The sequence below is a fragment of the Aotus nancymaae genome, unplaced genomic scaffold, assembly GCF_030222135.1.
Source record: "Aotus nancymaae isolate 86718 unplaced genomic scaffold, 86718_ANA_hifiasm-v0.15.2.pri h1tg000053l, whole genome shotgun sequence".
NCBI lineage: Eukaryota > Metazoa > Chordata > Mammalia > Primates > Aotidae > Aotus > Aotus nancymaae.
In genome coordinates this window covers 31,310,001-31,441,955 of record NW_026988467.1, presented here as the reverse complement: position 1 = coordinate 31,441,955, position 131,955 = coordinate 31,310,001, and the positions used below count along the sequence as shown (strand labels likewise).

The window sequence follows — 131,955 nt, the reverse complement described above, 5'->3', positions numbered from 1 at the left end:
AGCCACCGTGCCCGGTCAAGAGTGGCTGGTTACAGAGTGAGGCTGTCCCTCTTGTTTGGTCTCTTCGCATGTGTTCATTTCCCATTCTGCTTTTCTGCCACGTTAGGAAAAAGCGGTATGAAAGCCCTTGCCGGAAGCTATATACTGTTTATAACATAGAATAAAACATCCCTTCTATGTTTTATTTTCAACCTTTCTTCCTTATTTTGTGTAAAGTGAATCTCATAAAAAGCAAATAGTTGGTTTTTGTTTTTTATCTAATGAGACGAACATTATCTCTTAATTTGATTGTTCAGTTCATTTACAGTTAGTGTAATTACTAATATGCTTTGGTTTAAATCTACCATCTTGGTATTTGTTTTCTCTTCTTCTCACCTTTTCTTTGTTCTTTTTTTTAATATATTTTTGACTTCTTTTGAATTAATCAGATATTCTTAATTTTTTTACTTCTATTAACTCTTTTGTTATGCATTCTTTTATAATTCCTTCAATGTTTACCCTAGAGATTACAATATGCATTCTTATTATGGTCTACCTTAGTTTTTATTGCATTACCAATCTATTAATGAAGACTATTATCAGCTCTGAAATTTTTTTTTATTTCGCCTTTATTTCTCACTTACCCTGTTACCCAGGCTGAAGTGCAGTGGTGTGATCACTGTCCAATCCCACCCAAAATCCTGGGCAGGAGCAATCCTCCTGCCTCCGCCTCCTGAGCAGCTGGGACTACAGGTATGTGTTATCCCCCTCTCTAATTTTTAAATTTTTATAGAGATGGGGTCTTGCTATGTTTCCCAGGCTGATCTTGAACTCCTGGCCTCAAGTGATCCTCCTGCCTCAGCCTCCCAGGATGTTGGGATTACAGGGATGAACCATGTCACCTGACCTCTTTACCTTTGTTTTTGAAGAATCTTTTCTAAGTTGCCAGTTTTTCCCCCCTCAACACTTTAAAGATGTCATTATATTGTCTTTCAGCTTGCCTATTTTCTTTGGAAAAATATTTGTCAATCTCACTGTTCCTTTGACTGAAATATGTCTTTTCTTCTGTGTAATTTTAAGATTTCCTACTGTCTTTGGATTTCAGTTGTGTGACTATTATGTGCCTGTGAGAGTTTAGTTTGGTTGCTTCATGCAACAAAGAAAGAAAAAGAAATAAATATTAAAAAGATTGGAAAGGAAGAAATAAAACTATCAATACTTGTAGATAATTATGTACAAATCCAAAGAATCGACTATTAGAATTTAAAAATGAATTTACCATGGTCACTGGATACAAGATCAATGTGCAAAAACAATGGTATATCTATATTGAAGCAAACAATTAGGAAATAAAATAAAATTGTATCAGTCACTATAGTGTATATACACAAACACACACACAAATCCTACGAACAAAGCCAATGAAAGTTGTTCTTGACTTACAAACTGCAAACTATAAAATATTTAGATACTCTTAAAGAATATTTATGTAAATAAAAGGATATACCATGCTCATTAATTGCAAGTCTCAATGTTTTTGAAATGTCAGTGTTCCTCAAATTGATCCATAGATTTAATACAATCTCAGTAACAATCCAAACATGGTTATTTTTGTGAAAATCGACAAGCCGATTCTAAAATTTATATAGAAATATAAAGGACCCAGAATAGCCAAGGCAGTCTTGAGAGAAAAACTAATTTGGGATATTTGCACTTCCAGATATAATTTGTGTTTATATTCATCAGGTATGTTGACCGATAGCTTTCTGAGATGTCTTTGTATGACCTTGGTAACACAGTAATGCTGATCTTATAAACAAGTTGGGAAGTGTTCTTATCTATTTTCTGAAAACATTTTCTGTAGAAGATGTTTGATGTTTCTAGGGTGCCCCAGTTCTCCCCATTTTTTCTCTTGTTCAGACGGAGAAACAGAGTGACTTGACGGCTCTGTGCCCTCGCCAGTTGCATGTTTTATCATGCAGGCTTCAACCCAAACCTGGGCCTTGAATATTCCCAGACACTGATAAACTTGGTTAGCTTGTTGCCTGAAATACACACTGCTAAACATGTAGGAAAAATGTAGCTCTCACTCTGAGCCAAATTCCTTAAACCCTCATGTCGACTCCATAACCTGATCCCCTCCTTGCAGATATTGTTTGGCAGAACCTCTCTTTCTCTCACCATTGAATGCAATGATTGCTGCATCAGGTTGTAAGTTACCCTAATACATGTTTTGGACTGATCACTCTGGTGTTTAGTGCTTCTTTCTTTAGAATTCAAACCAGCCCCATGTCCAGAAGGTCTGGAACAGGCCCTTGCAGGAATTCCCCTGCCATCGCTTTTGGGGAAACTCTAGCCATGGGTTCAGCTAGATGGAACAATGATAGAATTCACCAGAATTCATCTGGGTTGAGAGTTTTCTTTGTGGGAAGGTTTTTAATTAGAAAATCAATTTTTTTTTTGAAATGGGATCTCACTTTGTTGCTCAAGCTGGAGTGCAATGTTGCAATCATGGCTCACTGCAGCCTCGACCTTCCAGGCTCAAGCGATGCTCGCACCTCACCCTCCTGAGTAGCTGGGACCACAGGCGTGCGCCACCTGGCTAATTTTTTTTATTGTTTTATAGCAATGAGGTCTCCCTGTGTTGCCTGGGCTGGTCTTAAACTCAAGTGCTCCTCCCACCTCAGCCTCCCAAAGTGCTGGGATTACAGGTGTGAGCCATTGTGTCTGGCCCAATTTCTTCAAGAATATAGAGCTATGGAAGTTTTCTATTTTTTTCCAGTCAGTATTAACTATTTGTTTCTTCCATGGAATTTGTCAGTTATGTCCAAATTGTTGAATTTATTAGATAAAGTTGCCATAAGATTATCTTATCATTTGAATCCCTGTAGGATCATGACGTTTACCCTTTAATATTTGACATCAATAAATTGTGTCTTCTTTTTACTTGATTAATTAAAAGTTTATAAATATTATTGACCTTTTAAAGAACAGCTTTGACCAGGCGCAGTGGCTCACGCCTGTAATCCTGGCACTTTGGGAGGCTGAGGTGGGCAGATCAACTGAGGTCAGGAGTTTGAGACCAGCCTGGCCAAAATGATGAAATCTTGTCTCTACTAAAAATACAAAAATTAGCCTCTCATGGTGGCAGGCACCTATAATCCCAGCTACTCAGGAGGCTGAGGCAGGAAAATCACTTGAACTGTGAGGCAGGAGGTTGCAGTGAACCGAGATCGCACCATTGCACTCCAGCCTGGACAAGAGAGCAAAACTTTGTCTTAAAAAAAAAAAAGAAAGAAAAGAACAACTTTAAGTTTCATTAAGCCACTGCATTCCAGCCTGGGCAACAGAGCGAGACTCCAACTCGGGGGAAAAAAAAAAAGTATACATTCTTCGCTAAGCACTACTTTAGCCACACCCTTATACATTTTGATACGTTGTGCTTTCATTTTTATTCAGTTTTAAATATTTCTTTTTTTTTTTTTCCTTTTTGTGGAGAATGGGGTCTCACTATATTGCCCAGGCAAGTCTCAAACCCCTGGGCCCAAGCTATCCTCCTGCCTATGCCTCCCTAACAGTTGGGATTACAGGCATGAGCGCTAATTTCTCTTGTGATATTTTCTTTGACCATGAATTATTTAGAAATATGTTGTTTAATTTCCTAGACACGGGTTATTTCCACATACAGCTGTTTTTTACTTTTAATTTAATTTTATTATGGCAAGAGAACACATTCTGTATGATTGAAATCCTTTTGAATTTATTGAGATTTATTTTGTGGCTCAGTGTATGGTCTGTTTTGGTGTATGTTCTCTGTGCACTTGAGAAAAATGTTTATTCTTCTGTGTCGGTAGAGTGTTCTATTAATGTCAATTAGGTCAGTTTGGTTGATAATTTCCAAGTCTTCTACATAGTTACTGATTTTTGTCTCCTTCTTCTATCAATTACTGAGAGAGGAGTATGGAAATTTCTAACTGTGATTGCAGATGTGTCTGTTGTTTTTCTCTTCTCTCAGTTTTTGCTTTATGCTGCTTAAAGCTCTTTCATTAGACGAATGTACATTTAGAGTTATTATGCCCTCTTGTTTAACTGACTCCTTACTCTTATGAAATGTAGCTCTTTATCTCTGGTAATAGTCCTTGTTTTGAAGTTTACTTTGGCAGATACTAATATAGTCACTTCCCTTTATTTTGGTGTATGCTGTATCTTTTCAATCCTTTTACTTTTAGCCTGTCCTTTTTTTTTTTCTTTTTTTTTTTTGAGACAGGGTCTTGCTTTCTGCAGTGTAGTGGTGTGATCTCAGTTCACTGCAACATTCACCTCCAGAGTTCAAGTGATTCTTGTTCCTCAGCCTCCCAAGTAGCTGAGACTACAGGTGCCACACCATGTATGGCTAACTTTTGTATTTTTAGTAGAGATGGGATTTTGCCTTGTTGACCAGGCGGGTCTCAATCTCCTAGCTTTAAGTGATCTGCTCACCTTGGCCTCCCAAAGTGTTGGAATTACAGGCATGAGCCACTGCGCCGGGCATGGACAATTGGCTGGGCTCGGTGGCTCATGCCTGTAATCCCAGTAGGCTGAGGTGGGAGGATTACTTGAGGCCAGGGGTTCAAGACCAGCCTGAGCAACATGACAAAACTCATCTTTACAAAAAATACAAAAAATAGCTAGCTGTTGTAGCATGTGCGCATAGTCCCAGCTACTTGGGAGGCTGGGAGGTTGGGAGGCTGGGAGGCTGAAGTGGGTTGAGGCTGCAGTGAGCCATGATTATGCCGTGCACTCCATCTTGGATGATGAAACTCTAATAAATAAATAAATATGGCTCTCGCCTGTAATCCTAGCACTTTGGGAGGCCAAGATGGGCAGATTACCTGAGTTCAGGAGGTTGAGACTGTAAGGTATATTGCCGAGTTGAAATGAGGAAACTGAGGCCAGTGAGAAAAAAATAAAAATCCAATTTATTCAGCTCTCGGGCGAGGTTCTGTGGTCCAGGAAGGGGCCAGAGAAGTTGCAATGGGCTTCTCAGCGTGTGGGGTTTTATAAGGAGTGGAGGTAGTTGACTGGTCATTGGGGAAACAAAGAGCAGACAGTTTCATTGGTCAGGGGGAGTTAAGATGCCAGTGGGGTGAGCTGCCATTGGTAGTCAGGCTGGGCTAAGGGAAACAAAGAGCAGACAGGTTCATTGGTGAGGAGGTTTGATTGATTGTTAGGGAAACAAAGAGCAGACAGTTTCATTGGTAGGCTGACTGGCTGGGGAGGTCAATGTTAAACTGCCGTTGGACAAATCTTTGGCGGGCTTTTTTAAATTTTGAAGGGGTTGAGTGAGGAATGCAGGAGTGGGCGTGTGGAGCCTGCATGGAGAGGCCAGATAGGAGTGGGTGTGGGGAGCCAGCATAGAGAGGCCTGATAGGAGTGTGGGTGGGGAGTCAGCATAGAGAGGCCTGATAGGAGTGTGGGTGGGGAGCCAGCATGAAGAGAGATAAGTGTGTCCATTTGGCTCTCAGCGAGGCAGCCGGCCTTACAGAGACCACCCTGGGCAATGTGGCAAAACCCCATCTCTACTAAAAATACAATAAATAAATAAATAAATATAGCAGGGCATGGTGGTCCCTGCCTGTAGTTGCAGCTACTCAGGAGGCTGAGGCATGAGAATCGCTCGAACCCAGGAGACGGAGGTTACAGTGAACCAAAATCACACCACTGCATTCCAGCCTGGGTGACAGGGCAAGACTCTGTCTCCAAAAACAAATAAATAATAAAAATAAAATTAAAATGGACAATCTCTGCTGCTTTATTGGAGTGTTTTGACTATTTACAATTAATGTAATTATTGACATGGTTGGTTTTAAATCTACTGTCTTGCTTTTTTTAATTCCTATTTCTCCCATCTCGTCTTTGTTTCCTTTATCCTCTTTTCCCATTTTCTTTTGAAGTGAGTATTTTAAAATTCTTAGTCTCCACTACTGACTTACTAGCTACATTCTTTGTGTGGTTTATTTAGTGGTTGTTCTAGGATTTACAATATATATATTTTAACTTATTTCTACCACCTTCCAAACAATATTATGCGATTTCACATTTCACATATTATGTGAGAACCTCACAAGAGTATACTTCTGTGCCCTCCCTCCCGTCCTTTGTGCTAGTGTTGCTATGCAATTTATTTCTACATATATTATAAACTCCAATGAAAAATTATCATTTTTCTTTAAATATCAATTTTTTTATTGTGGCAGAAAAAAACCACATAGCATACAATTTACCTTCCCAACAATTTCCAAGTGTAAACTACAATATTGTCAACTACATGCACTTTGTTGTGCAACAAATCCCCAGAACCTCCCTATTCTGCATGACTGAAACTCTCCATCCACTGAACAATAACTCCCCATGTCCCCTCTGTCAATTATGGTTTACAGACCTTAAAAAATAATAAAAATGTTTTCATAGTCACTGTTTTCAGCACTTTTCATTCTTTTGTGTAGATCCGTGTTTTCATCTGGGATCATTTTTCTTCTACCTTAAGAATTTCCTTTAATATCTCTGCGAGTGCAAGCCTGGTGACTATGAATTATCTCAGTTTATTTTGGTCTGAAAAAAATTTTAGCTTTTCTTGATTTTCAAAACAGCATTATTGAAGTGTAATTTACATACCATAAGATTCGCTCATTTGTCTTCATTTTAGAAGAGTTCTTCTCTGCATACAGAATTCTAGGTTGATGGAGTTTTTTTGTTTTTCTTTTCCTTTCAGTACTTTCAAGATGTTATTCCTTGTCTTCTGGAACTTGCTTTGTTTTTGATAAGAAATTTGCTTCCATTCTTATTTGTGTTTTTCTTATTTGTGTTTGGTGTTTTGCCCTGATTGCTGTTAATATTTTCCCTTGATCACCACTTTTTAGGAATTTAAGTATAATGTGCTCTTATGTGCTTTTTTTTTTGGTGTTTATGCTGTTCTGGGTTCTTTGGGCTTTGTGGATCAACGACCTTAGAGGTTTCACCACATGTGGACAAATTTTGGATTGTTTCTTAAAACAATATTTTGTCTTCCTCCTCCTGTTTTTCTGTGACTCCAATTACAAATATGTTCAACCACTTGAAATTGTTTTATTGAGTCTCTGTTTATTTTTCCCACTCTTTTTTCCCCTCTATTCTTCATTTTGAATATTTTTTATTGTGTCACTGATTTTTTGTCTCCAGTTTCTAATTTGCTAATAATTCCATCCAGTGATTTTTTTCATGTTCTGTTTTTCATAGACGTTCCATTTAGTTATTTTATTTTTATTTATGCATTTATTTATTTATTTTGAAACGAGTCTCACTCGGTTGCCCAGGCTGGAGTGCAGTGTCATGATTCTGGCTCACTGTAACCTCTGCCTCCCAGGTTCAAGCAATTCTCCTGCCTCAGCCTCCCAGGTAGTTGAGATTACAGGTGCCCACTACCACACCCAGCTAATTTTTGTATTTTTAGTAGAGACGGGGTTTCACCATGTTGGCCAGACTGGTCTTAAACTCCTGACCTCAGGTGATCAGGTGATCCACCTGCCTTGGCCTCCCAAAGTGCTGGGATTACAGGTGTGAGCCACTGCACCTGGCCTAGTTATTTTTAAATCTTCCATTTATTTTTTCATTATATTCATGTTTTTCTTCAAATTCCTGAATATATTAAACATATCTATGATAGCTATTTTGTTTTCTAATTCCATAATCTTTCTCATTTCTGATGTTTATTTTTATTTACTTTTTTTTTGTTTACGGATAACATTTTGCTGTTTCTTGGTGTATCTGTTATTTTTGGATTGGATGTTGGGCAATGTGAAATGTGTGTTACAGAATTTTGTGTCTTTCTCCAAAGAGCTTTGGGCTTTGTCCTGTGAGGCAGCTAAGTTACTTTAAGATCATATTGATCCTCTTGATATTGAGGATTGAGCCTTGTTTTTAAGTTTTTTGAGAGCTGGTCCGAAATAGTCTCTGCTCTACAGATTTGTTGTTTGTTTGTTTGTTTGTTTGTTTGTTTGTTTTGAAGCAGTCTCCTTCTGTCGCCCAGACAGTCTGGAGTGCAGTAGTGCCATCTTGGCAGCCTCCGACTCTCGGGTTCAAGTGATTCTCTTGCCTCAGCCTTCTGAGTAGCTGGGACTACAGGCATGCACCACCACACCCAGCTAAGCTTTGTATTTTTAGTAGAGACAGGGTTTCGTCGTGTTGGCCAGGCTGGTCTCAAACTCCTGGCCTCAAGTGATCTGCCCACCTCGGCCTCCCAAAGTGCTGGGATTACAGGCTTGAGCCACCGTGCTCGGCCAGCTCTACAGATAATTTTGCTCTACTACTAATATAAGACCCTCTGGTCTTTACTAAATGCCAAGGATGTTCAATGAGGACTCTTCATTCTGGCTGGTCAGAGCTTGAATGTCTCCTAATCTTGTGTGAGCTCTGATAAATTTCCTCCTTACTACTCTCTACACGTTCTTTGTCTAGCTTCGTGGTGTTCACCCTTTCATGCATGGCTTAGACTTTGGCATAAACTCAAGGGGACCCCTAAACAGATTTCTGAAGCTCCTTTTCTGTAGAGTTCTTCCTGTTTACAACTTTTCCCTGCTACTTGCAACTACCATAGGCTCCATGAGTGCCAATTTCTGTTCTCAACTAAACAAGACTTCTATACTCTGCTGGGATCTGTTATCCTGCACCATGGTCCAGAATGTACCCTCGAGCAGAAAGTTTAGGATTCATAGGGCTTAATATGCTTATTTTCCTTTTCTCAAGTTCACAGTTCTGTACTATTTGTCTGATGTATGAACAAATTCTTTCTTATATTTTGTCATATTTCCTAGTTATTTCAGTGGAAGAATAAGTAAGCATGGGCCCTATTACTCCATCATTGCCCAAAGCAGAAGTCAAGACATGTATTGCTTTAAGAGTGTATACTTGATTGAAGAATAGACAAATAGCCCATGGAACAGAATAGAGAGGAAGAAACAGGCCCCCACATGTACTGTCCTCTGATTTATAACTAAAATGCTACTACAATTTAGTGGGAGAAGATCTCTTTTTTTTTTTTTTTTTTGAGATGAAGTCTCACTCCATTGCCCAGGCTGGAGTGCAGTGGCACGATCTTGGCTCACTGCAACCTCCACCTCCCTGCAACCTCCACCTCCCTGCAACCTCTGCCTCCCTGCAACCTCCGCCTCCCTGCAACCTCCGCCTCCCTGCAACCTCCACCTCCCAGATTCAGGCAATTCTTCTGCCTCAGCCTCCTGAGTAGCTGGGATTACAGGCGTGTGCCACCACGCCCAGCTAATTTTTGTATTTTTAGTAGAGACGAGGTTTCACCATGTTAGTCAGGCTGGTCTTGAACTCCTGACCTTGTGATCCACCCGCCTTGGCCTCCCAAAGTGCTGGGATTACAGGCGTGAGCCACCACGCCTGGCTGAAGAGCTCTTTTAAATAAATGATAGAGAAAAAAAAATGAACCATATCACTACCTTACATCATCCATAGAAATTAATTGGGGATGGAGCATAGACATATGTGTAAAATAATAAAGCTTTCAAAACAAACCATGGGAGAATATCTTCACAACCTTCAGGTTGGCAAAGACTTCTTAAACAGGACATAAGAATAACTAAAAGAAAGACTCGTAATTGACTTCATTTAAATTAAAAAAAAACTTCTCCTCAACAAATCACAAAATTAAGACAGTATAAAGGCAAACCACAACTTGTGAGAGAATTTTTACAATACGTATTTTGGAAAAAGAATTCATAACTGGACTATATCATGAGGCTTTTCAGAGCAATTTCTTAAAGAGACTGACACATCAAGTTTCAAAACGATAAAAGACTTGGACACGCATTTCACAAAAGAAGATATCCAAATGGCTAATAAACGTTTTTCTATAAGCGTTGGGTGTCATTATCTATCAAGTACAGGCAAATTAAAACTACCATGAGATACCACCTCATATCCATCTAATTTTAGAATGGCTTAAGTGAAGAATAGACTGACAATTGTAAGAGTTGACAAAGATATAGAGAAACTATGAGTCTCATATATTGCTATGGGAGTGTAATTTCCATAAACATTTTAGAAAACTACTTGGCAGCATCTACTAAAGCTAAGCAAACACATAATGTATGACTGGGCAACTCAGCTCCTGGGCTGACTACATACCCAAGAGAAATGAATGCATATGTCCACTAAAAGATATGTATATAGCATATTCATAGGAGCATTAATAATAATAGCCCTGAATTTGAAGTGAACCAAATGTTAATAGTAGAATGAATACATTATGGTATAGTTACATCTGGAATACTACACAGCAATGACAAAGAATTAACTGCATTCAATAACGTGGGTGAACCTCACAGACATAAAGTTTAGCAAAAAAAAGACATGGAAGGCTGGGCATGGTAACTCATGCCTGTAATCCCAGCACTTTGGGAGGCCGAAGCAGGCAGATCACCTGAGGTTGGGAGTTCGAGACCAGCTTGACAAACATGGAGAAACCCCATCTCTACTAAAAATACAAAAAAATTAGCTGGGCATGGTGGCGCATGCCTCTAATCCCAGCTACTCATGAGGCTGAGGTAGGAGAATCACTTGAACTGGAGAGGTGGAGGTTGCGGTGAACTGAGATCATGCCATTGCACACCAGCTTGGGAAACAAAAGCGAAATTCTGTCTCAAAAAAAAAAAAAGATAAAAGAAAAAAAGAAGAAGACATGAAAAATTCCCCTCTTTGGGCTTCTTTTTATGTTAAGTACAGATAAAACTATTCTATGATGATAGAGTTCAGAATAGTGATAATATTTCTTGAGGGATATTAGCTGGTACAGTGCATAAGGGAGACATTTTGGGGTATTGAAAATTTCTTTATTTTTATCTGATGGCAATTACATATGTAACAATGGATCTGTACACTCAAGATCTGTACACCTTGTTGCCTATCAATTACATCCCAATTTAAAAAAATCTTGTACTTCTTACAGCAAGCATAAAACTAGTGATGTGCTAATTATTTTTGACTTCCATATTTTCTTCTGGTAGTTCACTATATGTATTAAAGTTAGTTGTTCAACATGACTGATTTCTGCACAATCCAGTTGAATGGAGTAATAGTTACATTTTTAAATTTTGCGTATACAGTGGTTCCTTGGTATCCATGGGAGACCGGTTCCAGGACCCTCTTGGATGCCAAAATCTGCAAATGCTCAAGTCCCTGATGTTAAATGGCATAGTATTTGCATATAACCTATGCACATCCTCCCGTATACTTTAAAACATCTCCAGATTACTTACAATATCTAACACAATGTAAATGTTATATAAATAATTGTTATATTGTATTGTTTAGGTGATAATAACAAGAAAAAATCTGTGTATGTTCAGTGCAGACACAACCATTCATTTTTCTTCCTGAATATTTTTGATCCCTTCTTTCCACCCTTGGACGCAGAACCATGGACACAGAGGGCCGAGTGTTATTTCTTCTCTCACCATGTTGCCCGTTAAATTATTAATTTCGTTTTGAACTCACCATTTCAGACGGTGATTGTTTATCATTAATTTTTATCCATTTTACATGTCTGTCCATTCTGTCATCAAATTTCAAAATCTTTTCTAGCAAACCTAGAAAATATATATTTTTCTTTTCTGGAAATAATGTGCTTTTGTTGGCTAAATATCAAAACATAACATTATTCTTTGAAGGCTATCATGCCAACGTTTTATATCAAAGTTTATATTCATTTAATACTCTCAATTGTTGCTATTTTTAAGCCTTTTTTTCCAGATGTAATTACTAGATACAATTTCAACAGCTCTGGATTCAGAGAGACAGATATCCATGTGTTTTTTTTTAATAAATTGTGGTGTGTGTGTGTGTGAGAGAGAGAGAGAGAGAGAGACGTAAGTCCCTCCAAAGCACAGGGACCAGAGATAGATTCCTTTTGCCTCAATTCAAAGAAGCTACTGGCTGGGTTCATTGGTTTTTTTCCCTAACACCTGTTTGTAGTATGCAGTTGTAAATATCCCAATATTGAGAGCCCTTCTCATTTCAAATATTTAGTTCTGTTGTCCCTATAGGAAAGAGTGGCTAATGTTTACTGAGTGTTTCCTATGTGCCAGGCATTGTTCTAAGCATTTTACATTTATTTACTCATTAACTTAGTATTTACTCATAAGAATTCTGTAAGTCTGGATGCGGTGGCTCATGCCCATAATCCCAGCACTTTGGGAAGCTGAGGCGGGTGGATCACCTGAGGTCAGAAGTTTGAGACCATCCTGGCCAACATGGCAAAACCCTATCTCTAATAAAAATAAAAAAATTAGCTGGGCACTGGTGGCTCACGCCTGTTATCCCAGCACTTTGGGAGTTTGAGGCTGGTGGATCACTACCTCCTGGAGTTCGAGACCAGCCTGGCCAACAATGGCAAAACGCCATCTCCACTAAAAATACAAAAATTAGCTGGGTATGGTGGTGCATGCCTGTAGTCCCAGCTACTTGGGAGGCTGAGGCAGGAGAATCGCTTGAACCCAGGAGGCAGGGGTTGCAGTGAGCTGAGATCACATCATTGCACTCCAGCTTGGGCGACAAGAGTGAAACTGTCTTAAAAAAAAAAAAAAGGAATTCTATAAAGTAGGTACCATGATTATCCCAATTTTAAAGATGAGGAGACTGGGGATATAGAGGTTAAGCAAGTTACTTAAAGCATTGAAACATCCCATGAATGTCAATACTTTGGTATTAAAATTTTCTCTTCTAAGTTTGGGAAAAGCACAAAAATGTGCTTGTCATTAAATCTACCTACCCAGTCCCAACATTTCCTTGGAGTTCTAATCCCATAATTCCAACTGAGTACTAGAAATATTATTATTATTATTGAGACAGAATCTCACTTTGTCACCCAGGCTGAAGTGCAGTGGCACGATCTCCGCTCATTGCAACCTCCGCCTCCTGGGTTCAAGGGATTCTCCTGCCTCAGCCTCCCGAATAGCTGGGACTACAGGTGTGTGCCACCATGCCCGGCTAATTTTTTGTATTTTTAGTAAAGACAGGGTTTCACAGTATTTGCCAGGATGGTCTTGATCTCTTGACCTTGTGATCCACCCATCTTGGCTTCCCAAAGTACTGGGATTACAGGCATAAGCCACCACGCCCAGCCTAGAAATTTTATTTTGTGTATTCCATAGGTATCTTCAACTCACGTTCAAAATCAAACTCATAATTTTATTCTCTGTATCTCCTTTCCCTCCTGTGTTTCTTATTTTAGTGAATTTCACCACAATCCACTCACTCAGCCAAGCCAAACTCTGGGATGATCTTGGGCCCTTCTTTCTCGTGCCACCGAGTCCTTCTTATTTGAACATATACATTAATACTGATAATGCTCTGTTTCTTGATCAGGGTTGGTGACAGGCATATGTTTACTTTGTGACATAGTCATCAAATTGTACGTTTATAATATATGCACCGTATGTAGATACATATACATCTGTATACATATACAATGCAATTACAATTTAATAAAACTACTTATATTTAAAAATTTAATTCACTAAAAATGAAAAATGTACTTTAAAAATGTACCTCTAAAACCACTTTAAATTACATAAAAGTAACAGAATACCATGGTTAGATACCAATCAGGGCTCAGGTCTTTTGGAGAGAGGTTAGGTAAATCCTCTTCCCCTTGGTATCCATTTGCATTTATGATTTACACAAGGCCTGAGTCATCTCTGAAGAGAAGTCCTGACCTTTCTTTTAGACATATACAAATATGGCTATGGACTGGGGGTGACCCCAACAGAAGCCAGAGGGCAGGGAAGGAGATCAGAAGTCAGTGAGGGAGAACTCACTATAAATAGGAGTTGGGCACATCAACCAACTCTAGCAATAGATCCTAAGTAATGGAATGGAGTGCTGGTTCCAGGTACAAGACAGAGACTGATGATGCTGGAGATAGTTTCAATTTGGTCACTCCGGTGGTAGAAACGCACCCTGGGAGACATGGGTTATGAGTCTGAGTTGAAAGAATGAAACCGCTGATCTCTAAAATGTGACGAGGTTCAGTCAACCTTACTATGATCCCCTCCTCTCTTCTACTAAGTACTCCTCAAAGGGAGCATCTCTTTCTTCCTTCCAAGGAGCAAAACCACAAACTTTCTGCCTTGAATGCAATGCAGCCTCCAAGTTCCATGGCCTTCAGGCTACAGCTGAATTCCCGCTCCACCTGCATGCTGCATGGCTGAGTATCCTGCTTCATTGATTCCTGGTGGTGATGGTGGTGATAACATCAGCAGGAATGGAGTGGCAGCAGGAGTCTGACTCTTGTGAAATCATCAGGGCCTGAGGTTATGGAGTCCCTGCCTGGATGTCCATGGCAATGAGAAAACGAGCCATATAACTAACAGCTCAAGCAATTTTACTGCAGGACTTCTCCAACTGAGCATAACACAGAAAAATCATTCTCTCCATTTCACAAGAGATAACTTTAATCTCAGGCATCAAGCCAAAGCAGCAGCATTTCAATTCCACTAACAATGGCACACAACAATGATTAGAGTCAACTGCCAGTGTGGAGAGACCCTTCCCTGAATGGTTGGGTTCTGAGTATGCAGATTTATGGCTTCGTTAGCCATGGCCTAAAGCCTCCACATTTTGCTTGCTTGCAAAAATTCTAGGTTAGCCGGGCATGGTGGCTCATGCTGGTAGTCCCAGCACTTTGGGAGACTGAGGCAGACGGATCACCTGAGCTCAGGAGTTTGAGACCAGCCTGGGCAACATGATGAAACCCCATCTCTACAAAAAATACGAAAATTAGCTGGCGGTGGTGGTGTGTGCCTGTTGTCTCAGCTACTTGGAAGGCTGAGGCAGTATTGCTTGAGCCTGGGAGGAGGAGGTTGCAGTGAGTTGAGATTGTGCCATTGCACTTCAGCCTGGGTGACAGAGCAAGACCATATATATATATATAAAATCTCGGCCTGAGGAGAGGGAGGTCACGGCATGAAGCTGCAGCTGCCACCGCGGCTTCTGCAAGGTCTCAAAGCCATGTCCTACTGCTGGCAGGAAGGGAAGAATCGAATCACATTTGTAACCAAAGAAGACCATGAAACTCCAAGCAATGCAGAATTCGTGGCTGATGACCCCAATGATCCGTACGAGGAGCATGGATTGATATTGCCAAATGGAAACATTAACTGGAACTGCCCGTGCCTTGGCAGAATGGCCAGCAGCCCCTGTGGGGAACAGTTCAAGTCGGCCTTTTCCTGCTTCCACTATACCAAGGAGGAGATCAAGGGGTCAGACTGTGTAGACCAGTTCCGGGCCATGCAGGAATGCATGCAGAAATACCCAGACCTCTATCCCCAAGAGGATGAGGATGAGGAAGAGGAAGAGGAAGAAAAGAAGAAGCCAGCAGAACAAGTAGAAGAAACAGCTCCCTCTGAGGCAACTGCAACCAAAGAAGAGGAGGGGTCAAGTTAATGAAGGCCACAAGGCACTGGGCTCCAGTTCTTCCACTTCAGTGATATGGACCTTTTGCAGATGCCTTTTAGTCGCTTTTCAAGAAAATATCTTTCCCTCTGTTGTCATGTGCACTGTAACATACAAAATAACTTATTTTGATGATCAGGGGTCTTGGCCTCTTGACATATACACTGAAAAAAATGGGGGTTGTATGTGTGTCCTACCTAAACCTGTAGCCACCACTTTGAATTCTCTTCTCAGATTGCCCTGAATTTTGCCACTTTTAAATAACGTGCTGAATAAGCTCAACAACTAAAAACCATTACCCAGGAACGTTTCTTGTGAGTGAGCTGATTTATTCTGATTCATTATATTCCTCTTCGTAGATTTTATACCCCTTGGGGAAATAATATAAGTAATAGAAACAAAAACATCTTATCTTAAAAACGCTGGGGTGAGGCCATATCTACTAGCAGAGGCCAGATGGTCAGATACAATTTCTGCAAACCCATCTTGACCTTGAGTATGTGAAGGGGACTGTACTTCTTCGTGATACATTTTGGTTTCCATGTTGGTGTTGAGCTCCTGGTTTTCTGTGTTTGGATGACGATGATTTGGACCCTCCCGTTCATAGTCCCTTTCTGAGTGAAGGGAGAGGCTGCTTTGCTGTTCCTCATTATTCCAAAAGCCCTGGTTTGGGGCCCATGTTCACACCGTCTCTCAGTCTGGTCAGGTGCAATGTTCTTGAGAGGTGGGGGCCTAATTATTACCAGAGTAGCAGCAAGAGAGGAAACGTTGTGAATTAAGTATTCAATTAAAAGGAAACATGATTTCTAATAAATAAATAAATCTCAGAAAGTTTGAGATTTTTGCTTATTTTTATGAAATTTTTAATTTTTATTTTTTAGACAAGGACTCACTATGTTGTCCAGTCTGGAGTTCAGTGGCTATTGACAGGCATGATCAATATCGCACTAAAGCCTCAAACTCCTGGGCTCAAGCTGTCCTCCTGCTTCAACCTTCTGAGTAGCTGGGATTACTCGGAAGTAGGCCCTGCACCCAAACCTTTGTGAGATTTTATAATATATCTCAGAATGAAGGTCTAGGATGCAAGAAATAATAAAAAGAAAATAGTAAATATGGAATAAATAGGGTCAAGCATGGTGGGTCACACCTATAATCCCAGCATTTTAGGAGGTTAAGGCAGGAGGATTGCTTGAGTCCAGGAGTTAGGCACCAACCTGGGAAGCATAGTGAGACCTCATTGCTACAAAAGATAAACAAAAATTCTCTCGGCATGGTGGTATGTGCCTGTGGTTCCAGCCACCTGGGAGACTGAGATGGGGATCGCTTGAGCCTGGGTGGAAGAGGCTGCAGTGAGCTGAAATTGTGCCACTGCACTCCAGCCTGGGTGACAGAGCAAGACACCCTGTCTCAAAAAAAAAAAGGATAAATATAAGTAAATCTTGAATGTATAAAACTGTTATAATGAGGTCTAGTGGGGTTTTCAAAGATAGAATTAAAACATATGGCAATTGTGTGTGTGTGTGCGTGTAGGTATATATATAGAGACAGGAAAGAATGGAGTTACAATGTCTAAGTTTTTTGTATTTTGGAGTCTGATTAACTTCAGACTTTGATAAGTTAGGTATATAATGTCAAAATTTCTAGAGCAATCATTAAAAGAATAGGAAGAATGTATAAATTCCAAAATAGTTGTAGGAAATTTGAAATAAGAGACACTCAAGGGAAGTGGGAATCCAAGTACCATTTCAGAATGATTAAACTGTGTGGGGATAGTGGTAAGAGATGAAGTTAATGATACAGGCATGGACCTCATAAGTTGTGATAGCTTAGATCATATATATATATATATAATCTGAGCTGTGTGTGTGTGTGTGTGTGTGTGTGTGTGAAACCCACTAGACCTTATTATTTTGTGTGTGTGTGTGTGTGTGTGTATTTCCAGACACAGTCTCACTCTGTCACCCAGGCTGGAGTACAGTGGTGCGATCATGGCTCATTGCAGCCTTGACCTCAACCTCCCAGGCTCAAGCAATCCCCCTACTTCAGCCTCCATGTAGCTGGGATTACAGGTGCATGCTGCCACGCCTGGCTAATCTTTTTTTTATTTATAGTGGAGATGAGGCCTTGCTTTCTTGCCTGGGCTGGTCTCAAACTCCTGGGCTCAAGTGATCTGCCCACCTCAGCCTCCCAAAGTGCTGGGATGACAGGTGTGAGCCACTGTGCTTGGCCTGGATTTCCTTTCAATTATTCTACTTGAAATTTGTTGGGCATCTGTAGCTTGATATCTTCATTGGTTCTGGAAAATCATCAGCACTTGTCTCTCCGCATATTGCTCCTGCCCCATCCTTTCCCTCTTTTTTTCGGGCTTCCTATTAGATGTACCTTAGGCTGTCTCATATTCCCTTCTTAACCTGTCTCTCACAGCTTTCACTCTCTAGGATGCTTTTTGAGTATATTTTTCAGCTCTCTCTTCCTGTTCATTGATTCTATTAGCACCTGCTTCCAGTTGGCTGTTCAACCAATTTATTGAGTTTTATATTTCAGTTATATTTTTCACTTCTAGCTGCTCCATTTAGGTCCTTTTTTCTTATTTGCTTGGTCATTCTTTAAAATTTTCTGTTTTCTGCTCCTATTTTGTCTTTTATTTTTTAATGAATTTAAGATACACAGAATTGGATAAATTCTAATTATTGGTTTATGGTTCACTGTTATCACTGCATATGAACCTCTTATTTGTGAATGAGTGTATACCTATAGGTATTTGTAAAAGAATGTAATGAATGCCTATAATCCCATCACCCAACCCAAGAGCTACAAGAGCAGCCTACCTGATTCTCCCCTATTCTACAACACTGCCTCCTCCTTTCCAAATTTGTGATTTACATTCCGTTTGTTTTTATAGTTTTATCAAATATATATGTGGCCTAAATATTCAGTTTTAGTCACTTTGTGGTATATACAATCTTCTGGGACTTTTCAAAAAAACCTCAACATTATATTAACTTAGATTTATTCATATTTTTGCATGCTGTATGTAATATTTCATTGTGTGACTATTCTATGATTATTCTATCCATTCTTCTGTTAATGGGCATTTGGCTGTTTCTAGTTTTCTTTTCCCTACCACAAACGATCTTGCTATGAATATTCTTGTATCTGTTTCTTGATTAAATATAAACAGAAGTTCCATTGGGTACATATTAATAACTAGGGGGGAAATGCTAAGTTGTAAGTGTATGTAAGATTAGTAGCCGGCCAGTACACATCAGCAGAACTATTGGCTAGCATCGGTTTGGCTGAATCTGTTCTGCTTGGTCATCCCTGTGTGGTACTGGCTGTCCACACAAAATTAAAACTTTGAATGCTGTCCTTGAGGGACTATGAATGGCAAACTTTGCAAGCCAAATGATTTTAAAGTGATTATTCCAATCTATACATCACCAAAAATGTGTAAGAAATCCTGTTGATTCACATTCTGTCCAATACTTGAGCACTTGAGATTGTCAGATTTCTTAATTTTTGCCAATCTGATGAGTGCAAATTGGTCTCTCATTCTGGTCTTCATTTGCATTTCCCTGGTTACTAATACATTTGAGCATGTCCTCAAGTGTGTATCTGCTATATGTGTTTTCTCTGAGAAATCCCTCTTATGTATCTTGCTCATGTATCATGTATTTTTCTATTTGATTGCCTTTTTCTTATTGGTTTGAAGGAGATCATATTAAAAACTAAAACAAATCTTAGATGCTGATTCTTGGTCAGTTATGTATGTTACAAATATCCCCTCTCCTTTTATAGTTTGTCTTTTCACTTTCTTTAAGGTGATATATGAATAGAAGTTCTTAATTTTAATATATAGTCAAAAATATCCAGCTTTTCTTTCCTAGATAGTGCTTTTTTTTTTTCAACTTGTTTAAGAAAATCTTCTTAATCCAAGGTCAGAAAGACATTTACCTATACTTCTGTGGTGGTTATTTTATGTGTTAACTTGAGTGGGTCATGGAGTGCCCAGATACTTGGTTAAACATTATTTCTGTGTGTGTTTGTGAGAGTGTTTCTGAATTAGATTAACATTTAAATTGCAGACTGAGAAAGCAGATCACCCTCCCCAGTGTGGATGGACCTCATCCAGTTCATTGAAGTCCTGAGTAGAATGAAAAAGCTGAATAAGAAAGAATTATTTTTCTTTGCTTGACTGTCTTCAAGCTGGGACATCAGTTCTTCTCCTGTCTTTGGACTTGAACTGGAACTCTACTATTAGCTCTCCTGGGTCTCCAGCTTGCCTACTGCAGATCTTGAGACTTCTCAGCTTCTGTAATTGTGTGAGCCAGTTCCTTATACTCATCTATCTATCTGTCTGTCTATGTATGGATCTGTGCATCTATCTATCTATCTATCTATCTAGCCATTCATCCATCCATCCACACACACACACACACACACACACACACACACACACACCCTTGTTGGTTCTGTTTGTCAAAAGAACCCAGACAAATGCAACTTAAAAAAAAATTTTTTTGAGACAGTCTCCCTCTGATGCCCAGGGTTAAGTGCAGTGACATGATTTTGGTTCACTGCAACATCCACCTCCTGGGTTCAAGTGATTATTCTCATGCCTCAGCCTCCCAAGTAGCTGGGATGATAGACGCATGCCATCACATCCGGGTAATTTTTGTATTTTTAGTAGGGATGGGGTTTCACCATGTTGGCCAGGCTGGTCTCAAACTCCTGGCCTCAAGTATTTCACCTGCCTCAGCCTCCCAAAGTGCTGAGATTATAGGCATGAGCCACTGTGCCTGGCTGCAACTTCTGTTAAGAGTGTTGCATTTGACATTTAAATCATTAACCCAATCCAACTGGAGATAAATTGTGTATTGTGTGAAGTAGGAATTCAATTAATTACTTTTCCAAATGGGTAATCCTTTTCCCTCCTTTTCCCACTTATCTGCCATGCCGCCTCTGTTACACATCTAAGTTCTGTATATAAATATGTTTTTGAGCTCTCTAGTTTCTTGTACTGATCATGTTGTCTCTCTGAGCCAGCACCACATGGTCTTGATGCTACATCTTTTTAATAAGTCCTGATTCTGATAAGGCAAATAACACCTCTTTATTCTTCTTCAGAAGTGTTTAGGTTAATTAATGAGATCTCCTAGTACCCAGTTAGGAGCTTTTAATACCATTTTTGAATTAAAAGCACGCTGAATCTTTGAAAAAATGGTTACCTTGTACAAAAAATGCACAAAATGACTTGAAATACTTTCTTGTATTAAAAAGCAAGGAAATTACCAAATATGAGCTTGTGAAGGACCCAGCAGCCAACTTAAAGAGGCTACCTTTGGTCAAATTTGGGAAAAATAGAGCGTAATAAAAGAATACTTTCGATGGATTAAAATATACCAAACATGTTTAAATGCATGAGTTCATTATCTTACCAAAGGCCGGGCACAGTGGCTCATGCCTGTAATCCCAGCTCTTTGGGAGGCTGAGGCGGGTGGATTATTGAGGCCAGGAGTTCGAGACCAGCCCGGGCAACATGGGAAAACCCTGTCTCTACAAAAAATACAAAAATTAGCTGGGGGCATTGACATGTGCCTGTGGTCCTAGCTATTCTGGAGACTCAGGCGGGAGGAGCATCTGAGCATGGGAGGTTGAGACTGCAGTGAGTTGTAATAAGTGCCACTGTACTCCAGCCTGGGTGACAGAGTGAGAACCTGTTTCAAAAAAAAAAAGTATAATTTTACCAAAAAAACCCCACAATACCCTCATCATTCACCTTTGTAATATGCAAGGGAACCAAATTATTACTTTAATTTTATTTTTATTGAGTTAAAAAAAGACAAATACTAAAGTACATCTTAAAAGCATAGATCTTAATATATACAAACTAATGTATAATCTTAAATGTATTGATTGATGAAAATTTACATTTATGTATATGTCTATGTAACCATTATTTAAAAGATATATATCTACTAATGGAAATACACAACACTACTAATGAAATCTTGTCCCAAAATTGAACCTGTGTCTGATCAAACCTCTAAAACTAGTTACAAATTTACAAGAAATATAGGGGATAGAGAAATATGATGGAACTCCAGAGGCAAAATCCAAACTGGGAAATTCTCAGGATAAACAATCTGGTTTCTTCAACAAATATAATTTCTGGAATTGAAAAAAAGAAGGAGGGAATCTATAGATTTAAAAAGACTTCAGTGGGCTGGGAGCCGTGGCTCATGCCTGTAATCCCAGCACTTTGGGAGGCCGAGGTGGGTGGATCATTCAGGGTCAGGAGTTTGAGACCAGCCTGGCCAACATGGTGAACCCCATCTCTACGAACAGTACAAAATAAGCTGGGTGTGGTGATGCATGCCTGTAATCCCAGCTACTTGGGAGGCTGAGGTGGGAGAATCGCTTGAACCCAGGCGGTGGAGGTTGCAGTGAGCTGCACTCCAGCCTGGGCAACAGAGTAAGACTCTGTCACAGAAAAAAAACAAAGACTTAGATGACATCAATTGATTATAATGTATGAGAAGAATCAGAGAAATTTGATTGGATATTTGACTAGATGTTTAATGATATTATGATATTGAGAAATTATGTCACATATGAGAAAATATGTGATTATGTTTAAAAAAATTTCTTTTATTATAGAGATACCTACTAAAATATTTATTAATAAAGTACTATGTTTAGCAATTGCTTCAAAATAGTACAAAGGAAGAATAGAAAATGGATTATGGCTAGGCATGGTGGCTCACGCCCGTAATCTTAGCACTTTGGGAGGCCGAGGTGGGTGGATTACCTGAAGTCAGGAGATTGAGAACAACCTGGCCAACATGGTGAAACCCTGTCTCTATTAAAAATATAAAAATTAGTTGGGCATGGTGGTGCCCACATGTGGTCAGCTACTCAGAAGGCTGAGGCAGGTGAATCACTTGAACCCAGGAGGCAGAGGTTGCAATGAGCCCAGATCATGCCACTGCACTCTAGCCTGGGCAACAGAGCAAGACTCCATCTCAAAAAAAAAAGAAAAAGAAAAAAAAAAAAAGAAAATATAAATTAAAATTGGCTAAGAGTTTATAATTATTCCATCTGGGTAACAAACACATGGGGAGGTATTTTTCTATTCTGCTTAAAAAATATGTTTGAAATTTGCCATAATAAAAAGTAAAAAATATGTAACAGTTCTTGGTTCTTCACTTTTTCATACTAATTTCAGAATCAGTTTATCAAATTGCATGTATTTTGATTGAAATCGGATCGAATCTAGGGATTAGTATTGGAAGAACTGACATCATTGCAAATTAAAAGTTTTTAATCCATGAACATGAATGTGAAATATTTCTCCATTTATTAAGTCTTTTAAAATGACTTCCAGTAAAAATTTGTAATTCGATTTCTCTTTTATTAGATTTATTATTAAATATATAACTTTTGTAATGATTGTAAGTGATATACCTTAAAAAATTATGTTTTATTATTGCGCAAATATAAACATGCAAATGACTTTTGTACATTGATACTTTATCCAGACTCCTTGCGAAATACAAGTACTCCTAACAATTTGTTTAGATTCTTTTTTATTTTCTAGGTAAGTTATCATGTCATCTGAAAATGATTATAATTTTGTTTCTTTTTTAATTCTCATATGCATGCACCTAATAAAAAAGCATTAAAATATATAAAGAAAATTTGATAGGGCTACTATAGACAAGAGGCAGACAAATCTTCCACCATTGGGGGAGATTTCAACACATTTTAAAAAGTTGTTGATAGGTCAAACAGATAGAAATTTAGTAAATATGTTCAAGATACGAACATAAAATTGAAAAACAGAGGCTTAACCTATACATAATTCTGCTTCTTACAGTCAGAGACTACAAAATTTTCTCCAGAATTGTCTTAGTTGTCCAATTGCTGCAGAAACTTGGTAGTGTAAAACAACCACAGCATTTATTATTTCTCAGTTTCTGTGGGTCAGGAATTTGGGAGTGGCTTAGTTGGGTGGTTTTGGCTTAAGATTTCTCATGAAATTCAGAGAAAGCTTGTCAGGAGCTGCAGTCATCTGATGGCTTGACTGGAGCTGAAGGATCTGCTGATAAACTCACTCACATAATCATGAGGTTGGTGCTAATGGCTGGAAGTGATGCAGGACAAGGTGGCGCTTAGCCCAGGAGGGTCCTTGGCTTCCCCCAGGAAGGAGTTCAAGGGCGAGCTGTGGTGTTAGATAGCAACTTCTATTGAAGTGGCCATGCACAGTAGCAGCAGAAGTGCTACTCCTTGCAGAGCAGGGCTACCCCATAGGCGGAGTGCCCAGTCGCCACTCAGAGGCAGTTCTGCACTCATATTTATGCCTACTTTTAATTACATGCAAATTAAGGGGCACTGTACACAGAAATTTCTAGGAAAAGGATGTTAACTTCTGGATTCATTGCCAGATCAGGTTATTGCCATGGAAAGGGGCAGTAACATCTGGGTATTGCCATAGCAATGGTAAACTGACATGGCAGACTGGGTGGGCATGTCTTATAGAAAGCTGCTTCTGTCCCAGCCCTGTTTTAGCTAGTTGTCTATTTGGTCCTGTGTCCCACCTCTGGGGTTGAGTCCCACCACTTACCTCAGAAGGAGGGCTCAGTTCCTCCCCATGTAGGTCTGCTTGAGTGTCTTCATGACATGGCAGCTGGCTTCCCAGAGTTAGATATTGAGCTACCTCAGACAGCAAGGTGAAAGCTGCAATGTGTTTTATGATCTAGTCTCAGGAGTCATACACTGTCATTTCTGCAAATTCTATTGCTTGTACATGTTAGCTCTATTATCCAATGTGGGAGGAGGCTACCCAAGGCCATACACACAATGAGGTGAGAGTAATTGAAGCCACCTTGGAGACTGAGAGTTGTGAGCACACACGGAACATTTAGAAACCTTAATCAGATACTAGTCATAGAGCAAGTTTTAACAAACTTCAAAGAATAAGTACCACACAAGCAAGATTCTTTGATCACAATTCAATTAAGTTAAAAGTTAATAACAAAAATGTAAACTAAATATTACTATCTGGAAATGAAAAATACACTTCCAAATAACTCATAGGTCAAAAAATAAATCATAATATGAATTTAAAAACACTTAGGCACCCCCCACCATGCCCAGCTAATTTTTGTATTTTTAGTAGAGGTAGAGGTTTCACCATGTTGGCCAGGCTGGTCTCAAACTTCTGACCTCAAATGATCCACCCACCTCAGCCTCCCAAAGTGCTAAGATTACAGGGCTGAGCCACCACACCTGACCTAATTCTTTAAATGATTAAAATATGGACAAACCTCTGGCAATGTGAATCAAGAAAAAGAGAGCAGGTACAAATAAATATTATAAAGGAGGACGTAATTACAGGTAAAGCAGAGATTTAAATGATAAAATAATTTTATCAATAACTTTATGGCAACACACTTGAAAATTTAGACATAATAGACATATCCTTTAAAAATATAACTTGTTAGAAGTGGTTAAAAAAATAGAAAGCCTGAACTAGTACTTTAGACAGTCCTGTGATATGGTTTGACTTTGTGACCCACCCAAATCTCATGTTGGATTGTAATCCGCAGTGTTCGGGGAGGAACCTGGTGGGAGGTGACTGGATTATGGGGGTGGATTTTCTCTTTGACATTCTCATGACAGTGAGTTCTCACGAGATCTGGTTGTTTAAAAGTGTGTAGCACTTCCCCCTTTGCTCTCTCTTTCTCCTACTCTTACACATGAAGATGTGCTCATGTCCCCTTTGCCTTCTGCCATGATTGTAAGTTTCCTGAGGGCTTCCAGTCATGCTTTCTGTATAGTCTGCAGAACTGTGAGTCAGTTAAGCCTCTTTTCTTCATAAATTACCCAGTCTCGGGTGAGAGCTGGGTAATTTACAGCAGTGTGAGAATGGACTAAGACATCCTGTTAAGGAAATAGAGGCAATAGTAATAAAGACAGTTCTACAGATGAAACACATATCTTACACAAATCTCACAAAAACTTACAAGTATCACATCATTCCAGTCTTACACAAATTTTTTCAGAGAAAAAGAAAAGAGGTAATACTCCCCCAACTCATTCTACAAGGCTAGACTAACCTAGATGCCAAATCATAGGTAACAAAGACAGGAAAATGTCAGGCTCATTTTTGTTTATTAATATAGATGCAAAAATCCAAAACAAAATATTAGCAGATCGAATCTTATTATATTATCTATGAAATAAATCCTAACACTCTATGAGTAAGTTGGGTTTCTCCCAGGAAAGTAAAATTTAATATTAGGAAAATCTGTAAATATAATTGAACACATTATATGGTCAAGTGAAAAGATCCAGCCTTTGATTAATTTCAACGTACATTTGATAAAAACTCTCAGTAAATTAGAAATAAAGTGGAACTTCATTCACCTGATCAAGAGGGGTCTCCAAAAACCCTATAATAAATGTCATCCTAAAGAAGAAATGTCAGAAACATTATAGTTATGAACATGACAAATATACCCACCATCACCACTTCTATCCAACGTTGTACTCTAGGACCCAGCCAGTACAATAAGACAAGAAAAATAAGCCAGAGGAGCAAGATTATTTTATTTCTCTAAATATATTCAACATAGTTATTTTATATTCTGTGTCTTATAATACTATTAGTTGTTATTTGTAGGTATTTGTCTACTATGTGTTGTTTTTGCTGGATGTATTAGTTAGAGTTCTCCAGGGAACAGAGCCAATGGTCTATATATAGACACATCCAAGGGGATTTCTTAGGGGAATTGGTTCACAGAATTACGAAAGCCAAGAAGTCCCACGGTATACCATCTGAAAGCTGGAAAACCAGGAAAGCCAGTGGTGTAATTTAGCCTGAGTCGAAAGGCCTTAGAATTGAGGCAGCCAATGGTATCACTCTCAGTTTGACGCTGAAGGCTTGAGAACCAGGAGCTCTAAAGTCTGAGGGCCAGAGAAGACGGATGTCCCAGCTCAAGACGTACAGCAACTTTGCCTTCCTCTGCCTTTTTTGCTCTATCTGGGACCTCAGTGGATTGGATTATGCCTGCTTACACTGATGAGGTCAAATCTGTACTCAGTTTACTGATTCAAATGCTAATATCTTCTGGTAACACCCTCACAGATATACCAAGAAATAATGTTTTACCAGCTATCTGAGTATCCCTTAGCTAGTCAAGTTGACACATAAAAATGAACAATCACACTGTTTCTTGTTCACAGTTCCATGTTTCCTTGTGTGCTCAATGATAGACATTTAACTGTGAGTTATGCATTTTCTTTAGAATTTTATCTGTGGAAATTATTTGAGGCCTGAGACAAAGATTTACATTTGCTTCTGCTGAGCACCTGAGGCACTACCAATCTGGGATGTTTTACACCTAATTCTTGGCTTGAGTTTTTCCAGATCCTCTAGGTAGAGTGGATTTGACTACATATGATGTGAAATCTAACCTGTAGTAATGGATACTCAGGAGGTGATTTTTCCTTTCTATACTCATTACTACTGCCAAGATTTAAAACATGTAACTTTCTTATAATTTCCTAGGTTTGGGGATGAGGTGAGTTTTTTCTAGTTCTCCTGTACATTGAGAATATAGCCCTTTGGGGTTCTAAGCTTATGCAGGGGAGTATGTGACCATCTTGGGCAGACTCAGGTTTTATCTTTTATCTCTGGTGCCCTGAGAGATCATGAAAACTTAAGTTAAATTTCATCTGTCAGCAAATGACCCTGTATTAGTTATTAATTGCCACAATATTGTGGCATAATACCATGCCATACTAAAAGTAGTTGAAATTAATAAGCATTCGTTATTGCTCAAGAGTCTTTAGCTCGATGGTTCCTCTCATTCAGCTGGATCACTAATGCACTGCAGTCAGCTGTGGACATGTAGATATCTCTGCTGCACTTACCTGGGCTCTCTCACATATTTGGAGATCTGCTGGCTATAGGCTGGTCCATGATGATTTTGGCTGGGATGGTTGGGTTGGCCTAGCTCTCTTCCACCTTGTCACTCATCCTCCAGCTGTCTTAGGCTTGTTCTTATAGTGGAGGCAGAGAAAGAGTAGAAGTATTCATGTCTCTGAAGGCCTAAGCTTGGAACTGGTACACCATGACTTCTCCCAGATTCCATTGGCCAAAGCAAGTTACAAGTCCACTCAGATTTCAGTGTCCACATCTTTTTTTTTTTTTTTTTTTTTTTTTTAGTTCTCAGAGATCCTTGTTCCAAAGAGTCCACCTCTTGATAGAGTGAGTTGCAAAGTCACAAGGCAAAGGAGATGGATTCAGGTAGAGACAGAGAGTTGGTGCCCTTTTTGCAACAAATCTGTCACAGCCCCCAAGGCTAAAGTTGGCTTCAGTGCTCTGCTTACTTCTCTGGTTCTGCCTTTACTTAGATTTTGGCTGCAGCGATTCTGATTTTCTTGCCAGCACACTGATACATTTAAGAAGATTTAAAAATATATATATTTATGCATATATATTCTTTTTATTGTTTTAATAAAATTATTTTATTTTATTGATTGATTGCTATTTATCATGTTTTCAGTGGGAAGATCAACCAAAGCACCTGCCATACTGTCTGACTGACACTTTGGGTGAGTCTCTGTCTTTGCATGTGACTCTCTACCTGAAAGTCTCTCTCCCAATCTTTGAGACTCGACTCAAATATCTCTTTTGCGCTTCTTTGACTGTCCTCTTCACCTAGACAGAGCTAGGCCCAGGGTGGGCTCCTTGTTCAAAAATTATTAAAAGTTCTAAGACAGTGACAGCAGAATATTCAACCAAGAGTGAGGCCCTTCTATGTGTGGGGCTCTGTATGACTGCACAGGTCACACTTTCATGAAGCTGGCCCTGACAGTAATTATTGGTTTACATCTCCATCTCCCTGATTAATCACTGGATAGCTAGGAGAGAACACTGTCTAAGGTAAGCCTGTCTGATTAATCTGTATGTCCCCAAGAGGCTATCAAGGTGCCAGGTATAATCAGTATAGGGTTGTTGAATGAAAAAATGCAAATAACATGTTCTCAATTCTAAAATGCACCAACTCTGATAGCTTTAACAGAAAGGTAGAAGAGTCATTTTAAATGTCCCTGTTTATTGTAAGATGTTTTTCAGTTTCAGAATAGTTTACAAAATACAGAATTGTGAAAACACAGTGGTGCCTTTTAGCATCCTCTATGTTGGCTGTTCTGTCTTTTTTTTTTTTTGAGACGGAGTTCCAGGCTGGAATAAAATGGCGCGATCTTGGCTCACTGCAAACTCTGCCTCCCGGGTTCAGGCGATTATCCTGCCTCAGCCTGCCGAGTAGGTGGGATTACAAGCGCGCGCCACTGCACCCAGCTAATTTTTTGTATCTTTAGTAGAGACGGGGTTTCACCATGTTGTCCAGGCTGGTCTTGAACTCCTGACCTGAGGTGATCCACCCGCCTTGGCCTCCCAGAAGTGCTAGGATTACAGGTGTGAGCCACCGCGCCGGGCCTGACGGCTGTTCTTATGCTCCATGGAAAGTGAGATGTTTCCTTCAGTTCTAAAGTGGATTCCTGGGAAGAACTTTCTCTCTTATTTCCTCTGACATCTGCTCTTGACTGAACCCTGGGCTGGGGATGGTCTTCAACCTCAGTTCATGATTGAAGAGACAATGAACTGTTCTTATGAGCCGCAGGGTAGGTGACCAATCTACTAGTCTCTTACCAGACTTGTAGGTCTCCCTTGGGAGGAGGGCTCTCCAAGCCCTTTATGTTATTTAATGTACGGTGGCACCTTAAAACATCATCTCCACGGGGAAAAGAGGTCTTGGCTCCCAGTACTAGCTCTTCTGGGCCTTTGGCTTCTCCTTTCCGTGCCTCAGTTTCCCCCTTTATACAAGAAAGAGAGCGAGTGGCCCCACAGGGAAACAAAGAACAGGGAGTTGTTGGGGGCGGGGTACCTCGAATGAGAACAACTCCAAGGTCTGTTCCTAGAGAGGTGAACAGTCTCTGAAGCCTCCCAAGCCCACACCTCACCACCCTAAGCTTTCGAGAACGGAAAAGGCAGAGGAGGGAAGAGGGCTTTAAGGATGCCCACTGAATCTCCACCCCCAACTTTCAGCGCCAGAGGCAGTGTTCCCTCACACCCCGCCTGGAAAGCCGGAATCCGGAGCGACCCCTTCCCCCACCGTCTTCAGCCCCTCCTCCTGCGGCTTCCCCACCGCGGCCCCCTCCCCCCCATTACAGCATCGCTCTGGGCGCCAAGACGGATTCAAGCCAGAGACTGCTGCAGTCAGCTCTCCGCCTCTCGGCTCCCGCAGCCTGTGTCCAGGCTCCGCAGCCTCCAGCTGTGCTTCGGACAGTCCCTTTTCCCCCCACCCCGCCCCCGCCATGGCACAATCCCAGGCTCAGGGCCCAGAGGCGGGCGGGCACAGTGGGCGCGGGCGGGGGCCCAGCACAAGAGGCAGGTACAGCGGGGCTCTCCTTCCACACTGGGGAAGCCTCGGCTGTGCGGACTGTGGGTGGGGGACGCCTGCCAGCAGCTCGGAGGACAGGCACAGCGCCCCATCCTGGCAGGGGCTGGGGCAGAAGAGGGGGGCTCCCTGACCCAAGGCCAGGAGCTGAGGTCGGGCGGCCGACCGACCGGGAAAGCCCGAAGGAGAGTCTCCCAAGCAGACGGACCTGGGGGGCTGTGTGTGACATTCAGGGCGTGACTGCGCCTCCGCGGGGCGCGAGACCCCGTCCGTGAGGCTGAGCCGGTCCCCGGCCGCCCGCCCGCCCGCCGCCGCGCTTGGGTCCCCTGTGCCCAGGTCGGCTGTGCGTGGCGGTGACACTTTAGGTGCCAGTTCCTGGGTCCCCGGGGAGGGGGGAATCTCATTGGTGCCCCCAGGCTGGGCGCCCCCAGCGCCGTCGCTCTGCGAGGTGGGCGCTCCTTTGGGACCCCGGCAGCCGCTCGCGGGCGGCGACCTCGGCCCTCCTGGGTCCGCGCGGGGGCGGGGAGCTCGGTCCCCCTCCCTCTTCCTCTCCCTCTTGCCGCTCGGCCGCCCTGCGCGGGGGCGGGGGCGGGGGCGGAGCGCGCGGGCGGGATCCCCCCGCCTCCCCTTCCCGGTCCCCGGGAAATCCAGCCTCCGTGGCTTGGCCGCCTCCCGCTCCCGCGCCCGCTGCCGCTCGGCGCTCGCTCGGGGCTCCGCAGCCGGCGCGGCCCCTCCGCTGGGGGCTCCGCAGTGCCGGGCCCCGGTCCCTGCCCGCCCGCCCGCTCACTCAACGCCGCAGCGCCCCCGGCCCGGGCCGCCGGCACCATGTAACCCGGCTGGAGCCCGAGCCAGGCCAGGTAAGCCGCGGGGAGAAGAGGGGACGGGGCTGCGCTCGCGGCGCCCTCTGCAGCGCCCCCCAGGCTCTGCCGGGCTGCGGCCCCGGCGCCGCCCACGCCTCGGGCTCCGGCGGCCTCGGCTAGCGGCTCTGGGAGGGGGGAGGGGCTGGGCCTCCTCGGCCGCCCCCGCCCTCGCCCCGGCCTAGCTGCTCGTGGGCCTGACCCGAGGGGCGGGCGGGGGACCATGCGGACCGCGGACCCACTCTCCCCGTCAGGGCCGCGGGGGCCCGCCAGCCCCGGCCCAGCCCTCGCCCGGCTGGAGGCTCGGGTCTGGGAGGGAGTAGACCGCTGGTTGTGGGTGGAAGTCGTGGTGTTGGGGAGATCCGGAGAGAAGTTTCCTCTGCAGGTGTGTGAATGTGAGTGCGTGTCGCTGTGTGTGCCGAGTGTGTCACTGTGTGGGTCTGTGGGTATTTGTGTGTGCCGGTGAGTGTGTGCAGTGTGTGTCACTGTGGGCGAGACTGTGTGTGCATGTAAGTGGGTGTATGCAGCGTGAGTGTGAAGGGTGGTACTGTATATGTATCTGTGGGCATGTGAGTGAATGAGTGTGTTGTCCCCGAATGTGCCTGTGTGTGTCTCTGTGAGTGTGTGTGTGAATGGATGTGTGTGCTGGTGTGACTGTCTCTGTGAGTGGGTCCCGGTATCTTCCGTGTGTGACTGTGTGTGTGTGTGTGTGTGTGTGTGTGTATGCGCGCGCGCGCGCGCGCGTTGGCTGTGTGAGAGAGAGTGTATCTGAGCACGGTTCACTCTGAATCACCCACACCTGTGCTTTGTCTCCCGCCTCAATCCCCCCATTCCTGGTGGGACATGGGACAGGGAGATGAGACTTTTCCGAGGTTAGATCATCCCCCCTTGTCTGGGGACCCCTGACCCTTGATTCAGGCAAGAGCTTGGTGGCACTCCCCACCTTGGTCTCCACCTTCACCTACCTCAGGGAGTACCCTCTGGGATGCTGCTGGTCTTGTCCTTCTTGCACACTGAGGCCCCTGGTGGGTGGGAGGGGGGACCTGGGGTGAGCTGGAGTATGTGCTTGTGTGTGCTGCTTCTCCTTTTGGGGACCTGGGAACTTGTGTCATCTCAGTAATGCTTCACCCACCGAAGGCCTTTTAGAGCTAGGAGCTGAGGAGGCCAGGTGGAAGTGTCTGCCCTGTTAGTCATCAGAGCAGGTGGCACTCTCCCAGACTTCCAAGTCCCAAACCTTCAAGTTCTGGGCCATTGGTTCAGTCCACTGGCTCCGGGTGGGTCCCTACTAAGCTCTTTGAAGTAATAATAATAAAATAATGCCCTCATATTAGTTCAGAGCTTTTGGAAATGCTGTCCTCTGAAATTTTATTTCCCCAACAGCCTTAGGAAGCAGGCAGGACAGGTATCACGTTAAGCCATTTGAAATTGTTAATATTCAACTGTTTTTATTTAACCTACAAAAATAGCAATTTCCCATGGTTCAACCAAATATAATGCCGATTTACAGATGAGGATGTTGAGGTTTGAGAAAGAAATTGCATTTCCCACAACCACACACTGCTAGTCCGTGGTTCAGAGAGACTTCAGCCCAGGTCTTTCAGTGACCCAAAGAACTGGGCTGGGCCAAGGTTAGAGAGTGGTGCTTCCTGGGGTGTGCTCTCTCTGACCCTGGGGGCACTGTCCTTTCCCTCTTCGAAGTATTCCCTGAATGCTGGGGCTACTTCTGCACCCAGCTGCCAATGCCTAAAAGAGAGAGGAGGGGAGAAAAGAAGAGGAGAGGGGAGGGAGAGGCTTCGTGAGTTGGCAGTGAATCAGGGTCTAAAAAGGGAGCTGGGAGGGCTGGGGTGGCAGGTGTTTCTAAAAGGAACATGAACATGATGAACGGCCTCAGATGCAGCCCCTGCATCTCCCACCCGCCACTGCCCCACTGATCCAGCAGGCAGTGCCCACTGCATTTTGTGCCAGGGGGCTCACATCCAAGTAGTGAGCTTGTGTATAACTACAGAATGATGGCCAGGAAAGGAACCTTAGAATTGATTTGGTCCAACGTCTTCATTACAGACTGGGGACTCTGAAGCCCAGAGAAGGGAGGGGACTTGCCCAAGGTCACACGACAAATTTGTGGGTTCCTAGGCTAATCTTAGACCAGGAACTTTGCAGTCCTCCATGTTGCCTTCTATTCCTAAACTCTCCCCACCCCCATCAGAGCTGAGTACTGGGGATTTTGGAAAAGAAATGAAGACTCAAAAAGCCTAAGGCTGTACATCTTTCAACCTGGGACTCCTTGCCAAGGAGAGGGCGCTACAGATGTCGCTGGGGATGGGGATTCCTAGCCACACCCACCACCGAGGTAGGCCATGGGCTTGTCTTGATTCCTGCTGGTGAGGGGCTGGAGCTGCTGCAGGCCAGACTCCCAGACTTTCTTGTGTCAGTCCCTGCTTTCAGTGGCTGCCTGACACCTAACATCATCTCTTCCAGCTGATGTTGGGGCTCGAGCTGGCTAAGCTCATTTTCCTTCATCCTACCCAGTTTCCAGTGCATTTCATCTCTAGCTGGATGGACCCTTCCTTACCTTATTGGATTCCTAAGGGGTAGAGAAACTTCTGAGGCCTGTCTGATTTAGGAAGGGTCTGTAGTTACCCCCAAACCCTTTCTAATGAAATCTCCCAGAAGTGTACGACAAATGATAAAGGGATTGCCCCCATTTTACAGGTGGGGAGACTGAAATTCAGCAGGGGGCCCCGTATTTGGTTGATTTTAGTTGTTTTGGGGTGAGGTGATGAAGGGAGCATATGACAACAAAAGCTTTTGCCTAGAGGAGCTTCCAAAGACCCCTTCTGGTCTTACCATCCCCACGGTCAGGAAACCTTCCCAGATTCTGATTTCATTCCCACTTGGTAGAGTCAAAGCTTTGTCACTCAGTGGGGGTTGGAAGAACAGCTGCGTACCCTCCACTATGCAAGCATTATGTCTTGATTCCCTCTTTATCCACCCCCCGCCCCAGTCTGAAGGCTGCTGGCTCAGCGGGCCTCCTGCCGTCTGGGGAGTCTGGGTTTGAGCTGGGGTGAGGCGGTGGCACCATCGTTATGGTAACGAGCTGCCAGCTCATCGTTGCTAATAACTTGTCAGGCCTCTGAGCTCCAAGCAGCATCTCTTCCTACCAGCCCTTCTTCCCATGTCACAGACAGAAAAAGTGAGGCTTTGAGGGAGGGGTCTGGGAATAAGGGATTTTGGAGAAGTGGGTGGCCTTGTCCCTGGGATTGTAGCTGGAGAACTGGGAGGAGGTTGTTTGGAGCTGGGTTACACATATGGTTACATAGGCTTGCATATGATTGCATGGGCTGTTTACGTGTGAAAACACTCAGAACATGCTTGAATAAACTTATATATGCTAGCTGACATGTTCATGTGTTTTTATACAGCAGCCAGCCCACAGGCAAACATGCTTCCAAGCGTCAGAACATGCTTGTGCCTGAATACCATCTTTACCATCTGCACATAAAGCACCCAAGAAATCTGGGTTTGTGGGGGTGTCCAGGTATGTGGGTGGGGATCTGATCTTTTTCTGATGCAGCTTCAAAGTGTCTTGTTAACAAAGGGACAGAATGGTCCCAGGGTTCCTTCTTCTTCCTTTCAGTTAAGAGCTCAAGAGTGGAAGTGGGCTGGGGATGGTGTCGGGGGCCCAAGCTCCCAGCTCCCAAAGGCCCCTGCCTCTATGCCCTTTGAGCTCAGGTAGCCCCTGCCCCCCTCACTCTCTGTTCTTTCTCATCCTCTCTTCCTGTGTGTAAATATTAAAGAGCTGAGCCTGCAGGGCTGATGTAGACATGGGGAGAGAATGAAATTAAAAAGGATTCCCTCGCCCCCATCTCGACACCCCCGCCCCGCAGTCCCTCGCTCCTGCTTCTTCCCCTCTCCCCTCTCCCCTCCCCTCACTCAGTGCTTCCACATGTCTCTCCTCCCCCCAGTCCAGATGGGAGCTGGCTTCTTCAGAAAGGGGGCTCAGAACAGGGTGTGGGGAGCTACCTCTCTCTGCCTCCCCCCACCACATCTGCCTGCAGGGCTGGGAGCCCCCACGTGAGTATTTCTTTTATTTTTGGGGTGGTGGTTAAGAAGGAAAGTGGTTTTTAGAACCAGCTGTGAGTGGCGTTGAGAGGCTCTGGGCTGAAGGAAGGTGGGTGGGGTCCTCTCTCTAGGTTCCTTCAGGGAAGCCCCGTGTCTGGGTTTCTTTTCTCTCTTGGGACACAGAGGGAAGGTGGGGTGGGGTTTGTCAGGTGCCCCCGGTGGATGGGAGCGACAGTGGGAGGGGTGGGGGAGAGGGGCTTCTGTTCTAAAGAGGGTGTGTGGCGGGGTAAGCCTGTTTCTTCCTGGCATCCTGGGTTTCTGGTTACCGGGGCTGGGAGTGTAGCTGGGAACTGTCCTGGGTGCTGAATAGGACTCGGCGGGGATTTGTTCTTTCAGAGCTGTCCCTAGTGCTGAATGGGGCTTCGTTCGGTCCCGATGGTGGAAAGGCGATGGGCAGTGGGGAGGGCTCACGAGAAAAATTCTCCCAGATGACCCATTTTCTAAGGGCAGAGTCCCTGGATCGAAATTTGGATTTGTGGTTCTCCCTATGGTTTAGGTGTCACAGTTGTTAGTGGTGTTTAGGAACCTTTCCCCCAAGGGGTCCCTCTCCCTTTTTGTTTCAAAAAGGTCCCTCTCCCTTCCAAAACCATCCTACTGTTAGTGTAGGGGTAGAGGTGGAGAATAATATTGTGCCTGTGAGATCTCATCTCCTGGTAACGTTTTTTAGTGCAACAAGCTCAGAGGTATTGATACCAGCCTTTTACCTACTGGGTCCCAGAAGTTCAGGCTCAAGGTGGTTCTGGATTAAGAGAGCTTGGATCTTTCTGGTTAGGTGTAAGGTGGTTAGAGCTCAGGAGTTCAGGATAACTTGATTGACCACTTTATATTCCCTTGCCCATCATACTTTGGGATTTTGGACAGGGGACACTGAAATATTCTGCAAGCCTGTCTTGTGTTCTGCCCATTTCCAAACCTAGCTCAGAGCAGCATTTGGGAGAGACTTTTGTTGGGGAGGAAGATTTTTAAGCAAATGATTCAAGGAGTGGGTGGGGTTGTTCAGTGCCATGGAGAAGAGAAGGAGGAGGCTACTGGAGACAGGACAGTGGGAAAAGAGGAAGATCTGGGGGAGTAAAAAATATTCAAATGGAGGGATGAGGTCTGGGCTTCAGTCTTTAGTTCTCTTGAATATCTTTCTCCTTATGGCTTAGAATCAGGGTCATTTCAAGTACCTGTATGCTTATGGATTGTCTTTGTAATCATGAAGGGAATAGAGCAAAAGTTATTTCTCAAGGTCCCTTCCCTTGTCATCCCAGGGGGATGAGAGCCAAATGTCAGGACATGCAGATGAGTCTGTGGGGTAATAACAGCAGGAGGGGTTGAAGGTGGCTTCACCTCCCATCCCCAGGAGCACAATCAGATATTCAAATGGGATCCTTCTTGTGGGGAGAGGAATGAGACAGTTTCCAGATAATTCTGGGCAAAAATTGGGTGTGGCAGGGAGTTCAAGAAAAGGGAGAGGTATCTAGGGACCTCAAACGGAACCAGTTATCCCTTCCCAGATGTGACTTCTAGTTCATAAGGAGCCCCTCACCCATCATGTTTTTGATGTAACTCATCAAGATGATTCCTGCCTTCTCTAGCTGCTTGGGAGGAGCTGAGTTTTCCTATGCTGTGGGTGCTGGGAGGTGGTGGGTGTGGGTGTGGGTGCCTGTTTGGGGAGGGGAGGTGTTTGTGCTCCACTCAGCTCCCTTGGTTACATAACAGCTTTGATAAGACTTTACTTTGGAGCTGCTGCTACTGCCTGAAGCAGTCACCCCTCCACCCCCACATGAAATGCTAGATGTCCACCCCCTTTTCCCTGGCCCCTTGGAGAGTCCTGCTCTTCCTGATCCACTGTTCCAGCAGCTGCTTCCCTGCCAGGAGGTGTCTGCAGCTTGCCTCCCTGCTCCCTTCCAAGCTCCTGTTTTTAAAATACTTGCTTCTTTTGTTATTTGAGCCTAGTTTACCCCCTTTACATTTTTAAGCCTCCTGGTCTATCCTTTCCCTTGGCAAGGCCCAAAGGCTTGGAAGGGAGGGGTTCACTGAACATGAAGCTGCCCTCTAGGGAAGAAAAGAGGTATCCTAGGAGGTTTTAGTACCCACAATTTCCTTACTGTTTCTTCCTCTGCCTCAATAACTGTTTTGGAGTTTAAGAGTGTTAGACCTTGAGGTACTGGGAGGAAGGACTTTGGCCTTGATATTTTCTCTTTCTTTTCTTTCATTCTTTCTTTTTTAGAGTTAAGGGGTTGCACATATGAGAGGATTGTCTCCTGGGTTCGAAGAGGTACACCTACTTTATTGTTACTCCTACCTAGGTTTTCTGAGAAAATAATTCGTTTCTCTAGGCATGGGATGAGGGAATGACAGAGCCCTTTCTAAAAACTGACATTTTTTTCCCCTGAGAGTGGGTGGGAATGGGATGTGTCCAGGAGTGGGTATATCCCATTGATAACAGGACCAGCTTTCCAAATAGAGAAGTGGGAGACTAGCAAGAGGAAAGAGCAAATGCAAACTTGTAATGTACTTGAAGGGAATATGAATTTTGTGGACAGGATAGAAGCCAGGGGAGGGGCTGGATATCTCTGCAGGACCTGGGACTGCAGTACACATGCATGTGTATTTCTGCCTGTGAGTGGGTATATGACTGTGTATATGCACATAAGTATGTGTGAGTATGCTGTGTATATGTGTATAAGCGCATTTATTTATATAAGTGTGGATGTGTATGTATGTATGTATGACTATGTATGCATTAATGGATATGTGTCAACGTGAAGGAAATTACTGAATTAAACCTCTGTGTGTGTGTGTGTGTGTGTGTGTGTGGTGTGCTTACCCAGTAATGCATATATGTGAGTGTAAGCGTGCATTTGAGCATGTATGTGGGGCATGCATATACATACCATATTAACCACGTATGAATATGTGTACTCAAGTTGAGTGAAACGTGAATAAATTTAAGAAAGAGAGAGAGAGAGAGACAGATTCTCACTGAACGTTGGGCTACCCAAAAGTGTTTTCCCATTAGCATGAACTGGATCACCCTGCTACCTGGAGCTCTTCTCCAGAAAGTAGGCTCCCTGAGGTCTCTCAAATTCTCATGTCCTTGGGAGCCAACTGTTCTCCATCATATGAAAGGAGTTTTCAGAGGGAAAACCTAGAAGGCCTTGGGGATAGCTGAGTAAGAAATCCAGGCTCCAGGCTGTTCAGTTGCTGTGGTGCTCAGGGCTCTATGTGGGGAAAGAGGATGGGGGCTTCAACATTAACATTGCTATAGAGGTTTCAAAATTCAACAAGTTGGGCTTAGTGGATGAAAGGGGTAGTGAGTAAATGGGGGGCCCAAGTGCATGCATAAGCCTCATACATATGAGATGTGGCAATACACATGTACAGGTATATGTGTATATTACTTGTCTGTGCCATCATATGCATATATCAACATAGGTGCACTTTCTAACATGTACATACATTAACAAATCTGCAGGAATGTCTATACCAACATGGGGATTTGTCAGCATGCACATACATGCTAACATGTATACATGTGAACATAATGTACAGAAATATGTGGGCATGTGCTAACACTTGTCTGATTACAACCCATGGCCATATATATGTGCATCTCACTCATCCAGGTTAATAGTAGCCTGCAAACATACCCTTCCCCATCACACATGCCTCACCCAATGCAGCCATTCATTCAACCAGTGTTTATTTTATGCCTCTAATGTGCCACGTGTTTTTTTGGGCACTAGGGATGGTCCTTGACTCAGATAACTTGCAATCTTGAGAGAGTGAAGGACATGGAACCAAATAAGGAGAGGGTTAAGGAAGGTAGACACACGTGAGTGTTCATTGGAGGGAGTGGGGACCTGAAGAGAGGTAGATTGGCTCTGGAGTGGGGAAGGGAAAGATTTGGTAAAGGATCCATAGAAGGGGAGACTTTTGAGTTTAAGCTTAAAAGTTGAACAGGTGCTTACCAGGTGAGCAACTGTGGGAACAGGTATTTCACTGACAGGAAATGTTCCAGATGGTCTTCCTACTTCCACCCTTGCCAGCCCCACCTCCACAGACTCTTCCCCAAAAAGCAGCCAGAGTAAAATGAGGTCTTGACTTTCCAGTGGCTTTCCATCTCACTCAGAGTGAAATCCAAAGTGTCATGGGTCCTGAGCGACGTGAGTGCTGTGTGTGCAAAGCCCCCTATTACTTCCTAGATCTCAGGGCCACTCCTACTGTGGGCTTCCTTTCTGTTCCATAAAAAGCACAGTTCCACCTGGAGGCAGTTGTGCTTGCTTTCCCCCTCATCCAGAAATGCTCTTCCCCCAGATATCTAGGCAACTCACTTCCTCACTGTATCCGAGTCTTTGCTCAAAAGTCACATTTTTAGAAAGACCTCCCCAATAGTCTGTCTTAAATAGCCCCTTGACATTCTATCTCCTCACTCCATTATTATTAATATTTTTATCTCAGTACTTGCCACCACCATTATTTTCTATGTTTGGTTATCATCCCTCTTTTTCCACTGGAATATAAACTTCATGAGCATGGGAGCTTCATTTGTTTTGTTCATTGCTGTACCTACAGTGTCCAGAAGAGTATTCAGCTTGGAGTAGGAACTCGATACATATTTGCTGAATAAAGAAGTTTTAGATAGCTGGCAGCCAGTGGGGAGAAAGGATCAAGGTGGAATAAGATGCAAAGAGACCAGTTAGGAACCTGTTATCATAGCTTTGGTGAGCAATGAGGATGAGAGTGGCCTGACGTCGAACACCAGCAGTAGGGGTGGAGAAAAGGAGACACAATGTACAAACACACACGCACAAATATACATGCATGTGCTTGTACTTTAATCACATCTGCTGTTTTAGTAGGGGAAGGCCAAGGAGGAAAGTAAAAGTGTCTTTATGTATATATGTGGTACGTGTGTCATGAACACCTCATGACAAGCTGGACACCCTCCAGCTAATGCTGACTGCAGTTTTCCCTTCCTTTTGGGTCTTGTCACCACCATCCCGTGTATGTTCATCCCTGCCAGCCAGGCTGCAGAGGGCTGCCACGCGGGGGTCTCTGTGGTTCCACCCTGTCAGTGAGGCAGGGCTCCTGCTGCAGGGGACAGGAGTTGGGAGCTGGGTCTTGAACAAAGGGAATGGTCTTAGGAGCTCAGAGCCACAGACAGAGACTTAGAGACACTTGGAGAGACGCACGTGGACTGTGAGAGGAGTAGAGAGAGGGGGAATGGCTGCAGAGCTCAGAGATGGAGTGCTCAGGCATGGCCTAGACTTCCTGAAGCCAGATGTGGTGGGGACGAGACAGCATCCTCAGGCAGCTTCTAATGCCTGACCCCAACCTCTTTCCTTCTTCCCTTCTTCTCCTGCTCCACTGCAGGTCCTCTACCCTGGTGATGTGGATGCCTTAGCCAAGTATGGGCTTAGGAGCTATTGGTCCTGAGGGTTGTGATGTGAATTCAGGTATATGGAGAGACCTAGAGAAAGGGGTCCCTATTTCTATGAGATATTTGGTGGTCTGGCAGTAGGGGAGAAATTTCTCTGAGTGTCTCAACTTTGGTTGTTTTTTTTCTTTCTTTTCTTTTCTTTTCTTTTTTTTTTTTTGAGACAGAGTCTTGCTCTGTCACCCAGGCTGAAGTGCCGTGTATGATCTTGGCCCACTGCAACCTCCATCTCCGAGGTTCAAGTGATTCCCCTGCCTCAGCCTCCCAAGTAGCTGGGATTGCAGGCACGTGCCACCATGCCCGACTAATTTTTGCATTTTTAGTAGAGACGGGGTTTCTGCAGTGTTGGCCAGGCTGGTCTCTGACTCCTGACCTCAAGTGATCTGCCCACCTCGGCCTCCCCCCAAAGTCCTGGGATTACAGGTGTGAGCCACTGTGCCTGGCCTGGTTGGTTTCATTTCTCCCAAGAGAGCATGGAGTATTGAGCTTGTGTTGCAAAATGAGCAACAAAGGTTAAACCTCAGGGAGGAGCAATCAGCTGCTAGCATGAAGAGACTAAGGCATAGTATGGGGGAAAGCTGGGAAGATAGCTGGTAAGAAAAGGAGGAAGTGGAAGTTGGGGGTCTGCCCCACCCCATGCCACTCCGGGGACCTCTGGTGGAGGGGAGTGGTCAAGGCCTAAGATTCTCTTTGACTCTTCCTCCCCCAGACCTACAAGCCTGGGGCTGGGTTGCTTCATGACAGAGAGGCCAGTGATAGAGCCCTTTCCAGGTTTTAGGGGCCCTCTTGCCTTTCTCTTCTCTTATCTGGGCTAGGGGCCAGGGTGCTGCAGCCGCTCCCCTCCCACCTGGGCTGTGAGCATGGGGGTTGGGCCGAAACAGCCGCCAGAGCCGCCCACCTGCCCGCGGTGTCATGGCAACGACTCTGCCCACGTGGACGACGAGGAAAGGGAGGAGAAGAGAGGAGAGGAGGCATCACAGCAGACACGAGGATAGGAGGGGGCTCCTTAGAGTCCTGCGTGCTGAAGCCCCCACCCCTCTAGCTTGGCCCCAGCCCTAGCTCTTTTCACCCTAGATTCCCCAGGGCAGGGTGGGGCTGGTGTTCCAGCCCTGGCCTCAGAGTGTGCATGTCCTTGGATGTCCTGAGTAATGATGACCTTGGCTTCCTGCACTGTGGGGTGCTGGCCAGGGTCCTGGGGTACATGGGGCTTTGGCATGTTCAGGCAACACCTTCTCTCCTTACCCCGCAAGTCGGGGATGGTGCCTGGGGCTGAGGGGATAAGAGCCCGACCTACTTCTCCATTTTCTCGCTATTTTTCAAAAGGAAAATGACCCACTTTTCAGCCAATCGGACTGGGGCCTGTTCCCCGGTTGATTTCCTGAGCCCCCCTGCCCGGGCGTCTGCCCCATCCTCAGCCTATTAGCCACGTGCTGGATCCACTTCCTCGGGGTAGCAGGTGAACCCATGTGGAGAGGTCCTCCCTTGCCATCTGCACCAGGCTGAGCCTGTTCTCAGTAGGACAGGGGTGGGCCAAGGCCTGGCTGAGACCACGTCAGCTCCACATTGAGCAGACCCCTTGCCTGCCTCTGTCCTGGGCACTCTGAGGGTTCTGCCTGCCATCCCCATATACCCCCAGGACACACCTCAAGGCGAGGCAGGAAGGGCTCCAGAAGGATGGAAGGAGGATTCTGCCCCTCCTCTCTCCCTGTGTCAGTGGATGGTGGCAGGCCGTCTTCCCAAGCTGCTTCATTTCCATGTGGAAAGGGAGTCTGTGGCACTGCAGAACCTGTCTGTCTGTCTGTATGCCTGGCTGGCAGAGTTCCTCTCAGAGACCACCCCTGCCCCCACAGAGGGTTCTGACTGTGCCTCACTTCCCAAGCCCCTCCTTTTCTCTAGGATATTGGTCTGGGCCTCCGAGCCCCCTCCCTCCCTCAGCTATATTGGCCTGGGCTGACTTGGGGGGTGATTAGGGATTTAATTATTTAGTTTCTCCAGCTCAGTAGATTAATTCCATCCATCACAGGCAGGCTGAGCCTTCTTCCCCTCTCTGGACTGCCTGGCCAACCCCAGAGAGAAGGAGCATCATGGCTCACCTGGGCCTAGTACTGGATTTGGGAACAATGGATAAAGTTCTTGTTGGGGGAGGATTTGGTGAATGACCTTGAGCAGGTGTGGATGCCTAAGTGCTGTGAAACAAACGTGTATTTCTGTCATCTGGGGATAAACATGTGGACATGTATTTAAGGTTTTGTATCTGTGCAGCTTCTATGCACACAAGCATCGAAGGCTATTGAATGGCTAGGCGCGTGGCTTAAGCCTATAATCCCAGCACTTTGGGAGGATCACTCGAGCCCAGGAGTTCAAGACCAGCTAGGGCAACATAGTGAGACTGTCTCTACAAAAAAATAAAAAATTAGCCAGGCACGGCAGTACATGCCTGTAGTCCCAGCTACTCGGGAGGCCGAGGCAGGAGGATTGCTTGAGCCTGGGAGGTCGAGGCTGCACTGAGCCGTGATAGTGATACTGCACTCCAGCCTGGGTGACAGAGCAAGACCCTGTCACCCCCTCCAAAAAAAGGAAAAAAGATCTATTGGATGGAAATGCACTTGTGGTGTATGAATCCTCATAGGAACAAGTTTGCGTGTGTGGTCAGGTGCTGTGTAAGTTGTGTGTGGATGACTACATGGCTGTGTAATTTGCCTCTGGCTGAACACCTGCTAATTTGTGAATGAGCAATCTTGGGGCCATGTATGGCTGTGTATGAGGAAGAGATTGCAGAGATGGAAGGTTTCCTGAGGCTGAGTGATGAGAAAGGGCACACTGGTGTCTGCCTACTGGCCTCCTTAGGCCAGTTTGGTCAGGGAGACATGCTACTTTAAAGGTGCTCTGAGGCCAGGCGTGGTGGCTCACACCTGTAATCCCAGCACTTTGGGAGGCTGAAGTGGGCAGATCACGAGGTCAGGAGATCGAGATCATCCTGGCCAACATGGTGAAACCCCATCTCTATTAAAATACAGAAAAAAAAAAGGAAAAAATTTAGCCAGGCGTGGTGGTACCCCCCTGTAGTCCCAGATACTCAGAGGCTGAGACAGGGGAATAGCTTGAACCTGGGAGGCAGAGGTTGCAGTGAGCTGAGATCGCACCACTGCAGTCCAGCCTGGCGACAGAGTGAGACTCTGTCTCAAAGAAAAATAATAAATAAATAAATAAATACATAAATGTGCTCTGTTTAGCCTGGGGCTTTGTCAGGCCTGGACCCAGACTCAGATTTAAAACCTTCTTCCATTATCTGTGTGACCTTGGGAAATTTTCTTTACATTTCTAAACTTCAGTTTCCTTCTCTGTAAAATGGGAGTAATAATAGTGCCTACTGCAAAGGACAGTTGCGAGGATTATGCGTGGAAACACATCTAAAGCACTTAACACTGCGTCTGGACAGCTGTAGGTATTCAGGAGCCTAACCTTAGACTTCACAGTTGAAAGGCACCAGAGGTTGTCTGGTCTGAAATGCATTCAATGTATTCAGTGCCTGAATGCACTCTGTACCATCCTGCAAAGCGGCCCTCAACCTCTGCTTGCATGCCTCCCCAGATGGGACACTCCCAGCTCTTTAGGAAAGCCAAATCACGCTGGGACAGTTCTATCTGCTGAGGAGTTCTGGGCCAGCTGCAGGGAGTCATTGCCTTCCTTTTTCCCCCCGTTCCTCCCCATTTCTCTATGCCTCAGCTGTGGGGCACTCCTCGATGGCTCAGTTGCTGACCCTGAACTCATTAAGCACCTACTGTATGCCATGTCTGTCCATACAGAGATAGAGCCCATGAATTCTGGCCTTCAAGGAGCTCACAACTTACAAACAACTCTTTTCCCTACTCTGGGGAATAGCGATATAAGATCCAAGAGGAGCTGGCAATTGTGGTGTCCTGGGATTGATGGGAGGGCACTTTTAGGGGAGACCTCTTGGAAGAGAGTACACCTACACTGCAGCAGAGGGTAAAACTGGGAGGAGAGGTCTTCAGTACAAAGGAGTTTTGCAGTCTGTGCTGTCTTTTCTTTCTGTGTGCTCTCATGCTGTGTCCCCCAGCTCCTGGCTGTCTTCTCTGAAACCCAGAGAGAGCAGAGGTGTAGACATCCCTGAAGCTGGGGCAGGGTCAGGCAGGGTTTCAGGCAGAGCTGAAGGGTGGGAGGTGCCATGACGTGAACCTGGCAGTCAGCCAACCAGCAAGCCTTTGTGGTTGGCTTCCTGTGCTTGACTCCCCTGTGGGAGAGGCCCAGAAGGAGGGCTCAGGCTCTGGTGCTAGGAGCCCCTGTCCCAGCTCACACAGAGACTTCCAGGACAGTGTGCTGATCCAGGAGGCAGTCCCAAGCTCTGGACCCCAGGAGGGGACCAGACGCCTGGGCCAGAGAGTAGGAAAGACCATTGGCATGGTCAGGCTGAGTGGACCCCTTCATGGGCTTGGGCTCCTACCTGTTATTCTTTGACGGCCCTGGAAGGCTCAGGTGTGGAGCATCCTGGAGGCTAGGGCAGCATCAGCCCAAATCACATACAAATGAAAGAGGTGCTTTGGTGCTAAAGTCAAAAGAAGTCAACATATGGAGATATATGTGCAGTTGTTTGAATAGGTCAGCTTAGTTACTCATTGCTGCAAACTAAGGAGGTAAGTATTGTGATCCCATCTTACAGATGAGAAAACTGAGGCTCAGACAGATAACACAAATTGCTCATGGTCATAAAGGGAGGTTGTGACATAATGGATGGAGGTGAATGATTGGCTCTCCAGTACCCAGCTATGAAGTTACTGGGCTTTCCCTTCCAGTTCCCTGGAGTTGGAAGAGAGACCTCTAACCCTGGCTACAGGGGTTTGTGGGAGTCTGCAAATCAAGGTCCTCTATTCCTCTCAGGTGCCATTATCTTTGACTACCAGGATGGCTCTGCTGTCTTCTGTATGCTCAGAGTGTGGGAGGTCTTCACAAGGAGCCCAGGCAAACAGAAATTCCTACATGCATGAAACAAATGAGTTTTCAGACTACCCATTTCTGATCCAAACCAAGTCATCTATGGATAGTTACAGCCTTTGTCCAAAGCTGTCTAGAGACCCTCCCAGCTTCCCTGCCTCCAAGTCATCATGCATTTAAATAGCTTCTCCCTAGTTAGCAATAGCTAACCCTCAGCACCATGCTAGATATTTTATTTGCATTATCTTAGGGCTTGTGACATCACAGGGAGAAAGGGACTACTCTTGCTCCCATTTGAAAATGGGGAAACTTAACTTGAGAGAGACAAAGAGAAGGCTTCCTTGAGGCTACACGTCTAGTAAGTGATGGACCTGGGATATGAACCCAAAACAGTTTAGCCTAAGACCCAGAAGCCACAGTTTCTCACCAGCTGCCCCTCACCAGGGTCCTACAGGAGTTCTGGTCCTAGGAGTCCTCCGTCTCAGCAGTGTGCAGTCTTCCTCAAAGAAGGCTCCTGGAGACTTTCAGGAGAGGGGGAAAGTGGAAATGATAAGGCAGCACAGCCTGAGAATTGGTTCAGTTGACAGAAAAGGAAGAGAGAGCTGAGAAAGGGCTGGAAGCAGTTGGCCATGGCTGCAATTAGGGGGCATGAAGGAGTGAGGCTGGTCAGGCTGAATTGTGTCTCAGAGGGCTTTTGGCAGCCCTGGAGAAGGAGGAGGAACCCCAGGCTCTGCTTCTGATGCCTCTTGGGTACATGGCTCCAGTTGGGAAGGGAGCTGGGGCCCAGCAAGTCTGAGTGAAGACCCTTTGTGGGGCTGGTAGACCCTGAATCCTGCTCCTGGAGCCCATCCCTGAAAGTTGTGCCTCATTCTTTCTCTCTGCAGCATGGGGAGGGTCATCTTTTTCCTTCTTACTCTCCTTTCTCTCTCCACTATCTTCCCTGAGCTATGCAGAGTGGCATATCTGGGGGAGACCTAGAGGCAACTGGAAAAGAACCATCTTTACCTGCTAAGCGGAGTGGCTAGACAAACATCGTGAACAAGGCTGGGTATAAAGGCTGGATTTCTAATACCAGAATCTCCAGGGCTCTCCAAAGCTTTTGAAGGGAAAGGAGTGGAGGTCCTTTCTGTGGGCTGTTGTACATAGGAGCAGAGTGGATGAGGGCAGGAAGGGAAAATATACAGTCACAGAACAGGTATTTTTTGAACACCGTTTAGTGGCAGGCATTGTTCTAGCCACTCAAAATAATGCAGCACACAAACAGACACAGTCCCTGCCCTTCTGGAGCTTATGTTCTACCATGGGGAGGCATACTATAAACAAGCAATAGACAAAGAAAATAATTTCAAAGGGCAATCAGTGCTCTGAGGGCAATGAGGCAGGTGATATAGAGCATACCCAGGGTTGCAGCTCAACTTTAGTTGGAGTGAGTGGTCAGATAGGCCTCTCTGAGCTGAGACCCAAAAGATGAGACAGAGGAAGCCATGGGAATATCTGGGGCAGAGTGTTCCAGCAGAGAGAACATCAAGTGCAAAGCCCCCTGAGGTGGGATTTTCAAAGAGATTATAGGTAGTGTGGGTTATTCACAGGCCGAGCACTGTCCAGTGGGTCAGGAGATGGATTTAGACTTGTATCTGCCTAAATGACTCGAGTGTTTTGGAGCTGTAAACCCGTTTTCTGTAAAATTTCTGCCCTAAGCCTCTAGGAAGTGTTGATTAAATAAAGTAATAAAGGTGAATGAATAAAACGGCAAGCCTCCCTCCTTCCATTCTGTTTCCCCTTCTTCCTTCTCCATTTTCTGGGGCAGTGAGGGGAGGAGGAGGAGGTGATTTTCCTTGGGTCCTAAGGGGCGGGGCTGGATACAAGGCATGCTGAGTCTTCAGCAACAAGGCTGGGTAGTGGGGTTGAGGGAGGCCAGGGACTAGGACCAGCTACAGAGATCCTGCCACAGGCATCTAGGCAAAGCCAGTGTCAAATCAGTCAGAGGGCCTCAGGCAGAACTGGATGCAGGAAGAGATGAGGGGCCGGGGAGGCAGAGATATGCCTATCCATGGGCACAGTTGAATGATCAGGGTTATGAGCTGCAGGTCAGAGGCTCTGTGTTAGGGCTTCCAATGTGAAAGGCTGGACAGAGAAACTGAGGCACAATCTTGTCTATACTGGTTGGTTAACACAGGGAGAGGGGGTTGGTAGGCAAAGCCTAAAACTTTGGGATCCCAGGGACACACAAGACTTACCACAGGCATGGAGGAGCCAGGCCGACAGCAGCAAAATGAATTCTAGGCCTCATTTGCTGGAAGTTCTGCTGTGTTGGAACTGGTGTGGGGATGACCTCATAGACTCCAGGTGAGGGGATTGGATAGGGCTGACCTTCACAAGGGAGCAACTCTAACCTTTTGCTGCTGTTTGAACCATCATGTTCAACTTGTAGCTCTCCCAGACAGCTTCCTGGGGAAGGAGTTAATTGGCTAATATTTGATTTTTGAAATCTTCATCTTTGCCTAAGGCATCACTTTGTGCCAAACTCTGAGATACTGGCCTTTGTCAAACACACCTGGATCCCTGGGTACCCAGATGTGGACAATCTAGAGTAAGAACTTACCTTTTTCCCAGCTGAGTATCTTTGGTCTTAGATGGTCATCCAGAGAAATTAAGTGACCTACCCATTGTCACACTGTAAACCAGTGGAAGAAACAGTGATAAAGATAGCTACTGTTATCATGTGCCAGAGACAGTGCTAGCAGATTTCTGTGCTTTACCTTGTTAAACGTTACATCAGTCATACCTTTACAATGGATCTAATATCATCCCCATTTTTCCGACAAGGAAACAGGTTAAGAGAGGTGAATCACCTGCCCAAGTATAAACAACCTGTAAGTGAGTAGAAAGGGATTTGAGCCCACAGAGTCTGATGACAGAGTCCACATCCATAACTGCTTTAATCAAGGGAGGTTATGAGTTGCCTAGGTCTCAAGAAAGGAAAACCAACTGATTTGGTTGGGCAGGGCCCTGAGGGAAAGGGAGAGAAAACACTCTGACTCCTTCTCCCATTTTCCATTCTTTTTCTGGAAGGTAATTGCTTGGGGCAGTGACAACCTCCTGGTGAATTACACAGCTGGTTTCCCAGTGAGATTTGTAACAACAACCCCGCCAGCCTGGCAGCCCCCAGCAAGTTCCGGTTTAAGAAACTAATTGCTGGATTGTGTAGTTGGTGCTAAATTGGGTAATTTCTTGGTGACGGCATCTGTGCCATTTCTTCCATTCCCAGATAGATTCGAGCTGCATCAGAGATGAATTTGTCACACACGGCACCCTCCCAGACTCCTTCACTCTCCACTTTCCAGCCAGCCATAGGCTGCAAAAGTGACTGCTTCCCTCGGCCCCCAGGTTCACCGTCTGGGCAGCTCTCTGTGTCCTGGGATAGTGGTTGGATGACTTGGTGCAATAAAAATGGGAAAATAACACCAGCACCCAGAATTGTCATAGGACTTCAGGGAGCATCCTTTATTCTATACTAATCTGACCTTGGACTTGGTATAAACTCAGTGCTCACCACACATGGGAAAAGGCTAAATCACACTCTGGTTAGGTCTGGAAGATATGTATGGACGAGGCCTTTTTATCTGTTTGTGTGCTTTAAGAAAATAGATTCACTTTCATTACTCTGTTCACTTCAGAATGGTATTGAATAAGTTTGACTTCTCTGGGCTGGCAACACAGATAGGAGAAAAGCTAATGCTTTGGAATCGGCCAACACTGGATTTGACTTCTGGCTTTGACAGCAGCTCTCAGTGTGACTTTGGGGAGCTCAGTTAGTCTCTCCAAACCTCAGTTTCTTCTTCTGTACACTGGAAGGTGGAGGGGGCAGATAATGTCCATCCCTTGAAACAGTTTTGGGACTCACATAAAATATAAATGAAAGGCTCTCGTTTTGTAGACTCACATTCACTCAGCAAATGTCTGCCATATGCTAAGCATTGTTCTAGGGATGGGGAGAATTCAGTGGATGAGATGGATAAAATTCCTGCACTTATGGGGAGCTAACATTCTAGTGGGAGAGACAGACGATCTAGAGTCACAGAAATTTAAAATGGTAACAATATAAGGGACAGGTACATGGTGTCTTGAGAGCAAACAGCAGGGGGATCTGACCTAGTCAGGGAGGCCAGAGAAAGCTTCCCCGAGGAAGCAACAACTGGGCTGAGATCTGAAGGGTGTGTAGGAGTTAGCAAGGCAGAGGTGGGTAGGAAAAGCTTTCCCAATGGGGGGAATAGGCCCCGTGATGCGAGGGATCATGGGACTGACAAAAGACTGTCCTGGCTGCTGCAGAGAAAGCAAGGGGAGCATGTTGTGAGAGGATGTTGGAAAAGTAGGAAGGGCCAGACCCTGCGGGCCTTGTTGGACAAGTGAAGGCATTTTATCCTAAGGACATCAATCAGCCAGTGAAGAGTTTTAAGCAGAGGTGTGACATGATCAGATTTGCATTTCCAAATGGCCATTTGGATTGGAGCAGGGTAAGAATGGAAGCAGGGAGACCAGTTAGGAGAAGATGTGCAGACATGCAGGCAGGAGATGGTGTTCTCAGGGACAGTTGGATTCATTAACAGTGCTTTCTGCTGCAAATACTGCAGGAAATCTGGCCAACAGTGGTTTAAATAAAGAGTGCATTCCTTATCACATGTAGACCTGGAGTAAAGCAACTGTTCATGTTGGTTCCATGGCCTGATGATGCCAGGACTGACATCTCTGCAGTTCTCTAGGCCTTTTGTGGTGGCAAGATAGCAGTCCTAGCTCTGGCCATCAGGGTTGTAGTCAAGCCAAAATGGAGGGGAGGAAAGATGGCACTAGCAAGTCCTACCCCTTTGGTCACAAAGGCAAAATCTTTCCCAGAAACCTTCATCATATTTCCATGTATATATCACTAGCCAAAATGAAATCGCGTGGCCTCTAGTTACAAAGGAGGCTGGGATAGGGACAAGGAGGCTGGGAATGAGTTTTAGCGAGTCAGCTGACAATGATTTGATGGATATGGAAATAAATGGGCACATCTGTTTTTTAGGAAGCAAAATCCATAGGACATGGTGATGGATTGAATTATTAGTCCCTTCCTCACTTGTTTTTCCCTCCCATTGATTTTGTTTAGTAATGGAGTGAAGGCAGGTGGTGTGGGGGGATGAAGGCAGGCGGTGTGGGGAGACGAATGTGATCATAAAGCATAACATATAGGAGGAACCCAGTTGTTAATTAAATATTTTCTTTAGAAAATCCATAAATTGGATATCTCCTGCTCCCAGTAATTTGGATTTGATTATATTGTTTACTATTTGGACATTGGGGATTTTGGAAATCCAAAAGAAAGGCTTCTCATGAAGGATTACATTGTATACTCTTTTAGAGTTTGTAAGAGTTATTGTATTATTTGATATCCATTAAAGTCCTAGGAGATATGTGAGCAGATATCCTGAGGCTTAGGGAAAGTAGGCCACCTCTGGTATGTCAGGTGTCACATACATTCTGATCTCGGGACCTGTGCTTTTTCCACTAAACAGGGCTGCCCTGTAGGACCTGGGTAAAGGAGTTGAGGGTTGGTCTGTCTGGAGAAGGCAGCAATTACAGGGCCCATCTTCTCCAAGACAAGAGCAAGGAGAACGTGGATTGATGCCAAAGGGGCTGAAGTTTGATAAGACCTTGGTGAAAGCTGAGTGACTTGCCAGCAGCACCTGTGTGAAGCAGGAGACAGAGGGGCACCTGGGAATGTCCACCACTGGGAAGTTCTGTGAGGCTCCAGCTTGACGTCACCACACACAGAACAAATGGGACAGTCTGGGCTTCTGCCAAAGTGGCCTTTTGTGCTGTGAGTCTCAGATATAGGTCCTGCCTGGGGCAGGAAGAGGGAAGAGAATGCTTCCAGGTGCTTTTCCAACAACTGCTTGAAAGGCCATCTTGATCTGAAATTCCCCGTTTTCCCAAAGAAGGGCAATGGAGGACAATGGTCATCCAGAGCCAGGCAGTTGGTATCCATGAGGTCACCCCAGTCTTCCTTCAGGCAGGGTAACCAACAGCTTCTACAGTCCAGGTTCCAGGGTGGGCCAGGGCTGGCCATGTCTCACCCTGTCCTCTATGGAAGATTCTCAGGAAACCACAATCTTCTTCATTGTCTCACATCCTTCAGGGTCAGGAAGTTCTTCCTGATGTCTGACTGTGCCTCTTCCACTACTATTAATCATGCTTGCAAAACTAGCTATTCTTCCTGATGTCCCTGTGTCTAATAATGGCATCATTAGTCTTCCAGTCACGGCTGCTGCAAACTTCAGAGTCATCTTCCTTTTTGATTTTCTCTCTCCTGCTCCCACTATTTGCCATTCCCTGTCTGCCAGAACTCTCCGAGCCCACCCCTTAGAATTCCCTGTTTGCACACCTCTTCTGCCTGTGCTTGCTGTTTCCTCACCAGGTAGGTTCTCTTCCCCACACCTATTTGTGTGGGACACACAGACATCTTGTACTCCATCACAAACACCCTCTCCTCTGAGAAGTCTTCCTCGATTGCCCTCTATTGAATCTGATCCTGTCTTCATCTGAAGTAGACCAACATTTTGGTACCTCTTTCTAGCACAGTCATTTATTTGTCTACTTAGTGAATGCTTATTAAGGACTGGCTCTGGGCAAAGCCATGAGTTAGGTGCTGGAGATCCAGAGATGAATAGGATTTGGTTTCTATCCTGCAGAAGACCACATTCTAGGTGGGGAGATAGAAACCGAAACAGACATTTTCAATGCAGTGTGATAGCTGCTTTCATGGGGACACCCAGGGTGTTATAAAAGCCCAATAAAGAGCATAACCTAGAATAAGAGCACAGAAAGTCTTCAAGGGAAGGTGGGGCTTAACATGAGTAAGTGTTAGCCATGAGGAGGGCTTTGAGGTGGATGAAAGGACATTCTAGGAGGAGGGAACAGTTTGTGCAAAAATAAAGTGGCCTGTAATAACTCTTGTCACGTGAGACGTTGTTCCCCTGTTAAACTACAAACCGCTAGAGGACAGGGACAACTCTTAAATCACATCTATACACTTCTCACTCTCTTGCTTATGGTAGCTGCTCAACAAACGTTTGTGGAATGGAATCATATTTGAGGGCAATGGGAAAAAAAAAAAAAAAAAAAAATGCAGTGGCTCAGCACCACGGACAGATCCCACAGACACCTGCGGTTGGAGGTGGTCCAACCTGTACGCACATTTGCATGTATTTGCATAATGAAGCCAACCTCATTTCCCTGGGGGTCCAAAGGCTCTGCATCATGGGGGATCCAATCAATCCGGGTTTGGGGGGTTGGGAAGGAAAACTGTCAGGGCCAGAGACCAATCCTCTGAGGACTGAGGGAAAATGTCTGTTCCCTTTTGCTTACCATCCTTTCCTTTTCCATCAGGAGCCAGTGGTCCTGAGCCTTCTGAAGTTAGGATTCTGCCTGGTGGTGGGGATCCTGACATCAAGGATGGGACACCCCGGATGGTGAGTGATAGAAGAGTCTGGGAGACGGGGATTAGACTCAGGTTCTCATACCAGAATAACGGGTTTGAATCTTGATTCAAAGTGACTCATTCACTTACTGGCTTTGTGACCTCACCATTTTGAGCTCAATTTTCTCATGGGTAAGTGTGGATAATATCTACGTCACAAGATTTCAGTGAGATTAGAGAATATCAGGTATGCACAGTAACTGGTATAGAGCAAGTGCTTGGGAAATAGTAGGAGATGAGCGGTGAGTAGGATCTGGAAGAAAGGTGGATGTGGGGAGGTGGTGATAGGGAGAAAGAGAATGAGTCTCGGAGGTGCTGCTGTCTGGAGTCTTTGAGGCTGTCATCCCTCCTAGTCAGCAGATGGCCCAGGAGCCTGGTTGAGGATGAGGGAGGGCACCGTCTGCCAGCTCCTCTGTCCCTGTCCCTCCTGCTGTCACTCCCTCCTGCTGTAGCTCCTGTCCTGGCAGCTCCTGGAGTCCTGATTGGAGGCAGCTCTTGCTGAGAGCTGACCTCTCTGTCCTGTAGCCTTGGCAAGCCTGGGATAGGGGCCAGGAGCACTGGTTCTAGAGTTTTTTCTCCATCGCTTTCCTTCCTTGCCTTCCCTCTGTTCCTGGGAGGAGGAACTCCTGGGTTCCAATCCCTGTTTAGGATTCAGATGCTATTATGTGTAGCTGCTGTTCTTTTTCTTTATGGATTTTCCTCCTTTGTGATTCCCCTCCAGTGGAATGGGAGTAAAAGGCAAAAGGGGAAATTTCATGGGGGGAATATTTGGAACTCAGAAGAGGAACAAGAAAGAGTCATCTCAGGTTCTCCTTCTTATTTCAGTCCGCAGGGGAGGGAGAATGAGCCTACAGCCAGATGGAATGCACAGGATGTAGAAGGAAGGGGAGGGATTTTTCTGCGGGATGGTGCTGGATATGTAGATTTGGGTCCAGTGTTCTCTTTCTTCATAGCAGCTGGGAGCTGTGACCCTGAGGCCTGGCTCTTGCAACAGTGGGGTGTAGAGCAGGGTTGGGGTAGAGATGTGGCTGTGGATCTATTTGCTTAATGCCAGCTTGTGAAAAGCTAGTTCACCTAAAGACTGGTTTCTTTGAATATTTTATGTTTTCTTGGGTATCCTTTTGTTTCTGGTAATCTAAGGATACACACAGCCCAAAGTATATATATATTTTTATACATAAATGTTCATATATTTGTATATATGTATATATATAAATATTTCTGTGTATATAAAAATATATATGCATTTATAAATATTTATTAATATACATTTACAAATATAAACATAAATATATATAAATTTAGAGGCCAGGTCTCACTCTGTTGCCTTGGCTGGAGTGCAGTGGTATAAAACAATCATACTTCGCTACAGCTCTGAGCTCTTGTGCTCAAGTGATCCTCCCTCTTCAGTTTTCCAAGTAGCTAGAACTACAGGCATGTGCCACCACATCTGGCTAATTGAAAAAAATTTTTAGTAGAGACGGGGTCTTGCTCAGTTGCCCAGGTTGATCTTGAACACTTGGGCTCACGTGATCCTCCTGTCTTGGCCTTCCAAAGTGCTGGAAGTACAGGTGTGAATCACTGTGCCCAGTCTCTAAGGATATTAAAAAACCCATTTGACTGAGGGAATATCCTCTTGTGAATAAGTATTTATCAGATTTGCAGCATTCGTTGAATGATGGGATTAGTTTGCGCCCTTGAGTGTCTTTGCCTATTATGACCGTTTAAAGGAATTTTTAGCCCATTTGTGGGAGGATAGTACAATTAATCATAATAAATTGACAGGTATTACCTAAAGGGATATAAGAATGCCTAATAAAAGATGGTTTTAGGTGAAGGGGGCTGTTCAATTCACATACCTTTTCTCCCTGTTTTTCTAGGAGGTTCCTGGGGCCTGGCCCCCAAGACTATGAAGAGCCTTTGCTGAGGCCATGAGGGGTTACCATGGCGACCGAGGCAGCCATCCCCGCCCAGCCCGCTTTGCTGACCAGCAGCATATGGACGTGGGCCCAGCTGCCAGGGCCCCATACCTGTTGGGCTCCAGGGAGGCCTTCTCCACTGAGCCCCGCTTCTGTGCCCCGAGAGCTGGCCTGGGACACATTTCTCCTGAAGGGCCCCTGAGCCTGAGTGAAGGGCCATCGGTAGGCCCTGAGGGAGGGCCAGGGGGGGCCGGGGTTGGGGGGGGTAGCAGCACCTTCCCCAGGATGTACCCTGGCCAAGGCCCCTTCGACACCTGTGAAGACTGTGTGGGCCACCCACAGGGCAAGGGTGCCCCCCGCCTGCCTCCCACACTCCTGGATCAGTTTGAAAAGCAGTTGCCAGTTCAACAAGATGGCTTCCACACGCTACCATACCAGCGAGGGCCAGCAGGGGCGGGGCCCGGGCCAGCACCAGGGACTGGCACTGCCCCAGAGCCCCGCAGTGAGAGCCCTAGCCGCATCCGGCACCTGGTTCACTCTGTGCAGAAGCTCTTTGCCAAGTCTCACTCTCTGGAGGCGCCGGGGAAGCGGGACTATAACGGGCCCAAAGCTGAGGGAAGAGGTGGCTCTGGAGGAGACAGCTACCCCGGCCCCGGTTCCGGAGGCCCCCACACCTCCCACCACCACCATCACCACCACCATCACCACCACCACCAGTCCCGGCACGGCAAGAGAAGCAAGAGCAAGGACCGCAAGGGGGATGGGAGGCACCAGGCCAAGTCCACAGGCTGGTGGAGCTCCGATGACAACTTGGACAGTGACAGCGGCTTCCTGGCGGGTGGGAGGCCCCCTGGGGAGCCTGGTGGTCCCTTCTGCCTGGAGGCTCCAGATGGGTCCTACCGGGACTTGAGCTTCAAGGGGCGCTCGGGCGGGTCAGAAGGCCGCTGCCTTGCCTGCACTGGCATGTCCATGTCACTGGATGGACAGTCGGTCAAGCGAAGTGCCTGGCATACCATGATGGTCAGCCAGGGTCGGGATGGATACCCGGGGGCCGGGCCAGGCAAGGGGCTCCTGGGTCCGGAGACCAAGGCCAAAGCCAGGACTTATCACTATCTGCAGGTGAGGCTTTTTTGGGGTTGGGGAACAGGGTCCTCGACCTTCACCCGTCTTGTCAACCAGGGAGCAGTGGGAAGGGTTGGGTGGAAGCCAGCTGTCCCTGTGATGGAGGGCCTGGATGCAGGGAGGCTCTGGTCTGCCCCACTGGATCACCCTGAGCTCCTTTGGGACTTCACTTTTCCCATTTGTGCAATGAAGGGGCCCTTGTATTCTAATGATGTGTCAATGCCTGGAAGACTTCCCCTTGACCTACTGTTTTGGACAGACTGGGCTGATCTCTGTCTTGGGGGGTTTGAGGCATAATGAAGTTGAGGGCAGGCAGTGAACAGGATGGTGAGGTACAGCTTAGCTGTAGCTGCTCTCAAGACTGAAGGTTGGCAGTTGCCAAGCAGTTCTCCTACCCCAAAGCCTTTTCCAGCCCTCTTTTCTGCTGTAATCCGGGTAGCCCACATGTTTGAATATGAAGATCAGTTATTTCCAGAATGTGCCTCTGTTGAGGTTTGTCATTCTGGGGTACCTGTGGTGGGACAGCCGAGTCTGTAGAGGAGTCCTGGGAGCCTGTCTTATGTGTTTTCCTAGACTGGGGGACAAACTGGGTTTCAGCACTGATACAATTCAGGCGGGGCCTCCTGGGAGTGGATGGTGCAGGCGATAGCTGGCATGCTGTTCTCATTCTGTCTTACCACCTCTATGGTCTCTGCAGGTGAGACCAGAGCTCTGATTCTTACTTGTTATGGAGCCTTCATCCCAGCCTCATCCAGCCCCCATTGTTTTCTTGAGCCCTGCTATAATTTTAGGAGGAAAAGTCAGTACGCGCTCTGGAGGTCCAGTGTATTTCCGCATTTCACATAGTTGATACTGATCTGTTTATTCAATGAGCATTTCCTGGATGCTGTGGATACAAAGATGAAGATAGATGCTGCTTGTGAGGAGTTCACAGTTTAGAGGGGGAGTAGACAAGGAAGCAGATAGAATGTAGTGTGATGAGGCTGAGATATGACAGAGCCCTGGGAATCTTGGGAACACAGAGGAGACACCTCACCAACCTGGCGAGGAATGTCCCTTGAGCTGAATCTCAGTGGAGGAGTTGGAGATGTTGGGTGCCGGCTAAATGTGTTCTGGGAAGAGATTATACAGTGTGTTCAAAGGTGTGGAGAATAGAGGCTGCGTGTGTCTTTCGGGGACATTGGCATTGCTGGGTAAGTTGTGCACAAGTTAGGGCTCTCCTGGATAACTTGTGAAAGCCCAAGGGAGCACATAGGGCTACAGTGCAAGCAAGAAGTGACTTTTGGAATCAGGACCCTGGTTTGCCCCCTCCCTGGGTAGGGAGGTGCTCTAAGCTAGGAACTGAAGGGTCCAGACCGGGAACACCCATCCTTTCTCCCCCGTAGCCAATTCCTTGCCATCCCCGAATACTTGCTGCCATTTCACTGCTCCCTGCTGCTTCTCCAGGGCTGCCCTGACCTCCCTGGGGGCTTCCTTTTTAACATGCACCTCACAGTGTCCTGCAGAGGAGCGAGGAGCTCTGCAGTGGCTACAGTGTGGGAACCCTGCAGTGTGGCCTTCCCATCTGCTGGCCTGCCTTTCTCCACCTGCCTGCTGCTCCTCTCTGTAGAGAATGGGGAAGGGAAATGATCCCTCCGGTCTGGAGTTCCAGGGCATCTGAGGACTGGGAAGTCTGAGCCCATATGGAGAAAAACCAAGGGGCTACAGGGACCCTGCAGACAGCGTCATGCTCCCCTGGCACAAAAACAGGGGAGGCTAGCCCCATGCGGCCAGACGTCTTTGTTGGACTCCCAATCTGATTGTTGAAGCCCTGTTTCTCCCACTGGATACCAGCTTTCTCTTAACCCTCTTCCAGAATCCCTCTGTCCACTTTGAGCCCCTGTTTGTTTCTGGAGCCTCATCTCTTTGTGTTTCCATCTTCTGATTGAGCCGTAGTCCCTCCAAGAGCCCTGCTCATCCCCGTGGGTTCCTTCAAGAGACCCCATCTCATCCCCAGAGTCTCCACCTTTCCCCTGAACCCTATGCTGTCCCTGAGGTGTGACCCCTTTTGGAGCTCCCATCCCTACCCCATTTAACCTGTTCTTTACAACAAGTGTTTTAAATCCTCCCTACCTCCCCCAGTCCTCTCCCACATCTTCACTTACACCTCATTTTCCGAAGTGTAGGCTGACATCATGGACTCCCTCAGCTTCCTGTCAGCATCTCTGTAGATGCATCCAGATTTCCAGCCACCCTCGTCCCCTTCCTTGGCTCATAGGAAAAGCTGGGACCACCCATCCCAGGCTGATCCATCCTCCAGGGCTTGAGCCCATCTCCTCATGACCCCCTTCATCCCTGAACGGCTCCCCTCCCTCTGAGATTTAAAGACTATCTTTACTGGCTGTTTCCATCATCCTGAAAACATGTCTAGTGTCACTTGCATCCTAAAAAATATTTCTGCAGCCCCGTCCCACCTTCCATGTCCTTCGTAATCGAGTTCTTAGAGCATACACACCTGTCCTTCACTTCCCTTCAATTCTCCCCTCACTGTGGTCTGACTTCCACACTCCCTGTCATTGAAACGCCCTGGCATGGCCACAGATGATCTCTTGAGGGCTGTCCTCAAAAGGTACTTTTTGGTGCTTATATTAATTGTTACCATTTATTGAGCACTTTCTGTGTCCTGGAAACTCTCTATTGGCTCGTTTATCTTTGCCACCAACCCTCCGATGTTGGCATACATATCATGACCAATTCACCAACAAGGAAAATGACACTTCGAGGTTAATCCGTTTTGCTTAAGTTCACCTAGGCAGCAAGTGATGGGGCCAGCATTGCACATGGATCTTCTAACTCCCGAGCCTGAGTTACTAACCTCTGAACGCACTGTGGCATTTGACATAATCGACTCCTTTTATTCTTGAAATGTCTCCTGTTTCTATGACATGGCATTTTCCTGACTTCCCTCCTACCCCTCTGCCCACTCCTTCTCAGGTGACTTCACAGGCTCCTCTTCCTTTCTTCACAGTCCCTTTTAAAATGTCAGTGGATCTCTGCTCATCTTTCTTCTTCTCTCCCCTGGGCTGTCTCATTCACTGCTATGGATTCAGCTGCCGCCCATGACTCCCACATGTCCGCCTCCAGCCCTGACCTCCCCACTGAATCCCAGAGCCAGACATCCAACCACCTGCTCAACAGTGCTATGCCAAGCTCAAGGTGCTCAACCCTGACCCTATCACCTTTCCCTAGACTTGTTTCTCTTGGGTTCTATGGCTCAGTGAGCGGCAGCACCCTCCCCCAGGTCCTCAGCCAGCAGCCTGGCAGTCATCCTCGACTCCTCCCGCCCCCTCATCCCCCACGTCTAATCAGGCTCACTGATGCTCCTTAACACCTCTCATTTCCATCTCCTCCTCTTCCCCCTCATTGTCATTGTCTTAATTTAGGCCTCATCGTCTCTTGCCTGGATAACAGCATCAGCCTCCTAATTGGTCTTCCTCTCGCCACTTGAGCCTCTGCCCTGCTCCTGGCCCTCCACAATCCAGCCTCTGTTTGGACTGTGGGAGAGCTCTTTCTGCAACACAAATCTGATGTCACTCCCCTGCATGAAGCCCTCTGTGGCTCCCCACAGCGGGGAAGAGGAGAGGATTTGGAATGTAAGCAGGTTGAAAGGATGAAGGAGAAGGAGGGGTAGAAGGTTGACTGAGGTCAGGTGATGCCTTACTGCCAGGCGTGGGATTGACACAGGTCACTTTGGCCTTTGATCTTCAACCGCTTGACGCCTGGCATGTCACTCCCTCAGACTCTCTGGGTGGCCCTTAATTAAGTGCAGAAGGTCTGTGGAGGATGACGAGGTGTCTCTTGTAAGGGAGGGGGACAGCCTGAGACCCTACCTCCCCTTCTGCCTCTGCATGTACCTGAGTGTGCCCGCTCAAGCCAGGGCAGAGCACCTCCCACTGGCAGTGGAGAGAGTCCTGTCCTCTAGATTTACAAGGGTCATGTCTGAGAGACAGAGGCCCCTGTCCCTGCAGGTGCCGCAAGATGACTGGGGGGGTTACCCCACTGGTGGCAAGGATGGGGAGATCCCCTGCCGCAGGATGCGGAGCGGCAGCTACATCAAAGCCATGGGGGACGAGGAGAGCGGAGACTCCGACGGCAGCCCCAAGACATCTCCCAAAGCAGTCGCCCGACGCTTCACCACCCGTCGCTCCTCCAGCGTGGACCAGGCCAGGATCAAGTAAGGACAGGGAGGGCTGGGGGGGTGGTGTGGGGTCGGGAGGCTGACATGGGATTCCTGTGGGAGGTGTGTGTAGAGTGGGTGCCAGTCAGGTAGCCTGCTTAGGGTTCAACTGGGGTGTCTCACTCCGCTCCATGTAAAGGGAGGGCCTTGGTGAGAGTCCCTCTCTGGTGCCTAATTGGAGGAGTCTGTTTACCCAGGGTCTCCTAAGGGATCTCTCTTTGGGGGTTCTGAGGACTAGGACTTGCTTAGGGGCCCTGTGCTTTCATCTCGCCTCTCCCATCTCCTAGCAGTCCACTGTTGTGACTGGAATTTTGGCCTTTTCCAGCTGCTGTGTCCCACCCCGGATCCACCCCCGGAGCTCCATCCCTGGCTACAGCCGTTCCCTCACCACCGGACAGGTAGGGAAAGGCCCAGTATGCCTGGAGGAAAAAGTGAAAAGGGGGATTCAATCCCATGCTCAGCCAAGGCCTTAAAATCAGAGGCTCTGCTCATGGAAAGAGCTCAGGCCTGGCTCTGGGGAAACTGGGAAATCTGCCCTAGGACTCCTGGAGCTGACTCAGGCTGGGAATCTCAGAGAATCACAGCCTTAAAACCCACCAAGTGTCCTCAAAGTGATGAGCTTGTAAGGGCAACGCCTATGCACTGGGGCTCTCCAGGCCTCATTGCTCCCACCCTGCCCCCACGTAAAAGGTAGGATTGATTTGTACAGACAGGGCACAGGCCACGCTGCAGTCTCAGAGATGATCTGGGCCTGAATTCTGCCGCCCTGCCCCTCTATCCTGTGGAACCACCAGCAAGAGACTTTAACTTTTCAACACCTCTGTTTCTCATCTTTAAAATGGCAATGGTAGGGACAGTTATTTCACAGGGGTTTTGTGAGAGTTCAGTGAGAAAATGTATGCAAATGCAAGGTACTTGGCCCGAAAATGGCGTTTTATAAATGTGAGTTCCATATCTAAGTGTGGACTTCCCTCTCAATTAGACAGAGGCAGCACCGTTTAGTAACGAAACACATGAGATGGTGTTGAATTCCAGCTCGGCTCCTTACCAGCTGAGTGACCTGGGGCAAGTTACTTGACTTTTTTGAGCCCCACTTTCCCTTTTTAAAAATAGGCATCATAATAGTGTTCTTGGCACATAGCCAGCACTCAATAAAGGTTAGCTATTTTTACTGTATGCTGGGGAAAATGCAATGCAAAAGACTGTCCACATTGACTCCCATTGTTCACTGCTGCAGTCTCTCAGTATTTCTTTGTTACATTGCCTGAACCCGGGAATTTGATTGGCTCAGCTCTCTTTTCGCATCAGACCAGCCTCTGTTGCTACACCCACGAGTTAATGCTTAGCCCTTATTTTACTTGACCCATCAGCAACATCTAAGAAAGTTGAAGATTCCCTCCTTCCTGAAACACTTTACTACGTTGGCTTAGAGGACACCAAAAGCTCTGAATTCTCCTAGATTCTCTCCCTGGCTGCTTATCCTCAGTCTGTGTCTTGGGTGTCTCTATAACTCCCCAGGATCTAGATACTGGAGCTTTCTAGGGCTCAGTCCCTGGACCTCTCTATACCTACTCCTTGGGTGATCTTGTCTGGGCTCATGGCTGAGGGCCTGATGACTACCAAATATATCTCTCCAGCCCAGACTCTCCTGTAAAGGCCAGGCATGTATGTCTAACTGTGTATTGAAATCTCATTTGGATGTCTAGTAGACATCTCAAACTTAAGATGTCCAAGACGAAACTGCTGATACACACCCCTTCCCCAATGCCCTCCCACCCTTCACTGCCCCAATTGCTGCTCTATCCTTTGAATTCTCCATTTCAGATAATGACAACTTTATCCTTCTAGAAGCTCTGGTTTAAAAGCCAGTCTTGACCACCTTCTCTCTCTCACAACTCACCTCCAGTCCTTCAGCTGATCTTGCTGGCCCCACCTTTAAAATACATCCAGGATCCAACAACCACTCCTCACCACCTCCACGGCCACCGGTTCTTCCAAGCACCATGTCATTTTGTCTGGACAATGGCACTGCCTTCTAGTTGGTCTCCTGCATTTGCTCTTGCTCCCCTTCATCCTCTCATTACAGCCTGCATGATCTTTAAAAGATATAATCACACTCACTCACTCTTCTGCTCAAAACCCTCACCTTGCTCAGAGTAAACATCAAGAACCTAACCATGACTTTCAAGGCCTACGTGACCTGATGACCTAGCTGGAGTGGAGTGGCCTCTGAGTTCCTCTCCTAACGCTGCTCCCCTCCCTCCCACTACAGCCACACTAGACTCCCTAGGGCCTTTGCATTTGCCACTACCTGTGCCTGGATGTCACCTTCCCAGACACTCACATGGATCACTTCCTCACTTCTTTCAGGTCTTTTCCCAAATGCTCTAAAATTTTAATTTAATCTCCCTTCCAGCATTTCCTGTTCTCCTTCCCTGTGCTGTCATTATTGAGGTCTCCTCCTCCTTCCTCCTGCCTTTTCTCCTTCTTCTTAGCACTTTGCACTATCTAACATCACATATACTTGACATATTTAGCTTCGAGCTGTGGCTTATCATCCTTGCTTTATAGAAGATGAAAAAAGTTTAAAGTACTAGAGATGTCACCCTATTATGTCTTGTAATAATTTTTTCCCATATATATATTTTTTAGTATTTAGTCTATTTTTAATTTTGTTTAGTATTTGCCTAGAACACCTTTTTCCATCTTTTACTTTAAAGCTTTTTGTCTATGTCTCAGGTATATTTAAAAAAATAGTTTATAGCTAGATTTTACTTATATCCATTCTGATAATTGTTTGAGAGTTTAGTACATTTATATTTATTGTGATCACTGATAAGCTGTGATTACCCTTCGGCCTAAACCTAGGGTACTGTGATGATCTTAACTCTAACCCGTGGGTTTACTTCTGTCATCTTATTTTGTGCTTTCTATTTATCTTGCCTTTGGACTGATGCTTTTCTGCTCCTTTGCTGCCTCCTTTTGGTTTGAGTTTTCTTTATTCTTCTCCCCACCAAATCCCACACTGGTTTAGTAGTTATATATTCTATTTTATTCTTTGTGGTTACCTTTATAATTTTGATATGCATATTTGACTTAATGTCTGAAGCTGACAGTTTTTTCTGTACTCCTCCTGAACGATGCAGAGACCTTAGGACATTTTGATTTTGATGACCTCTTCCCTTCTTGTTCTTCTTTTTTTTTGGCAACAAAAATTTATTTTCTCACAATTTGGTGGCTAGAAATCTGATCAAGGTGTCAGCTGGAGTGGTTTCTACCATTCAGTGACTTGTATTTTTATATTTTTTATGTTGTGGTTTGGAGAACAAAACAGTTTAAATTTGATGATGCGTAATTTAATTTTTATCTTCTTGATTGTGCTTTGGTGTAAAATTTAAGAAATCTTTGTGTAATGCAAGGTCACAAGAATTTACTCTAATGTTTCTCCTGAGAATTTTATAGTTTAACATTTATATTTAGATGTATGACCCACTTTGAGTAGTGTGTGTGTGTGTGTGTGTGTGTGTGTGTGTGTGTGAGTGATTCGAGTTATGGGTCCAGCTTTATCTTTTTGCATGTGGATATCCAATTTTCCCAGCATTGTTTGTTGAAAAGGCTTTTCTTTACTCATTGAAATTTCTTGGCCCCTTTTTCAAAATCAATTTACCATAAATGCATGTGTTTATTAATGAATCTTAAAATTTATTCCAATGACCTGCATGAGCCTGTCTTTATGCTATTGCCACATGCTTTGATTGCTATAACTGTGTAGTAAGGATTGATTTTGGTAAGTTGAAATTATACAATTTTGTTACTCCTTTTAAAGATTGCTTTGTGTTTTGTGCTTCCTTTGCATATACACATGGATTTTGGGTAGGCTTATTGATTTCTATAAAAAATATAGCTGGGAATTTGAAGGGATTGCTCTGAATATGTAGATTAATTTATGGGGTATTGTATTCTTAACACTATTAAATATTATTGTTCTTGAATATTGGATGTATTTCCATTTATTCAGTTCCTATTTTATTTCTTTCAGCATTTACTTTACTTTTTTAATTTTTATTATAAATTGACAAGTTGTAGGTGTATATATTTATGGGGTACAAAGTGATGTTATGATTTATTAATACAATGTGGAATAATTAAATCAAGTGAATTGACATACCCATCACCTCAAATACTTAAGTGATCTTAGGACATCTTAATTTCAATGACTTCTTCCCTTCTTGCATGGACTTATTGCCCAGCATTTTAGATCTACCTTTTAACCTGTCAAATTAGTCTTTATTATTATTGTTACTTTCTATGTTATTAGCTCTTGATTATATATACTCACATCTCTACCTTTTTTACTCCTCACTCTACTTCCGTACATCTCATTATTTCCTCCTAAAGTATATTCTTTAGTAATTTTTTCAGTGAATATCTGTTAGCAGCAAACTTTGGCTTTAACAGAAAACATATTTTACCCATACTGTTTGATACAGTTTAGCTTATTATGGGAATTCTAGCTCAGCATTTATTTTCTCTCAGTGTTTTGAAGATATTCTTTTGTCATCTGTCTGTTGTTGCTGTTAAGGAGTCGGCTAGCAACTTGATTGTCTTTGTAGGTAGTTTTAATTTCTCGTAGGTTGCTGTTGAGATCTTGCTTTGATTTTATTGTTCTGCAGTTTTGCTATGCTATGTTCGTGTGTGTGCTCCATAGACCTGTGGATTCATGTTTTTCATCAATTCGGGAATATTCTCTCATGTTATAGTTTGCATAGTGTATCTTTTCTGTGTTCTTTTACTTTCAGCCTGTTAAGGTATGTCTCTTGTAGACAGCATCTAATGAGTCTTTTTTTTCTTTTTTTGTCTTACCACTCTGCCTTTTGAATGAGTATTTAATCCATTCATGTTTTATTTTGTTTAATTGATTTGATTTTTTTTGAGGCAGCATCTTGCTCTGTCACCGAAGCTATAATGTAGTGGCATGAACATAGTTCACTGCAGCCTTGACCTCCCAGGCTCAAGCAATCCTCCCACTTCAGTTCCACAAGTAGCAGGGACTAGAGACACATGCCACCATGCCCAGTTAATTTTTGTATTTCTTGTAGAGACAGGGCTTCACCATGTTGCCCAGGCTGGTCTCAAACTTCTGAGCTCAAGTGATCCAACCACTTTGGTCTCCCAAAATTCTGGGATTACAGGCATGAGCCACCATACCAGGCATCTTAATGTGGTTATTGATGTGGTTGAATTGTCACATATTATTTTTTGATCCTCTGTTTTTTCTGTCTTGTATTAAATCAATAAATATTTTAGTGTACCATTTACATTTCTTCATTAATTTTTTACTATACTTTTTGAGTTACTTTCTTAGTGGTTGCACTAGGAATTACAATGTATGTCTTAGCTTATCAAAATATAATTATGGTAAAATATAGAATATAGAAGCATTGCTCTAATTCATTTTTCCCCCTTTGTGCTATTACCGTCATCTATTACCTATATGTTTTAAATCTAACAGTTGTTATAAACCAACATTGGTATTATAATAAGTGCTTTGTATAATCTTACATTATTTAAAGAGGTTAAGAGAGGAAGCAAGGAAAATATATTTATAGAGGCTCTTAAGTTTACTTACATATTTACCATTTCTGGTGCTCTTTATTTCTTCTTGTCTATTTGAGTTACTATTGGGTGTTACTTTCTTTTCCTTTTAGCCTGAAGGACTTCCATTAGTGCTTCTCATAATATAAGTCTTCTGGCAATAAATTATTCAGTTTATAACAATGTTTTTATTTTTACTTCATCTTGGAAGAATAGTTTTGCTGGATATAGAATTCCTGGCTGACAGTTATTTTTCTTTCAGCAGTTTGAATATACCATTCCACTGCCCTCTGGTGCTCATTATTTTTGATGAAAAGTGAGTTGTTTCCCTCTATGTGATGAATTGTTTTTCTCACACTGCTATTAAGATTTTCTCTGTCTTCAGCTTTCAACATTTCAACTGTAATTTGTCTGAATATGGGATCTCATAGTGTTTAACCTACTTTAGATTCATTGAGCTGCTTTGATCTCTAATGATTTTTGTTTTTAAATTAAATTGGATAGCAAGGCACAGTAGTGGACATTTGTAGCCCTAGCCACTTGGGAATTGGAGGGAGGAGGATTGTTTAAGCCCAAGAGTTTGAGGCTGTAGTGCACTATGATCGTTATGATTGTGCCTGTAAATAGCCACTGCACTGCAGCCTGGGCAACATAGTGAGATCTTGTCTCTAAAAAAAACAAAAACAAAAACAAAAGCAAAGTTTTTGGCTGTTGTCTATTCAAATATTTTTTTCTGCCCTATCTATTCCTTTTCCTCTTTTGCCTCCTCCTCCTCTGGAACTCCCATTACATGTATGGTAGTATGCTTGATGTTGTTCCATAGGCCTCTCAGGTTGTGTTCATTTCTGTTTAATTTTTTTCTCTCCATTATTCATATTGGGTAATTTATACAGATCCATCTTCATGTTTACTGATCATTTATTATGTTGAGCCCCTCTACTGAATTTTTGATTTCAACTATGTACTCCTCAGCTCCAGAATTTCCATTTTTCCTTTTTTTAATGTCTCTTTGTTGTGATTTGTATTCATGAAGTCATTGTTGTCATGCTTTCCTTTAAATCTTTAAACATGGTTTCCTTTAATTCTTTGAATGCATTTATAATATCTGCTTTGTAGTCTTTGATACATCCAACATTTGGGGACATGTGTACCTTCTTGTTTATTTGCATGTCTTATAATTTTTTGTTAAATACTGGACATTTTAGCTGATATATTGTGGCAACTCTGGATTCTTATGTTTTCCTCTTGAAGATTGTTATTGCCTTATTTGTTTGTTAATCCCTGAATGAAATCTGTGAAATCTGTCTTCCCTGCAATACGTGGCCTCTGATGTTTCCATTCAGTTTTATTTCCTTCTTATTTTTATTTTTAAGCCCTGTTTCTTAGGGGTTCCCCCGTATCTGCAAAGCTTAGTGTTCAGCCAGGGATTTTTCAGAGGCTGTGCTCAAGAATCTCAAACTAGTTAGACTTCCTCTCTCTGCCTGTAGTTCTATGTGTGAGCTGGGGAGGGCAAAGTTCAGGTTGTTTTGAAACCTACCCTGGCTTTTAATCATCACCAGATTCTTTTATTTCCCAGGCACACGTATATAGGCCCCATTGGCTAGGGATGTGTGGGTGGCTCAGGCTTCTCTGGTCTCTGTTGTGCATTCACCCAGCTTCTAGTTAACCCAAGATATGTGGAGAGCTTATCAAACTTTTTATGTCTGTCTCACCCCCTGGATTTTCTGATAAATTCCTGGCTAGTTTGCCAGTCCATTGCTTGCCCCAAACATTGCTGAAACCCAGCCTAGCAGTGCTGCTAGCCTTCCCTGTTCTTGATACTATAACTGACAATGCCTCAAATTAAGTGAAGTCCTCTGGCAGAGACAGTGAAGCAGCTGATTTTTCACAGGCTGCATCACCTTTGTTGAAGTATTGCAACTGATAGTGTTGGGGGCTTGGTGAACCAAGGCAGCCTCCGGCAAGGATACTATAGAGTCATGCTATTCTTACCCAAAGTTCAGTAATTTTTATGAATATGTGTTTCTTTGTTGTATGCCTTTGATTGATTTTCAGAGGGATAAAACGATGGTTTTGACAATTTTGTCCTGCTTTAGAGTTTTATATTTTTCTTATGTTTTCAGTTTTATCTTTTAAGCTTAGAACTTTTAAACATCATTTAAAAGTTATTTTGTTTTAGCTAAAGTAACACTAGCTACTATAACAGAAATCTTGAATTTTCAATGGCTTAATAAAAGTTTAGTTTTTGTTTATGTCACAATTAGTATTTTCTATTGCTGTATAAATTATCCCCAAATGTAGTATCTTTAAACAACAAATATTTATTATCTCACAGTTTCTGTGGGTCAGGAATCTGAGAGCAGCTTGGCTGGGTGCCAGTGGGTCAAGTGTCTCACAAAGTTGCGATCAAGGTGTTAGCCAAAGCTGCAGCATCTCAAGGCTTATCTGGGAGAAGATCTGCTTCCACTTGCACTCACATGACTGTTGTCAGGCCACAAATCCTTGCTGGCTACTGACTGGGGGCATCAATTTCTTCTATGTGGGACTCACTACAGGGCAACTGACAACATAGCAGCCTGCCTCCCCCAGAGCAAAGGCTCTGAGAGAAAGAGAGTAAGAAAAGGTGTCTAAGATGGAAGCCATGGTCTGTTTGTAACCTAATCTCAGAAGTGATATCCCATTGTATCTGCCATATTCTATTCATTATAGGTGGGTCAGTAAGTCCAGTCCACACTCATGAGAAAGAAATTACACAAGGGTGTGAATTCCAGGAGACGGAGATCATTAGGAGCTATGTCAGAGGCTGTCTATCATGTACTACACTCATCTTCAATGGAACTTTATCTATGGGAAGCATGAACAGCTTGAATTAGGAGTGAGTGCCCCAGGAAATGTTTTGCAATTGCTTCTATTAGAATATCCCTGGTTTGGGACTATTTTCTGTTAATTTTTAATTTTGAGGGTGTGGCCCATGAAGGTTCATGCAGATACACAGTATCTGTCTGTGTGAGGACCAGTTTGTAGGTACAGATTCTTAGGGGATTTGCCTCTTTTCCCTTCCTGCCTCCCTGTACTTCAGACTAGCTTTCTTGTCATCAGCCTGTGGTGAAGACTAATTTTTTTTATTCTAGTCTACATTTTCATCAAAGGTTCTACTTTTCCTAACTTTATGCAGGTTCCCATTTCCAATTCCATGCTCCATGTGGGCCTAAAGCCTTCCTCCTGTGCCCAAGTGGGTATTAAAACCTAAGCCTTTACCAAAATACTGAGACCAACAGCTCCTGCCCCCACCTCCCGCCTCCACTCGGCTGTTTGCAGCATTGGCTCACACAGTTAATATTCTGATTTTCCAGTCTCCTCTTTGCTTTTGTCCCCTGGGGACTTATCTAGCTTTCTTGTGAGCTCAGCTATGCATATAAAGCAACATTTGTTATATTTTATCCAATGTTTTGAAATAGGAGAGTTTTCTAAAGGTTATCTAAACTAAATAACACATGTAAAGTACACAGGATGTTGCCTGGCCCCCTGTTGGACCCATCAACTCTAGTCTGGACAATTTTCAATTAGACACAAAGCATTTTTACTTTAAATATTCCGTAAGCTTGGAAATGGCTACTGATTCTCAGTCTAGTTTGGAAAAAGGCGAAGGATCTCATCCCAAGAGGATTCTTTGACTTTGACTTTCCTGTAAGTGGGTGTTAGGGGAAGTAGGGTGGAAGTCAGTGCAGGAAGGAGCATTCACAGCACACTGTTACAGTTTTATAATTGTAAGATAGTAAAGATCAACTTGAGTGCAATATTTCTCTGGGAGTCTCTCTGAGTCTGTTTCCTTTGTGTCCTGGTCTCCTGTTGGAACCCCAGATGCTGTTCTTGGCCAGCTCAGCTGGCAGGTGTATGACCTGAGGGAGTTGTTCACCCTCTTTTGTCTGCCTTGGATAGAACTGGTAGTGAGTATAGCCTGTGGGTGGGATTTCAAGAGCTATGGAACCCCAGGGAAAGAGGCACTTCTTATTCTGAGTGGTATTGTTGCTGTGATTTAAGAGCCTCTTGTTGCTAATAATAGTAGCTAAAGTTTATTGAGCATCTACTGTGTGCCAGATATTATGTCTAGTGCTTTACACACAGAAGAGGACTAGAGAGACAGAAATATACGACAGAGTGAGTGAGATTCCTTTCATCCCTGGTGTCCAGACTCGAGACCAGTGTGCTTTCTGCTAGGGTTAGATTAGCTCCCCTGTGCTCCAAGAGGGATACTCTGGGCTGTATTTGCTCTAGTGGGGGAGCGTCTTGAGCCTAGACCATAAATAGCAGGAGATAGTTCAGTTCCTACGTTTTAGGAAGTACACTGGCAACTGTTGTCCTTGGTGCCCCAGGAATGCAGACAGAAAGACTGAATGGTAGATGACAGAGCATCATGGTGAAAGCCACGACTGTCACACAAGTGTGACTTGTGACCCTCAAATATGAGAGAACTTAACTTCTACAGGATCTCAGATTGATTTTTCCATGGCCTGTGATTTCCATACACTTGTAATGAAGCTCCTTTAGAAAAAGCTTCAAAAAGTCCAGGCAAACCTTTTTAATTACTGGGCCCACATTGGAACCACTGAATCTAAGTCTCCAGTAAATTTGGCTCTGAGCTTCTAAGCAGTTAAAGCAAGAGAGGTGTTTTGTTAACCCTGGGTTCAGATCTTTAGGGTGGGGCCTGAGTTAATGTAGGTTTAACAAGCTCCCTAGGAGATTCTGTTGCTCAATCAGCCTTATGTGGGAGCCAGGAAGCATGACATTTAATTTCAGTTTTATCACCTATCAGCTGGGCATCCTTAGACAGTTCATCTGCCCTCTCTGGGTCTTGTTTGCCCATTAATAGATTGGAATAGAAATGGCTCTATTTGAAGTAGAATCCAGTGAAATCATGTTATGCTTTGGAGACTGAACTATGGAAACATTGAACTGCAGTTTACACATGGATCAGGCCACTCCTTTGAGCCTCTGTTGACTGCCCATAAATATAACGTCGTGAATCTTTCCTGGGAGATGTCACAAGATGTAGCCATGTGATACTTGCTGTCATGTTTGCCATGGGATGCTGTCGAGGACCTTGTCCATGACTTCATCCGATGGACTCTATATAATCATCCACAGGGGATGATGGTCTTTTAATCTCAGGGGCAGGAATTGTTGTGGTTCTTATGGGCATCTGGCCTGTGTTTACCAGGTAGGCCCTGAGACCTTTGCATGCCACTAACTGAGGGCTTGCTGTGTGCCAGTACCTGTACCAAAAGCCTCATATGTTTTTCTTTGAGTCCCCTCAATAGACCTATGAAGATGGTACTATCATCACTCCCATTTGACAGGCGAGCAAACTGAGGCCCCCAAACTTCTAACTTTCCCAGGCCATTCTGCTAGGAAGTGGTGTAGCTGGCTGGGTGCAGTGGCTCACTCCTGTAATCCTAGCACTTTGGAAGGCCGAGGTAGGTGGATCACGAGGTCAGGAGATCAAGACCATCCTGGCTGGCCAACATGCTGAAACCTTGTCTCTACTAAAAATACAAAAAATTAGCTGGTTATGACAGCATGGGCCTGTAATCCCAGCTACTCAAGAGGCTGAGGGAGGAGAATTGCTTGAACCTGGGAGGTGGAGGTTGCAGTGAATTGAGATTGCGCCACTGTACTCCAGCCTGGGTGATAGAGAGAGAGTCCATCTAAAAAAAAAAAAAAAAAAAAAAGGAAGTGGTATAGCCCGCACTTGAATCTAGGTGGGATCTCATAGCCCATGCAGGCAACTCTGAGGCTATACTCCCTGATGCTTTGCCTGCTTGGAAGCTCAGGGTTAAATATGCACCCATCTTGAGCAATGTTCAGGACTTTGTCACCTGTGTTCTGAGTGTAGCACTTACCTCTGGTGGCACCTTTTCCTGCTTTTACTTTTTCTTTGCACCAGTTTTTTCATGTAATGTGAACGAAGCTGCAACCTCTATGGTATATTTAGTCTTAGTGTGGTGGTGTGTAGCACAGTTCCTTGAACAAAATTTTTGTTTTGCTTCTTTTCATACTTTAACTAATTTTTTTTTCTTTTAACACCATGGATTCTGCACCACCAAAATACCAAACACAAAACCAAGAACTTCATCCAGCAATGGCTGAGCTTTCCTCAGAGGGGAAAGGTAGAGAAGGAACCCACCAGTTAAGCCAGGGCCAGAGTGAGTGGGCAGAAGGTGGGGAAAGGCTTGGGACACTGATAGGTTAATAACTTTGCTCCATCACTTACCCATTAGTTTCTGTCCTGCCACTTGGTATATATATGGGTTGCTTTCGATCAATTTTGTAATGTAATGGATTATAAATAATAAAAGATGTCCTCCATGCAGTCCCTACCCCCATACTGGGCAGGAGGGTGTATGCCAGGTCCCTGGTCCTCTCTGTTGGGGTCAGGTGAAAGAAACGTCAGGGGCTGGGACTAGGTGGTGAGGAAAGGAAAACATGGTGGTCTGCAGCCTGGGGTGCAGCCAGACACACCTGGAAGAGGCATAGGTGGGGTAGAGGTGGGGGTGGGATATTTAGAGGAAAGAATGGGCCCCAAGACAAGCCTGGGGAGCAGAATGGGGCAGAGGTGCCCCTATCTTTTTTTGCAAAAAGTTAGGGTTTCTTTTAGTTCAAATGTGGAAGAGTCGCCCACAGCCGCTGTAGATACAGAGGTCTTTCTAAGGCAGAGTACCCCAGGGACTTCCACTCCCTCCCGGCACCTCATAACTGTCCTTCCTCCCCCCTCCCCCCAGCTCAGCGATGAGTTGAACCAGCAGCTGGAGGCCGTGTGCGGGTCCGTGTTTGGGGAGCTGGAGTCCCAGGCCGTGGACGCCCTGGACCTGCCCGGCTGTTTCCGCATGCGGAGCCACAGCTACCTCCGGGCCATCCAGGCCGGCTGCTCTCAAGACGACGACTGCCTGCCCCTCCTTGCTGCCCCTGCTGCTGTCTCAGGGAGGCCCGGCTCCTGTGAGTACAACCTCCCTGCCCCTGGCCCCGCCCTAGGCTGGAGAGCGCGCTGGGTCTGGGTCCTGGCCATCCCCTCGACGGTACTGCGACCCTGCGCGGATCGCTCCCTCCCGGGCTCGGGTGCCGCGGAGAGCGTCCCCTGGCGTGTGTGCAGCCCTACGTGGAGTAGGCGCCCCTGCAGGGTCCCGTAGGGCCTCTTGGGGGTGGGAGTCGGGCGCGGGCCCGGGACCCCGGCTGGGTCGCGAGCCTCACGCGCGGCGTGTCTGTGCCCGCCCGCCACAGCCTTCAACTTCAGAAAGGCCCCGCCCCCCATCCCGCCGGGAAGCCAGGCCCCGCCCCGCATCTCCATCACCGCCCAGAGCAGCACCGACTCCGCGCAAGAGAGCTTCACGGCGGCCGAGGGCCCCGCCCGGCGCTGCAGCTCTGCCGACGGCCTGGACGGCCCCGCCATGGGCGCGCGCACCCTGGAGTTGGCGCCGGTGCCGCCCCGGGCCAGCCCCAAGCCCCCCACACTCATCATCAAGACCATCCCTGGCAGGGAGGAGCTGCGGAGCCTGGCGCGGCAGCGGAAGTGGCGGCCGTCCATTGGGGTGCAGGTATGGAACAGGGACGCGCCCACGAGGCCTCTGACCTGGCTGGTTGGGGCTGGAGTGAGGGACTGGAAGCGGCCTTCTGGATATATCGACCTTCTTCGTGGCTTGCCCTGAGCTGCAAGTGGACCTCGTGCCTGGACATCGACGGGGCTGTTCCAGCCAGCCCTCGCCCACTCCCTTGTTCCTGTCCTGGCACCATTGCCCCTCCTGGCTAATGGAGGGCTGGAGACCAGTGGTTGCCACTTTGAGGCCTGTGGCCGACAGCCTGGGTCTCTCATCTTGTTCAGGCAGATGGTCTTTGCAGGACCTGCCAGCTGGCTTGGGGCGCAGCCATTGCTAGCCATTCTCCCCGGGAAGGGCTTTCACCTTGGCGCGCCACAGCCACTGACTCCTCCACCCTGCCACCAGGTGGAGACGATCTCAGACTCGGACACCGAGAACAGGAGCCGGAGGGAGTTCCACTCCATCGGCGTGCAGGTGGAAGAGGACAAGAGGTAGGTCACGGTGGGACCCAGGCTTCGTTGGGGGACAGGAGGAGAGAGGGCTGCATAGTGTCCTCACTAGCCCAGTCTTCCTGCACATCCTCTTTTCCTGGAGGTGAGACTAAGCTTTTTTATAGAGGGTGGTCAGAGCATCCACAGAGGCTGTCCACAGAGATGTCACCAGAGGAGTCATCAAACCTAGAGTTCCTGTGCCCATGCCCACTCCAGGTGCCCAGAGGCAGACGGGAGATACACAGTGGTTGCAGAAAAGGAGAGATTGGGAAAGGTTACATGTAGGTGCCGAGCAGGAACAATTGTCCTTTCCAGGGGATGACAGGATCTGCCAATCCCTCATTACATCCTGTGGTGTACAAGTATTCGAGCTCAAAAAGAAACAAACAGGAAGATTGCCGCTCAGGGGCACCTGGCAGATACAACACTCCTCCTCACTTGGCTCACACAAGCATTTAACCAGTTGGGGGTACCTATTACATGCCTGAGTCTGTGGCGTACCCGAGATAGTAGAATTACCAGCAGCCACTATTCTGGCATTAGGTGGCCTCCGAAAATATTGACTCCTTAATTTTCACTGAAGAATTAGCATTGCCAGCTCTGGAGGGGATACCGGAAAGAGGCCTCTCTGTTGTTTGGTGCCTGTGGGGAGATGATTTCTCTAATGACCGTGTGGCAGTGCCATACGGTCATTAGAGATATGGTGTCTGGGAGCTCGCCTGGGGCTGGCCATAATGGTTTTGTGGTAATCTGAGCTGCCTAAGCCATATGACTGGAGAATAAAACTAGTGTCCCAGGCCAGGTGCAGTGGCTCATGCCTGTAATCTCAACACTTTGGGAGGCCAGGGTGGGTGGATCACTTGAGGCCAGGAGTTCGAGACCAGCCTGGCCAACATGGAGAAACCCCATCTCTACTAAAAGTACAAAAATGAGCAGAGTGTGGTGGTGCGCTCCTGTAGTCTCAGCTGCTCGGGAGGCTGAGGCACGAGAATTGATCAAACCCAGGAGCCGGAGGTTGCAGCGAGCTGATATCGCACCACTGCACTCCAGCCTGGATGACTGAGCGATACTGTCTCAAAAAAACCCAAAACACAAAAAACTAGTGTCCCACTAGCAGCAGTTGCTCGCAGCTCCGTTCCCAGTTGCTGTCCTTCCCCTAAATTTCCCCAGCTATTTCTGGAACGCCCTTGGGATGTCTTGTGTGTGCGCCTGATCAAATCTTTTTGGTGTTCCTGTGGGATTCACCAATTTTCCTGACTTCTGCTTTGCCTCCCTGAAGTTCCGTATGCCCCTGGGGCTGTAAATGCCTTCATCGAGGGTGTCATATGCTGCCCTGCTTGCTTGCATGACTTCTAAAGCTGCTGTCCTTCAAACTTTTACTGTGCCACAAAGATTACAGAAAAATAGCATTCTGTGGCAAACTTAATTTGCAAATCTATGACTTGAATTATTGAGAGATGGGATAAGAGTCATGGATGGATGCAACTCTATGTTCTGAATCCTACCCACCCCCAACCCTAGTGCTATCCCATGGACCACCAAGCCCACTCACTCCCTTTAGAGGCTTTTTGGTTCCTTGTTTAGAGAGGGCTGTGGAGTGGGGGTTCCCCCATTCTTCCTAATAACCCTTGAATCCTGGAAAGAGTGCTGCAGGTCTACTAGCTGAGACTTCTGCTAAATCAGCAAACTCTTGTCATTCATTGATTCATTCATTCATTCATCAGATACTTACTAAGCACATGTTGTGTAACAGCTCCTATGCACTGTGTTAAATGTTTCAGGAAACATCAAGGATGTGACTCCTGCCCTCACAGAAGTTATGGTCTAGAGGGAAATCAAGGCAATGAATAAGTAATCCTTGAATAAAAATAGACTGTACATTATGATATAACAGGTAGTGGGATTTTATTGCACATTATGTGGGAACATAAAAGAAAAAAGGAGATAAGAGAAAAGGGATGTTATTTAGACTAAGCAGGTGACATTTAAACTGAGACTTGACGATTGACTAAGAACTCTCAGGTGATGATTGGAGGGAAAAGCATTCCAGGGAGAGGGAATAGCATATGTGGAGGTGCTGGGGCAGGAAAGAGTTTGACATGTATTGGGAACTGAAAGAAGGTCCACATGGCTGGTGTAGAGTGGGGCAGGGGAGTGGGGAGGGAGTTAATTGGAGAACAGGCAGGGGGCAGGTTATGCAGAGCATGGACATGATAAAGAATTAGAATCTAATTATGAGTAATGAGTAGCCATGAAAAGGTTAAAGAAGGAGTGCAACATGATGGAACTTATGTTCATGAAAGATCAAAAGCTGCTAGTGGAGAATGAATTCGAGGAAAGTAATAGTGGAAATGAGAAGGCTAGTTAGGAGGATTTTTCATGATCCAGAAGAAAGGTGATTACGTTTTGCAGTATGGTGGCTATTGTGATTGGGATGTTTTTCTTCTGTTGTATTTTATAACTAGGCACTGCTAGTGTGTGGGAACACTGTTAGGTTTTGTATGTTGATTTTATATTCAGTAATGTTGCTTCTGAATTAGGTCTCTTACTAGGTCTCATAGGTTATCTGAAAATCATGATGGGCTTCCTATATAGTCAGTTATTTTTCTGCAAATGAAGTTATTTCTTTTAAATCTGTATTTTTTGTTTATTTTTCTTGTAATACTCCATTTAATAGGACTTCTGTTCTCTGTTGAGTGGTATTGACTTTAGTGGCCATGCTTCTCAAGATGATGTTTGCTACAAATTTTGATGGATCCATTTGTCAGATTAAGGAAATTCCTTTCTATTCCTAGTTGGCTAAGAATCTTATTTTTATTTTTTAAAATAGAAAATATGAGTGTAAGTTTATTGAATGCTTTCTCCTAATCTATTTAGATGATCATAGATTTTTCTCTTTCCCATGTAACACGGTGAATTATATGAATGGATTTTCCAATCTTTCATTCCTGGGATAAACCCTGCTTAATACCATTGTCAGTCTGGATTAAACTTGGCTCTGAGTCACAGGGCCTCAGTAGTGTCTTAAACAAGTGTACTTCTCTCTCCCTTAAAAAAAAAAAAAGGCCAGCTTAGATGTAGGGAGTGCAGTGTCAGGACTCCAGGCTCCTTGTATTTTGTATGTCACTTTTTGTCCAAGGAGCTGAAGTTCAAGCTCCTCCAGTCACGTCTGCTTCTGAGCAGTGGGAAACAGGAAAGAGGAAGAGGGATGCAGTCCTTCCTTTTTAAAAAGACTTTCTGAAAGTTACACGCAACCACTTTCATCACATTGGCTAAAATCTCATCACGTGGTGGCACCTAGCCGCAAAGGAAGCTGTGAAGTATAGTCGTAGCTGGGAAGCAATGTGGAGGGTGTGAACTACATAGCTGAGAATCAGGGTTTTCATGCCTAAAGACAAAGAATGGATATGTGGAGCTCTAGGGATTTTGTTACAGTTTTGCTATATTATTTTTATACACATTATTAGATTTCTGAACAGTTGTTACTTTAAAATTTTAAATCATTTAGATTTATGAATATATCGTAAGTGATATTGGCCCACAGTTTTTTTATTGTTGCACAATTCAGGTATTGGAGCTCAGACAGACTCCTAAAATGAATTTGGTAGGTTTCTGTGTGTTTTGTTCTTTGGAACAATTTGTGTAAGAAGAATTATCTATCCCTTAAGGTTTGGTAAAGGTTGCCTATAAAATTTATGTGGGCCTGATGCCTTTCGGGCATAGGAGAAACTTTTAAAACTACAGCTTCAGTTTCTTTAGTAATTATTGACCTATTCTGGTTTTATTTTTTTCTCGAATCATTTTGGCGATTTATATTTGTTTTAAAAAATGAAACATTTAATAAAAATTGACAACTTTCAAAGTTTTTGACACAAATATTCTCTCTCATAGTATTAAAATGTTATCAATATTTGTTGTATCTCTATATTAATATCTCCCTTTCACTTCTTCTTTTTTTTTTTTTTTAAACAGAGTCTCACTCTGTTGTCCAGGGTAGAGTGCCATGGTACAATCTCGGCTCACTGCAACCTCAGCCTCCTGAGTACCTGGGATTATAGGCATCTGCCACCATGCTTGGCTAACTTTTATATTTTTAATAGAGATGAAGTTTCACCATGTTGACCAGGCTGGTCTCGAACTCCTGACCTTAAGTGATCCTCCCACCTTGGCCTACCAAAGTCTTGGGATTACAGGAGTGAGCCACTGGGCTTGGCTCCCTTTTCATTTCTAATACCATCTGTTTATGTCTTACCTCTCTTTCTTGATCAGCCTTGCCTGAGGTTTGTGTATTTTATCATTTAAATATATTTTTTAGGCCGGGCACAGTAACTCACACCTATAATTCTAGTACGTTGGGAGGCTGAGGCAGGAGGATTGCTTGAGATCAGGAGTTCAAGATGAGCCTGGGTAACATAGTGAGACCTGATTTCTACAAAAAATGTGAAAATTAATTGGAGACGGTGGTATGCATCTATAGTTCCAGCTCCTGGGGAGGCTGAGGTGGGTAAATAACTTGAGCGCATGAGTTTGAGGCTACAGTGATCTCTGATCACACCACTGTACTTCAGCTTGTCTTTGAGACACTGAGACCCTGTGTCAAAGAAAAAAAAGTGGGGGGGGGAAGAAAAAATAAATATATTTTAAAACTTATATTTTATTCGTCTTTTTAAAAAACTAGTTTTTGGTTTTGGTGAGCAATCTTTAATATTTCCTTTCCTCTACTACTTTTGGTAATTTTCTTTCTTTTGCTGTTTGTCTTTTTTTTTCTGCCTCTTGAATTCAACCCTTTTTTTTTTTTTTTTTTTTTTGAGACAGAGTTTCGCTCTTGTTACCCAGGCTGGAGTGCAATGGTGCGATCTCGGCTCACTGCAACCTCCGCCTTCTGGGTTCAGGCAATTCTCCTGCCTCAGCCTCCTGAGTAGCTGGGATTACAGGCACGCACCACCATGCCCAGCTAATTTTTTGTATTTTTAGTAGAGACGGGTTTCACCATGTTGACCAGGATGGTCTCGATCTCTTGACCTCATGATCCACCCGCCTCGGCCTCCCAAAGTGCTGGTATTACAGGTGTGAGCCACCGCGCCCGGCCTTACCCTAACTTTCAATATTTTTTATTTTTTAATATGTGCTCTTAGGGCTATAACTTCCCTTATAACTATATACTTTTTTTTTTTTTTGAGACAGAGTCTCGCTCTGTTGCCAGGTGCCAGGCTGGAGTGCAGTGGTGCGATCTTGGCTCACTGCAACCTCTGCCTCCCTGTTTCAGGCAATTCTCCTGCCTTAGCCTCCCGAGTAGCTGGGACTACAGGCGCACACCACAACATCCAGCTAATTTTTGTATTTTTTTAGTAGAGACGGGGTTTCACAATGTTGGCCTGCATGGTGTCGATCTCTTGACCTCGTGATCCGCCCACCTCGGCCTTCCAAAGTGCTGGGATTACAGGCGTGAGCCACGGCACCAGGCCATAACTATATACTTTTATGGCTGCATCTCATAAGTTTTGAGATGCAGTATTTTTATTGCACATTTCTGAATAGTTTATAACTTTCATCTTTCATCATAATTTTCTTTTTAACCTATGAAATTTTAGAATAAATTTTAAAAATTATTTTAGTTTCCAAATGAGTTTTTTTGACAGGGGACTGCCTTTTCATAATTGATTTCTAAACTTGCTACCTTGTGGCCATTCATATCATGTATCTATTATACTTCTTCCTTAGAATTTGTTGAGGCTTCCTTCATTATGTGTACATATATCATATATCGGGGTCTCCAGACCCCAGGTCGGGGACTGGTACTTGTCCACAGCCTGTTAGGAACCAGGCTGCACAGCAGGAGGTGAGCAGCAGGTGAGTGAGCGTTACTACCCGAGCTCACCTCCTGTCAGATCTGCGGTAGCATTAGATTCTCATAGGAGCCTGAACCCTATTGGGAACTGCATATGTGAGGGATCTAGGTTGTGTGCTTCTTAAGAGAATCTAATGTTTGATGATCTGTCTCCCATCACCCCCAGATGGGACCATCTAGTTGCAGTAAAACAAGCTCAGGGCTCCCACTGCTTCTACATTATGATGAGTTGAGTAATTATTATATATTACAATGTAATACTAATAGAAATAAAGTGCACAATAAATGTAATGTGCCTGAATCATCCCAAAACCACTCCCACTACGACCCCTGCAGCTTGTGGAAAAATTATCTTCCACGAAACTAGTCCCTGGTGCCAAAAAAGTTGGGGACTGCTGTCATATGTGGTCAAACTTATAATTTATACTTTTCAAATGTTTATCTTTTTTTTTGTATATTTAATCTACCATTTCTGAGAGGTGTGTTAAAAATGTCTGACTGTGATTGTGGATATGTTATCTGCCCTGGTATCTTTTTACTTCAGTTTGAGAGTGTGCTGTTTATAAACATTCAAGCTTTTGATTGTTGTATCTTCTTGGTGGCTTGGCTCTTTATCATTAAATAGGCTGCTTTTCATTCTTCCTAATGTCTTTTGCCTTGAAGTCTTTTTTGCCTGATTTTATTGCTTTGGCTGCTTGCTTTTGGTTAATTTTCCAATATATCTTTTTCCATCCTTTTATTTTCAACCTTCCTGTATCCTTATGTTTTAGATGTATTTTTTAAATTTCTTTTTTTTTTTTTTTTGAGAAGAATCTCACTCTGTTGCCCATGCTGGAGTGCAGCGGCACGATCTTGGCTCACTGCAACCTCCGCCTCCCAGATTTTAGCGATTCTCCTGCCTCAGCCACCCAGGTAGCTGGGATTACAGGTACCTGCCACCACGCCTGGCTAATTTTTGTATTTTTAGTAGAAATGGGGTTTCACCATGTTAGCCAGGCTGGTCTTGAACTCCTGACCTCAAGTGATCCACCTGCCTCGGCCTCCCGAAGTGTTGGGATTACAGGCGTGAGCCACCACTGCACCTGGCCTATATGTGTTGCTTATAAGCGATATGTAGCTAGAGTTTAGACATATTCGATCTATGTATATACTCTTTCATTACTGATTTATTTGAGTTTATCTCTATTATCTCTTTAAATATTTTCTAGTTGACATGCTTTTTCTTTGCTTTCTCTCTCTCCTACTTTTTATTTATGTTGAACTAATCAACAGGAAATAAAGTTTACTTTATTTCTTTTCTCTCCACTGGTTTGGAAGTTTACATTTCAGTAGTGATTTCCCTTAAAAATTTAACAGATATACTTAATTTCATTATTTTCCTTATAAAGTCTGACTTCTATCCCTCTTCGGCAGAAAACAAGAATCTTGGAACACTTTAATTTCCTTCTTAATTTTCTCCTCCCATCTTCCATGTTATGTTTCTCTAGTAGTTTGATTATACTTCTTTAAAAGTCTCTGCTAAATCAGCTGCTATTGTATCCTTTATGCTTTAATAGTTTAGATTTACAAATGTGTTTCCATAGTTTATGTACTCCCTATTGTTTGTTACTGCCCTCTTTTTCCTCCTGGTTCACTTTACTTCATGCTGAAGCACTGCTTAAAGTTTTAAAGTTAGTGTCTCACCTTGAGGCTTGAGGTTTCTGGTGTTTCACGGGTAATACGTGTTTGAACCCCACACCCCCACACAAGGAAGCCTTAATGTTCCGATTTCCCAGCATCCTCCTTCCAGGCCAACATTCCTGCATCCCTGCCATGAGTGTTTCGAGTCCAAATTTGCAAATGAAACAGACCTTCTTGGCTGCCGGCTTTGTGCACAGGGTCTCTTTCCAGCTCCCCTTGCTGCACAGGTCTGGGGTTTCTCCTCTCATCCTCCCTCAGCATTTTCATCTAGCCTCTAACATATGTCTGGACTGATCTCCTTGTGGCTCACTTGGCTTAGACCCCCTCTCACTATACAGGTTTTGAATTTCCTTCCTGTTTCTGGTACCCGGAAATTTCTCATTCCTATTTTCAAGCCCAGCATTGTAGCAAAAACACTTTTTGATTTTTTTAAAATCCAGCATTTCTATGTGTTTAGTGTGTGAGTGGGAGCTCCCTAAGTTAGTTCAGTCTACTCTATTGATCCGCGGTCTGGGTAAGGCTGATAGCAGTGGATACAGAGAGAAATGGGCCAATTTGGGTGGCATTTTGGAGTGAAAGTCAGGGAAGGGCAGGGACAGGCAGAGAACGTGGCCGTCCTTGCTCTTGTGTAAGTGCTTGGAGAGGTCTTGATGTGGCAGGCCGAGGAGAGGACATGGTGTTGAATAAGCATCTAAAGAACCAAATTGCCTGGGACAGGTGATCACACTGGGAATTCAGAGCGAGTGACAGGTGCGGAGAGGGGAAATCTGGCCCATCTCTTTGGCCAGGCTCCCTGGCCTGTCTGCTGCAGGCATCCTTAGTGATACACCTGTACAGCCCTTTCTGTCCCTTATGTCCCTGGCACTTTAAGTCTGACTCTCCACACACCATGCCCCAACTGGTGCATAAAAGCGAGCCATGAATTCTAGCAGCCTCGCCTGGCCAGCTTTCAGGCCTAGCCCCCACCGCGCACACAGCCCCGCCCCATTTTCTTTGACTCTCTTGTCCTTACTGCTGTCTCACTCATCCCAGTATCTGTTTCTCTCTTTATACTTTGGTTTTTAAAATTGCTGGGCAGGAAAGTCTCTTCTCATCTGCCTTTCAGGGTGTTCCCTGCTCATCTCTTGGGTGAGGAGTTTGGACTTATTGTTCCATCTGGGAATTGTCTGTGAGTCCTTCCAGTTGCCCAGTATCAGCAATGACTTGGCTTAGAATATAAGGGGAGGGGTCTGGCACTCCTTCAGTTCTATCTCCACTGCACCCCATCCCCCCAAGATTGATCTGTCCGCAGATATTTACTGAATCGGTATTATTTGCCAAACAGTGTGCTGGGCACTGAGGATGCAAAGGTGAGCAGAACCAGCGACAGCTTCAGCCCGTGCAAAGCTTACCCTGCTTGATTATGTTTAGGCTCTTAGATTCCTTCCACAGGAGCTTCTACAGGAGCTAGTTTGAAGGCTCTGCCTAGTTGAAATGACACCATCCTTCCTCCTCCCTGCCCACTCCCCCTCCTACCCCTCCAGCCTGCTGCCAAATACTCCTGGCAAAACCTCTTGACAACTTCTGGATATTGAGCTTTCCTTGGATACTGTGTCTCTTGGGATAACCCAACTTCTTCCCAGAGGCTTTTATGTTATCCCCCAGAGAATCACAGTAGAAACTCTCCCCGAAGTAACCATGATGACAACGTGCAGAATCATCAGGAATGTAATAATTGTCACCTTGGAGAACTCAAAGGGAGGAGGCTTCTGCAGCCTCATTTAAAGGCTTGGGAGAAAAGATTGTGAACGCATTGTTACGCATTAATGACAATTCACAGCTGAAGCCAGTTTTTATCCTGCGCTGACAGCTGTTGGTGGAGACCACAGCAAATACTGCCAAATCTAAAACTAAATAGTGACATAAGCCCTGAACTTCACTATCCTGAAAATTCATCTGTTAGAGTCAGGAGTGGGTTTGACTGTGATTTACAGAAAACCCCCCAAACAACAGTGATTTAAATATGATAGAAGTTTATTTCCCTCTTGCTTAGAGGAAATCCAGGGAGCATTAGTTGAGGTCTGAGAAGTGCTCCACAGTGTGAGGACTCGGAGCCTTCTATCTTATTCCTCATCCCCCACCCCATTAGCACTTGCCTTTGGTCTCATGTTCCAAGATGGCTGCTTGAGGTCCAGCCATCATGTCTGCACTCTGGTGATTGGGGAGGAGAAAGAGGCAAGGAAGGGCATACCCCTTCCTTTTAAGGACACGTTTTTGGAAGTTGCACATGCCACCACTTCTTTTATCTCATGGACTGGAACTTAGTCACATGGCTACATCTACTTGGTAGGGAGATTGGGAAAGAATCATTTTTTTTGTTTTTTTCTTTGAGATGGAGTCTCACTCTTTCGCCCAGGCTGGAGTGCAGTGGTGCTATTTCGGCTCACTGCAACCTCCACCTCCCAGGTTCAAGCTGATTCTCCTGCCTCAGCCTCCCGAGTAGCTGGGATTACAGGCATGTGCCACCACACCCAGCTGATTTTTGTATTTTTAGTAGAGACAGGGTTTCACCATGTTGGCCAAGCTGATCTTGAACTCCTGACCTCAGGTGATCCACCCATCTCCGCGTCCCAAAGTGCTCGGATTACAGGCATGAGCCACTGTGCCCAGCCGAATCTTTATTCAAAGTAGCCATGCATCCAGCATAAAATGGTGGGGTTCTGTTACTAAGGGGGAAATGGAGAGTGGATGCTGGAAGATAGTTAATGCTTTCTACCATCCTTCCTTCCAACCAACCAACCAACCAACCAGTGTTCATGTGTGATGAACTGCCCTATTTAGTGAGGAGACAGTTATACAAATAACCAGCCATGATACAATGTGATATGGAGTAGAAAGGAGGTTTTGTTCAAAGTGCTGTGGGAGAACAGATGGAAATGATCAACAGCAATCATAATAATTAATAACTACAATGCCCTAGCTGGGTTCTCAGTGCTACATTCCGATGAATGTGTTTGTCCAGCTTCCTTTCTTTTCAGTGAGAGCTGCAAACCATTTTGCTTCTCTAGAATAGCTAACACAATGGGCAGGCAGGGTGCTGTTCGGAGTTCTTTATGGATATTATCTCACAACAGTCTTATGAACTGCTACTATTATCATTCTCATTTACAGATGGGGAAATGAGGCACAACCCACAGAGCTGGGTTTTGGACCTGGGCAAGGCTCCAGAGCACACGGGCCTAACCGCTCTGTTCTGCTGCTTCCCCTAAAGCTGCTCATTCTCATTCCTTTCCCTGCTCCCCAGACATCTCCAGCAGACAGCCACCGCCATCACCCTCTTCATTGTGATGATTGAGGTCAACTGGTGGGACTTCTGTCCACTTCCAGGCCAACCCCCAGCTTACTTAGATCTCTTCCCCTTGTCCCCTCCACCAGTCCTGCCTTCATCTTAGGAGTCAACCTCCCTAAGCCTCAGTTTTCTCATCTACGAGTAGGGCTGGTACTAACACCCATACAGTGGGACTGTTTGTGAAGATTGAGAGTGTTTATTTATGGAAAGTGCTTATCCTGGCACATACTAAGTGCTCAGGAGATGTTATTCTTTTTTATCTCCCTTATATCTGGTTCCTTGAATTATTGCCTCTCTCTTCTCTCTTTTCATTCAGTTTCTTTTTACAGGTTGCATTAATTTCCTATTCCTGCTGAAATAAATTATCACAAATTCAGTGATGGAAAACAATACATACTTATTATCTGGGGTCAGAGTCTCAATGGGGTTTCAAACTGGGCTCTGGAAGGCTCTGGGAAGAATCCATTTAGTCAGTTTCCAGTTTATAGAGGCTGTCTGCGTTCCTTTTCTTGCAGCCTGCTTAGCCAGCAGTGGTGGGTTGAGTCCCCATGTTGCATTATTCCAGCCTTGATTCTGTCATTCCATCTTCTTCTCTGACTCTCCCACCTCCCTCTTTCATTTATAAAATGTGTTACACCAGAATAATCCAAGAGTCTCTTCTTAGTATCCTTAACTTCATCACATCTGCAACGTCCTTTTTGCCATGGAAGGTAACAGATTCACGGGTTCTGGGATTAGGATGTGGACCTCTTTGGTGGCCATGATTCTGCCTACAGGTTCTTTCCTCTCGGGATACAGCATGCGAGAAGCACCCAAAACAAAATATCCCTTTCGAACAGTACGTTCTCTCTGTCTTCCTCCCTTCTCAGCCAGGCTCTTCGAGAGTTGCCTTGACTAGTTTCCTCCACCTCCTGACAACCTGCTGCAGTTGGCATCTGCCCCCACATTCCACCAAACCCACTCTTGCTTGGATCACTTGTGGCTTCCATATTGCCAAATCCGTGGGCACCTTTCATTCTTAACTGGCTGCGTTTTCCATGTTAGGTGCCCATTCCTTCATGACACCTGTCTGTCCCCTCTCTGCTTTGATGTCACTTTCTGCTGGTTTTCTCCCTCTTCCTTTCCAGCTTAGACTCCTCTCTGAGCTGCACCATCTCCACCCAGCCCTGAAATGTCCATGTTCCCTGGGGTTTGGATCTTGGATCCGTTGTTCTTTTCTTGGGTGAGCTTGTCCCACACTGCTGGTTTTAAATGCCACCTGCCCAGGGATGAGTGACTTCCGCGTGTGCTGTACACATCTCTGGCTGCTGGCTGGGGGCGTTGGTGAGGACTGTGCTTCTGGTCATCCCATCGGCTCCTCCACTTCCTCAGTCTCCTTTGAGGCAGACATGTGAGAGAGCTCACTGAGGCAGTGACTTGTGAAGCATGAAGCCTGGGGCACTTGGTGCTTCTGTTCCCAGCTGTGTGGCTGTTTCCATCTCGATGGACTGTGATCCTTTCAGGACATCTTGGAGGACAGGTGGAAGGCAGCAGACATGGCAGTGCCAAAGGACAGAACTGTGTTTAGCAGGGGTGACAGGAAAGCACGCAGGTGGCAGATCTTCAGGCACGTATTTATTGGAGCAAACCCCTCCTTTATCTTTGCGGTTTGCAATGGCTGAAGCTCTGAAGGAGCCACAGGCTAACTAGAGCACAAAGGCACAAAAAAACTCAAAGCAAGTCAGTGTGCATCCTAAGAGTACAGTTAGACACACAAGACTCTCACCAGAAAGAGAACAATCTGCTCGAATGGCAGGACTGCCTCTGAAGCCAGGAGGGCTGCTGAGGGAGGTGTGGTACTCAGGAGTGGTCTTGGGGGCAGGGGGAGCGAAACAGGTGAAGCCGGACTTTAAGCGGGGAATGGACAAGGAGCCAGGAGGAGGAAGGCCATTTCAGGCAGAGGAGTAGCGGGTGCAAAGGCTTAGAGTCAGGATCACTTAGAGTCCATTCGGGGAACAGAAGCATGTGGGGGAGATGAGGTTGAAGAGGAGGACTGTGTCCAGGGTATCAGGGCCTCAGATAATGCTGGCACAGGAAGTCTAAACTTTGTCTTGTTGGCAATAGGGGGCTGTGGAAGGGTTTTGAGCAGGGGAATGACTTGGCAGAGCTCAGCTTTCGGAAGACTATTCCAGTCTTGGGTGGACTGGGAAGGGCCCCAGATCTTAAAATATGCAAAATATAATTTTAGAGAGAGGAGCTACCTTGGCAATTACCAATCTATTTCTATAATTGTATATATGTGTGTATTTTTAGATGTATATGTGTGTATATATTTATATCTAATATATATATTTTAAGTACATACACTATACACATCGGATGTCCTAGATGGAGGGTGAGTGACAAAGGCAGACAGTGACGAAGCCATTAGAACTCGGAGCTAACTCCTGGTCCCGTGCTCTTCCTTGGCAGGGTACTGAGTGGAGGCAGATGTATCTGAAAGGGGGCCAGTCTAATTGTCAAGGCAGATGGTGATGCAAGCCCTGACCAGGGCAGGACAGGGCAGACACGGAGGGGAAGACTGTGTGGGAGGCAGTGAGGATATGTTCTCTCTCCTTTTCCCTCTCTGGGTGGGGGTTGGGACATAGGGCTCGTTGGAGACTGCACATGAGTGCATCTCTTCTTCCTGGGTCCTGCAGCATCCTTCTGGGCCTGGTTTCTATGGCAACAGGCTCCCAGCAGGCAGCCTGCCAGCTGGAGAGAAGTAGGCAGGCAAGGAGAGAAGGCCTGGGCAGCAAGAGAAAGGCTGAAGTTGCGGGGGTTGGGAGAGTCTCTTGGGGAGCTGTAGGGACCCCCTGAGCTGGCCCCACAATCCCTTCTGACCATGTAAGGGTGGAGGTAGCTCAGGACACACAGGCTTTTCTTTTGTGGTCCCTGAATTTCCAAACCTTGATCTTCTGTTTATCCCCCTACCTCCCACTTCTTAAAGTATTGCCTGGTTCCAACCTCATGCATCTTAAGGGGTCACTGACTTCTTCATAGAAAAGAACTCTGAACTCAGGAAAAAAACGAACAAGGCAAGTTGACCTTCTGGTTTGCATAAGATTTGCATATTATTAACTCAAAGACAAGAAATTTCCAGGCCCTATGTCATTCCTGCGAACAACTTAATTCAGCTCCACTGGCCCTGGCTGACTGTGTCTGGCCAGGCTCTGGGCTGAGCCATCAGGGTCCCTAGAGAAGTCCTCCCAACTGCAGGCCCACTCCACCCCCAGCTGCTCCAAGGCATTTCTTCCTGTGACGTTCTAGCAGCTGGTGCACTGCCAAGTGCTTGGACTATGGAGCCCAGCAGGCCTGAGTCCAAATCTTGGCTCTGCTACTTAGAAGCTGGGTTGACTTAGTTTACTCATCTCTAGGTAGGTTTGAGGACACTCTAGTGCAGCTGGTGTAAACTAGCATAGACATTGCATTTGTTAAAATGCTGAAATACTTCTGCCTTCGCTGGTAAAGAGCCACCACCCTGGCTCCTCCCTGGCCCCTCTAGCCCACTCCACAATCTAGCCCCTGCAGGGCACTGCTGCAGCATTTTGGTCTGTGTCTCCTCTGCCTGGTGTATGGCAGCATCTGCTCTGTCCATGGACCGAACTGGTTGCTAAATAGTTTGGTATCACCCCTGTCTAGAGGCAGTGCAATAGGTAGGTATATTATGTACCTAGCTGTTGCAAGGACCAATATATTTAAAGTGCATAAAGCTCATCACTTTGTAGGTTCCCTTTCTCATTCCCTTCCTTTTTTTTAACTTGGGGTGGGGATGAGAGAGAGCTGGCATGAGCCTGGGTAATGGGGGATGACAGGCACCCCTCTCCCCAGGCGAGCAAGGTTCAAGCGCTCCAACAGCGTGACGGCCGGCGTGCAGGCAGACCTGGAGCTGGAGGGCCTGGCTGGCCTGGCCACGGTGGCCACAGAAGACAAGGCCCTGCAGTTTGGACGCTCCTTCCAGAGGCATGCCTCTGAGCCCCAGCCTGGGCCCCGGGCCCCCACCTACTCAGTCTTCCGCACAGTCCACACGCAGGGCCAGTGGGCCTACCGTGAGGGCTACCCACTGCCGTATGAGCCGCCGGCCACTGATGGGTCACCCGGCCCTGCCCCCACCCCCACCCCCGGCCCTGGGGCCGGCCGCCGTGACTCCTGGATAGAGCGTGGTTCCCGTAGCCTCCCTGACTCAGGCCGTGCGTCCCCCTGCCCACGGGACGGCGAGTGGTTCATCAAGATGCTGCGGGCAGAGGTGGAGAAGCTGGAGCACTGGTGCCAGCAGATGGAGCGTGAGGCGGAGGACTATGAGCTACCCGAGGAGAGTGAGTCACAGCATTGGAATGATGGGACTCTGGGGACTGTGGCCTCGTGTGTGCTTAGGAGACCCTGATGGGGTGGCTGGGGCTGCAGTGTAACAGGAGGCCCCTTCGGTTAGTGCCTCACTGGTCTTCTGCACTGAAGCGTGGGGGTCAACACTGGCAGCAGGGCATGCTGGGAGCTCTTGGAAGGGAGCACGGTGCACATGGTGCACCTTTAGAGGCCAGGGCTGGGCTGTGGACCCTGCAGGCCAAAGGGCTGGGCCTTCTAGGGATGACTGCTAGTCCAGATCACCAAGGTTATGGGGACTAAGGGAACTCCGTTCAGATCTGGACTGGTGTGGGGGTCTGGGTGGTGGGACCAGGATTACAGAGAGGTAGGCAGTTCACAATGTCAGGTCCTGTTTGAGGCATAGATGAGGAGATTCAGCCAGGGAGACATGGTCCTGGCCTGAGGGAGAGCATGGCCCTTCCTGTAAGTTGTATCTACTGGGAGACACAGTCTTACCTCAGAATATCCAAGTGGAGGGGATAGTGACTAGGAAGATGTGTTACAGACATGAAATTACTTGGTCATTCTTAAAGGGCGCAGGACTCATGCATGCACTGGTGAGTGAGGAACAAAGCCCAGCCAATGGGTAGTCAATGGGCTTTAGCGCTGGCCAGGGCCATAGCGCTAGGCTGGGACTGGTCTCCCTCTGACACCAGAGAGAGAAAGGATAAAGGAGGATGAGCACTCAAGAAATGTAGGTTGTATAAAGGAGGGAACATCAGTGTCTGAGGATACAGTCTCCGTGCTCTATCCAGGTGTAGTAGAATAAGAACTGGTTAGGAACTTGAGGATGGGATGGGGCTGGGGCTGGAGGAGACTGATGGATAGACAGTGCCAAACAACTGAGGGGTCAGCATCATTCAGGGCAGACTCCTGGAGCCTGGGGAAGGAGAGGCATCATTTCCCTCCCTGAATTTCCCTTTGCTTTCTAGTCCTGGAGAAGATCCGCAGCGCTGTGGGCAGCACACAACTTCTCCTGTCCCAGAAGGTTCAGCAGTTCTTCCGGCTCTGTCAGCAAAGCATGGTGAGCACCTGTAGTAGTAGATCCTACCAGATATGTGTGACCCAGAGTGTGTGTGTGTGTGTGTTTGTGTGCCAGAGGTGTGTCTATGCCTGCAGGGCTAGCTGTGAGTCTTGTGCCTGGAGGTAGGACCAGGTGTTTGTGCACAAGACGGGGAGGCCTGGGCTCTTTCTTGTCCCCCTGTCTCCCAGCTCCCACCCACTCTCCCAGGCTGAGCTTCCTGGCAGTAAGGGTGGGTAGGGCTTTCTCTTGTCCTGGCTGGGCTCAGACCTCCCTGAGAGACCACTTTCCCTCCTTCTCCCTCTGCTGCAGGATCCCACTGCGTTCCCTGTGCCCACCTTCCAGGACCTGGCGGGTTTCTGGGACCTCCTACAGCTCTCCATCGAGGATGTGACCCTCAAGTTCCTGGAGCTACAGCAACTCAAGGCCAACAGCTGGAAGCTCCTGGAGCCTAAGGTGGGGCTGGGGTCCCTTTAGGCAAAGAGTCCAGACTCTGGGAAATTTCCCTACCCAGAGAAGTGGAGGATAGGGCGAACAAGGGGGCAGGGGAAGGGACCCATGGCAGCAAGGGCAGCTTGGACAGGAGATAGGTGACCATCCCCTTCCAGAGTGACCACGCTCGTGGCCACTGCCACCTGCTTGGCCCCAATGCTCATCACTGCTTGTGCTGAACCCCAAGGCTTCCTCAGCTGGGGCACGGCTGCAGCTGTAGAGAGCAAAAGTAGACTTTACAGAAGGACAGACCGTCCTCAGTTCGGGCCTAGGCAACAAGGGCAGAACCTTGAGGGTCCCCTCAGCCCTCAGGTCGTTGGACTTTGTCTGCGATATGTCCCAGAGGCCTGGAATGTGCACCCTCGTGGCGTAGCCTGGGTTGGGGAACGCCCTTCTCGGGACCTGGAGTGAAAACCCAGCTTTGATGCGAGCTGTTGAGAATGGCGCCACCAGGGGGCGCTCGAACGCGCCGCGCTTTGGTGGAAACCGTGGGGATTTGACCTTGTCGAACAGGCGCACCTGGGGCTTCGAGTCATGGGATCCGATGCTGAGCGCCATCGCGTTCGAAGCCCCGCAGTCGTCAGCGCTCCGGGTGCGGGGAACCGCGGGGGCGGGCACCGGGGTGTGGGGTGGTAAGGCGCCCCCGCTCAGCGCCGCCCTCTGCCCCGCAGGAGGAGAAGAAGGTCCCTCCGCCGATACCAAAGAAGCCCCTGCGGGGCCGGGGCGTGCCGGTGAAGGAGCGCTCCCTGGACTCCGTGGACAGGCAACGGCAGGAAGCGCGCAAGCGGCTCCTGGCGGCCAAGCGCGCCGCTTCCTTCCGCCACAGCTCGGCCACCGAGAGTGCCGACAGCATCGAGATCTACATCCCTGAGGCCCAGACCAGGCTGTGACCGGTCTGGCCCGCCCAGTCCGGCTCGGGCCCGCGGTTCTCCACCCGTACTGTACACCCAGCGTCGAGGTCACTGTGAACGCGGGCCGCCCCGAGCGCCCGCCCCACCGGCACCGCACGCCCCGGCCCCCGGGCCCGTCACACTCTCGTGGGTTTTTTACCTTCCTGACCCCACGCGAAGGCGCCCGGGCTGGGCAGGGGGCCGTGCCTCTCCGCCCTGCGCCCCTCACCTGGCTCCCCCGCCCACCTGGTCCGACGCTTTGTCCCCACCTCCTCCCCATGGGCACCATCTCTGCCATTCTTTTCCCCCACGGGCCAGGCCGGGCCGGGTCCCCCATCTGGGCTCTGCGTTCCCCCCCACCCCGCGGGGCTGGGCTTCGTGGGGATCAAGCTTCGTGGCTTTTTATGAAGAATCCCGAACCCCGCCTAGGAGCCTGCCCCACCCTCCCAGGGGCTCCATCCTCAGCCCTCAGCCCACCGGGCCCAGGGACCACAGTGGCTGGACCAACCCAGGACCAGGGCGCCTGGGCCTCTCCCCTTTCCCAGCGGCTGGGGAGGGGAGATGGGGGCTTCCCCTCACCACACCTGTGGCTGTTCCCACATCCCCTTGAGTATTCCAGGAAAAATAAAACGGCAGAACTGCACTCGAGCCAGCTGCTCTCTCCAGAAGAGGCCACCTCCTTCCCGTGTGTGGGAGGACGGGGGTGAAGGGAGAAGGGGCCGGGAGCCCACTCTCTTGGTTTGGAGACAGCAGGAGTTGCCTGGGCTCCTCCCAGGGATGGGCCAGCTGGTGGAAAGGAGATTCGGCCCCTGGAGCCCACAGTAAGAACCTGGACCCTCCTGCAAGGGCCCAGGTCGGGTGAAGAGGGGGAGGATGTCCATCTTCCTGCTCTCCCTGTTTCGGTGTTTTCCATTCTGCCTCCCAGTCCCCAGGGGTCCCCCAGAGAGGGAAGCCTGGAGCTCGCCCAGCACACAGCATGTGCTCAATAAACTGGGAGTGTGGTTATTGTTAGGTATTGACAAATGCTGGTTTCCTTTCCCCTAGAGGCACAGTGTTCCTTCTGCTCCAGTCATTCCTGATCAGCAGAAAAACTTCAGGCCTGCCACATTTTCTGATGCCTCCTATGGGTGGGCATCTTGGTGGGGGCTGGGGTGGGGGAGCAGGAAGTACAAAGAACTAAGCTCTCCTGGGAATCCAAATGGCCACCAGAACCTAGTATTGATGGCTTTATTGAGTGGTCAGTGGGGGTCAGGCAAGGGGTGAGTGCTTTACATGAATGTGGCTGGTCCTTACAACAGATGAGAAAGCCAAAGCTCAGGGCAGGTTACACGACCTGTCCGAGGTCAAATGCCAAATCATGAGATTTTAGCTCTGCAACCTTCTTAGACCAGAGAGGGCTGATAGCAGTCTCCACCCAGAAAGCCCCTTTCCACTCCTTGAGCAGTCCTTTGGGTTGGTGTGTCACCTCCAGGCAGGAGGAAAAGCCTTCAGTATTGGCTACTTTTCTGGGCCACACTGGATCGGCTAATTCTTCTCATTCGTTTATGCGGCACACATTTATTGCTTTCAGGCACCACAGGAATAGCCCTGAACAAGATGTAGTTTCTACCCTTAATGGAGCTTATTATGGCAGTATGGGAAAAATAGACAAGTAAGCAGGCAGTTAAAATACAGGAGTGAGTGCCAGAAAAATGATGAGGGGTTAGTTGCTGAAGGAGGGCCGGGGCTGGGAAGAATGTTCCAAGATCAGGGAACAGCTGTGCAAAGGCCTGGAGGATGAAGAGATGGGGAGCACAGAGACTTGATCATATCAGTGTTTGGGTCTCATTGAGGAGGGTGGCCTGGGTCTTGTGGGCTGTAGGGAGCTAGAGGAGGGTTTTGAACAGAAGAGTGGCATGAATGATACATAGACTGGTTTCGTAGATGACTTCTGAAAAGCAAGAGATGGTTCACATACACACTCATGTGAGCCTGGAAGGTGAGGAGGGCTCTAATGGGATCTGAATTCCCAAAAGCAATCAGTTTGGAGCTGATCTCCTACAGACTCCTGAGCCTGGTTCAAGACTTAGTGAATAGACTCTGCCCTCCAGTAAGTTTTTAACAAGTGCTCCCCAAGATTCTGAGCAGCCAGGTTTGGGAAGACTTAAATTGGATGACTGTCCAAAAGTCTCCGATAGAAGTAAACTGGGTCAGTTTACTTCGCTAAGATTGTTTTATCATCTCTAAAATTGGGACACGGGTGAGGTTTGAACTCAGAGCAATGCTATCAAACAGGTATTGTTATCACCCCCATTTACAGATGAGGAAACTGGGGCTTGGAGAGGTTTAAACAGCTTACCTCAAACCATGAAGCCAGGAAGTGGCTGAGTCTGAGTTTAACCCTTTACATTATACAGCATTTTATGGGTCTATGACTTTTCTCAGAAACAGCCAGGTTTCCCAGGATTGTGAGGTATATGGGAGAGTGCACAAAGGAACAGGTCAGCACCTGCAACTCTGTGGTCATCCTGCTGCAGACATGATGTCTAAAATCTCCCCAGCTGGGGCTGGTGTGGATGAGTCTCCTTTGGTTCTTGTGGCCTAGGTAGTTATGCTGAGCCCTGTAGATAAGTTGAAGATTAGATCCAGTCCTTTTGCTTGAGTTGCTTACAGTCTGGCCATGGCCAGGCACATAAACAGAAAGTTATGGTGCAAAGGGAGGCCTGCTTTCCCAGAATGGCCGAGGGATTGAAAGGAGAGAGCCTCCAGCAACCAGGGTGTCTTAATCCATTTTGTGCTGCTGTAATAGAATACCACAGAGGGGGTAACTTATAATAAACAGGTATTTATTGGCTCACAGTTCTGGGGGCTGGGAAATTCAATGTCACGGTGCTGGCATCTTTTGAGGGCCTTCTTGCTGTGTCATCCCCTGGCAGAAGTTGAGCAGGCAAGAGAGGGAGTTGAACTTGCCCTTGTACAAGGGCATTAATTCCACCCTTGAGAGTGCAGCCCTCATGGCCTAATAACCTCTTAAAGGTCTCACTTCTTAATACTTATGATGACAAATTTCAGCATAAGTTTTGGAGGGTACAACCATAGCACAGGTAGTCTGGGAAAGCTTTCTGCCTTATGAACTGGATCTTGCAGGATGAATTAGCATTTTGCAGTCAAGGAAGAGAAGGGAGAAATTCATTTTGGGCCAAGGTATCAGCCTAGGCAAAGCCATGGAAGCACATGTGTGTTGGGAATGAAAGCATAGGCTGGAGAGGGTGGCAGGTGATGGTGGCTGTAGAGGGTGTGGAGGAGATATGGCCAGAAGGGACCCATACAGAGTTGGTGATTGGGGGCTAAGATGGAGACCTCATAGTTTTATTTGAAAGATAAAACTATGGTCAACAGAATGGAAATGAACTGGCGGGGGCGACAAGACGGCAGGGAGACCATTGAGGGAGCTGCTAAAGTGGTCCAGGTAAGAGAGAACGATGTTGACTTTGAGAGACATTTAGGAGGCATAGGTGCCGTAAGCTGGATCTGGGGAATAATTCAAAGATGGGACGCCTTGAAGGTGTCACTCAGATTTCTGGCTTAATGAATGAGTAAAGCCACGAATGGACATAGGACATTACAGAAGGAGCAATACAGTTGAAAATACTTAACATGTCAATAACCATTTACTGAGCACTGAGAAGGTGCAAACTACTATGCCAAGCACTTTATACACGTTTAGATTGATTTAATACAGCAACCCTAGGGGCGGGTACTATTATTGTCTTTTTTTTTTTTTTAAACAAAGAATGTAAATAGCTTTTCTGAGATAAGCAGACAAGAGTCAGGATTTGAACCCATGGCTATCTGATTTCTAAGTCTGTGCTCCTGAGCCCCTCAGCACTTCTGCTTGAGGGAACCGCTAGCCATGACTCAAGACTCAGCTCAAGGCCTGATTCCTCTAGGGAGCCTTCCCTGAACCTTCCTGGCCGGGCTGAAGATCCTCTTCTGTGCTGCGTGTGTATACTTCTGTCATCACATTTCTTACACTCTGTTGACATTTTGTAGACCCATCTGTTTCTTTAGTCAGAGAACTCCGGAGGCAGGTTGGTCCCAGTCATTTTTGCATCCCCAATGCCTAGCACATGATTGGCTGACCGAATGCCAGTTCCTCTGGGCAGTTCTGTTCCCTTCTCCTCTCCACATATTCAATTAGTGCACAGGTTCTGCTAACAACGGTCTCCTAAATATTTCTTTGTACTGTTGGGGCTCAGAAAGCAATACCCCAAAGACTGGCACTTTGACATGCTGAGAGGCCTTCGAAGCTGCCTCAGAATCAAGGTCCCTCTAACCTTGTTTCCCAAGTACAGGGAGGGACTCTCTGGAGTTTCCTGATCTGATCAAGAAAACTTCTTTCCAAAAGAAACAAAATTGCCTTCCTCCCCTTTCGGAAATTTCATCTATCTCTGAAAAGAAGACTGAGGAAGGCAACCACACCTGGATGGATTTTTTACAAGATGATGCCTGTTTCTCGGGCTCATTCAAATTCTAAAGAGAATCATTTACAAGTGAATTTCTGTCCATTTTTTCTGCTCTAAGAGTCACTTAGGGCCTTCAAAAGAATTGTCTATATTCTCCGTCTCTCCCCTTCCCCTGTGAAAAAGGGTGTATAATCTTCTGTACCCCATTGGGTTATTGGGTAACCATTCTCCTGTGACCCTTCCCTTCCCGGCCACCCCACCCCCCCGTGCTATGCACGTTAAAATAAAATTTTGTATGTCTTTTCTCCTATTAATCTGCCTTTTGTCAGTTGATTTTCAGTGAACCTTGGCCCGTACAATACTGTTCCCTTTTCTCCGTCTTCTCTTCCAGAGCTTAGCTTTGAGCTCTTTGAGATAATAGAGGAAGGGTATCTAATGTGATAAGCAGTCTACGTATGAGGCTTCCTATGAAGGTCACCCTTAAGCTTGAAAACTGTGCCAGAGCACAGTTTGGCATAGTAAAGAAAGGTGGGAAGGGCACTTCATAGCCAGGTACGATGGCTCACGCCTGTAATCCCAGCACTTTGGGAGGCTGAGGTGGGCAGATTGCTTGAGTTTGAGACCAGCCTGGCAAACATGGTAAAACCCTGTCTCTACAAAAAGTACAAAAATTAGCCGAGACTGGTGATGTGCATCTGTGGTCCCAGTTACTCGGAAGGCTGAAGTGGGAGTCACATGAGCCCAGGAGGTCAAGGCTGCACTAAGCTATGATTGTGCCACTGCACTCCAGCCTGGGCGACAGAGCAAGATCCTGTTTAAAAAAAAAAAAAGGGTGGGAAGTACACTTTAGGTAGATGAAAAAGCATCAGGAAGGCGCTGAGGTGTGAAACAGTATGGCCTGCTAGGTTTAGTATATGCTAGTAAAATAAATACGCAGGCTGAGATTAGTGGGATGAGGGTGGGAAGGGCCCTCCCTGTGGGGCATTAAGAAGCTTGGGCTTTGGGACTTTTCTGTATATGATGAAATTGATGTCTATGTAGGGTACAGAGGGGACACAGAGGAGGAAGTGAATACCTGTACTCGAGAGGTCATGTAAGACTTAGGTTTTACTATATTTCAATTATTTTTAGACTAACAATAGCCACATTTATTTTCCTGCTGGCTGTGTGCCTGGCACAGTACTTTACAAATATTATGTTATCTAACCCTCACATCATCCCTGTGAAATGGGTCTTATTACGTCTACACAGAAGGGGAAGCCTCAGACAGGTTAATAATATTCCCAAGGTCACTAGCAAGCTAGCCCAGATCACAAGAGGTCTTAAAGGACCAAATTATACTCTCCTAAAAAGAGCTTCTTGGCCAGGCGCGGTGGCTCACACCTGTAATCCCAGCACTTTGGGAGGCCGAGGCGGGTGGATCACAGGATCAAGAGATTGAGACTATCCTGGCCAACATGGTGAAAACCCATCTCTACTAAAAATACAAAAATTAGCTGGGCGTGGTGGCGTGCCCCTGTAGTCCCAGCTACTCGGGAGGCTGAGGCAGGAGAATCTCTTGAACCCGGGAGGCAGAGGTTGCAGTGAGCCGAGATCGCGCCACTGCACTCCAGCCTGGACCACAGAGCGAGACTCCGTCTCAAAAAAGAAAAACAGCTTCTTGAGGTCAGGGACCATGTCTTTTGTTTTTATGTGCCCAGACCTAGGTCTTAGAAGACGCCTAGTACACATCAGTTGAAAAAAATAACTGGATTATCGTTCACTTTTTCCACGCAGAAAGCACGTGGCAACATCACTGAAAAGCCTCCAGGCCACCAGGGGGCGCGAAGTCCATCTCAGCGCAGCGAGGTCCGGTTGCGGACGCCTAGCTTCCTTCAGTTCTTTGGCTAAAGTTCAGCCAATCCCTGCGCTCCGAGAGGGTCGGCGGCCAGTGGGCAGGGTCACAGGGCAAGGTCCTGCGGGCCGCTGGGAGCGGCGACTTCCATGCTCCCGGCGAGCGGGCGGAGAGCGGGGGGCCGCACTGAGAAGTGTGGGCTGGGCCGCAGGTGAGCGCGCGGTCCTGGCGAGCAGGTCCTGTCAGCCCAGGTCCATAACCTCTGAGTTATGGGAGGAGTGATCGCTAGGGTCGACCCCGGTCCCGGCCAGGCCTGACGACCCCCTCTTTTGCGGGTGTTCTGGTACCAAGTCTCGGAGCCCAGCTGGCCCTCTGCAGACAGGGCTTCTCGGCATTTCAATGAGGACGTTCGTTGATGAGGCCATGAATGAGGTGGGCTAGGGGCAGGGGACCGGCAGCCCCAGAGAAGGGAGAAGGGTAGGCAGTTGGACCCTGACCTCATTTGCGCTCCCATCCCTGGAGTGCGCTCGAATGACTGTCAGGGTTAATTCTTACGGCATCTCAGGCCTCCTCTGTCCTTGTTAGCAGTTCTTTAATTTGGGACGACGGCTCTGGCCTCATCGGGCCTCCGAGCACCCAACTGGGGCAGGTTTCCCAGCAACCCAGTTGACCTTTACTGGATGCTTTTGGCAGACTTCCTCCATGCCGGGCTGGAGATATGTGTCACGGTATTTTTCACTTTTGTCTCTCATTGTGATACCCTGGGGATGACTGTGATGGAGTCCCTAGGTTTTTGTAATCAGCAAAGCCATCTTTTATGTTCCTGCCACCTTTTGGGGGAGTCGGTGGAGGATGTTGTGATTTTACACTAGGGTTTTTTTTGGACTGTCATTCATTTGTTCAACAGACCCTTTTTGGGGACTCTGCCAGACATGATAGGAGAGTTGTGGGGATGGACAGGGCACAGTGGGGCCAGACAGACATGGTTCTTGCCCTTTTGGAGCTTAAAGTGTCTTGAGAAATGCAGACAGGTTAAGTCAGCACTGTGCCTGACACAGAGCAAGTGGTTATAAGTGTTGAATAAAGGAATTAATTGACTTATTTGGGAATGATAGAATGAGCAGGCCTGTAAAGAGCTGCCTGTGAGAGATAGTTGTGAACTCATGCTCGATATGTTTTAAGACAAATTTGAAAATCTGAATGGACAATGGCTATTTAGGGAAAGCATTTACATATACAGAGGACTTGCTTTAAAGGTGGGAAATAAAATGGAGAAGTATGAGGTTTGGGATTCTTTAGAGGTGCCTCTTGTAACTACTGCTATATCTCAGAATTTCACAAATCCCTGAGTATAATCTTAAAGTCTTGGAAAAAGGAGCTCTTCTAGGTATTGAAATGCCAGGCTGATGGGAAGAAACTGTAGGAAACTCTCCCTAAGTCCAGGATTTGGACAGAAACCATATACCTCTGCAGTGTGTTCTTCCCACTAGAAAAGAGTGTAGGCTTTTAAGTTGGAGAGGCCTGGGTTCAAAATCAGTGGCTCTGTCCCTTCTAGTGATCTTGGGTAAGTGCCCCAAAAATGTCTGTGAGCCTTTGTGGTTTAACAAGACTCTGGCCTAATAATTCCTACATCATAGAGGAGTTATGAGGATCAGAGGATGATTAGCGTGTAAATTGTCATCATAGCGCCTGGTGCTAAGACAATAAGGAGGGGAATCTTGGAGCTGCAGTTTTTTTTTTTTTTTTTTTTTTTTTTTTTTAATTTCATGATACTCCCTTATTCCAGGGGTCCTCAACCCCGTGGGGCACAGACCAGTGGTGGTCTTCAGCCCATTAGGAACTGGACTGTACAGCAGGAGGTGAGCATTGAGCAATGGGTGAGCTGGGAAGCATTACCACCTGAACTTCATCTTTTGTTAAATCAGCAGCAGCATTATAGTCTCACAGGAGTGCAAACCCTATTGTGAACTGCGCATGCGAAGATCTAGGTTGCGTGCTTCTTATAAGAATCTAATGCCCGATGATCTGAGCTGGAACAGTTTCATCCCGAAACCATCCCTCTCCACTTCTCATCCATGGAAAAATTGTCTTCCACGAAACCGGTCCCTGGCGCCAAATAGGTTGGGGACTGCTGCTTTATAGTGTTAGGTCCAGAGAACACTGGGATTCCTTCAAAGAGAATTGGAACCAAAGAAAGAGGGGGAGAGTCATCTTATCCTTGGTGAGGTTTCGATTGTTTACTTTAGATCAGAGATAGCAGTGTTGGAGAAATACCTACGGGGGAATCGACAGAAAGATTTTTTTAGTTGATACTTTTGGACAAGTTACTTAACCCGCTGATAGTGGGTTAAGTATCTACCTCACATGGTGGACATGAGGATTAAGAGAGAGTATATACGAAGAGCCTAGCCCAAGGCCTAGCATGTAATAAGTGCTCAATAAATGGCAGCTGTGTTATAACTGTGAATGAGCTTTGATAATTGATAATAATGGTAATAATCATTTCAGCCTGAATAGTCATTAGAGTGACCCAATTTGTGTGTTTTTACATTACTTCAGTATTGGCCTACTTCATTTCAGGAGGCCCTGAGGCAATTCACTCTGTCCCCCTCAACTGTACATGGCTTGTACAGTGGTTTTTTTTTTTTTTTTTGCAGAAAATCTTCGAGTCTTATGTTGTCCAGAGTATGTATAATGATTTGTGATATTTTCAGGAGCTTTTTATGTCAATACGAGGGTATGGGTTTGGTTGAAGATAAGATTTTTTTTTTTTCCTTGAGATAGAGTCTCATTCTGTCACCCAGACTGGAGTGCAGTAGCATGATCTCAGCTCACTGCAACCTCCGCCTCTCAGGTTCAAGCAATTCTCCTGCCTCAGTCCCCTGAGTAATAGGGATTATAAGCCTCTTAAAGTTCTGGGATTACAGGCGTGAGCCACTGTCTTCAGCCAAGATGGGATATTTTGAAAGTGGTTTAGTTAGCCAGATTTGTAAAGTATAGGTTTGTCTTATTGTTGGAAAAGCCAGGTTCAGAATAGGATAAAACTGTTACCTGTTTACCTAAAATCCAGGATAATTAGGTAATGCATTATGGATTTGACTGTTTCAATATACTCCTTATGCTTTACATGAGGAAAAGGAACTACTTTTCATATTGTGGAGCCAGGAGATTCATCGTAGAATTGTGTGTCATGGGGAAAAGGTGGCTGGCTGCACTCATGGAGAAGCTTCATAGAGCAGAGGAAGGCTGCTTTTCCCCGTCTTGAAATGCTGGCAAACTAGAGGGAGGGCCTGGGGTCAGCTATAGGCTTGAAGCTCTATTAGGTAAGGCTCAGAGGTCCCCTTGTGAGGAACATTGTCTTATATTGGTGCACATGTGTCAAAGAGTACGGTCAATAAAATGGAGATTCTTCCTTCTTCCCTAATAAGGGAATCTTTTGAAATTTCCTGGATTATCTCAGGGACCCACCTCTTGCATTGCTCTGCACAGGGCTGGGCGCTCAGCAAATTGAGCCAGGCTGCCTGGTGAGTGGAGAGCCCCGGTGGGTTGCTCTTATTTGGTGGGAGAGGATGCTGGGTTCTCTCTAATGCACCTTGTACTCTTCTGCAGATGTCATGTGGCCTGTGTTTTGGACCGTGGTTCGTACCTATGCTCCCTATGTCACATTCCCTGTCGCCTTCGTGGTTGGGGCTGTGGGCTACCACCTGGAATGGTTCATCAGGGGAAAGGACCCCCAGCCTGTGGAGGAGGAAAAGAGCATCTCAGAGCGCCGGGAGGACCGCAAGCTGGATGAGCTTCTAGGCAAGGACCACACCCAGGTGGTGAGCCTTAAGGACAAGCTAGAATTTGCCCCGAAAGCTGTGCTGAACAGAAACCGCCCAGAGAAGAATTAATGGAGGACACAGGGCCCTGTGGTCCTACTGTGGCCGGTGACTGGTCCTGCTACCATGTCCACCCAGCCCCAGAACCCACATCTGATTGGCTTTGTTGCTTATTCTGGCCCCTCCCACACCACACAGCCATACAAGTACTGGCTGCTCCTTGATGGCGAGGCAGACCCAGCAACCGCCGAGGGGCCAGTGAAGAAGGCCGCATCTGTTGTGTGGTGGTCACAAGCACTCGGGCGTCTTGAGTTTACTGGTGCACTGCTGGGAGGAGTGTTATGAGATGAACGTTGGCTATCAGTCTCTGTGGGCAGGTGGCTTGGCCTCGAGTGGGAATGGCTGGGATTTGGGTGTTGCCTTTAGGAGGGATACCTGCATGTCTAGTTCCAGTCTGCACTGGGAAGAATTCAAATATGCACCTGGCTCCCTTCACTATTTTGCCCTATCCTTTGTGCTCATTCTTACTGAAATCTGTCTTGTCAGCTCAGGAATGGGAATCCCCAGGGAAGGAAAGCATTTTTCTGTTCTGGGAAGCCCAGACTGTTCACTTTGGGGCAGGGCCAAACATGTGCCTGGTGAATTTGCTTGAAAACCATCACTGTCTTCTACCCTCATCACTGTATAGTGCAAAACTTGATTAAAGTGGTATCTGAGAACCATAATGATCGAATCCTATCATCCAGATGGTATTTGGTGGTCTTAGGAGTCAGGCAAGTACAGGCATTTTAGAGCAGGATAACATTGGTACTAAAGGGTGCCAAGGAGCCCTGGAAACTGCTTTACTAGGATGGTTGCACTGAATCCTGGAGGCACAGATTCCCAAGAACCTTTTACCATCATTACAATTGACTGTAGCACCTTCAAGTCTAAATGGAAGTAGACCACACACACACACACTTTTCCTTATAAAAGTATTATATGCATATTCAAGAAAATTTCGTAGGGATTTTAAAAAGGTCACCCATGTTCTCAGCTCTTTGATAACCACCTGTTAACATTTTGCTGTCTTTTACTAATACTCTGCATAGGTTTTAAAGATAGTTATCCCTACTGTACATTTAGTTTTGTATACATTTCTTACATACTATTACAATTTTTCCATTTTGTATGGTCATCATAATTGGGTTTTTGGAGATGGGGTCTCACTCTATCACACAGGCTTGAGTGCAGTACAGTCACAGCTCAATGCAACCTTGACCTCCTGGGCTCAAGCAGTCCTCCCACCTCAGCCTCCCAAGTAGCTGGGACTACAGGAGCATGCTACCATGCCCAGCTAATTTAAAATTTTTTTTTTGTAGAACCAGGTCACACTACGTTGCCCAGGCTGGTCTCAAACTCCTGGGCTCAAGTGATCCTCCGGCCTTAGTTGGTCTGTTATTTGTATTTTTTTTTTTTTTTTTTTTGAGACAGAGTCTCAATCTGTCATCCAGGCTGGAGTGCAGTGGCATGATCTTGGCTCACTGCAACCTCTGCCTTCTGGGTTCAAGTGATTCTCCTACCTCAGCTCCCTAAGTAGCTGGGAACACAGACATAAGCCATTATGCCCAGCTAATTTTTGTGTTTTTAGTAGAGATGGGGTTTCATCATGTTGGCTAGGCTGGTCTTGAACTCCTGACCTCAAGTGATCCACCCGCCTTGGCCTCCCAAAGTGCTGGGATTACAGGTGTGAGGCACCGTACCTGGTGGCCTGTAGTTGTTTTTAATAGCAACATAATTGTCTATCAAGTGGGAGTATGGCATAAGTTTATCCTGGACAATTTCCATATTGCTGGACATTTGAATTGTTTCTGGTCATTCACTCCTTTAGATACTGCAACGAATATATAAAGCTTTTCCTGCATTTTGAAAAAATAGTAAAAATAGCAAATGTCACTTTGGATGAAATAGGATGAATGAGCAGTTTTGAGGATCTCATGCATAGTACCAAATGTCTTTCCTAAAGGGCTCTAGGAGTTTCTACTAAATGTTGCCACATAAGACGTTGCTGGTGAGGCTGTGAGGGGAGTAAAAGCAGAGGTTAGGAAGAAGCCTAAGAAGCTGTTGCCTCTTGAAGCCAACTGATGTTTAACTTAAGTGAGCAAAGGGCAGTACTGAGCATTCGTTGAAGAATGAATCTGCCTCTAAAAGGGAATGGGAATTGGTCCTACTTCTTATCTCAAGCTCTCTCTCCTGAGGTCTGATGGTGTTCACAGGTGGGTGAGGGTGGAGTTCCTGAACAGTTAGAGGTGCCAGCTGTGGAGAGGTGCCAGCTGGAGGTGCCTTCCTGCAAGGTGGTGGCCTGAGAGGAGGGAGCATGTTGAGTCGTTGATTTCTTCTAGGTCACTGAGGCCTAGCGGGAATGTGGAAGTGAGCTGCTGTTGCTTCCCAGGGAACAAATCTGATAGGGAGATTGGGGAGAGACTCAGCTACTCAAGTAAGGGGATTTCTGGTTCTGGCTGATGAGCGGGCCTCATCGGCATACCAGTGCTGCCACCCTATGGCAGTCCTGGGCATTACTAAGCCTGTGGTCACTTCCCTGGGCTAAACCTAACGCTGGTGCTGGCAAGGTCAGGTGATAAATGAGCCACCATGCTGTCAGTTAGAAAGCACAGACCTGCCAAAAGGGGGCAGTGGCGACTAACCTTTTAATCTGTGCCGCTCATCCAGTGGTACCAGATTTTGAATTTTTCGAAAAGATGTTCTAAGAGCTCCAGAGGGGGTACAACATAAAAGATGCTAGAAATTCAGGGGTTTTCGGTGTGTGTAACCTTCTGATTTTTAAGTCTTGATAATTCATTATGAAAAATGCTAAACATGCTAACATACCCATGGGGTTAATTTGACCCAGTGGCTGCCAATTAGTGACCTCTCAAACTGCCCCCTCCTTCTGATGACACCTAAGAAGAATACTTTTTTTTTTTTCAATCTAACAACTTGTGATTAGTACTAGATCCCAGAATTGGTTTCCCTCAAAACACTTTTGGGCATCCTGTACAAAGGCAGCTTAATATCAACCTAAGAAAAACATGAGAGCGCAAAGCCCACAGAAACAATACCAAACAGATTTTCCCATGGACATTTTTGGATTTTTCAGATCTTTTAGGATATTCCTGTCACCGCCCGTTGGCCTCCTCTCGGTGTCAGGTCGAAAGAGCCCTATCTTTGGAAATCCAGGTGGCTCCCTTCTTCCAGTCTCACTTTGATTGTGCCCCCTTTTAAACACGTTTCCTTTTCAAGGGCACATCCTCACTGAATTTCTTCCTCTAGCAAATCTATTAATATTCTCAGCTAGATCTTTCTTTCCCACAGCCTGGCTGAGATCAGCAGTTGCAGTGGCTGTAAGATAGTATATGCACACTTCTTGCCTCTGCTCAGGTGACATTAGGTAGCAAGGTTTATGTGGATGCAGGTATGACAGGTGAGGGTTGCTAGGATGAATCAAGGTGCAGACCAGTTTTCTCCCATGCTTGCTGATTCACCTTGGAGGTGTGTGACCCTCTTTTTGACTGACCTTCCAGTCACAGTTCATTGAAACACATGAGTAAGTGGACGTGCTTGGGGCTTTTTGCTGCCTCCCTCTCCTGCTGCCTTCCCAGCCCTGTGATGGTGATGGCTTTAGCGTAGGGTTATCCTGTCAGAGCACAGCAGGAATCACTTCTCTCCCTGCAGCGGCTCAGTGTCTGGTGCTTTTCCACTCTCTCTAGACCCTTTCCTGTGCCTGTTGCTGTGTTAGCATAAGTCGGCTGGGCAGCTGCCAGAACAAGCCTGCCAGGGAGCCTTTGACTTTTGTCAGCTCCCCAGGGCTCCAGGCTGGTGGGACTATTGGCAAGTGAAACATCATGGAATTAGCCTTGCGGGAGTCTGGATTGGGAGCCAGGCAGTGAAAATGAAAAAGCCCCTCCGTCTTGCCTCACTTTTCCTTTTCCACTTTGCTTTAGGTCTGTAAGTACTTGTAGGGTGGGGAGCCAGGGCAGTGTAGCAGAGGGAATGTAAAGTGGATTCTGGAGTCTGACAGACGTGAGTTATGAATACTGTCTTAACCACTAACTGGATGACCTTGGGGAAATCACTTAGCCCTTCTGAACCTCAGTATCCTCACCTGTAAAATGGGGGTAAGAATTTTTGTTGGGTTGTTGTGAGGATTTGGTAATTATGTAAAGTTCTTAGTATAGAGACTATGCTAAGAACTTTACATACATTGTCACAGACTGTGCTAAAACTTTACATACATTACCTCATCCTCACAATAATCAGTAGGTACTCAGTAGATGTTAGCAACTTTAATTTTATAGCAGGAAGAAGCTACGTTTCCTGTAATAGTTGCGGGTATCCTTGTGATCCTGGTGAGGTGGGGATCTGGGGGAGAGAGCAGCCTTGGCTAAGGGACAACAGGGATCCTCAGACCTGGTGGTTGAGAGCTGCTTAGAAATATTTTATAGAAAGAACTGGCTTGCGTAAGAACCAAGAAGCACAGGCTGGTCAGGAGATTGCAGGCTTCAGACCTGCATTACTCAGTGGTAGTTCCATTAGTGCAGTCTGCAAAGTTAGAGGGAAGTAGATTGGCCAGAATGCCCAGGAAGTCACAGATCAGGAGAATGGAGAGAGGAAAGAGCCTTGGACTTGGAGGCAAGAGATCTGGGTGGTGTCCTGGGGTATGCTGCTTCACATCTCCTGGCCTTGGTTTCCCTGCAAAATGGGGAACGTGTTCCCTGCTGATAGTGTGAAAAGAGTGAGAAAACCCCTTTAGACTGCTCTGAAAACATGCAAGTGCTAGGTATTATAGCCCAGTAAAACCACCCTTTTATCTAGCTGGGATGGTGGCCAGTCTGAATAATAAAATACAAATAAATGTGCTATTATTTCTTTTCTGTACACAGCCTATTTTAAAGTATCTGCTAAATAGAAGTCTTTAGGGGAATCAGTTTGAAGAGTAAGCAGTAATTAGTAACTGCTGTATTAGTTTTCATCCTGTTCCAGCAGTGCCTCTGGTACTTAAAAAGGGGTTTACTCTTTTTGAATTAAACTTGTTAACATCAGTTATCTGTTAATCAGATCCTTTTTACATAATACAACAGTAAACCCTGGTTTTGTGTTTTGTTAAAAAATGCCAAATGGGCCCTTCTAAATATTCCTATTTTTAAAAAATCTTTACTAGTGTAAAAATCTTTACAGCTTTTCCATCTAGAAGATTCCAGAGTCCTTAGCACCCTTATTTCCTCTCTCACTGCCCAGTTTCTTCACTTCCAGCCACACTCCGGTGTCCATTTCACCTTCTCTGAGCCTAAGCTGCTAGTAATTTGGAGTAATTTGCATAACCATCTTGCCCAGCCCTCTTCTTTCATGGATTGTGGATGCTACAGAGTCTGCAGCACTTCAAGGTAATCTGTTTTTAAACCAAGCTCCTTGAGGCTCCCAACCCCATCCCCGGGCCCTTTTTGCTCTTTACTGCTTGTCTCTGCCTCCACCAATACAGTGGTCAGGGCATTTTGTTTCAAAGCTTTTGTAATGGGAAATTGTATATACTCGTCATATTCTAGCTTTTTACAGTATACAATATTCTCTTCATGGGATTCTCCCTTGACACCACCACATCTCAGTTTTTTTTTTCCAGCTCTCCTGCCCCGGCTCCCTCCTGTTCTAATGTAAGTGTTCTTCCAGCTTCATTCTTGCCTCTTTTCTTGCTGGACAGTCTTAGCCTCATCTGTGGCTTTACCCACCCCAGTGGCAATAACTTGATGACTCTCTAGTGTATCTCTCTAGTTCTGAATTTCCCCCTAAATTCCAGATGATTATCCAAAACAGCATACCACCCATCTCTGTCTAGATTTACCATATAGTATAACGGTTAAAATGTGACCTGGGTTTGAAGCCTAACTCTGTAATCTAGTTATGTGACTAGAGAAGTTATTTAAATTTTCTACATATCATCTGTAAAATGGGGCTAATTCTGCCTACTTCACAGAGTTGTGAAGATTGACATAATGTTTATAAGTTTATAAGACACCTAGTGCAGTGCCTGGCATAGAGTTCCTTCCCTCTGTCCTGGTGTTCAGATAGTTTTTGATCTTGCCCCTCCTCCCTCTTGTGGATTCCATCACTCACTCATGGTGGCCACTTCTGCATCTGAAGTCCATCCTTTGTTTTCCGACTTACTCCCCTGCTTTTGGCCCTCTTCATTTCTTTCTTTTTTTTTTTTTTTGAGACAGAGTCTCGCTCTGCTGCCAGGCTGGAGTGCAGTGGTGTGATCTTGGCTCGCTGCAAACTCCACCTCCCAGGTTCAAATGATTCTCCTTGCCACAACCTCCCAAGTAGCTGGGATTACAGGTGCACGGCACCAGTCCTGGCTAAATTTTGTATTTTTAGTTGAGATGGGGTTTCACTGTATTGACCAGGATGGTCTTGATCTCTTGACCTCGTGATCTGCCCACCTCGCCCTCCCAAAGTGCTGGGATTATAGGCGTGAGCCACCGTGCTAGGCCAGTCCTCTTCATTTCTTGCCTAAGCTTTTGGTCTCTTCCTGAAAGTTCTCCCCATTTCTGCCAGCATTTTCTTTCTGAGGACCTTCCTGGCTCCTCACCTACAGGAAGCAAATGAAAGCCCCTTGCATGTCGTGCAAGCTCTTTCACCATTGTGCCCCAGCCACCTCCTTAGCTTCATCTCCCATTGTTCTCCATGATAGAACCTAGTTTTTGCCACTTCTTGAATATGTTATGCCCATTTAAACCTTGAGACCTCCATGTGCCCTACACATCATGCCTCCCTGGTGCTTCCCTTACTGGCTGCCTGGCAACTAGTGAACTCCTAGTTATACTACGGGATTTAGCATGTGGGGCCACATCCAATCTTCCTAAGCACAGGTGGTCATTCCTTCTCTAGCCCTGTGTTCATTCTTCTACTGTAAGAATGTTGCTGCAAGGCACTGGGATTGGTGTGTGTCTGTATCACCCCTAGACTGTGAGTTCCTTGAGGGCAGGGACCAGTTCTTACTCTGCCCCTTGCAGAGTGCCTCACATATGGTCATTTTCAATAAATGTTGGAAGAATTAAGAGGTCCTGGAGTGTGATTCTGGGATGGAGCAGGTACTGGGGCTGGGTGTGGGGACAGGTCCCTTAGAAAGATAGGGAACAGGGTTGCCAGGTGTGTGTTTTGAGGTGCCGGCAGCTTAGAGCTAATGGCAGCCGTGTTTTGCTACAGCATTGCCTTCCCCAAGGCTGGTAATGGGATAAATGAAAAGAAACTACTGGCTTAATTTTTTTCATGGGGCTTGGGGCTTGGGGCTTGGGCAGAGGGCTGCATTTCCCTCCTGGGTAGGACCTGCACCAGGATAGCCCATGATGAATTTGACCCTGATGACTCTGTAGTGGGGAACAATGTCCTCAGGAAAGCATTCAGGAAACCCTTCGTGTAGTAGTGATCAAAGCTCCGCAGCAGCTCAGCAGGGTAGATGGGAAAACTCCAAGGAATTCGACAAGGCCCTGGGTCTGAGCCCAGGGAACCTCCTAATGCACTTACCAGGTGGAGCTCTCCCTCAGCCTCTTGGCAGACCGTTGGGCCAACCCCTTGGTATGAGGAATCCTGGGAAGGGGTGAGAATGGCTGCCTGGAGATCCTGTGGGAGCCACTGCTTCTGGAGTGTCTCTGTTTTATCTCCCTTTCCCCCTTCATGCCTTCCCTCCAGCCATGTGCCTAAGAGGGTGGGCTGGGCTGGCAGGTGAGGGCTGTAAGCCTTGAAAATAGAGATGGGGAAGGCTCTGGTTTCCCCACCTCCTCAAGAAGCAGACTGTAAACCGTCTTGTATTTATATGAAACCCTCTTTCCACTTGTCTGTCATTCCCAAGGAGTTCAAATAGAAGAGAGAAAATCACCGATTCTCCTTCTGCCCCTGCAGTGGGAAGTGGCTCACCCAAGATAATGGGATTCTTGGCAGAGCTGGCCCTGTGGCTGCCCCATGCCCCCTCCCTTTCCCGGCTTGCACCTTGTCATCATGCCAAACCAAGGTCATCTTGTGGCCTGTGGTTTGGTTGACTTGAGATGAGGGGAATCCTCCTTGGGTGCCTGCTGGCCGCTGGGTACAGACACAGCCCCTTCAGTCAGGTCAGCGGCTCATGTGACTTATCTCTGATGAAGGCTGCAGCCTGCTTTTCCTGCCCCCTCTCAGTTTCATTTTCCAGCACACAGCCCAAAGATCAACTCTTGGGGTAGCTGTGCCCTTTTGATCCTCTCTAAGCTGTTTTCCCCACGTGCGGCAGGGTAGCAGGTCACAGTCTTTCCCACAGATGTGAGTCCTGTGTGTTTATAATTTGGTTGATTGATGACAAGGTGGATTGTTCAGCTGCTGTTGTCCCTAAAGCCCTGTCCTTGGCTGGCTATTTTACCTAGCTGACATGTGCTAGAGCCTTGATAGGCTCAGAAACCCCCACACCTCCCACCCTGCAATCCGCTCTCCACAAGGAGCCCAGCTCTGGAGCTAGACTGCCCTCATTCAAGGCCCAGCACTGCCCCTTACAGCTGCAGGCCTTGGCAAGCTTCTTCTCAGTGTATCTGTCTCCTGTGTTAAATGGGGCTAATGTATTGCTTATAGGGTTATTGAGAGGATGACAGGAAAACACAGCAAAGTATCTGGAACAGTGGCTCAGGTATAGTTAACACTAGGAACAGCTGGTTATTGTGATTAGGAGTATTTTTTCCATTCCATGCATTTAGCCACACTTTAAGACCCTGATTTCTCTCTGGGCTCTAAGAGGGGATACCTGAGTATAGTGGGGAAACTGAGGCCCACAGCGATGGCTGGGGAACAGTGAGGGTCCCCTGATCCTCAGCCCTGAGGCCTGTTGGCTGTGCCGTTTGGTGCTTCTCTGCCTCTGTTTCACAGCCCCCACCCTGAGTCCCCAGGGCCGTCCTGCACTGCCTTGATGTCTTGCAGCAATCCCAAGCTGCACACAGCCTTGGTTGGCTCACTGACTGGCCTTCAGGCAGACAGAGATGTCTGGAGGAAGCTGGAGGAGCTGAGGGGTGGCTAAGGGTGGTGCTGAGCTGAGGGGACCATGCCCAGGCTACTGTGGGTCTTGGGAGTGTGTGTGGAGGGAGTGCCCCAGACTCTTCCTCATGATCCCCCAGACCAGACAGGGGACGTGACTTAGCTTGTCAGGGCTGTCATAATGAAACAGCACAGTTACTTTCTCACAGTTCTGGAGGCTGGAAGTCCCAGATCAAGGTGCCAGCTTGATTGGGTTTTTCTGTAGTCTCTCTCTCTGGCTTGCAGGTGGGTACCCTTCTGCTGCCTCTTCACAAGGGCATCTCTCTGTGCCTGTGCACCCCTAGTGTGTCCAAATTTCCTCTTCTTTGTTTTTCAGATGGAGTTTCGCTCTTGTTCCCTAGGCTGGAGTGCAATGGTGTGATCTCAGCTCACCGCAACCTACACCTCCTGGGTTCAAGCAATTCTCCTGCCTCAACCTCCCGAGTAGCTGGGATTGCAGGCATGCGCCACTACACCCGGCTAATTTCGTATTTTTAGTAGAGATGGGGTTTCTTCATGTTAGTCAGGCTGGTCTTGAACTCCCAACCGCAGGTGATCCGCCCGTCTCGGCCTCCCAAAGTGCTGGGATTATGGGCGTGAGCCACTATGCGCAGTCCCCAAATTTCCTCTTAAAAAGACAGCAGTCACATTAGATTAGGGCCCAGCCTAATGACCACATTTTAACTTAATCTCGTCTTTAAAAGCCTGTCTCCAAATACAGTTGCATTATGAAGTTAGGACTTCGACATATGACTTTTATGGGGACATAGTTCAGCAGTAGCAGAAAGACAGATGGCAGCAGCATGAGTGGGGCTGCTGCTGCGGAAACCTCTGCACAGGAGAGTGGCCACAGCCAGAGCCTTTAAGGAAAGGAGCTCAGCCTACCCTGGGAGGGGCTGGTGTTAGGTCCTCCTCCTTCTTTCCCAGAGGAGACCTTAGAGTGAGAACTAAATGCCTGAGGTCGGAAGACTCTGTGAGCTGATTATCCCTGTGGTCTCTGGGGTGAAGGAACAGTCAGCAGGCCCCAGGCACTGTCCCGGCCTTCCCCTGCCTTATCAGAGCCTTGACTCCCTTCCGCTTCTAGGCTGTGACCCAGGCTCTCCGATGAGGGCACAGTGACTTTGAAGGGGGTAACACCGCCACCTTTGTTTTAGCTGAGCTCTGTAGCTCTCCATGTACCCACCTGGCACGAGTGGTTTAAAAACAGCAAGGGGATTTCAAACATCACTTCTAATATTTTTTCCAGGAGATTTACTTGTCTGATTGTGTTGGTTTAGGCTGATATTCTAGTAAAGTCTTTCCACTCTGAGCGCATGTGTTTTCTGATAAAAGCTGAGGGCGGGTGGGGATGTGGCTCAAAAACTTTCTGGGAGTCAGAATTGGCCACAGATGACAAGTAAGCGCTTTGCCTGGCCCTGGAGCCCCCCTCCCCATCAGTCTTCCACGCAGCCCGGTTAGGTGGGCTAGAGATCAGGGTCCTCTGATGGTGCACGTTTTCCCCAGCATCCTGTGTCTCCCTCTGGGGTCAGCAGTTCTGGGTCTCTCATGGCCTCTTGTTCCCCCAGGCCCAGAAGCCAGCACTGGACGGCAGGAAGACAGATGCTTTAGGTCCAGTTGCCCACTGCCTTCCACCCAGCCAGCTCCATGGAGTACTAGGATTGCAGAGGTTCCCTGGCTTCTTGGAACCGGGCTAGAGGGCAGCCACCCTACTTTTCCTGTGGACTTCATTAGTCTTGGGAATCCAAGGCAGACAAACCCCAGAAAAGAAGAGAAGGAAAGCTGTGTGCTCACTGAGCTCCTTTAGGCTACAGGTTGGGCTGTATGCTTCTGATATTTAATCCTCTCAAGAGTCCTGCAAAGCAGAGGTTGTTTTCTCCATTTTATAGATAAGGAAACTGAGACTCAGGGGCTAAGTAACTAAATTGCACATTGAGCGAGTGGTTGTGCTGGGAGCGAAGCCTAGGTCTGCTGGCTTTGGAGCTCTGGTCTACCTCCTGTGGAGCTGGCTGTTCCTCCCAGCTTCACTGTGCCCTTGGCCTTTCTTCTCCGTGGACAGTGGAGGGTGGAGGGTGGGAAAGTCAGTGGGGGCTTCCTCCCCTCCTCCTTCCTTTCATCTCCAGAGACCTCTTTGTTTTCCCTGATTCCTGGACACACTGGGCCGGGGGGCTCCTGACTGACTGGGTTGCAGCTCTCAGATCTCCAGTGACTAGGAGGGAATGAATGGGTTGTCACCTCTTGACCTGTACCCCCCACCCCCACTGCCTCTGCAACCCCAGCGACCACAATGGCCCGAGGCTGATTCAGTGCCGGCATTGTTGACGATGGGGAACAATGCTCAGAGACAGGCTGCTGGCAGGACTGGGTGCAGCCACCTGCCCCTCTCCAGCATTGTTTCTCCCAGGCTAGGAGGTTGGGAGATGACTTTCCATGTGTGAGATATGAGTGTCCTGAAAGCAGGGGTGAGAGGAGGGAGCAAACGGTAACCTCTGCATTTCCCTATATCCAAAACATCTCCCAGTGCCAAGCAAGGCTGTGGGTAGTATGGGCTTCCTCTTACTAGACTATGGGTCACGCAGTTCCACCTCTCACTAGCCATGTGACCCTGGGTGAAGTCACTTAGCTTCTCTGCGTCCTAGTCTTTAATATAGGGATTTACTACCTCCTTCAGCCGTAATTGAGGGGAAAGCTCTTAGCATAGTGCCTCATTCCATAGCAGATATCAGCTTTCCCTCTTAGCCCTGCTTTCCTGGTAATTGGCAGGTGCTCTTGATCTCTTGGGCCAGCTTCTGCTGGGAGGCAAGGTGCTGTGGGGAAGCACAACCTGGGAGAGCCTTTCCTGAGTCCAGCTGGAGCCGAAGATAAAGGACCTCCCTACTTCCCCAGCTCTCTTGCTTCACTTTGCTTTTTGTAACGTGGAGGAAGCTGAAGGCATTGTGATTATCAGCTCTGGGAAGATAAACTTGAAGGGTGACTTAATAAGCATTTGTAAACCTATGGAAGGTTATCATTCAGAGCAGAGTGAGCAGCGGATATGCGGAAACAAGTTTAGTGTGCAGCAGAGGTATGCGAGTAGACATGAGAACGCCTTTCCCAGCAGGAGAAGGCCTGAGAACCTGGAAGTGGGGCCGGGGGTGAGACTGAGGAAGCCTGTAAAATCTTTAAAGATAGGTCATTTTGTTCTGAGTGGGCTTGGCTGGGGTTTGGCTAAGAGGTGGAAGGACAGGTCAGAGGCCAGCCAGGAATTCACCCATGAATCAGAAGTCAGGTGAGACTGGCTGGTGGCGTCCTTAGGCAAACAGAGTTGTGTATTCTAGGGGATCCTGGGCTAGAGGGTAGATAGGGAAACCCTGCCTCTGCCCCTGCCCCCAGCTTTGCCTTGCTGTATTTTCAGAGACAGCACAGGAAGTGAGCCTTCACAATGTCAGGATACAGGAAGCTATCGGACTATTGAAGGCCACTTCCTGTGAGCTGGTCATTCACATACATTTGTCACAGGCTATCAGGCCTTTTGGGCCCTGCCATTGTCTGGAGGGGCTGCAAAAGACTAGGGGCCGCCAGCAGAGGCTTTTGGACACAGAATACACTATTGTGCTGAACTGGCAGCACCCCATGGGGTGGGGAGGAAAGTGGTGGGTAAGAAAGGGGACGCCTGGCTCTCATTGTCATTGGTTGCACAATGGGGTTGGGGGCTGGGTCCTCTCCTGCTCATGGGAGCCTGAACTTCTGGGAGATGAGATGGCTACACAGGAGCCTGGCTCCAGGCATGATACCGGAGTGAGCTGGAAAGGAGTTCCATCACTTTATTAGCAGTGATGGGCTTTCTAGATCTTTACCAACGGCCAGTGTGACAGCATGGGCTTGGAGTAAGGCAGACCTAGATTTCAAAGTCATCCTCTACTACTATCAGCGGTGCAACTTTGTGCCTACCACCCTATACCTCTGAGCTTTAGTCCTGCTCTTGTACAATGAGGATCATAAGAGCTGGCTCATAGGGATGATAACTGCTTGAAATCATCTGTTGAAGCCTTTCGCTTGGTACCTGGCTCTTATTAGATGTCTGAGAAATGTGAGTTCCTTCTCCACCCTCATCTCCTTCCCTTCCAGCTCACTTCTGACCCCACTGTCTGGTCTGCCAGTGAGCAAGTGAATTAGTGAGTACAGGGGTTTGAAGAGAGATTTTAATATCAGCCCAAACAAAGCATTACTTCTGCCTTTTTTAATGCCAAGAATATCAAATAGACCATTAATTATCTGGACTAATGGATGGCACAGTCACAGATAATTTTTTTCTGGCCACGTGCCTTTGGCCTTATGTGTGAATCTGGGTGTGCCTGATTTCTGGAAGTTCACGTCAAGCCAAATACTGCAGTTGTAACAGGGCAGACCTCCTCTGGAGGAGATGAGTTAGAGAACTGTCTAGCAGCCCGTGCATTTGACCTGCTCAACTCTTGCGACCCATTGGTGCCAGGCAGGGGCTGCTCTCTTTCTCAGCTGTCTGATAGGTGGAAAACCATGGACTTTGGAGGCAGACACTTGGGTTCAGATCTTGACTCTGGCCCTAACTAATGGTGTGACAAGGAAAGTTATTTGACTTCTTTGGGTCTCTGTCTCTTTATAATCTGAGCTTAATTTTATTTACTTTATAGGTCTCTGTGAAAATGAAATAAGGTAATGCACATGCTCCTCGGCTAGTCATGTTTTCCTTCCATTTCTTTCCCTTCTCCTCTTGTCTCTGTCACTCAGCCCTACCCTGAGCAGAGATCCCTTTCTAATCATTGCTGGTGTACAGATGTGGTTAAGCGTTTGGACTTGAGGATCCTACTGCCCTACAGTGTAGGAGAGCCAGGCCCTGGCTGTTCAGTGTGATAGCCATTAGCCACATGTGACCATTTAAAGTAAAATGAGCAAAAATGAAAAATTAGCTCCTCATGTGGCTAGTGGCTATTGTATTGGACAGTGGGGAGAGACATTCCTATCATTGCAGAATGTCCTATTGGATACTGCTGAGCCAGAGGGTGTGATGTAACCATGGAACCTGATAAGCAGAAGGAAATAAATTAATGAGGAAAAAGGATCTGGTTGGCTGAGAACTGAAATAGTATCCCTCTACTATTTGGAGTGTCTGTGGGCTTTGGACTCTCGATGTTGGTTCTCTTCTTCCACTGGTGGAGTTAATCCAGTGCACACTTGGTCTAACACTCAAATGCCGGGAACCTCTGGAGCTGGACTGAGAAAGCTGCCCAAGTAGGCCCTGTGCTTCATGGATGGGTCATGGCCAGGGCTTACTGACTAACAGAGTTTGCCTTGTGTTCTGTGGCCCCCAGGCAATTGTGAATTGTGACTGCTTAGGCCCAGGGAAGCCACAACTGCCCTAGGACTCTTTATCCTAACACCTGCCACTCTAGACTCTTCCCTTTGTCTCCCATCCTTGACACAGAAACCACAGACAATCACATGGCCTTGCCCTGATGTCAATGACACACTCATCCCCTAAGCATAGATTGAGGTTCTGGCACGTCGTTCATAGTCTCTCCCTCCTCACTACACTTGGCTTCAGGCACTGGTCCTACCACTCTTAGCTAGGCTGCTCCCTGAGCCTCCGTGGGCTGCTGGGTTAGCTTTGTTGCCAACAGCCTGGTGTGCATGAGTCCTAGGCACCCCCCGACCAAAGCCATCTAACCTCAGCTGCACATTCCCAGTTTATACAGTTTATCAACCCTGCTTTGCTTCCTGATACTCTGACTAGCCTTAACAGCGTCACCCTCTGCTCCCCTTGGAGGAGCAGGGCTGGATGTCTGTGCTCCTCAGCTCTGGACTGGGCTCCTACTCTGAACACACCTGTTTCCTGAAACCCCAATTCTGAAATCTGTCTGCTCGAACATCAAACTGGTCTTAAGACGTCACACTGGGCTGGATCTTGCCTTTGGAGTAACTCACCCTCTCTGCTCCCATCCCGGCTTCCTGTCCTTTCCCATCAGCTGCGCAACAGTGGAGGCTCAGCAAGCCTGGCTCCTGAGGCTATAGGTGTTGGACAGGTTTAGGAAGGCCCCGTGGGCTGGTTCCCAGATAGTCACAGCAGTTAGAATTCATAGGAGCTTGGCAGATGCCAAAGTTAGGAGCCCATCTGGGGTCACATGTGAGGCCAAGTTTTCCCCAAACTTGGGAGGGATCAGGGTCTCTAGCCTAGAGTATGTTCTGCTCCCATTGCTCATTTCAGAGTTGTAGATCTTGAGTCAAAGAAAAGAGAATGGCCACTCAAGGCCACACTGGGGGTCTGAGTAGTGATCAAGCATCCAGGTTGCTTCTGAGGTCTCCTAGCCCTTTTCATTCAAGCCTGGGGTCCCTCTCTTGCTTTCTAGCATAGAACAAGCTGTTCTCTTGTCTCCCGTCTGATCTCTTCCTCCTTCCCTCCTTGCCCGTGTGAAGTTGTGTGAGGAAGGTGGCCCCCAGGCACCAGAAGGTTTCCAAAGACACTAGCAACTGCCCCACCACCAATTCTTACCTCCACCTCACCCGAAAGGCAGCTGAGGGGTGGTGGTATCCGGGAAGGGATCTTGATCCCAGAAATGAACAATGTTACTGCCTGTGCCATTGTTGGGAGAAACCCAAGGGACAGCCTAACAGGTGCCTCCCTCTGCCCCCACCCCCACCCCCCAGGGCTTTTCTTTTCCCTGGCACTGCTGCCCTTTGTCCTTCCTATCTTGGGAAGGATGGGAAAGGGCATATGGGGGCTTTAGGCAAGTGACCAAAACCAAACTTGTTCAGGTGAAAAGACCTTACTAGTTCCCAGGGCAGCTTTGGCGGCAGACATGAAATGACCCAGTACTGTCTCCCTGCCCCTCACCTCCACATGTCTCTCTGGGGTGGCCCCAGCCTGTTACAGCAGACCCATTTCTTCCATGTGGAGGAAAACAGGGCCACTGCTAGCCCCAGGTCTTCTGTGTTAGGGTTCTGTCAGTCACAGGAGCGGGCTATCAAATTTGGCTTCTAAATCCAAAAATCCTAAAGAAGGGACACACTAGCCCAGGTACTTGTGTCCCTTGAGTACTAAAGAGAATCTGGGAAGAAGATGTGTTAGGCAAGACCAGGCAGCTTCTACAATGGCCTGTGGATGGGGTCACAGTTCCCAGAGAAGGCACGTGGTTCCTCAGATGACATTATAAGAAGGAATAGATGTGACTGTGCCTCTTGGGCAGGGCAGGGTTTGCAGGGATGGACTCGGCCTTCTCTGCTTTGGTGATTTCTTAGTAGAAGTGCACTAGCCTTAGAAATGGAACTGAGGTGAGGATAGCTAAGAGGACTCCTAGGATTGTGGCTGGAAATGGGTGTTAAGAGTGGCCCAGGTAGCCCGGTTTATTGGAAAGTACGTGGCTGTAGAGCTGGAGACACCGAGGCTCGGCATTAGCTCCACCTCTGCAAGTGACTTGGCCTTTCTGATCCCATCTCTAAAAGTGCACGAGATGTGAGTTTCCCTGGCCTCATCAACCTGTGGATTCAAATGAAATCATGCTGGCTTTAATGCTCCATTTTTTTGGCCTCATATTTCCCCCGCATTTCTAGGACCCCAGACTTCTACATACTCAGAGAGACCCCAGGCTATCTCTTATGTGCTCACAGCCTGCTAGTTCATGACTGGCCCTGGCTTGCAAGCCACAGAAGGGCTGCAGGGTCCCTGGAAGAGTCCTCATTCCATCCATGTCCGGTGCTGTCCTGGAGCCCTCAAACTTGCAGACAGCCCAGGTTCCAGGTGGCACCCTTTTTCCATGGGTCCTTATTGCACTGGAGCCACTTGAAGGTCCGTGAAGAAGTGGGGAGAAGGTTCTTTTCACCACATCCAGATAATACCTTGTTACTGGCCCCCAAAGCGGTGTGGCTTGTGAGCCTTCTCTCACAAAATCCACCAGGAAAGAAAGTTCTTCGGCCTCTGCCAGAAGATCCCCTCTTTCTTCCTGAGGTTCTGCCCTAGTCCTGGGAGCTGGGCCAGGGAAGGGTTGGTCATCTTGCCCTGGAGGAGGCCTGCCCCGTGAACACTCCTTCCATATCAGACCCTCCCCTTGTAAATATATGCTGGGAGGAGCGGACGCTGGCCTTTCCACATATCATATATACCGACTCTGAATCCCGACTTGCCAAATCTAGAAAGCCCTTCGCCAAAATGACAGTGTTCTTTTAGAAGGATTGTTGTGTGGATTAAAGGAGAAACAGGATGCGTGCTCAACAAATATTAGTTCCGTTTCCTCAATTCACAAACTCATTGCTCTCCTATGGGAAGGCGGGGATGCTAGCACCCCTTATTTGTGCAGCTGTTTGGAAACCAGGGGAGCAGGCCCTGAAGGCCAGGAAGGCCTGGCATGGCTTGGCAGGTTCAGCTGGCATTCATCCAGCCCAGCAACTCTTCTGTGGGCTTTTCGGGGGAGCTGCATGGGTCCAAATGTGGTGGAATCAAAGATCCTAGCTGGTGGTTAGATGGGCCAGGGTCTGAGCCAAAAGAGGTAATCCTGGCTGAGATGTGAGCAGGAGACCTCAGACATAGGAGGGGAGCAAGAGAATGTAAAACTTTTTTTTTTTTTGAGACAGAGTCTTGCTCTGTCACCCAGGCTGGAGTGCAATGGTGCGATCTCGGCTCACTGCAACCTCCACCTCCCAGCCTCAAGAGATTCTCCTGCCTTAGCCTCCTGAGCAGCTGGGATTATAGGCATGCATCACGAAGCCCAGCTAATTTTTGTATTTTTAGTAGAGACAGGATATTACCATGTTGGTCAGGCTGTTTTTTTTTTTTGAAATGGAGTCTCGCTCTGTTGCCCAGACTGTAGTACAATGGCATGATCTCAGCTCCCTGCAACCTCCGTCTCCCAGGTTCAAGCGATTCTCCTGCCTCAGCCTCCTGAGTAGCTGGGATTACAGTGCCTGCCACCATGCTGGGCTAATTTTTGTATTTTTAGTAGAGATGGGGTTTCACCATGTTGGCCAGGCTGGTCATGATCTCCTGACTTCAAGTGATCCACCTGCCTTGGCCTCCCAGAGTACTGGGATTACAGGCATTAGCCACTGTGCCTGGCCCAAGAATGTACATTTTGGGTGTCCCGAAAACCTGTGTTTTACGTGAACTACCCTTGTAACATGTGTGTCCACCCTGCTGCAGATGAAAGCCCAGCTTCCCTCCCGGGCAGGAGTCCTTCTGCAGCAGCCCCATTGGTGGTCACTCAATCTCTACTAGGATGCTTCCGAAAGCAGGTCCATCGAATAGGAATGACCCGTGTTCTAGATTCAAAGCCATCTCCATATGTTGGAATGAGAAAAATCTAACAGGAGTAGCGGGTAAAATAACAAACTGCCTAAAGACAGGATGGGGACAGCTGGTTTAAGGATAGTTAATCTAAAAAGCAGCCTTGGGGACTGGTACTTTGTGAGGCCTATAATCTCAGCACTTTGGGAGGCCGAGATGGGAGGATCACTTGAGGTCAGGAGTTCGAGACCAGCCTGGCCAACATGGTGAAACCCCATCTCTACTAAAATTACAAAAATTAGCTGGGCGTGGTGGTGCGTGCCTATAATCCCAGCTACTCAGGAGACTGAGGCAGGAGAAATGCTTGCACCCAGGAGGCAGAGGTTATAGTGAGCCAAGATTGCATCACTGTATTTTAGCCTGGGCAACAGAGTGAGCCGACTCCTCAGAAAAAAAAAAAAAAGCAACCTTGATGGAGGCTCGGGGTGGGGGCAGGGACTCCACAGGAGGCATGGGGAAAGGACTAGGCTGAAGTCATTGAGAAGTCACTTGGGAAGTGTAAGAGCTTCCTGAAAGGAGGTATCCTCCCTAGTGAGATGTTCTGCATTCTGGAAGCCAGGCCTAACTGTCCCTCGACCCCTCTTGCTGTTCCTTGGGAAAGGCCCCCAGAGAAAGTTCTTTCTAGATCACTCAGTCCCCAGTAAAAGTTGGGGCCAGGTCATTGACCCATGAAGGGACACATGGAGGTGGTGTCCTTGGGGACCAGGCATGATAAGGAGTCAAGTGGAAGCTGCTCCAGGAACACTGAAGCTGGCAGCTTCCCAGAGGAGGTGGCTTGTAACCTCAAGAAGGCTCGTAGTTGCCCTTTGCCTGAGTACCTAAGATAGGGAGGTGGCCACTGTGCCCTGCTGTGCTCGTCCACCCTTCAATGCCCATGGAGAGACACATGGAAACCCAGGATTAGCCACATGCATGAGTCAAGGTGCAGGTGCCTACATGGGCATGGACAAGGGCACACGCACACCCGTATACAGACATGGACACTGACATATGCATACCAGTGCCTTCCCGTCTTCAACCACTCTCGTTCTGGAGAATTCATCCAGGCCCAGGACTGCTTGACCCCTCCTCCTCTGCCCTCACACCCAGTCTCCAGCCAGCCCCACCCCTGAGAAAGTACAGCTAAGGGGTCCCCAGGGTTGCACAGGAAATGCTTTGCACACTCCGGGTCAGCCAGGCTATTTTCTGTCCCAGGACTGGAGGGAGGTTGGGCTGGGAGCAGCCAGTCCCGACACAATCAGCTATTTTCTGCCTCTTTCTCTGTGGCTTTTTCTCTGCCTCTACCATTTGCAGTCAGTGTTTCCCTGTCTCTCTGTGTCCCTGTATTTCTCTTTCAGGCCTCAGGATCTTTTAACCCAATGCTTTTACTGTGTTTCTTTTTTTTTTTTTTTTGAGACTGAGTTTTGCTCTTGTCCAGGCTGGAGAGCAATGGCGCGATCTTGACTCACTACAACCTCTGTCTCCCGGGTTCAAACGATTCTCCTGCCTCAGCCTCCCAAGTAGCTGAGATTACAGGCACATGCCGCCATGCCTGGCTAATTTTGTATTTTTAGTAGAGATGGGGTTTCTCCACATTGGTCAGGCTGGTCTTGAACTCCTGACCTCAGGTGATCTGCCTGCCTCGGCCTCCCAAAGTGCTGGGATTATAGGCAGAGCCACTGCTCGTGGCCGTGCTGCATTTCACTTAGTGATCACCTATGTACCCTATAAAACTCAGCTCAGTGCCATCTCTTCCAGAAAGCTTTCTCTGACCCCTCACTCCAGTCCAATTTAGATGCCCTTCCCCTTTGCTCCCAGAGCTCTGCACAGGAAAACTCTCTGAGCTCTGTGTGGTGTGGATGCAGTTTGCCCCTGCTTCTGCAGAAGGACTGTGAGAAACTTGAGGGTAGGTGCCTTGTCTTTTTTTTTCTTTTTTTCGTTTTGAGACAGGGTCTTGCTCTGTTGTCCACGCTGGAGTGCAGTGGTGTGATCATGGCTCACTGCACCCTTGATCTCCTGGGTTCAAGCCATCCTCCCACCTCAGCTTCCCAAGTAGCTGGGACCACAGGCACATGCCACCATGGCCAGTTAGTATTTAAATTTTTTTTGTAGAGATGGGGTCTTGCTATGTTGCCCAGGCTGGTCTAAAACTCCTGAGCTCAGGCACATCCTCCTGCCTCAGCCTTCCAGAGTGCTGGGATTGCAGCACAGGTGACCTGTCTTAATGACTCTTTCTCAGCATCTGTACACATAGGTATATGTCCACACCTGCATCCATGTTTACTTCATTTATTCATTTACTTGTGTACTGGAAGACTGTACTGTGATGGTTAAAAGCCCAGACCCTGGAGTAAGACTGCCTGAATTATAATTTCAGCTGTATGACCTTGGACAGTTGTTTGAGCTCCTGTGTCTCAGTTTCCTCTGCTATAAAGTGGGGATGATACCAGTACCTGCTGCACTGAGTGGTTGGGAGGATGAAACAAGTTAACACATAAAAAACACTAAGAAGAGTTCCTGGCCCCCTGCAGGTACTCCCACGTGTTAGCTGTGTTCATATTTCACAAGTGATAAAATGGAGAAAATTGCATTTATCAGTACTTTCCTCAGACATCACACTATCTGCTTGGGAAGGATGCTTTGAGTAGTTGCTAGGGTGTAAGCCCTCTTGTCAAGGGATATATCCTTGAGTAACAACAAATGGTTGCTGAATTCTTTATTTAAAGAGGGTAGGCTGGGCACGGTGGCTCATGCCTGTAATCCCAGCACTTTGGGAGGCCGAGGTGGGCAGATCACTTGAGGTCAGGAGTTTGAGATCAGCCTGGCTAACATGGTGAAACCCTCTTCCACTAAAAATACAAAAATTAGCTAGGCATAGTGACACGTGCCTGTAATCCCAGCTACTAGGAAGAGTGAGGCAGGGGAGTCACTTGAACCTGGGAGGTGGAGGTTGCAGGGAGCCAAGATCGCACCACTGAACTCTAGCCTGGGCGAAAGAGTGAGACTCCATCTCAAAAAAAAAAAAAATTAATTAATTAAATAAAAAGGGTAAGCCAGGTGTGGTGTCACGTGTCTATAATCTCAACACTTTGAGAGGATAAGGTGGGAGGATCCCTTGAGCTCAGGAGTTCGAGGTTGCAGTGAGCTATGATTGTGCCACTGCACTCCAGCCTGGGCAAGAAAGTGAGACTCTGTCTTAAAAAAAAAGGGGGTAGATTGGGCAGCTGCAGAGCTTTTGTTTAACTGAGTGAGATGTGCTGCAGGTTTTGGGCCAGAACTGAATTGTTTGAGACAGGAGAGTCTGGGCATGGTATTGGGCAAAAGCAAGAAGGAGATATATTAGTTTCCTACTGTTGCTGAAACAAATGACCACAAATGTGGTGGCCTAAAGCAACACAAATTTATTATCTGACAGTTCTGGAGGCCGGAAGTCTGAAGTGGATCTTACTGGGCTAAAATCCAGGTGTCAGCAGACTGCATTCCTTTCTTTAGGCTTAGGGGAGAACCTGTTTTCTTACCCTTTCTAGTTTCTAGAGGCCACACACATTCCTTGGCACGTGGCTCCCTTCCACCATCTTTAAAGTCAGCTCAAGTGACATCACATTACTCTGACCTCCATTTCCACCTTCCTCTTGCACTTTTTTTTTTTTCTTGAGACAGAGTCTTACGCTGCTGCCCAGCTGGAGTGCAGTGGCGCCATCTCGGCTCACTGCAACCTTCACCTCCTGGGCTTAAGCATTCTCCCACCTCAGCCTCCCAATTAGTCAGGACTACAGGTATGTACCACCATGCCTGGCTAATTTTTATATTTTTTATAGAGACAGGGTTTCATCATGTTGGCCAGGCTGGTCTTGAACTCCTGGGTTCAAGCGATCTACTCACCTCAGCCTCCCAAAGTGCTGGGATTACAGGCCTGAGTCACCATGCCTGGCCTCCTCTTGGACTTTTAGTGACTACCTTGATAATTCAGGATAAACTCCCTATCTTAATGTCGCTGATTAACAACCTTAATTCCATCTGCAGCCTTAATTCCATTTTGCCATGTAACCTAACATATTCACAGGTTCATGGTTATTCTGTCCTCCATCAAGGACTTCTGCTGATAGGAAGGAGACTGGGGAATACACATATCTGCTGAGTATTTGGGGGCTTTGCTGTGCGGTGTGCATCTCCTCTGATTTTCTTACTAAACCTTCAGTGCTCAGGTGCTTTGTGGAATGCATTTTCTTCAGGGGACATATGAAGACATGTGGAATCTTGGCTCAAGGATTGTCAGGAGGCAAAACCTGAGGCTTCCCTCAACAGGGAGAGCTGAACGCTGGGTCACATATTCATTTAGTCAACTTGTATGAGCCAGGCTGGACTCAAGGGTCGTCGCCTTCAAGTCATTCACAATCTATTAGAGGGAACAGGTGTACAAACAGGTAATAGTCACTCTGGGATAGGAGGATCAGTGATGGCGATCTACATGGTTGGAGCACAAAGGAGGCACCCAACTTAGCCTGGAGGGAGGAGAGGCTGGGCAGACTTCCCTGAGGAAGTGATGCCTCATCTGAATTGAGAAGGATGAATAGAAATTCAGCAGGTGAAGCTAGGGCAGCACATCTTAGGCAGTCTGGGCCATCAGAGAAAGGATGAGGAGATGAAGGTGCAAGCTGACGTGGTGTGTGCATTGTGTGTGTGTATGTGTGTGTGCGTGTGTGTGAGACTGTAAGCATAGTTCTGGCACAATAGCAGCACTCAGTGAATATTTCTAGAATAAACACTTCAGTGTTATGCTATCTTATTTCTGTTTCTTGGCAGACCACAGCCCTGCCAAACTTAACCAAATAGGAGACACCTCCTTTTAGGGAAGCCCACAGGGTTACTGTGACCCATCTGAGAAATGCTTTTTCAGGATCTCTCTTTAGGAAAAAGGAAAGTTTGTGTCATATCTGGTGTACAACATAACAATAACTCTTCACATTTGCAGAATCCCTTACACTCTCCTGGATACTTTCATTTGAAATGTCTCAACTGATCAGTGTTTTCTTTTTCAGCTGAAGAAACTGAGGCTCAGAGAATTAACTACTGTTTCTCAAGGTCACACAGCCATGTGGCAGATCCGGGCCTGGACTCCAGCATTCCCGCTTCACAATCAGGCCCTGGCACCTGCAGATTACAGATTGTCCTGCCCCTTCCCTCTGGTTGTGGAGGCAGCTGGGGGGCAGGGCTGAGTCGCCTGGTACAGCCCCTGGTGTTTCCCCCTCTTCCCCGGAAGGGATTTCCTGGAGGTGGAAGTGAGACCTGAAGGCATAGAGAGTGTGCATTGTTCAGCTACACCTGGTGGTGAGCTCATGTCAGCAGACAGAACAGGGAAGACAGCATCAGATCAGGGATTGGAAATTGCTTGAGCAGTTTCCTTTGCCCAGGTCCCTACCTCCATCTTTGACTCTTCTTTCTGGGAACTGGTTCCTTCCTTGTATCCTGAGCCGATTATCATGAGGCCAGGGACCTGGTGAGGCCAGGGAAGTCCCTCAGTTTCCCTGTCTGAAAATGAGGGGGTGAGGTTAGATCAGTTTGCCTAAGTGTGATCTGCTGAGCATTAGTCCTACAAAATGCTCCACAAGAATTGAGTTGCATGGTCAGATAAACCAGGGAAAAGCTGATGATTTCTTCTAGATTTTCACAGTGCACACTGGCATATTACAGACTCTGAGATGTCCAGAAATGAAGAAATCCAAGCTCACCAGTGTTTCTCAAGCAACTTATTTGACTACAGAACATTTCTCATACTCTTCGTAGTGTTCTATTGTTAATGTTCACCACACCATGGAAGGGTTTGGTCCCTTGGTGGGCATCAACCCAGTGACCACAGCCAAGAGATAATTAGCAAGGGGATTTTATTACTTGTGACAAATAAGGAGAATACCATGGGTAGTTTCCAAAGCAGTATCTCCCTGAGCTGGGGCTGAGTCAGGTTTTATAAGCATAGGATAATGAGGCGTGATCTGATTGGATCTTGTGATCAGGTGATGCAGGGAGGCATAATCTAACTGGACCCTGCCATGCAGCATCAGCTTCTGAATTCAGTCCCCACTCCTTGGACTGAGCATTTAGGATCCCCCTGTGGTTGCATGCTTGGTTCGTCTGGGCACGCTCCGGCTATGTGACCTGAGGGTCCCTGGCAACTCAAAACCAACTCACAACTTTCTTACGTAAAAGTTGAACCAGGCCAGGTGTGGTTGCTCACACCTATAATTCCAGCACTTGTGGAAGGCTGAGGCGGGTGGACCACTAGAGGTCAGGAGTTCTAGACCAGCCTGGCCAACAGTCTCTACTAAAAATACAAAAATTAGCCAGGTGTGGTGGCGGGTGCCTGTAATCCTAGCTACTCTGGAGGCTGAGGCAGGAGAATTGCTTGAACCCAGGAGGCAGAGGTTGCAGTAAGCCGAGATCATGCCACTGCACTCCAGCCTGGGGGAACAGAGTAAAACTCTGTCTCAAAAAAAAAAAGTTGAACAGAATTGTCTGGTGTGGTTACAATAACTTCGGGAAATGTTGGAATAGATGATCTCTAAGGTCCCTCCACATCTCTACTCCAAAATGTAAGCTCTTTGAGGCACGAGACTATTGTTGACACTTGTCCCCTAATATTGCCTGCCTAGAACCCTAAGACCTCCCCTTGACTTAAGGGAATCTCATATGACTCCTGGAGGGAAGCAGACCTCCATCTCTCACTATGGAGGTCATGGGAGCAAGATATTTCCTCCTCCCTGTTTCTGGCTCCTGGGTGGGGGTATGTGATCTTGGCTTCAGACTTGGAAACCAGAGACAATGGCCTAGAGATAAAGGGACAATGGAAGATTCAGAGAGGCCATGCCTACAGGCAGGAACGGGCACTTACAGCAGCATTCTGCATGGATTCTATGCCTGCAAGGTCACCTTGGCTGGAGTTCCTGCTGCCGAGCCTCCCTGGATTTCTGGTTGTTCTCTGAGCCTCATTTTAAGTCTTCCTATTCATGCTCTATATTCCTTCATTAATTTTTCTCACTTGTGTTAGCCTGAGTTGTTACTATTGCTTACAGCTGAGAATCCTGACTGGGCACATCGTAGGCATTCAAGAAATATTGGTGGAATAATCTATACAATCAATTTCTGTCCCATGATTGAGCCCAGTTTCCTATATTGTCAGCAATCCAAACTAATTTGATTTGTCTTGTCCTGCAACCACTGAGTGCAAGCCCTCTGCAGGGATGCAGCAGGGGATCCCAGAGTGAATCAGGCTTAGTCTGTGTCTCCAGTGACCCCTAAATCTAGTGTGGGAGACTGGCATGGGCCAGCATAGAGGCCCTAGAAGAGTGCTGTGGGGACAGAGGAGAGCCCTAGCTGAAGAGAAGACTTCCTTCCTGGAGAAGATGCACCTGAGCTGGACTCAAGATGTAGGTCAGCATGGGAGAGAGTACATCCCAAGCTAAGGAAAGAATGCAAGCCAGTGGATGTGGGGAAGCCTGGGGCATGGGGGCTTGGTATGAGAATAGCAATAGGCAAGGCACCAAAGTCCATGCTAAAGACATTGGCTTTTATTCTACTGGCTGTGGGGAGTTGCTGAAGTGTTGAGAAGGTCAGGGACATCATAATAGCCTGAAAGACAGTTTGGTGCTATAGGAAGAGCCTGGGTTTTGGGATGACAGCCAGTTGTTGCTACTTAGGAGCAGTGGCTTGGGCAAGTCACTGAACTTTCTGAACCTCAGTTTTCTCATCTGTAAAATGGATACAATAAAACTCAGTAGAGTTGTTGCAAGGATTGGAGATATCGTTTGATATAAAATACCTGACACATAGTAGGCACACAGCAAAGGCTAATATTGTCGTTAGCAGATCCCTGGGTTACCAAGACCTAGAAAGGAGAGCAGGGGTTGTGTCTTTTATTTTGTTATTCTTAGTACAGTTTCAGGAACAGAGTAGACACTAGGTAATATTCTTTGAATGCAGGATGGCTGGAGTACAGCAGCTGGTATGCAGGAAGGAATAAAGAAGTAAGACTGAGCCGGGTGCAATGGCTCACACCTGTAATCCCAGCACTTTGGGAGGCCGAGGTGTGGGTGGTTCACCTGAGGTCAGGAGTTCAAGACCAGCCTGATCAACATGGAGAAACCCTGTCTCTACTAAAAATACAAAATTAGCTGAGTGTGGTGGCATATGCCTGTACTCCCAGCTACTCAGGAGGCTGAGGTAGGAGAATCACTTGAACCCAGGAGGCAGAGGTTGTGGTGAGCCAAGATCGCACCATTGCACTCCAGCCTTGGCAATGAGAGTGAAACTCTGTCTCAAAACAAACAAACAGTAAAAGAAGTAAGACTGTTGGCATGGAGGTTCCTGTTGGAAGCATCTAGGGCAGAGATATGAAGCCAGCCCTGGAGAATGATGTCTGACTCTGAGAAAATACAGTCTTCATGATTTGTCCACTGGTTCAATGTAGGGGGTGACTTCAGAGAGCTGAGAGGTTCTTGTCCTGAGCAGAGAGAGAGAGAGAGAGAGAGAGAGAGAGCGAGAGAGAGAGAGAGAGAGAGAGAGTCTTATTTTGGACATGTTGACTTTGAAGTGCTTGGTGCATATTTAAATGAACACACAGATAGGCCTAGGAGAGAGACTGGACTTCTTTTGTGTGGATTTAGGAGTTTGTTTCAAGTCTTCAAGTACAAATAGAGATTTTAGGTCAAACTACAGACAGTTTTGGAGTAGGCTGCCTCTGAAGGTAATCTGATTCCTGTTGGTGGAGGTTGCATGAGCAGAAGCTGGTCAACCATTGGTAGAGAGGCTAGATCACAATAGGGTCCAGTACCTGGCTGGATGGTGTATCAGTCAGCTTTTGCTGTGTAAGAAACATAAAACCTCAGTGCTATATAATAGTAAGGGCTTATGGCTCACAGGTCAGGCAGCTTTGCTGATCTTGGATGGGCTCATTCACCTGTCTGGGGGTTGGTTGGTGTTGGCTTGTCTACACTGCCTCGGCTGGGATGATCAGGATGGCTTTGCTCTGCTCCACATGTCCCTCATTCTCTCTAAGGCTTCCCCAGGCTTGTTCTCTTGGCTGTGGTGGAGGCGTAAGAGAGCAGATATGAACATGCAAGGCCTCTGGGGGTCCAGACTAAGGACTGGTATCTAGTCACTTCTATTGCATTTTGTTGGTCAGAGCAGGCCACAGGCCAGCCCACATTCAAAGGTGAGGAAATAGAGCCCACCTCTTCAGTGAGATAAACTGCAAAGCATTAGGACAAAGCCTGTGGATAGAGGAAGGGAATGAAGAATTAGGGTCAAGAATGCAATGCAAAATAGGTGGCAGTTAGACCAGAGTTTTTCAGCCTGTGTTCTATGCAAGCCTAAGTTTTGCACATTTTTCTCAGGGAGCCCTATAAGCCTTGGGGGAGGCTGAATGGGTTGGAAGTTTTCCCTGGACTGTTGTAAAAGCCTTTTAACTTAGTATGAATAATGATAAACATTACTGAGTGCTCACTACACATCTGGTATATTTTAGCTCCCTATTTAATCCCATAAGAACCCTTGAGATGGGTGTCATTGCTTTGCCATTTTGTGGATGAAGATACACAGAACCTTAAAGAGGTTAAGTCACCATCCCAGAGTCACATGGCTGGTTTGGCCTGTCTGATCTCAGCATCCTCGCCTTCAAATTCTCTGCTCTTCCATCTCCTATCTTTCCATTCTTGGGGCTGCTGATGGGTTTGACAGGTACAGGGGAGAGACCCAGATTGCAGGGAACCAGAGGACAGGTAAGAGCACAGGGGGAAGGCAGGAGATCACAGCAGTGGCTGATGGGCAGAGGATGGGGAGGTAGAAGGGCTTGAGGTTTTACATAACGTGAAGGGCAGGTGTGCCTGTTCCAGGGGTTATATCCTGAGGCAGAGCCATCCTGAGTGTGGGGGCTACCCCAGGTGGATCTGGGCTGAAAGCTCATTTACTTCCTCACTTAACCGAGGGCTATAGAGTGCCAAACATGTTCCAGGCACTGCCGTGGGTACTGGGGAATAAGACATACCACATTAACTGCCTTTTTGAAATTTACTTCTCAATGGAGGGAGACAGACACTAAACATATAGGTAAATCCATAATATAACTTCAGATAGCCATAAGAACTGAAGGCCAGGTGTCCCTGAAGGGGATTCCCTGGTGGGTTCAAGGTTGGATTGATGGCAGAATACAGGCCAGGAGTCACCTTCCAGTGCTCCCTGTGGGACTGCGCTGTCTGGCCAGAGGGAGAGCACAGCCCGGAGGTAGACCGGCAGGAGGCCAAGCCTTTTTGGATTGAATTCTCAGGCCAGGGCCTTAGGTGCCCTGGGGGCAGGAAGCAGGTGTGGAGTTGGATAAGGACAGAGCAAAAATAGAGCTGAGGGTAGTAAGGGAAGATGAGGGAGGACTGTGAAATCAGAGACTTGGGGATGGGAAGCTGTGTTAAGTTTGACAGAATGGGGTCTAGCTGGAGAACAGCCTGTGGAATAGGGCCTGGGCGAAGACCCTTCGGTCCCAGGGATCTTAGGTGTCAGAGATCCGTTCCAGTACCAGCTCATAATGCGGTTGCTTAAAGTAATGCATGGAAGATGGATTTTGAGGCAGCATCTCACTTCAGTGGGAGACAAAGACCTTATCAATTCATAATGTCTGCCATGGTCATGGAAGGGAGAGGAGTAGTGCAGTGCATTAGTGCACTGGGGGATTGGTGGGAGCAGCCCACCTTTGGGGGATACTTGATCAAGAATATCCTCTAGAATTGCCAGTGCATGGTGATGATTAAAAGCTGGCTGGGTTTTAGGCAGCTTTATGATTCTTTTTAAGTTTACTGCAGACGGTGCACCCCCTATTGCCCACAACTTGGGTTGACCACTCCCATCCTCCACTTTTGCACATCACTTTACACATGCAGATGGTAGATCAAAAGCAAAGCACCCCTTTCTAGCACCTGTTATAAGCCTCCAGTGGCAGGATGCACACTGCCTTTTTTTCCAAAGACTTGGAACTGAAGGACAGTTGCTGTGTTAAGTTGGACAGATCACTTGGCTTTTAGAGCGTTTCTTCGTCTGTGCAATGAAACACCTGGTGTGGCCTCATTTGAGCACTCTGGTATACATGGAACACTCTGACCCTGAACTGATGGACACCAGGGATCTTTTTTGTACAAGAGCTCCTGGGCCTAGTTGGAGAAATGATGAAAGGAAGGTATTCAAGAGTTGATTATTTGCTTCCTGGACAGTAAGACCTTCCCCCAAATGGAGGGAAAATAAATACTGCCTCAGCCTTTTGAAGGGGAAGGTCACGAATAGGAATGGAAGACAGAGGTGAAGTGGAGTCAAAGGACAGGGACTGTCTCTGGGCAGGGTCAGGACTGGCAAGGACGGCAAGACATAATCTCTTGGTGGTGTTCAGAACTGTGAGGTTGGCTGCAGGGGCTGTGACCCTTGGAGAGAGGTCATCCTTTTCCTTAGAGCTAAAGAGGGCCCAATGGGGCCAGAGTCTGTGTGTACAAAGTATGTAGATGGTGTGGCCTGGAGGAACAAGGGTTACATCTACAAAATGAGGGTGATGCTCCCTGCTTTACCAACAGTAGCAGGGGGGCTGTCGGTGTCCTACCCAAACTTCCTCAGTACTGACCATCCTTGCACAGCTGTCGACTTGCATTTCTCTGCCTGAGGACATTCTCTGGATACAGGTGCATGCTCAGTTCAATCATGGAGCAGTCTGGAAGCTTAGAGAGCTTAGATGCCAGGGACAGCTCTCAGCCAGTGATGTGTAGGAGTGGTGGATGAATATTCCAGCTTCCTTGCATCTCTTGGGGACAATTTTGTTCTGTGCTGTTTCCAAGATGCCCCTAGTGGGACTGAGCCCCAGTTGTCCACAACAGTCCCTGCTCACCCTGTGTTGGTTTCCTCCTTATTTCTGTTCTCTTATGGTAGCTTTCTGGGATCAACGCCCAAATAAACCAGTTTGCACTCAAGTCCTTACCTCCTGCTTTGGCGGGTGGGAACCCAAACTAAGACATTAAGCTAACTGGTCTGTGGTGAGCTTCCTGATAAGAGAATACAACTCTGGAAGGTTGATGATGGTTTCCGCAGCAGCTCTCTAGGAAACGAGTACAGTGACCTGGTAAGTGTTTT

The 131,955-nt window shown here is 46.6% G+C and overlaps 3 protein-coding genes across 9 annotated transcripts; all 3 read left to right on the top strand.

Moving 5' to 3' along the window:
* Positions 1-14,826: 14,826 nt before the first annotated feature.
* LOC135269522 (mitochondrial intermembrane space import and assembly protein 40-like) lies at positions 14,827-19,249 on the top strand. The gene has a single exon (XM_064363752.1). It carries the CDS (start codon positions 14,983-14,985, stop codon positions 15,460-15,462), a length of 480 nt encoding a protein of 159 aa, XP_064219822.1. The 5' UTR covers positions 14,827-14,982; the 3' UTR covers positions 15,463-19,249.
* A 13,369-nt stretch (positions 19,250-32,618) lies between these two features.
* DLGAP3 (DLG associated protein 3) lies at positions 32,619-94,740 on the top strand. 6 transcript variants are annotated; one of them, XM_012440184.3, is made up of 13 exons: positions 32,619-33,149; positions 34,765-34,873; positions 52,725-52,807; positions 54,696-55,853; positions 59,864-60,069; positions 60,398-60,470; positions 72,447-72,660; positions 72,943-73,256; positions 73,662-73,747; positions 88,453-88,937; positions 89,916-90,007; positions 90,317-90,460; positions 91,168-94,740. In XM_012440184.3, exons 4-13 carry the CDS (start codon positions 54,747-54,749, stop codon positions 91,384-91,386), a joined length of 2,940 nt encoding a protein of 979 aa, XP_012295607.1. In that variant the 5' UTR covers positions 32,619-33,149; positions 34,765-34,873; positions 52,725-52,807; positions 54,696-54,746; the 3' UTR covers positions 91,387-94,740. The 6 variants fall into 6 exon arrangements, with proteins under 6 accessions (XP_012295607.1, XP_064219742.1, XP_012295597.1 ...); XM_012440174.3 differs by lacking the exon at positions 32,619-33,149 and adding an exon at positions 33,411-34,531 and having other exon boundaries at positions 34,770-34,873; XM_012440166.3 differs by lacking the exon at positions 32,619-33,149 and adding an exon at positions 33,411-34,531.
* Positions 94,741-97,794: 3,054 nt separating this feature from the next.
* SMIM12 (small integral membrane protein 12) lies at positions 97,795-101,653 on the top strand. 2 transcript variants are annotated; one of them, XM_012440206.2, is made up of 2 exons: positions 97,795-97,876; positions 101,275-101,653. In XM_012440206.2, the coding sequence occupies exon 2, from the start codon at positions 101,280-101,282 to the stop codon at positions 101,556-101,558; it is 279 nt and encodes a 92-aa protein (XP_012295629.1). In that variant the 5' UTR covers positions 97,795-97,876; positions 101,275-101,279; the 3' UTR covers positions 101,559-101,653. The 2 variants fall into 2 exon arrangements, with proteins under 2 accessions (XP_012295629.1, XP_012295637.1); XM_012440214.2 differs by lacking the exon at positions 97,795-97,876 and adding an exon at positions 98,004-98,097.
* The last annotated feature ends 30,302 nt before the right edge of the window (positions 101,654-131,955 follow it).

What these genes read in the sequence shown, in the direction of transcription:
- LOC135269522 (XM_064363752.1), top strand. Translation starts at nt 14,983, where the DNA reads ATGAAGCTGCAGCTGCCACCGCGGCTTCTGCAAGGTCTCAAAGCCATG.
- SMIM12 (XM_012440206.2), top strand. Translation starts at nt 101,280, where the DNA reads ATGTGGCCTGTGTTTTGGACCGTGGTTCGTACCTATGCTCCCTATGTC.
- DLGAP3 (XM_064363672.1), top strand. Translation starts at nt 54,747, where the DNA reads ATGAGGGGTTACCATGGCGACCGAGGCAGCCATCCCCGCCCAGCCCGC. An exon ending in GTGGACCAGGCCAGGATCAA is followed by an intron (nt 60,070 to 60,397) that starts GTAAGGACAGGG and finishes GGCCTTTTCCAG; the next exon opens with CTGCTGTGTCCCACCCCGGA. An exon ending in CTATGAGCTACCCGAGGAGA is followed by an intron (nt 88,938 to 89,915) that starts GTGAGTCACAGC and finishes TTTGCTTTCTAG; the next exon opens with TCCTGGAGAAGATCCGCAGC.